Below are 144,179 nucleotides of genomic sequence, written 5' to 3'. Positions count from 1 at the left end.
ACACGCCAATTCATGAAAAGTAATTTCTGTTATTGTTCGGTCGGTTTGGCATATCAAGGAAATATGGATAAACATGCAAAAAAGACTGTGCAGCTACAACAAACAATGTGAAGCAAAAAAGACATGGGTTAAGCCCGTCAGTGGTGACTCGACGAAAGCTTTCTGTACTTTATGCGTCGGGAATTCTCAATTGGCCATGAAGGGGAGATTGACCTAACTCCGCATGCATCCACAGAAATGCACAAGGCCACGCTAGCTAAAGGTGCTAGCAATATTTGGGCATTATTTGTGACATCTACTGTGGAAACTGACATAATTGGAAAATACCTCTCTGTTTACCAGTTGTTGAGCAGTGCCAACAATCGCATTCTGAAAGCTAATTGCCCAGCTCACATTGCTCATAATGCCTGCAAGCACGCCTGCGATCAGCTGTCAGTGGATATTGAGACAATTGTTTTACAGATCTGCAGCCACTTATCAGTATCTGCTTCCCGAAGAGAGGAACTGCGTGCATTTTTTTGCCTTTGTTGACATTGAGTGGCATGAAATTCTGCTACATGTTTGCACACAATGGCTCTCTCTTCATCCAGCTGTCGATCGTCTCCAGCAAAGCTGGCCAGCTCTTACATCATACTTCAGGTCCCTTAGGGAGATCTGTCCTGTGGCACTGAATAGTATTTTTGAGTATGAAGAAAAAAATGGAAGCTGCTGAGATTTATGTGCTTTTTCCACATAGTTGGTGTGTTTTTGACCAACTCGTGAAAAAGCTGGAGGAAACAACGCTCTGCATCACAGACGTTTACGAGGAAGTCCAAAAGTTCAAAATGTAAGATGCTTCAGCTGAAACAGGACAGTTTTTTCTGATACCAGACCAAGCAGCTGATGGACAAACAATTGTCAGCACAAAGGTCCAATGGGCAACAGGACGTTGAAGTTCTATGACACTGTCATTACATACATTGTGATGATGACAAGTGGTTTGATTTCTCACCAGAACATGGAATGGTGAAACTGATCTGCCTCTATGAGGAGCTCTCCTTCACTGACCTGGAGCAGGTGGTGGTTGCCCTCAAAATGACAGAGACAGTCAGTATGGACCAACTCTATGAAGAGTGTTTGTGCCGGGAGGAAATACAGAAAGCCAGACAGGATATCACAAAATCCACCAGTGAGAAGTAGGTGGCAGTTTTCCAAAACCTAGGGAAAGCAAACTTGATCAACATGTTCAGGATTGTCTCATTTGTCCTCAGTGTGCCAGACTCAAATGCCTTTGTAGAGAGGATTCTGTCTGATGACCATTAAATGGTCAGACTCAAGAAGCAGATGTAGCACAGAGCTGATCAAAAATTAACTTCAAATATCTGTGAACTGTGACTTGTCATGTAATGACTTCTCTCTGGCTCTGCAAGAGGAGAAAGGACTGCTTGAATCAGTCAAGAGCAGCAAAACATATGTAGACTTGGTGAGTGACTCATGCCCCCTCTTTTCCCCTTTTCCTCTTTTGTTGATGTAAAGGTCCAAATTGTGATTTCTTTGATCATTCATTTTGAGGTTTACTCACATAAGTTTACATAACGATACAGTTTTAGGAAAGCTTTAGGCTAAATGGAATATACAAATGTTTTGCCTTTCCAATTGAATACGAATATACACTGTATATTCATTCACACAACACCATCCCAACACCGCCGTGGCACCCTGCACTGGCACGCAACCTTTTGTCCCTTATTTGGTAGTGAGAAAGTTGGCAACCCTAGCTGTATGTGTCCAGGTGAAAAAAACGTTCCAAGCCAAACCATATCATAACTACACACAGCCTACATCACTGTCACCATATTAGCTAAAGTAACATCAAAGTCAACATAGCTAATATAGCTGTTTGGCCCTGTCCGGGGGTGTCCTTGGATGGGGCCACAGTGTCTCCTGACCCATCCTGTCTCAGCCTCGGTGTCGGGGGGCTGGGGTCAGTTTGTTATATCTGGAGTACTTCTCCTGTCCTATTCGGTGTCCTGTGTGAATCTAAGTGTGCTCTCTCTAATTCTCTCCTCTCTTTCTTTCTCTCTCTCGGAGGACCTGAGCCCTAGGACCATGCCCCAGGACTACCTGACATGATGACTCCTTGCTGTCCCCAGTCCACCTGGCCGTGCTGCTGCTCCAGTTTCAACTGTTCTGCCTTATTATTATTCGACCATGCTGGTCATTTATGAACATTTGAACATCTTGGTCATGTTCTGTTATAATCTCCACCCGGCACAGCCAGAAGAGGACTGGCCACCCCACATAGCCTGGTTCCTCTCTAGGTTTCTTCCTAGGTTTTGGCCTTTCTAGGGAGTTTTTCCTAGCCACCGTGCTTCTACACCTGCATTGCTTGCTGTTTGGGGTTTTTGGCTGGGTTTCTGTACAGCACGTTGAGATATCAGCTGATGTACGAAGGGCTATATAAATACATTTGATTTGATTTGATTAATAGAACTAATGCGTTAGTAAACACGCTACAATCATGCAGTAACGTTACAGTGCAGATTCAGTAAGCAGTTTAGCACTTACACCGGCAGCCCCGGTGGCGATACATTTGTAAAACCAAAGGCTTTACCTTCACTTGGAAGAGATCCAGTGTTGTGCTGGGTAGTCATAGCCAGCTAGCTAACATAGCATCCCTCTGTTTGAGCTGGGTGTTTCAGTAGGCTAAACTAGCTATCTGTATTTGCTAGCTAAGTAAGTGAAACTGAAAGTGTGGTGGAATATTGAGTCAGAAATATAACACTCTTACTAGAACTTGTGAATTCAATATATACTTTAATATAAAAGCCCTTCCATGGAAAGACTTTATAGAGCCGAGCCCCTCCATTGAAAATACTAAATTCTCATATTACAGAGTCCTGCCTTTATAGGATTCTGTCTTTGCATAACGTATAGAGTCCCTTCCCTCTATATGAAAATAGCTTCCCTTGACCTTTCTCCATCATTATCTTTCCATCTCAGTTCTTTCTTGTTAATGCCCACACCTGACAGCTGTATAGGTTACAATGGTAGCGGGGCCCTGGTCCTATATGTTCCATTCCTTAAATAGCCATTCTGTCTCAGCTCTTCAAAGTGGACAGCCTAGATGCCGCTAATGATGTAAATGTAATCATAGTCATAAGTTTAGCTCTCACAAAAGTTTAAAAAAAAGATGAAACAATTAGGAAATATATTTATCTCTCTCTCCCTATCTCTTTCTTGCTTCTCCTTCATTTTGGAAGAAATTAATTTGTTTAAAACTGTAAACTATTGTCTTTCTCTCTCTTTGAATCAACTACTCACCAGATTTTATGCACTTCAGTACTAGCTAGTAGTAGCTTATGCTTTCAGTACTAGATTCATTCTCTGATCCTTTGATTGGGTGGACAACATGTCAGTTCATGCTGCAAGAGCTCTAATAGTTTGGAGGATGTCCTCCAGAAGTTGTCATAATTACTGTGTAAGTCTATGGAAGGGGGTGAGAAACATGAGCCTCCTAGGTTTTGCATTTAAGTCAATGTACCCAGAAGAGGATGGAAGCTAGCTGTCCTCCGGCTACACCATGGTGCTAACCTACAGAGTGCTGTGGAGGCTACTGTAGACCTTCATTGCAAAACAGTGTATTTTAATAAATTGTTTGGTGACGTGAATATATTTGGAAACAGTTTTATCTAAAAAGGATAACTTTTTAAATGTTTTAAATTCACTGAGGAGATTCCAGTGTTTCATGCAAGTGACTTGAATGGGTAATTTCTCTGAGCAGGGTAAAAAACAAAAAACAAATTCACCTAAATTACATTACATAAACAATAAACAATAGGCCTTCTCCATGTTGCAGCTTCACACTACTTGTCAAACAAAGAGAACTGATACTGTATACTGGCTGTTGGGGTGGACTTGCTTAGGGTTTGACCATTTATTTGAATTCCTCACATCTTAATCATTGTTGAGAAGAGATTTGATCCAAATCAGATGTTGGAAATTATATTTAAACAATTGTCTTTCAACAAAATAATGTTGCAGGAATGCTTATCTTATCTGTTTCTAACTACAGAAACCTTTTCAGAACAATCTGAGATTGTGGGTGTCATGGCTTGCTGATATGAAGTGGAACCACCCATCTGGATACATGGAGCACACTATGCTGACCCAGTGCGTTGTGCAAGGTACATGGTGTATTGTGAAGGGTATCGGGTGCTCTGAAGGGTACAAGGTGTGGCAAAGTGTACATAGTGTTGTGAAGGGTACAGGGTGTTATGAAGGTTAAACTGTGTATTGTAAAGGGTGTTCTGAAGGGCACAGGGTTTGAAGGGTAAATTGTGTATTGTGAAAGGTACAGGGTGTTGTGGAGAGTACATGGTGTTGTGGAACATATAGGGTGTTGTGAAGGGTACAGGGTGTTCTGAAGGGTACATGGTGTTGTGAAGGATACAGGGAATATAGGAACTAGGAACTAATAAAAATGTCAGGATGGAACAACATTACTTACAAAGCCTTTGGGACGATGGGACAAGAACATCCCTGTCGGCCAAACCCTCCCCTAACCCGTATGATGCTGGGCCAGTTGTGCACCGCCCCATGAGTCTCCCGGTCGAGGTCGGCTGTGACAGGGTGTGGACTCGAACCAGGATCTCTAGCGGCACAGCCTCAGACCACTGCTCCACTCAGGAGGCACAGTCTTATTCTAAAATGTATTAAATTGCCTTTCCCCCTCATCAATCTACATACAATACCCCATAATGACGAAGCAAAAACAGGTTTTTAGAATTTTTTGCTAATTAATACCAACAAAAAAAACTTTACTCAGTACTTTGTTGAAGCACCTTTGGCAGCGATTACAGCCTCAAGTCTTCTTGGGTATAACGCTATAAGCTTGGTACACCTGTATTTGGGGAGTTTCTCCCATTCTTCTCTGCAGATCCTCTCAAGCTTTGTCAGGTTGGATGGGGAGCGTTGCTGCACAGCTATTTTCAGGTCTCTCTAGAGATGTTAGATCGTGTTCAAGTCTGGGCTCTGGCTGGGCCACTGAAGGTCATTCAGAGACTTGTCCCGAAGCAACTCCTGTGTTGTCTTGGCTGTGTGCTTAGGGTTGTTGTCCTGTTGGAAGGTAAACCTTTGCCCTGCTCTGGAGCAGGTTTTCATCAAGGATCTCTCTGTACTTTGCTCCGTTCATCTTTGCCTTAATCCCGGCTAGTCTCCCAGTCCCTGCCGCTGAAAAACATCCCCAATGCATGATGCTGCCACCACCATGCTTCACCGTGGGGTTGGTATCAGGTTTCCTCCAGACGTGATGCTTGGCATTCATGCCAAAAAGTTCAATCTTGGTTGCAACAGACCAGAGAATCTTGCTTCTCATGGTCTGAGTCTTTAGGTGCCCTCAGGCACACTCCAAGCAGGCTGTCATGTGCCTTTTACTGAGGAGTGGCTTCTGTCTGGCTACTCCACCATAAAGACCTGATTGGCGGAGTGCTGCAGAGATGGTTGTCCTTCTGGAGGTTCTCCCATCTCCACAGTGGAACTCTGGAGCTCTGTCAGTGTGACCATCGGGTTCTTGATCACCTCCCTGACGAAGACACTTTTCCCCTGATTGCTCAGTTTGGCCGGGCGGCCAGCTCTAGGAAGAGTCTTGGTGGTTCCAAACTTCTTCCATTTAAGAATGATGGAGGCCACTGTGTTCTTGGGGACCTTCAATGCTGCAGACATCTTTTGGTACCCTTCCCCAGATCTGTGCCTCGACCCAACTCGGTCTCTGAGCTCTACGGCCCATTCCTTCAAACTCATTTCTTGGTTTTTGCTCTGACATGCATTGTCAACTGTGGGACCTTATATAGACATGTGTGTGCCTTTCCAAATCATGTCTGATCAATTGAATTTACCACAGGTGGACTCCAATCAAGTTGTAGAAACATCTCAAGGATGATCAATGGAAACAGGATGCGCCTGAGCTCAATTTTGAGCAAAAGGTCTGAATAGTTACGTAAAGAAGGTTTTTAATTTTGAATATATTTTCAAACATTTCTAAAAACCTGTTTTTTGTTATCCATTTTAGAATAAGGTTGTAACTTAACAAAATGTGGAAAAAGTCAAGGGGTCTGAATACTTTCCAAAGGCACTGTACCTCAGTACTTCAATGGTCTTACCATCTGTTACAGAATACTGTCATCTACATTCTACAACACAGAGAAGCTTTGGCTTGTCTGTTAAATACATTTACACTTTCCCCTGTGTTCTGGGTTTGGAGTGGGAAGGAACCTTACCAGACATCATAAGTCATACTCTATCTGATCTACAGAATATTCTCTTCCTTAGTGTGTCTCTAATAGCATCATTGTCCTGGTCAGGGACACATGAGTGATAGCTCTAAATCTTTTCACCATGAGCCAGAAAGGGAAACCCACTTTAAAACAAGGAATTTAAAAAGACTGTTCTGCCTGCCAATATTTTGACTTATTAAACTAAACCTCCAGGCAGACAGGAGCCTGCATCAATGAGAGAGAGACAGAGAGAGAATTGAAATTGAGAGAGAGAGAGAGAGAGAGAGGGGAAGGGAGAGAGAGTGAGAGAGAGGAAGAGAGTGAGAGAGAGAGAGAGAGAGAGAGAGAGAGAGAGAGAGAGAGAGAGAGAGAGAGAGAGAGAGAGAGGATGTCAAATAGCAGACAGATTACCAATGTCTGGTTTGTCTATCCCAGTCCTCAGCAACTGTTACGCATGTTGTGCTGAAATTATTATCATAATCTTTCATTTGTATTTTGTATTTACTTTTACAGATTATTCTTCTGAGATTCAGCCTTTATTATTCTGTGAAGTCGGGAATAATAGTGGAACAATATATATTAATGTAATAATATTCTTATTGAATTACAGTTTCTTACACAATAGTACTATGTCAAAATAATACTATTCTGTACATTTAGTTAATAAAGAGTGGCAGATGTTTGTTCTTTGAATTAACATTTTAGTGTTACATCTCTCTCTCCTTTTTTTCTCCCCCCTCTCCCTCTCTGCCTCTCCCCCTCTCTCCCTCTCTCTCTCTCCCTCACTCTCCCTCTCTCCCTCTCCCCCTCTCTCCCTCTCTCCCTCTCCCCCTCTCTCCCTCTCTCCCTCTCTCCCTCTCCCCCTCTCTCCCTCTTTCCCTCTCCCCCTCTCTCCTTCTCCCCCTCTCTCCCTCTTTCCCTCTCCCCCTCTCTCCCTGACAGCTAACAGTTGGGGCAGTGTGATGAGGCCACTGAACCATGAGGCAGAACAGTGTGATTTATGCATGTGATTGTTGAGGTGGTTATGGAGCTTCTGTCTGTTGTCTGTTAAACACAGAGATGGATGGATGGATGTGTGTGTGTGTGTGTGTGTGTGTGTGTGTGTGTGTGTGTGTGTGTGTGTGTGTGTGTGTGTGTGTGTGTGTGTGTGTGTGTGTGTGTGTGTGTGTGACACACTGTTGCGTGACACACTGTCGCTTGCTCTGAGAAAGTCTGAGAAAAGCTTGCTAATTTACTACCTTAGAACAGATGTTGAACTCCGTCTGAGACAACAACAACATAACACAGACACACACACACACACACACACAAACACACCATCGTAGTACATCTGTCCCACTCGTGTCGTCTCATGCAGAGCGAAGGTGTCAGTAAATCCATATGTCACACGCCACTCTGGCTCATTCTGAACACAAAGACAGACAGTGTTTTGTATCAGCTGCTAATACTATGCAGTGCAGTAGTAACACACTCCACCATAGTGCCATGCCTGCTTTACACGCACATCATTCACAAGTTGATAAAGACATTCAAACTCTTACATATTCTGGAGATTTATGTTTTGATAGATTCAACCGGTAATACACAGTAGGACAGTAATTGTGTGTATGTTGTGTATGCATGCATGACTGTGTGTGTGAATGTATGTGTGTGTATGTATGTGTTTGTCTGTCTGTGTGTGTGCGTGCGTGCGTACGTGCGTGTGTGTGTGACCCAGATTCCTATGCTCTAAGTGGCCTTTCCACCTTTTCACCCCTTCTCATCTTTTTCACCCCTCTCCTCCAATTCAGTGGTTCCCAAACGTTTTTTACTCTGGCCCCCCTTCCATCATTGGGGAATAATGGGTCACGTTCACTTCATCCACCCTCTGTTTTTTCAGAGGTGGTTCAACCAACCTGAGGACTCGTACCAGCTCCATGAAATTATGTCTAGGCTTTAGCTCAGTGGGCTAACATCATTTTAATTTTTTTACCCAGTGATGATCTGGGCTCAGGACCTGGTTTGCCTTTGCCCATTCGTCTTATTTCAGTCGTATCCCAATCTTGTCATAGTATTTATGTTGTATCTTTATCCAGAGTCTGGTGGAAAACAAGTAGCCTAGTCTCAAGTCTAGTCTCTAGTAGCAGCCTAATCTAGTCTAGTCTCCAGTAGCAGCCGAATCTCTAGTATCATCTAGTCTCTAGTAGCGGTCTAGTCTCTAGTCTAGTCTTTAGTAGCAGCCTAGTCTCTAGTGTAGTCTCAAGTAGCAGCCTAGTCTCTAGTCTAGTCTCTAGTAGCAGCCTAGTCTCTAGTCCAATCTAGTCTCCAGTAGCAGCCAAGTCTCTAGTCTAGTCTCTATTAGCAGCCTAGTCTCTAGTCCAGTCTAGTGTCTAGTAGCAGCCTACTCTCTAGTCTAGTCTCTAGTAGCAGCCAAGTCGCTAGTCTAGTCAAATCAAATCAAATCAAACCTTATTTGTCACACACACCGAATACAACAAGTGTAGACCTTACCGTGAAATGCTTACTTACAGTGCCTTTCAAGAAGAGTAAAGAAAATATTGACAGAAAAAACAAAAGTAAAAAATAATAATAACAACAATGAGGCTATATACAGGGGGTACCGGTACAGAGTCAGTGTGAGGGGGTACGGGTTAGTTGAGGTCATTTGTACATGTACAGTCGTGGCCAAAAGTTTTGAGAATGACACAAATATTAATTTTCACAAAGTCTGCTGCCTCAGTTTGTATGATGGCAATCTGCATATACTCCAGAATGTTATGAAGAGTGATCAGATGAATTGCAATTAATTGCAAAGTCCCTCTTTGCCATGCAAATTAACTGAATCCCCAAAAAACATTTCCACTGCATTTCAGCCCTGCCACAAAAGGACCACCTGACATCATGTCAGTGATTCTCTCGTTAACACAGGTGTGAGTGTTGACGAGGACAAGGCTGGAGATCGCTCTGTCATGCTGATTGAGTTCAAATAACAGACTGGAAGCTTCAAAAGGAGGCTGGTGCTTGGAATCATTGTTCTTCCTCTGTCTACCATGGTTACCTGCAAGGAAACACGTGCCGTCATCATTGCTTTGCACAAAGAGGGCTTTTGGAGGATGGCCGGTGTCAAGAAGGGCAGCAAAGAAGCCACTTCTCTTCAGGAAAAACATCAGGGACAGACTGATATTCTGCAAAAGGTACAGGGATTGGACTGCTGAGGACTGGGGTAAAGTAATTTTCTCCTGAGGGGGAAAAGGTGTTGTCGTGCCCTCTACACGACTGTCTTGGTGTGTTTGGACCATGATTGTTCGTTGGGGATGTTCGTTGGGGATGTGAAACCCTCGACCCGCTCCACTAAAGCCATGTCAATGTTTATCATGGCCTGTTCGACCCACCTTTTCCTGTAGTACACGATCAGCTCCTTTGTCTTGCTCACATTGATGGAGAGGTTGTTGTCCTGGCACCACACTGCCAGTTCTCTGGCCTCCTCCCTATAGGCTGTCTCATTGTTGTCGGTTATCAGACCTACCACTGTTGTGTCATCAGCAAACTTAATGATGGTGTTGGAGTCGTGTTTGGCCATGCAGTTGTGGGTGAACAGGGAGTACAGGAAGGGACTAAGTACACACCCCTGAGGGGCCCCAGTGTTGAAGATCAGCGTGGCAGACGTGTTGTTGCCTACCCTTACCACCTGCGGGCGGCCCGTCACGAAGTCCAGGATCCAGTTGCAGAGGGAGGTGTTTAGTCCCAGGATCCTTAGCTTAGTGATGAGCTTCATGGGCACCATGGTGTTGAACGCTGAGCTGTAATTAATGAACAGCATTCTCACATAGGTGTTCCTTTTGTCCATGTGGGAAAGGACAGTGTGGAGTGCGATTGAGATTGCGTCATCTGTGGATCTGTTGGGGCGGTATGCAAATTGGAGTCTGTCTAGGGTATCCGGGAGGATGCTGTTGGTATGAGACATGACCAGCCTTTCAAAGCACTTCAAGGCTACCGACGTGAGTGCTATGGGGTGGTAATAATTTAGGCAGGTTACCTTCGCTTTCTTGGGCACAGGGACTATGGCGGTCTGCTTGAAACATGTAGGTATTACAGACTCGGTCAGGGAGAGGTTGAAAATGTCAGTGAAGGCACTTGCCAGTTGGTCCACACATGCTTCGAGTACACGTCCTGGTAAACCTGGTCTTGCTCACATCGGCTACCGAGAGCGTTATTACACGGTCATCCAGAACAGCTGGTGCTCTCGTGCATGCTTCAGTGTTGCTTGCCTCGAAGTGAGCATAAAAGGCATTTAGCTCATCTGGTAGGCTCGCGTCACTGGGCAGCTCGCATCTGGGTTTCCCTTTGTAGTCCGTAATAGTTTGCAAGCCCTGCCACATTTGACGAGCGTCAGAGCCGGTGTAGCAGGATTCAATCTTAATCCTGTATTGACGCTTTGCTTGTTTGATGGTTCGTCTGAGGACATAGCGGGATTTCTTATAAGCATCCGGATTAGTGTCCCGCTCCTTAAAAGTGGCAGCTGTTGCCTTTAGCTCGATGCGGATGTTGCCTGTAATCCATGGCTTCTGGTTGGTGTATGTACGTATGGTCACTGTGGGGACGAGGTCATCGATGCACTTATTGATGAAGCTGATGACTGAGGTGGTATACTCTTCATTGCCATTGGATGAATCCCGGAACATATTCCAGTCTGTGCTAGCAAAACAGTCCTGTAGCGTAGCATCCGGGTCATCTGACCACTTCCGTATTGAGCGAGTCACTGGTACTTCCTGCTTTAGTTTTTGCTTGTAAGCAGGAATCAGGAGGATATAATTATGGTCAGATTTGCCAAATGGAGGGCAAGGGAGAGCTTTGTATGCATCTCTATGTGTGGAGTAAAGGTGGTCTAGAGTTTTTTTCCCTCTGGCTGCACATGTGGCATGTTGGTAGAAATTTGGTAAAACTGATTTAAGTTTGCCTGCATTAAAGTCCCCGGCCACTAGGAGTGCCCCTTCTGGATGAGCATTTTCTTGTTTGCTTATGGCCTTATAGAGTCGGTGTAGTGCAGTCTTAGTGTCAGCATCAGTCTGTGGTGGTAAATAGACAGCTACGAATAATATAGATGAGAACTCTCTTGGTATATAGTATGGTCTACAGCTTATAAGGTACTCTACCTCAGGCGAGCAATACCTAGAGCCTTCTTTAATATTATATATTGCTCAGCAGCTGTTATTGACAAATGGACACACATCCCCACCCCTCGTCTTACCAGACGTAGCTTCTTCTCTGTTCTGCCTGTGCATGGAAAATTGCGCCAGATTTATATTATCCGTGTTGTCGTTCAGCCACAACTCAGTGAAACATAAGATATTACAGTTTTAATGTCCCATTGGTAGGATAATCGTTAGCCAGTAGAACGGATGGCAGTGGGAGTTTACTCGCTTGCCTACAGATTTACATAAGTCAGCTCGACCTGCGCCCCCTTTCCCTCCGTCTTTACTTCACGCAAATGATGGGGATTTGGGCCTGTTCCCGGGAGAGCAGTATAACCTTCTCGTCGGACTCGTTAAAGGAAAAAGCTTCTTTCAGTTCGACGTGAGTAGTTGATGTTCTGATGTCCAGAAGTTATTTTCAGTCATAAGAGCAGCAACATTATGTACAAAATAAGTTACAGATAATGCAAAAAAACTCACAAAATAGTACAGTTGGTTAGGAGCATGTAAAATGTCAGCCAACCTCTTCGGCGCCATCTTGACGTCTCTTGTAGCAGCCTAGTCTGTAGTCGCAGCCTAGTCTATAGTCTCTAGTAGCAGCCTAGTCTCTAGTCCAGTCTAGTCTCTAGTAGCAGCCTAATCTTGAGCTTAGTAGGCTAACACAGCATTGATATAAACTAATGACCAGGTTTGATAGGTGGTTGTATGAATCAGTCTGAATCAGTCTTGTCCCAAACGATGTGTGGTGTCTTTATACCACAGTCTGAGAGCCAATTATTCCAATCACAAATACAATTTATCATACTGGACAGCACAGTGTGCTATTATTGCTAACGTATGTTATTATTATTACTGCTGTGGTTTGTGTGTGTGTGTGGGGGGGAGGGGTTATGGCACGCTGTGTTCTGTGCCTAGGAGAGTTAGTCTGGCTGTTGTCCATGCAGCTGGAACCCATCATAGAGCCAATTACTGTATGTCTGTCTGTCTGTCTGTCTGTCTGTCTGTCTGTCTGTCTGTCTGTCTGTGTGTGCGTGTCTGTGTCCATGTGTGTGTGTGTGTGTGTGTGTGTGTGTGTGTGTGTGTGTGTGTGTGTGTGTGTGTGTGTGTGTGTGTGTGTGTGTGTGTGTGTGTCTATTTTGTGATTCTGTCTATGACACGTGGAGACACCTTCCCCCTTTCATATCAACACATACATACACGCACGTACGCACGCACATACATAAACACACACACATACACACCCTAACCCTAGTCTCCACTTCTGCCCCCTCTATGTCTCTCCCCCATACCCTCTGTAGAACCTGCCCATCTGAGAACAAATGAGGAGAGAAAAGGACAGGAGAGGCTTATTCATCTCACTCTTGGCAAATAGAGATTCATCTAAACAAATTATAAACACTTTGCATCAAATTATATGTATTGTAAACCCGTGTGTGTGTGTGTGTGTGTGTGTGTGTGTGTGTATGTGTGTATGTGTGCAGGCGGGGGTTACAGTGTAAACATGTGAAGGGTGTAATGAGGATAAAGTGACGCTGTGAACAAGTCAGCCATTGTGTTCCTTCCTACCTGCTGCTGAACACACATACAGTCCAGCATGCATTCACACACACACACAGGCACACACACAAGCACGCACGAACGTAAACAAACACACCAGGCTGGAGTTGGTTAGAGTTTCTGCAGTCCAGTTTATTCAATTAAATGTCTCTCTCTCTCTCCCTTTTTCTTTCTTTCTCTCTCATGTTTCCAGTTAGAGCCTCTTTGATGCACACACACACATGCACATGCATACTCACACAGACAAACACACACATGCACATGCATACTCACACAGACAAACACACACATTATCTGAAGTTGTATGTCACTGGATGCAGACATATGTTAGAAAGTTACAATGGGTTGATAAGAACGAGAGAATGATGTATAGATCGATGAAGAAAACAATTAACAGAATATAAAGTTTCATTGTTCTGTATAAAGCCTCTTGCAGTGGGGGTTGAGAATCCAAGAGCCTTGCCAATATCCTTACACACAGTCTCATGCACGCACCATGCACGCAGCACGCACACACTCACACACACACACACACACACACACACACACACACACACACACACACACACAGACATACACACATGGGGATGTGATTGGGCATTAGGCCAGAGTCTCTCTCTAGGAGAAGGAAACTCACATTCCTGTGATCAGGAGTCATGAAGTATCAGGTTCCATAGACTATGGCAGGACCTTCACACAAACACACACACACACATGCACACGAACACACACACACACACACACACACACACACACACACACACACACACACACACACACACACACACACACACACACACACACACACACACACACACACACACACACACACACACACACATACATTCTTTGGAATAACCTTTTTTTCTGTGGACTCCCACTGCTCTGAATCTGTGTGTGTCTTTGGTTTTACCATTCTTGTGGGGACCAGACGTCCTCACAAGGATAGTCAAATAAGGAAAATTCAGTGGGGACGTTTCACCGGTCCCCTCAATGAAAAAGGATATTTTATGCTTAGAGGATAGGTTACAATTCGGATTAAGGGTTAGGGTTAGGTTGTTAGGGTTAGGGTTAGGTTAAGTGTTAAGGGGTAGGAAAATAGGATTTTGAATGGGAATCAACTGTTTGGATAGTAAAACATATGTGTGTGTAAGTCTAGTTTACAGGTGGTTCTTGTGTCAGTGCCTGACATAGAGAGATGAGTTGTGGAGGATTCTACAACAGGACAGAGAACAGAGAAGAAGACCATTGGCAGTGTTGAGCAAGACATCAGTCAGTCACCTGTCAGTCCAGCAGAGGGCAGCATCACTCCTTACCAGACTGGAGTTGACAAAACAGCCATGCCTCTAACCCTAACCCTTACCCTAGCTTCATTTCGGCACCCGGGTCAACCATTACCTCCGCCATAGCCCTAACTCCAACCCTAACCATTAATCTAGCTTCATGTCTGCACTCTGGATCAACCACTACCCCCAGCTATAACCATAACTTCAAATTCACTACACACACACTACATCATTTATAGCCTCCACACACACACACACGCTACTGACTTTATTTATAGCCCCAACATCACTTTCTAAGCTTCTCATTGCATGTATTCTTTACGGAATCATTATTGAATTTGAATCCTTGTAGTCTCACAAGGACTTTTCCCCTTCTTTCTAGGAACCAAAGGCCTTTTTTGAAAAGGTTGTTGGATCGGGAGCTATGCACATGTCAAAATCATGTTTACTCCATTGAAGAACGATAACTACTAGATGACTAGATGTCCGTTTGTGTAATTAGCGTAGCTCGTTAGGCCGCCTCGTTAAGGTGGTTATGTAACTCTAATTGTGTTTAATGACCAGACGACCCTGCCGGGGAAACAAACACAGGCGTGGGCGTTTAGATTCCTACATCCGTCTGCCTCACAGTGTTGAGTGGTGTGCGTGTGTGTGTGTGTGTGTGTGCGTGTGCGTGTGTGTGTGTGTGTGTGTATGTATTTTGTGATTCTGTCTATGACACACCTGGAGACCCCTTCCCCCTTTCACATCAACACATACACACACACACGCACGGGGGTGATCAGTCTGAAAAAAACAGAACAGACAAGGGAGCCATAACATACCGTGCACGACTCACATGCTTACTACTCTGTGGACTTGCTCTGTTTTTCCCCTGCGTGCATGTTGCTAGAAGGTTCAAGGTAAAAAGAGAAGAAGAAAAAGATTATGATAAAGGTGTCAATCGCAGGCGTGGCATTCAAGCTGGAATTACCTGCTTTCACACACACAGAATCCAAGAGCCTTGCCAATATCCTCACACATGTCTCATGCACACAAGTATGCACACACACACACATACACACCAACACACACAAACACACACAAACATATGTGAGTGCACATGCACACAGGACACACATGCACATGCAGACACACACTCCCCAGCAGGTGACTAGTTCATAGACTTTGAAAACAAGTAACAGAGGCACCTATCCAACCAACCAGATCAGGAATGTCACATCAGATCAGACCCATAGGTCGGCACACAATTGGCCCAGCTTTGTCCGGGTTAGGGGAGGGTTTGGCCGGGATAGGCCGTCATTGTAAATAAGAATTGGTTCTTAAAACTTCTTCAGGATTGGTAGGTCCCCTGCGGGACAGTTGAGCTAACGTAGGCTAATGCGATTAGCATGAGGTTGTAAGTAACAAGAACATATCCCAGGACATAGACATATCTGACATTGGCAGAAAGCTTAAATTATTGTTAATCTAACTGCACTGTCCAATTTACAGTAGCTATTACAGTGAAAGAATACCAATATAATTTCCCCCCAAAAAAATTCATACAACATAGCTCAGTATTTGCATTATTTATTTCATACAGTCATTATTGCTCATCTTTATCAAGGTTGTCAATAATTATGTACCTGACTGCATGGTAGTTAGATTATACACTCCCCTCCGTATGTATTTGGACAGTGAAGCTGAAACATTTCATTTTGATCTATACTCCAGCATTTGGGATTTCAGATCAAATGTTTCATACAGTACAGAATGTCACCTTTTATTTGAGGCTATTTTCAGACATATCTGTTTTACCGTTTAGAAATGAAAGCACTCTATGTATCTAGTTCCCCCATTTTAAGATCTCATAAGTATTTGAACAAATTCACTTATAGTGCATTATTAAAGTAGTTAAAAGTTGAGTATTTGATACCACATTCCTAGCTAGCGATGACTACATCAAGCTTGTGACTCTACAAACGTCTTGGATGCATTTGCAGTTTGTTTTGGTTGTGTTTTGGGTTATGGTGTGAAATGAATGGTTTTTATTGTACAAAAGAATATCGTCTTTTCCTAAACGCTTGTACAGTCATGTGGATACTACCATGACTACAGACAATCATGAATTCATTGTGAATAATGATGAATGAGAAAGTTACAGAGACACAGATCATACCCCCAAAACATGCTAACCAGTCACCATTACCATTAACAGGGGAAGTTAGCATCATTTTTTGGGGGGGTGTATGATATTTATACCTCTGTGTGTGGATGTGTGTGACTCTTTATACAACGGGTGGTTTGGAATTTCCATTGTTGGAGTCTATCCTGCCCATGAAATACCATGACCACATACACATGACCACATTCATAAAAAGTGCCATCGTTTACATCGTTACCGAGCAACGCACTATTACTACTACTACAACTACTTTTACAGATCCACTGTCTCATCTTTTTTAATGCTGGTAACCCGTTGTATAGAAGCAATAATACACTTGGCTTCCCCTCGTGGCAATGACCACATCATAGCCATGATAAAAATGTCATAACACATGGCCTCTCATGTATCATTGCTTGAGTAACTTTTCCAATCATCATCATTATTCATGAGGATCCACTCAAGATGATCTGTTATCATGGTAGTATCCACACTAAATGTAGAAGTGTTCAGAAACAAGTTCTATTCTTATTTACAATAAAAGTGACTCCAAAATGACACAATACATTATTAACCATTCATTTCTAAATGGTGAAACATGTGTATGAAAATACCCTCAAATGAAAAATGACATTCTGTACTGTCGACTCATATAAAGGATCTCAAATCCAAAATGCTGGAGTATATAGCCAAATGAAAGGTTTTAGCTTCACTGTCCAAGTAAATACTTAGGGGAGTGCAGCTTATAGTGACTGTTGTTGGGCATAGTACTACGAGAATGCATTAGAATAAATATGACTTGTTACACAAAACTTTGTGGAGAGCCATTTGAACGTAAACTTTTTTTTAAATCAAAATGCATTTTGGCAGAAATGCCTTCTGGAACATATGAACTTCCATGTGCCTTAATAACAAACGTGTATGCCATCTGTAAATACGAATAAAAGTGTTAAGTTATGAGCCTGGTTGGTTTAGCCACGGAAAAAGTCAGAAACCTTCCCGCTAGCCATGATTGGCTGAAATAATGAGTGGGCTGGACATTCCGATAGATGAGTTCGGATTGGTCTGCCATAAAGCACACTTCTGTCTATAACATTAGCTGGTCAGTAGGTATAGGTAATCCTTTCCAACTTGGCTTTTTTGAAAGATATCACGTAGAAGAACTGCATGTGTTGCTCTCCACTTTCTGCAGGACCAAGTTTTGAAATCAGTGAAATTAGAATATGATAGCTAAGAAGATGGAGAAGATTCTGGCTGTTGATTACAGATATGCAGATGGAGTCGAAAATAAAACACACAGAAGGCTGTTGTTTAAAACACCTGTCTCCGGATTATATCTTCAAACTAAGTCAACCATGGCATCCAGGACAGAGGGTGAAGCGTCCATCCATGTACATGGATAAGATGGTCTAGCTAGCTACAATTTCAGATATTACACATTTCTAATTTTGTCAGAAAGTCATTTTCATTTCAAGTTAAAGTGTACTGTTAGCTGGAAGTCCAACAAAATTAGCTGGCTGGCTCGCTAGCTAACATTACATGTATGATCTGTGCAGTAGTATTATTCGCATCTCAGAGCCATTTGCATTGCTAGTTATAGCCTAATGTTAGCTAGCTAACATTAAACCTGGTTGGTTAGCTACCTGGAGACTCATGCAGGGTCGGAAAGTTATGAGTTGGGATTATGGTTCATTGTTTAGCTAGATACCTGGCTAGCTAGCTACATGTCTAAACAAAAGACTCCACTATGCAAGTAACCATTACAATAGAATGTTAATGATGTCACTGCGACAATTGTCGATACACGTAGCTGGTAAATTCACTCAGAATAACTGACATATTTCAGAACGCTCATTGAATATGGTAATTAAATTGTTGCCAGCAGCACAGTTGCAGTCACCAACGCTCTAGATAACATAAAAACACCATAACCAGCTCTGCTAGGGTGAAAAAAACGGTCACAGTGAGCTGTCTCGTGGAAATTCTAACCAGAAAGGAAGAGAGAATGTAGATTCTTCAAACAACAAGCATTTATTATAAGAATTGCAATTCTGGAGTGGTTAACAATCACTCAAAAGGTGCAGAGTTAAGATCCCAACAAACAAGAGTTGGGTCCCAGCTTTTATAACCTTTGTCTACGGGTGTGTGAGATCATGATGGGAACATAGTGTACAAACAAGTGATAACGCCAGTTTTGTTACTGCTTTCTGCTGATAGAATTGTTGCTGCTGCTCAAGCTAGCTTCGGTTCTCTTCATTATCTCCACACAGCTGTGCTCTTGAAAGATAGGAAAATAATAGGATGGACTCAAAAACTGTGGTCACTCTCAGAGGCTCTTTGTCTTTGGGCACGTGACCAAGTTACTCAAAAACAATAGAGGAAAAATACTGGCTTCTTCTTACATGAGAGAAACAGACCGGGGATACGTACAAGTTTAAGCCTCATACAGCGCATGTGCATAACAAAGTTGTAATTTTTTACCACCATAGCTGTTCTCTCATTTGTGTCTGGAAGTAGCTAGCAAGCTAGCCAACATTAGCCAGTTAGCTTGGGTGCTTGACTGCTGTTGTTAGAAGAGAACACTCAAATCAACCCTTCTACTCGGCTAGAGCATCCAGTGTGCGCTCTGAACGCACCGAGAGCGAAGCGCTCTGAATTTACGAACGGACCTGAATTTACGAACGGACAATCTGACAACGCCCTGAGTTTACGAATGCCCAGAAAACACTCTGACACTCCAGACTGAATTTACGAAGACACCCGTAGTAAAACCAGCCTTTGAAATCTTTGGTTGTTTTGTACATGGCATCATATGTGAATCCTCAAAGAGATGGGTGGGGCTAAAGCTTAAGAGGGTGTGAACGATGCTGAATGGGTGTAGACAAAGAAGAGCTCTCCAGTATGTGTACCAAAACACTCAAGGGTAATTTTCTCAGAAGTGATTTTACAAGTTTATCAACTTTCAAAGCAGAATTACTTTCCCATTGTTCCTTAACTGTAGTATATGATATACCATTTTCTAGCTCTGAGTCTCTACTTTAATCCATAAGACAAAATCGAGCCGGCCTGTCACAGATGTTAGGGGCGGCAGGTAGTCTGGCGGGAGGCTTGGCGGATTGGAGCGTTGGACCAGTAACCGAAAGGTTGCTGGATTGAATCCCTGAGCTGACAAGGTTAACATCTGTTGTTCTGAGCAAGGCAGTTAACCCTCTGTTTAGAGGGGTTGAGTTCAATTCGGAAGAAACTTTTCAGTTTAAGGCATTCAGTTGTACAACTGACTATGTATCCACCTTTCCTAATAGTTGCAGAGATTTAAATAGTTGAAGGGATGGGAATTCCTTTGAACAAACTCAGAGGAAGGTGTGAGTGAAGTTGCAGTTCACTTTGGTGCAATTTTCACATGTATGTGGTACATTTTCACAACCCTAAGCACAAAAATCTAAACAGATCATCAAAATGGCTCATGTTTCAAAACTCTAAACACATTTTCAATTGACTGAGTACAAAGTCACTTGTTCACTGCACCAAATTACTCTTTCAATGTGGATGCATTTTCAATCTAAGTATCTAATGCAATATTCACTTAACTTTTTACATGATTTTCTTGTCATTTGTTAACAATAAAATGACGTAGTGCCTAGTTAACGTATAGAGCTACATAACTGCTGAACACTGTCAATTTCTATATTTTGACCTCATAAATGTATACATTTGACATACATTTATGTTGGTTAAACCAAATGCTATATGGATGTGGCTTTAAATACTACATCATCATTCTACATCATCCAGGGTTCTTCAATAGGACAAAGTGGAAAGAGTCACTCTACCATTTGGAATAGTGTAGTGTAAAATGCACTGCTGAAATACCTGGGTTCTACATAACAATATTCCACTCATTATCTGAATATCATTGATACACCGTTAGTTGATGAATTTCAAGGAGAAGGGTGATAGTGATCAGTTGGCAAGTCACGTAAAATAGGTGATCTTAATCAATGTTGCATGCAATGCCTCAATGTCTGATCATTTGTCTTACGCATAAGGATCATGAAATTGTAAGAGTGACACATTTTTCTACATGCTCACAATCTGCCATTGGATTTTGAAAAATTAATTGTGCACTTCAAATTTTATTGAAACACTGTATGGAAAATGATAAAACTCTCTCTATAGGTCAAAAGTCATGATGCTAACAGTTGTGTGGCTGGCTATTGGACAGGACCTGCTGATAGAACACCCATAGGTCAAGGCCATCTCTCTCTTACACACACACATTCCATATCAAAGTTAAGTTGCGCGTGGTTGAACATTATCGCTCTTGTTCATCGGAGAAGGAGAGTAGGAATGTTGTGCGAGGTATAAAAACAGTGGTGGGAGCCCTGCTACAGCACAGCTTCACAGCAGCTGCCACACACAGCACCCTGTCCTACTGGAAACATATATGCCTGGACCACATCGCACAAAGGTAGGACACACACTGCACTACTCATCCTTCTCGTCTTCCTTTCTGTCTAAATGGAGGCAACATTTTCTGTCGTGCAGAAGGGCACAGATCTGTGTAAAAAAAAATGGGAAAGTTGGACATGCCAATACTTCATCCTACGTAGATAGTATTATATAAGGATAATGTTAAATAGTAATGTTATAAAGAAATAAACAATGGCCACTCTTTAAGGTGAGGTACTGATGACAGAACATAACAAAATGTTGGTTATAATATAAATCTCACTGCAAATGAGAAGACTGTGTGACTTTCATTCACGCTTCTGAGCCTTTGTTTACATCATGTATTTCAAGTAGAATATTAATATGCTAAAAGAAATGGAAAGCTTCAGAGAAAATGTACTGAAGCATGCATGTTTTGGTCCTCAGACTTTCCTCAGAATGTACTGAAGCATGCATGTTTTGGTCCTCAGACTTTCCTCAGAATGTACTGAAGCATGCATGTTTTGGTCCTCAGACTTTCCTCAGAATGTACTGAAGCATGCATGTTTTGGTCCTCAGACTTTCCTCAGAATGCATTCAAAGAGCAGTGTAAATGCAACTTTTTATTGGTTGCCCACGTTGTCGAGGGACACCTGTGTTTGACTCAATGTGTGCATTCAAGAAGAAGTTGCATTCACACTGCTCTTTGAATGCAGTAGAGTTGCACCCCTTTCTTTCGTTTAGTTCACTGAGATTTATTTTTCTAAAGGGCACACTGTAAAAAGTGTTTTCAGCCAACTTTTAAAAAATCAAGGCAACCACCTACAATACAATTTCTAGTTCACTTAACTTTGGGGGACAGAAAAGTTCTGCTAACATGCATTCTTAAGTTGTCTCAACAGTTGAGTAAACTAGAAATGATATTGCAGCTGGTTAACTTGATCTTTTTAAAACGTTTTATTTCAAGTCCTCCTAATTTAACGATGTAAGAATATCCTCAGCTGAACTATTTTAACTCCATGAACTCAAACCCAGGTCCAGCGACTGTCCCCTTAGTCATTACGCCAAGAACCACGAAGTTGGATTACCTATAAAATAGCTGTTTACTCAATTTTGCAAATGATTATGTTATTGACAGATGGCTGGTTGAAAGCAGACAGTGGGTTCTTACAAATTTGCTCTGACTAACCACACACCAGATAAAAAGGTAAAACAATCTCACTAATGGTTTGAACAAATCCACTTCACTTTTTTATATATCTGGGTTAATGCATCATATTTCAGTCTCTAAAATAAATGTTTAAGTTGCAAACTGGTTCCTGACATGTAAATTGATTAAAAAAAAAAGTTAAATACATCTTGCAGAAAAGCACACAGGGTAATATGTTAATGAGACACGTATTTAAGCCAACACAGTATTTTACGTTGCTGATCTCAGCAAACTGAACTCTCTCGTGTGATCAACTCAGCTATTTGTGTTGTTATGGCAAACTTTCAGTTCAGTTTCACTATTTCAGTTCACTCAACATTGTTTTATTCATTAGGTTTGTGGAGTATTCCACACCAGCTCAACAACTTCCCATTTTGAAGTCCAGACAATTTAGATATTTAAGCTGAATTGACTTTTTACATGTTGAATTTGTTTTACAGTGCAGCACCTACACCAATTAGTGGTGTACACTAGTATTATATAATAATATTTTTTTAACATGACTTATCTTCTGTAGGATATTCCCAAGAATATCTCCAGTTTCTATAGTGCCTTAACGCAAGAACTTGCATCCGCATTCCAGTCAAAGGTAAGCCAGGCCATAGACGGGTCTTTGTGTGTCATAATCATGATGATAACATCAATCGAGAGCTCAAGTTCCACTGTGTCCACCTCACTAAGGACCTATCATGGTCCAAACACACCAACACATGAAGAGTGTACGACAACACCTCTTCCCCCTCTGGAGGCTGAACAGATTTGGCCTGGGCCCTCAGATCCTCAAAAAGTTCTACAGCCTCACCATTGAGAGCATCTTGACTGGCTGCATCACCGTGTGGTATGAAAACTGCTCAGCATCCGACTCCAAGGCGATAGAGAGGGTAGTGCGTACGGCCCAGTACATCACTGGGGCCGAACTCCTACCTGTATACCAGGCGGAGTAAGGCCCTAAAAAATGTCAAAGACTCCAACCACCCAAGTCATAGACTCTCTCTGCTATCGCACAGCAAGTGGTCATGGAGTGCCAAGTCTGTGACCAAAAGGCACCTGAACAGCTTCTACCCCCAAGCCATAAGTGTGCTGAACGGTTAATCAGATGGCTACGTGGACAATTTTCTTTATCTTAACTGTATTACACTGACTCCCTTGCACTGGCTCTATGCACACACACTAGACTATATGCACACACTCACACATACTACACTTTACCTATGCTACTACTCTGTTCATTATATCCTGATTGCCTAGTCACTTTACCCCAACCCACATGCAATGTTCCCTATAAGCTGTATGTGTGTGAGGGTTCGCAGTAGCCTGAGACTGCCGAGCAGCTCCCAAGGACTGCCATGCAGAGCGTAGAGAATTATCAACCCACTGAGAGAAGCACAGGATTGATCTTCAAGTTTTTCCTGTTAGTTAACACTATCAACATTTCCCTTTACTGTGACAATTGTGAGAGAATCAAGGCAATATTAGCCACTTTCAATACATCATACTGAAACAAAATGAACTATACAAGATATTTATTTGTAGGTAGAACCCAGGACTCTTTTGGACTATATTGCTCACGACTCTGTTGCATACGAGACCGTATCCTACACAGACCATGCGGCACAGCCAATCAGAGCTGCAGTAGGCCAATATAGACCATTGACATACAATGCATTCGGCAAGTGTTCATACCCTATATAAGTTCCCACAGTTGACAGTGCATGTCAGAGCAAAAACCAAGCCGAGGTCAAAGGAATTGTCCATAGAGATCCGAGACAGGATTGTGTCGATGCACAGATCTGTGGAAGGGTACCAAAACATTTCTGCAGCGTTGAAGGTCCCCAAGAATACAGTGGATTCCATCATTCTTAAATGAATGAAGTTTGGAACGTCCAAACTCTGACGGCAAACTGAGCAATCGGGGGAGAAGGGCCTTGGTCAGGGAGGTGACCAAGAACCCGATGATCACTCTGACAGAGCTCCAGAATTCCTCTGTGGAGATGGGAGAACTTTCCAGAAGGACAACCAACTCTGCAGCACTCCACCAATAAGACCTTTAATGGTAGACTTGCCACTCCTCAGTAAAAGGCACATGAAAGCCTGCTTGGAGGTTGCCAAAAGGCCCCTAAAGGACTCTAAGAAACACGATTCTCTGGTCTGATAAAACCAAGATGGAACTCTTTGGTCTGAATGCCAAGCGTCACATCTGGAGGAAACCTGGCACCATCCCTATGGTGAAGCATGGTGGTGGCAGCATTATGCTGTGGGGATGATTTTCAGTGGCAGGGACTGGGGGACTAGTCGGGATTGAGGGAAAGATGAACGGGGCAAAGTACAGAGAGATCCTTGATGAAAACCTGCTCCAGAGCGCTCAGGCCCTGAGTGGGGTGAAGGTTTCCCTTCCAACAGGACAACAACCCTAAGCACACAATCGAACATGTCTGGAAAAACCTGAAAGTAGCTGTGCAGTGACGCTCCCCATCAAACATGACAGAGCTTGAGAGGATCTGCAGAGAAGAGTGGGAGAAACTCCCCAAATACAGGTGTGCCAAGTTTGTAGCAACATACCCAAGAAGACTTGAGTCTGTAATCGCTGCTAAAGGTGCTTCAACAAAGTACTGAGTATACGTTCTGAAAACTTATGTAAATGTGATATTTCCGTTTTTTATTTTTAATACATTTGCAAAAATGTCTAAAAACCTGTTATTGCTTTGACATTATGGGGTATTGTGTGTACAGTTGAAGTTCACATACACTTAAAATCAAATCAAATCAAACAAGACATTTGTGCAGTGGTTGAAAAACGAGTTTAAATGACTCCAATCTAAGTGTAAATCAAATCAAATCAAAATTTGATTTACACTTAGGTTGGAGTCATTTAAACTCGTTTTTTAACCACTCCACAAATTTCTTGTTAACAAACTATAGTTTTGTCAAGTCGGTTAGGACATCTACTTTGTGCATGAAGTAATATTTCCAACAACTGTTTACAGACAGATTATTTCACCTATAATTCACTGTATCACAATTCCTGTGGTTCAGAAGTTTACATACACTAAGTTGACTTTGCCTTTAAACAGCTTGGAAAATTCCAGAAAAAAGATGTAATGGCTTTAGAAGCTTCTGATAGGCTAATTGACATCATTTGAGTCAATTGGAGGTGTACCTGTGGATGTATTTCACGGCCTACCTTCACACTCAGTGCCTCTTTGATTGACATCATGGGAAAATCAAAAGAAATCAGCCAAGACCTCAGAAAAAAATTGTAGACCTCCACAAGTCTGGTTCATCCTTGGCAGCAATTTCCAAATGCCTGAAGGTACTACGTTCATCTGTACAAACAATAGTAAGCAAGTATAAATACCATGGGACCACGCAGCCGTCATACCGCTCAGGAAGGAGAAGCGTTCTGTCTCCTAGAAATGAACGTACTTTTGTGCAAAAAGTGCAAATCAATCCCAGAACAACAGAAAAGGACCTTGTGAAGATGCTGGAGGAAACAGGTACAAAATGATCTATATCCACAGTAAAACGAGTCCTACATCGACATAACCTGAAAGTCCGTCCAGCAAGGAATAAGCCACTGCTCCAAAACCGCCATATAAAAGACAGACTACGGTTTGCAACTGCACATGGGTACAAAGATTTGACTTCTTGGAGAAATGTCCTCTGGTCTGATGAAACAAAATTGGAACTGTTTGGCCATAATGACCATCGTTATGTATGGAGGAAAAAGAGGGAGGCTTGCAAGCCGAAGAACACCATCCCAACCGTGAAGCACGGGGGTGGCAGCATCATCTTGTGGGGGTGCTTTGCTGCACGACGGATTGGTGTACTTCACAAAATAGATAGCATCATGAGGAAGGAAATTATGTGGATATATTGAGGCAACATCTCAATACATCAAAAGCTTGGTCGCAAATGGGTCTTCCAAATGGACAATGACCCCAAGCATACTTCCAAAGTTGTGGCAAAATGGCTTAAGGACAACAAAGTCAAGGCATTGGAGTGGCCATCACAAAGCCCTGACCTCATTCCTATAGAACATTTGTGGGCAGAACTGAAAAAGCGTGCACGAGCAAGGAGGCCTACAAACCTGATTCAGTTGCACCAGCTCTGTCAGGAGGAATGGGACAAAATTCACCCAACTTATTGTGGGAAGCTTGTGGACGGCTACCCAAAATATTTGACCCAAGTTCATTAGTATTTGGTAGCATTGCCTTTAAATTGTTTGAGTGTATGTAAACATCTGATCCACTGGGAATATGATGAAAGAAATGAAAGCTGAAGTAAATCATTCTCTCTACTATTATTCTGACATTTCACGTTCTTAAAATAAAGTGGTGATCCTAACTGACCTAAGACAGGGAATTTTTGCTAGAATTAAATGTCAGGAATTGTAAAAAACTGAGTTTAAATGTTTTTGGCTAAGGTGTATGTAAACATCCGACTTCAACTGTAGATAGATGAGGAACAAAAACAATGTAATCCATTTTAGAATAAGGCTGTAACGTAACAAAATGTGGAAAAAGTAAAGGGGTGTGACTACTTTCCGAATGCTCTGTATATGACCATTGCCATGTATGGATGATCTGTGCCATTTAATTCAAACTGGACTGTATTTACAGCTGTGGTCCTGAGTAGATGTGCTTGTTTTGGGATCAAAGCGAGAGCTGAATGTAGCCATTTATGCACATTTTGTTCATATCCTTTGCTAGTTAGTGAGTCATTAGCCCAGTTACAGATCATTTGTAGTCAGCAATAGGGGAGTGATTGCTCCCTACAAGAGTATAGCATGTGTACCTTTCTAGACATCGTTTTTAAAAAGCAAGTCAGGTAAAGAGCTTTTTTTTTGTCTTTAAGGGGCAGTGTTGTATTTTGAGACAGGCTGGAATAATCTAAGTAGCCAGTAGACAGAGGATAGCATAATTTGTCTGATTCTCTGTAACAATGGTATGGGAAAAATAATACTTTTTTTGCATCAAACAACACAATAACATTTTCAGATTGGCTGCTACTGTAGGCTGAATGATAGAACAGCTATTTTCATGTTTCTCCAATTTGTTTTGATGGTAGGCCCCTTTGGTAGGCCTACATTATGATAAAATAGAAATTTGCTCATTGTGGAAAATAAATTTGAGAAAACATGTACAGCCAGTTTGCACTGTTCTGTGAAGGGAGTAGTACACAGCGTTGTACGAGATCTTCAGTTTCCTGGCAATTTCTCGCATGGAATAGCCTCAGAATAAGAATAGACTAACTGTAACGGTTTTCTTGATGCGAAGGAGAGTCGGACCAAAATGCGGCGTGTAGATTGCGATCCATGTTTATTAAACAAACGTAAAACACGAATCAAAATACAAACACTACAAAATAATAAACGTAATGAAAACCGAAACAGCCTAAACTGGTGCAAACTAACACTAAGGACAATCACCCACGACAAACTCAAAGAATATGGCTGCCTAAATATGGTTCCCAATCAGAGACAACGATAAACACCTGCCTCTGATTGAGAACCACTTCAGACAGCCATAGACTTAACTAGAACACCCCACTAGCTACAATCCCCATACATACACACCACATACAAAAACCCATGCCACACCCTGGCCTGACCAAATAAATAAAGATAAACACAAAATACTTTGACCAGGGTGTGACAGAACCCCCCCCCTAAGGTGCGGACTCCCGAACGCACCTCAAAACAATAGGGAGGGTCCGGGTGGGCGTCTGTCCATGGTGGCGGCTCCGGCGCGGGACGTGGACCCCACTCAATCAATGTCTTAGCCCCTTCTCCTCGCGTCCCTGGATAGTCCACCCTCGCCGCCGACCATGGCCTAGTAGTCCTCACCCAGAACCCCACTGGACTGAGGAGCAGATTGGGACTGAGGGACAGCTCGGGACTGAGGCAGCTCGGGACTGAGGGGAAGCTCAGGAGTGAGAGGAAGCTCAGGAGTGAGAGGAAGCTCAGGAGTGAGAGGAAGCTCAGGCAGGTTGATGAATCTACCAGATCCTGGCTGGCTGGTGGTTTCGGCAGATCCTGGCTGACTGGCAGATCCTGGTCGACTGGCAGATCTGGAAGATCCTGGTCGACTGGCAGATCTGGAAGATCCTGGTCGACTGGCAGATCTGGAAGAGTCTGGTCGACTGGCAGATCTGGAAGAGTCTGGTCGACTGGCAGATCTGGAAGAGTCTGGTCGACTGGCAGATCTGGAAGAGTCTGGTCGACTGGCAGATCTGGAAGAGTCTGGTCGACTGGCAGATCTGGAAGAGTCTGGTCGACTGGCAGCTCTGGCTGCTCCATGCTGACTGGCTGCTCCATGCTGACTGACAGCTCTGGCTGCTCCATGCTGACTGGCAGCTCTGGCTGCTCCATGCTGACTGGATGCTCCATGCTGACTGGCAGCTCTGGCTGCTCCATGCTGACTGGCTGCTCCATGCTGACTGGCAGCTCTGGCTGCTCCATGCTGACTGGCTGCTCTGGCTGCTCCATGCTGACTGGCTGCTCCATGCTGACTGGCGGCCCTGGCTGCTCCATGCTGACTGGCGGCCCTGGCTGCTCCATGCTGACTGGCGGCCCTGGCTGCTCCATGCTGACTGGCGGCCCTGGCTGCTCCATGCTAACTGGCGGCTCTGGCGGCTCCTTGCAGACTGGCAGCTCTGGCGGCTCCTTGCAGACTGGCAGCTCTGGCGGCTCCTTGCAGACTGGCAGCTCTGGCGGCTCCTTGCAGACTGGCAGCTCTGGCGGCTCCTTGCAGACTGGCAGCTTTGGCGGCATCCTGCAGACAGGCAGCTCTGGCGGCTCCTTGCAGACTGGCAGCTCCTTGCAGACTGGCAGCTCCTTGCAGACTGGCAGCTCTATGCTAACTGGCAGCTCTATGCAGACTGGCAGCTCTATGCTAACTGGCAGCTCTATGCTAACTGGCAGCTCTATGCTAACTGGCAGCTCTATGCTAACTGGCAGCTCTATGCTAACTGGCAGTTCTGAACAGGCGGGAGACTCCGGCAGCGCTGTAGAGAAGGAAGGCTCTAACAGCGCTAAACAGGCGGGAGACTCCGACAGCGCTGGAGAGGAGGAGGGCTCCGACAGCGCTGGACAGGCGAGGCGCACTGTAGGCCTGATGCGTGGTGCTGGCACTGGTGGTACTGGGCCGAGGACACGCACAGGAAGCCTGGTGCGGGGAGCTGCTACCGGAGGGCTGGGGTGTGGAGGTGGCACAGGATGGGTTAGACCGTGAAGGCGTACTGGAGATCTTGAGAGCGGTGCTGGCACAGGACGTGCAAGGCTAGGGAGGTGCACAGGAGGCCTGGTACGTGAGACTGGCACCATCTTCACCAGCCGACTAACACGCACCTCAGGACGAGTATGGAGCGCTGACCCAGGTGCCATCAAATCCCCGACACGCTCCGTCGGGCGAATTCCATGTTTAAAACACCAACACAGCAACTCCCTCATTTCTCTCTCCTCCAATTTCCCCATTAACTCCTTCACAGTCTCTGTTTCGCTCACCTCCAATTTCCCCATTAACTCCTTCACAGTCTCTGTTTCGCTCACCTCCAACACCGGCTCTGGTCTCCTCCTTGGCTCCTCACGATAAACAGGGAGAGTTGGCTCAGGTCTGGCTCCTGACTCTGCCACACTCTCCCTGAGCCCCCCCCCAAGAAATTTTTGGGGCTGACTATGGGGCCTCCGTCCGCGCCGCCTTGCTTGCTTCGCAAACTCCATTCTCCTATATCCTTCCGCGCACTGCTCCATCGAATCCCAGGCGGGCTCCGGCACTCTCCCTGGGTCGACCGCCCACCTGTCTATCTCCTCCCAAGAAGTATAGTCCATACTGTACTCCACTTTGGGCTGTTCTTGCCTGTTGACACGCTGCTTGGTCCCTTTGTGGTGGGTGATTCTGTAACGGTTTTCTTGATGCGAAGGAGAGTCGGACCAAAATGCGGCGTGTAGATTGCGATCCATGTTTATTAAACAAACGTAAAACACGAATCAAAATACAAACACTACAAAATAATAAACGTAATGAAAACCGAAACAGCCTAAACTGGTGCAAACTAACACTAAGGACAATCACCCACGACAAACTCAAAGAATATGGCTGCCTAAATATGGTTCCCAATCAGAGACAACGATAAACACCTGCCTCTGATTGAGAACCACTTCAGACAGCCATAGACTTAACTAGAACACCCCACTAGCTACAATCCCCATACATACACACCACATACAAAAACCCATGCCACACCCTGGCCTGACCAAATAAATAAAGATAAACACAAAATACTTTGACCAGGGTGTGACACTAACGAGTTTCAGAAGAACGTTCTTTGTTTTTGGCCATTTTGAGCCTGTAATCGAACCCACAAATGCTGATGCTCCAGATACTCAGCTAGTCTAAAGAAGGCCAGTTGTATTGCTTCTTTAATCAGAACAATAGTTTTCAGCTGTGCTAACAGAATTGCAAAAGGGTTTTCTAATGATCAATTATCCTTATAAAATGATAAACTTGGATTAGCTAATACAACGTGCCATTGGAACACAGGAGTGATGGTTGCTGATAATGGGCCTCTGTACGCATATGTAGATATTCCATAAAAAATCAGCCGTTTCCACCTGCAATAGTCATTTACAACATTAACAATGTCTACACTGATCTGATCAATTTGATGATATTTTAATGGACAAAAAAAAGTGCTTTTCTTCCATAACAAGGACATTCCTAAGGGACCTCAAACTATTGAACGGTAGTGTACATACTGTATTACCTCTATTACCTCACGTACTTGGTATCCCGGCACATTGACTCAGTACTGCTACTTTTTGTATACTGCCTCCTTATTGTTTTACTATTTCCTTTTTTTATTCAGCAAATATTTGTCTTCCTTTTTATCTCTGCACTGTTGAGAATGGGCTCATGAGTACGCATATCACTGTTTTATTTTTCCATTATTTCACTAGGCAAGTCAGTCAAGAACAAATTCTTATTTTCAGTGACGGCCTAGGAACAGTGGGTTAACTGCCTTGTTCAGGGGCAGAATGACAGACTTTGTACCTTATCAGCTCCGTATTCGATCTTGCAACCTTTGCGGTTACTAGGTCAACCTTTGCGGTTACTAGGTCAACCTTTGCGGTTACTAGGGCAACGCTCTTACCACTAGGCTACGCTGCCGACCCGTAAAGTCTGTAAAGTCTGCAAAGTGTTGTTATTAGGTGCAAATACAATTTGATTTGATTCGATTTGATTCACTTTGTGTGTGTTTTTTTAAGACATCAATCACCAGGCTGCTCAGAGGGTTGTTTTTAGGAGATTATACACAAAGCGCTAACTAAAACAAAATAATAGTAGCTATACCTACTAAAATTTTGATGAAGGAAAGAATGACAGAACAAGATAAAATAACAGGGTACACCATTATCAATAGAAATAACTGTACATACACTGAACAAAAATGTAAACGCAACTTGTAAAGTGTTGGTCCCATGCTTCAAGAGCTGAAATAAAAGATCTCAGAAATGTTCGATACGCACAAGAAGCTTATTTATCAAAATTTTTTACATTTGTAGGGGAAAACTCATTCTGATTGGCTGAGCCTGGCTCCCCAGTGGGTGGGCCTGGCTCCCGAGTGGGTGGGCATATGCCCTCCCAGGCCCACCCATGGCTGCAACCCCTACCCAGTCATGTGGAATCCATAGATTTGGACCTAATGAATTAATTTCAATTGACTGATTTCCTTTTATGAATTGTAACTCAGCAAAAGCTTTGAAATTGTTGCATGTTGCGTTTATATTTTTTGTTCAGTATAATATTTGTACAATTTAACAATGTTGAACGTTTTCTATGTTGTGTCGAAGTAGTTGACACATGTATAGACTTGGCTCTTTGTCTGGGTCCAGCTTTACAGCAAGTTTAACTCTCTGTTCTTCTCCTCCACGCAGCAAGAGCAGCAGCCACTGATGGCCAACCCAGATCCAGAGGTGTCAGGGTGCGGGGAGCAGAAGGCGGCTCAGGGGGAAAACGCCGAGGCTGGGAAGTCTGCAGTCCCCACCTGCCAACAGAAGGCCAAGGCCCGGCTGCTACTGTTACTCTCCTACATCTCAGGAGACATGGAGGTGTTTGCAGAGTGGATGAAAAGTAAGTATGGATTATATTTTAACATGGCACTTCTCCAAATAGGCTAAGTTTATCTTATATACAGTTAGTCAAAAACATTGACAAATCATTAAATAAAAACTTCATTTTTTAAATCACTTAATATATACCTTGAGGTAGTGAATTCAACAGAATGCTTTTCCAGCAAAGAAAATACATCATTCGTCATTATCCAACACAGGGACAGACACTAGAACTCCATATTTTACTGTACAGTGTTTGGTTCTGACTCTATGTCCAATGGCAATGTCCATGAGCAGAGAAAACACGTCCAGACCGTCCCAAGCCCAGGACCGTCCCAAAAAGGACTGTGACAACACCGAAAAAGAAAGACATTCATAATCTTTAGACAATGCAGCAAAGTATACAATACAACTCTGTTGAAATCTCTCTACATATTGACAGCCTGTATAGGACCTGTGTTGGGGACTGTATGTACATGTATGTGTGTGAGAATACAGAAACCTGCATACAATGACCAGATTATCTATAGCTTTGTGTGCAAAGAAACATATATCATATTTTTTCTATGAACATGACTCTCTCTTTCTCCCTCACCCGCTGCCCATCTCCATTCTACCCCTCCAGAACAGTTCTTCCTACTCCAGCTGCTAGACTGGGTTCTCCGTGGTGCTGCCCAGGTCATGTTTGTCAACAATCCTCTGAGTGGCCTAGTGATCTTTGCTGGGCTGATCCTGCAGAACCGCTGGTGGGCTCTCAACGGCTTCGTGGGCACACTCTTCGCCACCATCTCTGCCCTCATACTGCAACAGAGCAGGTGTGTGTGTGTGTGTGTGTGTCTGAGCGTGCGTGCACGTGAGTGAACACGTGCGTATGCAATCTCTGACTGTGTGTGTGTCTGTCTCTCTTTTAGGGGTGCGATTGCAGCGGGGCTGTATGGTTACAATGGGATCTTGGTGGGGCTGCTGATGGCCGTGTTCTCTAACGCTGGAGACTGGTACTGGTGGCTCATACTGCCCAACATCGTCATGTCTATGACCTGGTGAGTTAGATTGTACCCATCAGATGAGCTGATAACCACCGTCTCATGGGGTTTTGCACGTGAATCAAACATGTGAATAATGTAATCTTTTCAGTACCAGGAAAAGATGTCTATCTGGCCCATTAAGATCGGAATCACATCATGACGTCAAACTGACCCACTTTTTTGCCTCTATTATTTCTAGTTTTATTCATGTCTGCCTCTATCACATCTTCGGGTCAAAAGGACATTCCTGACTTTCTTTCTACCTTGTCTAACCCACTTTCACTAATGTCAGTTATTATGGTCCTGTCTTACTGACACATATCGAGCCAGTATGTGCAGTGCACTAATAGACTTGTGACAATCACCATTTCTCAGAACGGAGAGGGAAATAACTTTCCCCCACATGGTAAAAACCAGATTTGACGATGCCTGACTAGATTTGACCTTGACTGTGACTACTGGAGAGATTAGAGGTTATTATGTATCATTGTGGTTGAGCAGCATACATTAACTTCCTCTCCTCCAGCCCTATAGTGTCCAGTGCGTTGGCGTCCATTAACAGTCGTTGGGACCTGCCAGTGTTCACTCTTCCCTTCAACATCCTGGTATGTCTCCACATGGTGGCTACTGGCCACTACAACCACCACTTCCCCCAAGTCCTCATCCAGCCACGCACAGAACTAGCCAACATCACCTGGGCTGAGGTCAACGTAGCTAAGGTAATAAACAAAGCAGGGTGTTGTGTGTGAATAAACAAAGCATGTGTGTGTTTCTGCGTGTTGTGTGGTTCAGGTGTATTCTAGAAACTTCCAGGCTGAGTCATTCAGTAGCTCTAGGAATCCCATCTATCTGGAATGGCCACATGCAAGAAATAGTTCACATACATACTGAGATTTTTATTTTACTTCATTAGGCAAGTCAGTTAAAAACAGATTCTTCTTTTCAATGATGGCCTAGGAACTGCCTTGTTCAGGGGCAGAACGACAGATTTGTACCTTGTCAGCTCAGGGATTTGAACTTGCAACCTTTCGGTTACTAGTCCAACGCTCTAACCACTAGGCTACGCTGCTGATGTAGGTTAGAGGTTTTGTCCGACTCTGAGAACTTTTCAATATGACAAAAAAGATGGATACATTCTTGTGCATGCGTTGAGGGTTTCAACCATCATACTATTTTTGACCAATTCGGATTTATATGTGAGTCAGAAGGTGTGTTTGTGTCACTCAGATCATCTGTGGTATGGTGCCTGTGTGTTTTGATGACGTGATTGCCCCTGGCCACACACGCATGCACACACACACGCGAGTCTGATCACCTCTCTGTCTCTCTCCTCAGCTGTTCACAGCAGTGCCAGTTGGTATAGGCCAGGTGTATGGGTGTGATAACCCCTGGACAGGAGGAATCTTCATGGTCGCTCTCTTCATTTCCTCTCCCATCACCTGTGCTCACGCTACCATTGGATCCGCAGTCGGCATGGTCTCAGGTAGACACACACACGTACATAACCACCAGACTACACACAACACGAGTATTCCAGATTAGGTATTTGAAGTGGACAGTATCGTACAGCTGAGTGAATTCCAGTGTGGGCTCTTTTCCTGAAGGTCTGGCCCTGGCAGCTCCATTTGAGGCGATCTACTTTGGTCTGTGGGGGTATAACTGTGTTCTAGCCTGCATCGCTATTGGAGGGATGTTCTACGCTCTCACCTGGCAGGTACACTTGCTGGCAATCACCTGTGGTGAGTTCACACTGTAATGCCAACTGGGGCCCTCTTGTCTCTGTGTCACATGACTGGTTAAAGGCCTTAACGGTTTGGATGGGTGGTACTGTAGCAATATGACTGAATTTGACTGCCTTTTCTTCACCAGCTTTCTTCTGTGCATATCTGGGCTCAGCCATCGCTAATGTCATGTCCACAGTAAGTACAATGTTATGAGAATATGACAGTCATGCTGTTATCTACACAGTAGCCTAATTACATTCACACAATGTGGGGCACATAAACACATTTTGAAAACACACTAAGACCGCATTCAACTAACTATATAAGGCTAAGAGCAAACAAGAAAATGCTCATTCAGAGGTGGCGCTCTTCGTGGCCAGGGATTGTAATGCAAGAAAACTTAAATCCGTTTTACCTCATTTCTACCAGCATGTAACATGTGCAACCAGATGGAAAAAACTCTACACCACCTTGACTTCGACACAGAGACTCATACAAAGCTCTCCCTCACCCTCCATTTGACAAATCTGACCATAATCTTAAATGACTACCAACCTGTGGCACTCACGTCTGTAGCAATGAAATGCTTTGAAAGGCTGGTCATGGCTCACATCAACACCAGCATCCCAGAAACCCACTCCAATTCACACACCACCCAATAGATCCACAGATGACGCAATCTCTATTGCACTCCACACTGCCCTTTCCCACCTGGACAAATGGAACACCTACGTGAAAATGCTATTCATTGACTACAGCTCAGCATTCAACACCATAGTGCCCTCAAAACTCATTACTAAGCTAAGGACCCTGGGACTAAACACCTCCATCTGCAACTGGATCCTGGACTTCCTGACGGGCCGCCCCCATGTGGTAAAGGTAGGCAACAATACATCTGCCTCGCTAATCCTCAACACGGGGGCCCCTCAGGGGTGCGTGCTTAGTCTCCTCCTATACTCCCTGTTCACCCACAACTGTGTGGCCAAGCAAAACCCCAACACCATCAGTAAGGTTGCCGACGACACAACGGTGGTAGGCCTGATCATCAACTACGATGAGACAGCCTATAGAGAGGAGGTCAGAACCCTGACAGTGTGGTACCAGGACAACAAACTCTCCCTCAACATGATCAAGACAAAGGAGATGATTTTGGACTACAGGAAAAGGAAGGCCATTCACATCAACAGGGCTGTAGTGGAGCAGGTCGAGAGCTTCAAGTTCTTTGGTGTCCACATAACCAACAAACTAACATGGTACAACACACCAAGACAGGTGTGAAGAGGGCACGACAATGTCTATTCCCCCTCAGGAGACAGAAAATATTTGGCATGGGTCCTCAGATCTTCAAAAAGTTCTACAGCTGCACCATCGAGAGCATCCTGACTGGTTGAATAGCCGTCTGGTATGGCAACTGCTCGATATCTGACTGTAAGGCACTACAGAGGGTCGTACATTTGGCCCAGTACATTTTCTTAACTCTTGTAAGTAAGCGTTTCACGGCAAGGTCTACACCAGTTGTATTCAGCGCATGTGACAAATAAAAATTGAAATCTCTGAAATCTGACTCTCTCTCGCTCCCTCTCTCTCTTTGTTCAGTTTGGCCTGCCAGCCTGCACCTGGCCCTTCTGTCTCTCCGCCCTCACCTTCCTTCTGTTTACCACGGAAACCAACACCATATTCAAGCTGCCGCTGGCTAACGTGGCCTACCCAGAGAGGAACCTGCGCTTCTTCTGGAAGCTCCGAAAGAAGGAGAAGCTGGAGAGAGAGGAGAAGGAAAGAGATGAGGAAAAGTGGAGGGTAAAGGAGCAGGAGCTGCTAGGTAACGATAAAGAGGTGCTGAGGATGGAGAGAATGGATGGCAAAGAGAAGGGTGATGGGATGGAAGGCAAGCAGATTAATAAAATGATGATTCGGGAGGAAGAGATGATGGAGGTGGCCTTGGGTGAGGGGAGCAGCATGGCAGAAAATGTCTGAGCTCATCAACAGACTCCAGATGTTTTACTATGTACATAGAGTAGCAGAGACTCAGGTGATGAAGGACAGATGGGTGTGTGTGTTTGTAGACGGTGTCTGAAGTGTTCATTTTAGCGTTATATATACTGTATGTAACTTATCTTATTGTTTATTACTTCTGAAAAATGCCCACAGCTCAGGTAACTAGCCCTCAGGTAACTAGCCCTCAGGTAACTAGCCCTCAGGTAACTAGCCCTCAGGTAACTAGCACTCAGGTAACTAGCACTCAGGTAGGGCTACAGTAGGTCATTCCGGTGTATGGTATTATATCTAACTTTGCTATACAGTGGATATTACCTCAGTTATGTACTTTCATACTTACTTAGTTTGAGTTCTAATAAAAGTATATTTTTCTAACAAAAGCTCAGGGTAGTTGCTCTTTGAAAATGCCACCATCATATGTATCTTCGAGTAGTCACGTGACACACACACATACCAATCCTCAGACACACACTACCCATATAGTGGTATGCACTGTAAGAATGTATGGAGGTCAAGCCCATTGGCACACATACAATGGGTTTGACCTCACAGACCCGTATAATGGTATCAGGTAGCACATTCTCAACATGCCATTACATAATGCATAATTACTGTAGTTAATGTACTAGAAGATTATTATTGAATGGTCAATTGTATAAGAGCTAGGGTACAGCAGGGAAGTTGCAGTTCACCAGTTCAAATACTCTTAATTTAATAATAGTAAACTGCCTGTTGTTGCTCAGGCCCTGAAGCCAGGATATGCATATAATTGGTACCATTGGAAAGAAAACACTTTGCAATTTGTAGAAATTCAGAAGAAAAACCAAACAGAATTGTTTTTTTTTTTTGAGAGCCCATGCTCTTACAATAGAAAGTATAGGGGCATCTGAATTCTAACTCCCAGGGTGCAATTCCTATGGCTTCCACAGGGTGTCAGCAGTCTATGTTCAAGGTTTCAGGCTTGTAACTTGCAAAACGAATAAGAAATATGAGTTTTAGTACAGGGACACAGTCTTGGAAATTCGTGTATGCGTGCACGATGAATACAGAATGCGCCTACTAAGATTGGTTTCCTATTGAACATACTTCTTTCCGTAAGACATATTATAGTTTGTTTACATTTTAGGGTATCTGAGGAGTAAATAGAAACGTATTTTGACTTGTTGAAACAAAGTTTAGGGGTAGATTTTCAGATTCCTTTCTCTGCATGTTGAACGAGTGGATTACTCAAATCGATGGCGCCAACTAAACTGACTTTTTGGGATATAAAGAAGGATTTTATCTAACAAAACGACACTACATGTTATAGCTGGGACCCTTTGGATGACAAGATTTTTCAGATGAAGCTTTTCAAAAAGTAAGTGAATATTTCATCACTATTCTGAATTTATTAAACCTGTGCCGGTGGTAAAATATTTTGATGTGGGGCGCCGTCCTCAAACAATCGCATGGCATGATTTTGCTGTAATGGCTACTGTAAATCGGACAGTGCAGTTATATTAACAAAAATGTAAGCTTTCAACCAATATAAGACACTTGTATGTACCTAAATGTTTAATATCCATAATCCATTTTTATGATTATTTATTTGAATTGCACGCCCTCCAGCTTCACTGGAAGTTGTCCCGCTAGCTGGACGCCTAGCCCTAAGAAGTTGGGTACATATACAGTGCCTTGCGAAAGTATTCGGCCCCCTTGAACTTTGCGACCTTTTGCCACATTTCAGGCTTCAAACATAAAGATATAAAACTGTATTTTTTTGTGAAGAATCAACAACAAGTGGGACACAATCATGAAGTGGAACGACATTTATTAGATATTTCAAACTTTTTTAACAAATCAAAAACTGAAAAATTGGGCGTGCAAAATTATTCAGCTCCTTTACTTTCAGTGCAGCAAACTCTCTCCAGAAGTTCAGTGAGGATCTCTGAATGATCCATTGTTGACCTAAATGACTAATGATGATAAATACAATCCACCTGTGTGTAATCAAGTCTCCGTATAAATGCACCTGCACTGTGATAGTCTCAGAGGTCCGTTAAAAGCGCAGAGAGCATCATGAAGAACAAGGAACACACCAGGCAGGTCCGATATACTGTTGTGAAGAAGTTTAAAGCCGGATTTGGATACAAAAAGATTTCCCAAGCTTTAAACATCCCAAGGAGCACTGTGCAAGCGATAATATTGAAATGGAAGGAGTATCAGACCACTGCAAATCTACCAAGACCTGGCCGTCCCTCTAAACTTTCAGCTCATACAAGGAGAAGACTGATCAGAGATGCAGCCAAGAGGCCCATGATCACTCTGGATGAACTGCAGAGATCTACAGCTGAGGTGGGAGACTCTGTCCATAGGACAACAATCAGTCGTATATTGCACAAATCTGGCCTTTATGGAAGAGTGGCAAGAAGAAAGCCATTTCTTAAAGATATCCATAAAAAGTGTCGTTTAAAGTTTGCCACAAGCCACCTGGGAGACACACCAAACATGTGGAAGAAGGTGCTCTGGTCAGATGAAACCAAAATTGAACTTTTTGGCAACAATGCAAAACGTTATGTTTGGCGTAAAAGCAACACAGCTCATCACCCTGAACACACCATCCCCACTGTCAAACATGGTGGTGGCAGCATCATGGTTTGGGCCTGCTTTTCTTCAACGGGGACAGGGAAGATGGTTAAAATTGATGGGAAGATGGATGGAGCCAAATACAGGACCATTCTGGAAGAAAACCTGATGGAGTCTGCAAAAGACCTGAGACTGGGACGGAGATTTGTCTTCCAACAAGACAATGATCCAAAACATAAAGCAAAATCTACAATGGAATGGTTCAAAAATAAACATATGCAGGTGTTAGAATGGCCAAGTCAAAGTCCAGACCTGAATCCAATCGAAAATCTGTGGAAAGAACTGAAAACTGCTGTTCACAAATGCTCTCCATCCAACCTCACTGAGCTCGAGCTGTTTTGCAAGGAGGAATGGGAAAAAATTTCAGTCTCTCGATGTGCAAAACTGATAGAGACATACCCCAAGCGACTTACAGCTGTAATCGCAGCAAAAGGTGGCGCTACAAAGTATTAACTTAAGGGGGCTGAATAATTTTGCACGCCCAATTTTTCAGTTTTTGATTTGTTAAAAAAGTTTGAAATATCCAATAAATGTCGTTCCACTTCATGATTGTGTCCCACTTGTTGTTGATTCTTCACAAAAAAATACAGTTGTATATCTTTATGTTTGAAGCCTGAAATGTGGCAAAAGGTCGCAAAGTTCAAGGGGGCCGAATACTTTCGCAAGGCACTGTAACATGTAGGGTTAAGGTAGCCTAGCAGTTAAGAGCGTTGAGCCAGTAACCAAAAGGCCACTGGTTTGAATCCCGAGCCTGCAAGGTGGAAAAATCTTCCTTTCTGCTTGAGCAAGACGTCAATTAAGGCAGTCCCCCGCAGCTCTCTGACTGAAAGGGGTTGGGTTGAGACACATTTCGGTTGAATGCATTCAGTTGTGTATGAAAATGTCATGTTTTAAAATTTGGTGACCCAACACTGGTGGAAAATTCCTGACCTGTAAGCATTCTTCCAGTGCTATCAAGGGTGGCTGATCATCTGACTGATCATCTCAATCAGGGCAACTCCATATATCAAATGCAATTTGGATTCAGAACTAACCATTCTACCGAAACAGCCAATTGCCATTTTCTGGAGTGTATTAAATCTAAACTGGATATAAGTGGTGAAGTCGGCGATGTCTTTTTGGATGGCATTTGATACTGTGAATCACGAGGTCCTGTTATCCAAACTATCCTCCCTTCATGTGTCCACGGAAGCTATTAGTTGGATGTATTCCTATCTAAATAATAGAAGCCAAAGGGTTTGTCTGGGGGGCACTCAGTCAGACTCTCTTTACTATATCATTGGGGTCCCACAAGGGTCAATATTAGGCCCCCTTCTGTTTACTATCTATATAAACAATTTCCCACTTGCTTGCCCACAGGTGAACATGCAGATAATACAGTCCTGTACATACACTCAAAAAACAAACAAGTAAACAAGTTAACTGAAGCTATGATACAGGTTTCTAAATGGATGACTGATTCTTGCCTGCATTTAAATATTGACAAGACTGTTTGTATGTACTTCTTTAAGAAAACCATTCATTCTTCCCAAAGAGCTGTTCTAGTCATTAGGGAGAATCTGAAAGTTGTGTCTATCTTCTGGTATCTCGGCGTCATTTTGGACTCCATGTCACGTTCTGACCTTAGTTCTTTTGTTATGTCTTTGTTTTAGTATGGTCAGGGCGTGAGTTGGGTGGGTTGTCTATGTTTGTTTTTCTATGAGTTGGTATTTCTGTGTTTGGCCTGGTATGGTTCTCAATCAGAGGCAGCTGTCAATCGTTGTCCCTGATTGAGAACCATACTTAGGCAGCCTGTTTTCACCCTTGATTTGTGGGTGATGATATTTTCTGTTTATTGTGGTTTGCACCTGACGGAGCTGTTTCGGTTGTGCTTTTTGGTTCTTTGTTTGATAGTGTTCAGTTTAAATAAATAACATGAACAAGTACCACGCTGCTCTTTGGTCCTCACCTTCTTCCACCGACAGCCGTTAAACTCCAACTTGACATTTAAGAAACGAGTAAAGAAGGTGGTTAACAGGTTCAAGTTCGGATTATCCAGCTTTAGGTTTATAAGACCTTATCTTCCCCTGGAGGCCGCCAAACTATATATGCATGCTAGATCTCACATCTGAGATATTGCCTCACATGCTGGTCACAAGCAAGAGCTACTATTCTGAAACCAATTGAATAAAACTCTACAAACACTTACGATTTCTGATAATAAATCAAACCATTACCACCATTGTCACATCTTTCACAAACATCATTTATTCAATCTGGACAGCTTTAAGCAGTGTGTAGATGCACGTCTTTTCCTGCATGGCCTTGCCCCTCCACCTCTACAATATTTTGACATATCATGCTCAAGGAAAGCACCTCCAGGATAACAACGGCAGTAACTGCTTTGTCCATTTTCGACACAGTAAACTCGGTCAATCCTTCTCAAATCAAATCCAATTTATTTGTCACATACACATGGTTAGCAGATGTTAATGCGAGTGTAGCGAAATGCTTGTGCTTCTAGTTCCGACAATGCAGTAATAACCAACGAGTAATCTAACCTAACAATTCCAAAACTACTACCTTAAACACACAAGTGTAAAGGGATAAAGAATATGTACATAAAGATATGAATGAGTGATGGTACAGAACGGCATAGGCAAGATGCAGTAGATGGTATCGAGTACAGAATATACATATGAGATGAGTAATGTAGGGTATGTAAACAAAGTGGCATAATTTAAAGTGGCTAGTGATACATGTATTACATAAAGATGCAGTAGATGATATAGGGTATAGTATATACATATACATATGAGATGAGTAATGTAGGGTATGTAAACATTATATTAAGTAGCATTGTTTAAAGTGGCTATTCCCATTATTAAAGTGGCTGGAATTGAGTCAGTGTGTTGGCAGCAGCCACTCAATGTTAGTGGTGGCTGTTTAACAGTCTGATGACCTTGAGATAGAAGCTGTTTTTCAGTCTCTCGGTCCCTGCTTTGATGCACCTGTACTGACCTCGCCTTCTGGATGATAGCGGGGGTGAACAGGCAGTGGCTCGAGTGGTTGTTGTCCTTGATGATCTTTATGGCCTTCCTGTGACATCGGGTGATGTAGGTTTCCTGGAGGGCAGGTAGTTTGCCCCCGGTGATGCGTTGTGCAGACCTCACTACCCTCTGGAGAGCCTTACGGTTGTGTACGGAGCAGTTGCCGTACCAGGCGGTGATACAGCTCGACAGGATGCTCTCGATTGTGCATCTGTAGAAGTTTGTGAGTGCTTTTGGTGACAAGCCAAATTTCTTCAGCCTCCTGAGGTTGAAGAGGCGCTGCTGCGCCTTCTTCACGATGCTGTCTGTGTGGGTGGACCAATTAAGTTTATTCGTGATGTGTACGCCGAGGAACTTAAAACTTACTATCCTCTCCACTACTTTCCCGTCGATGTGGATAGGGGGGTGTTTCCCAAAGTCCACAATCATCTCCTTTGTTTTGTTGACGTTGAGTGTGAGGTTATTTTCCTGACACCACACTCCAAGGGCCCTCACCTCCTCCCTGTAGGCCGTCTTGTCATTGTTGGTAATCAAGCCTACCACTGTGGTGTCGTCCGCAAACTTGATGATTGAGTTGGAGGCGTGCATGGCCACGCAGTCATGGGTGAACAGGGAGTACAGGAGAGGGCTCAGAACGCACCCTTGTGGGGCCCCAGTGTTGAGGATCAGCGGGGTCAGCGGGGTGCAAATGAGCTTTTGGCTATCCCAGGCACATTTACACATTTACATTTACATGGATGTTGCATTATTGTAATATTGATGTTGATTAATGTTCACTCTTCCTATAAATAAATACAGTGTCTTCGGACAGTATTCAGACCCCTTGACATTTTCCACATTTTGTTGTGCTACAGCCTTATTCTAAAATTGATTAAATAAAAATCCTCAGCAATCTACACACAATACCCCATAATGACAAAGTGAAAAACAGGTTTTTAGAAATGTTTAGAAGAAAAAGCAGAAATATTCAGAACCTTTGCTATGAGATGTTTGAGTACACCTGTGGTAAATTCCATTGATTGGACATGATTTGGAAAGGCACACACCTGTCTATATAGAGGATGTATAAGGTCCCACAGTTGACAGTACATGTCAGAGCAAAAAACAAATCCTGAGGTTCAAGGAATTGTCCGTAGCGCTCGGAGACAGGATTGTGTCGAGGCATAGATCTGGGGACGGGTACAAAAATATTTCTGCAGCATTGAAGGTGCCCAAGAACACAGTGGCCTCCATCATTCTTAAATGGAAGAAGTTTGAAACCACCAAGAATCTTCCTAGAGCTGGCCTACCTGGCCAAACTGACCAATTGGGGGAGAAGGGCATTGGTCAGAGAGTTGACCAAGAACCCAATGGTCACTCGGACAGAGCTCTAGAGTTTCTTTGTTCCTTCCAGAAGGACAACCATCTCTGCAGCACTCCACCAATCAGGTCTTTATGGTAGAGTGGCCAGAAGGAAGCCACTCTTCAGTAAAAGGCACATGACAGCTCGCTTGCAGTTTGCCAGAAGGTACCTAAAGACTCTCAGACCATGAGAAACAAGATTATCTGGTCTGATGAAACCAATATTGAACTCTTTGGCCTGAATGCCAAGCGTCACATCTGGAGGAAACCTGGCACCAACCCTACGGTGAAGCATGGTGTAACAAACTGATATAACAAACTGACCCTAGCCCCCCGACACATAAACTACTGCAGCATAAATACTGGAGGCTGAGACAGGAGGGGTCAGGAGACACTGTGGCCCCATCCGAGGACACCCCCGGACAGGGCCAAACAGGAAGGATATAACCCCACCCACTTTGCCAAAGCACAGCCCCCACACCACTAGAGGGATATCTTCAACCACCAACTTACCATCCTGAGACAAGGCTGAGTATAGCCCACAAAGACCTCCGCCACGGCACAACCCAAGGGGGGGGGGGCAACCCAGAAAGGATGACCACATCAGTGAATCAACCTACTCAGGTGACGCACCCCCTCCAGGGACGGCATGAGAGAGCCCCAGTAAGCCAGTGACTCAGCCCCTGTAATAGGGTTAGAGGCAGAGAATCCCAGTGGAAAGAGGGGAACCGGCCAGACAGAGACAGCAAGGGCGGTTCGTTGCTCCAGAGCCTTTCCGTTCACCTTCCCACTCCTGGGCCAGACTACACTCAATCATATGACCCACTGAAGAGATGAGTCTTCAGTAAAGACTTAAAGGTTGAGACCGAGTTTGCGTCTCTGACATGGGTAGGCAGACCGTTCCATAAAAATGGAGCTCTATAGGAGAAAGCCCTGCCTCCAGCTGTTTGCTTAGAAATTCTAGGGACAATTAGGAGGCCTGCGTCTTGTGACCGTAGCGTACGTGTAGGTATGTACGGCAGGACCAAATCAGAGAGATAGGTAGGAGCAAGCCCATGTAATGCTTTGTAGGTTAGCAGTAAAACCTTGAAATCAGCCCTTGCTTTGACAGGAAGCCAGTGTAGAGAGGCTAGCACTGGAGTAATATGATCAAATTTAGCACTAACTGAAGTTTATTTAGTGCTTTATCCGGGTAGCCGGAAAGTAGAGCATTGCAGTAGTCTAACCTAGAAGTGACAAAAGCATGGATTAATTTTTCTGCATCATTTTTGGACAGAAGGTTTCTGATTTTTGCAATGTTACGTAGATGGAAAAAAGCTGTCCTTGAAATGGTCTTGATATGTTCTTCAAAAGAGAGATCAGGGTCCAGAGTAACGCCGAGGTCCTTCAGTTTTATTTGAGACGACTGTACAACCATTAAGATTAATTGTCAGATTCAACAGAAGATCTCTTTGTTTCTTGGGACCTAGAACAAGTATCTCTGTTTTGTCCGAGTTTAAAAGTAGGAAGTTTGCAGCCATCCACTTCCTTATGTCTGAAACACATGCTTCTAGCAAGGGCAATTTTGGGGCTTCACCATGTTTCATTGAAATGTACAGCTGTGTGTCATCCGCATAGCAGTGAAAGTTAACATTATGTTTTCGAATAACATCCCCAAGAGGTAAAATATATAGTGAAAACAATAGTGGTCCTAAAACGGAACCTTGAGGAACACCGAAATTTACAGTTGATTTGTCAGAGGACAAACCATTCACAGAGACAAACTGATATCTTTCCGACAGATAAGATCTAAACCAGGCCAGAACTTGTCCGTGTAGACCAATTTGGGTTTCCAATCTCTCCAAAAGAATGTGGTGATCGATGGTATCAAAAGCAGCACTAAGGTCTAGGAGCACGAGGACAGATGCAGAGCCTCGGTCCGATGCCATTAAAAGGTAATTTACCACCTTCACAAGTGCCGTCTCAGTGCTATGATGGGGTCTAAAACCAGACTGAAGCATTTCATATACATTGTTTGTCTTCAGGAAGGCAGTGAGTTGTTGCGCAACAGCCTTTTCTAAAATTTTTGAGAGGAATGGAAGATTCGATATAGGCCGATAGTTTTTAACATTTTCTGGGTCAAGGTTTGGCTTTTTCAAGAGAGGCTTTATTACTGCCACTTTTAGTGAGTTTGGTACACATCCGGTGGATAGAGAGCCATTTATTATGTTCAACATAGGAGGGCCAAGCACAGGAAGCAGCTCTTTCAGTAGTTTAGTTGGAATAGGGTCCAGTATGCAGCTTGAAGGTTTAGAGGCCATGATTATTTTCATCATTGTGTCAAGAGATATAGTACTAAAACACTTGAGCGTCTCTCTTGATCCTAGGTCCTGGCAGAGTTGTGCAGACTCAGGACAACTGAGCTTTGAAGGAATACGCAGATTTAAGGAGGAGTCCGTAATTTGCTTTCTAATAATCATAATCTTTTCCTCGAAGTTCATGAATTTATCACTGCTAAAGTGAAAGTCATCCTCTCTTGGGGAATGCTGCTTTTTTAGTTAGCTTTGCGACAGTATCAAAAAGGAATTTCGGGTTTGTTCTTATTTTCCTAAATTAAGTTAGAAAAATAGGATGATCGAGCAGCAGTAAGGGCTCTTCGGTACTGCACAGTACTTTCTTTCCAAGATAGTCAGAAAACTTCCAGTTTGGTGTGGCGCCATTTCCGTTCCAATTTTCTGGAAGCTTGCTTCAGAGCTCGGGTATTTTATGTGTACCAGGGAGCTAGTTTCTTATGAGAAATGTTTTTAGTTTTTAGGGGTGCAACTGCATCTAGGGTATTGCGCAACGTTAAATTGAGTTGTTCAGTTAGGTGGTTAACTGATTTTTGTCCTCTGGCGTCCTTGGGTAGACAGAGGGATTCTGGAAGGACATCAAGGAATCTTTGTGTTGTCTGTGAATTTATGACTTTTGATGATCCTTGGTTGGGGTCTGAGCAGATTATTTGTTGCAATTGCAAACGTAATAAAATGGTGGTCCGATAGTCCAGGATTATGAGGAAAAACATTAAGATCCACAACATTTATTCCATGGGACAAAACTAGGTCCAGCGTATGACTGTGACAGTGAGTGGGTCCAGAGACATGTTGGACAAAACCCACTGAGTCGATGATGGCTCCGAAAGCCTTTTGGAGTGGGTCTGTGGACTTTTCCATGTGAATATTAAAGTCACCAAAAATTAGAATATTATCTGCTATGACTACAAGGTCCGATAGGAATTCAGGGAACTCAGTGAGGAACGCTGTATATGGCCCAGGAGGCCTGTAGACAGTAGCTATAAAAAGTGATTGAGTAGGCTGCATAGATTTCATGACTAGAAGCTCAAAAGACGAAAACGTCTTTTTTTTTTGTGTAAATTGAAATTTGCTATCGTAAATGTTAGCAACACCTCTGCCTTTGCGGGATGCACGGGGGATATGGTCACTAGTGTAGCCAGGAGGTGAGGCCTCATTTAACACAGTAAATTCATCAGGCTTAAGCCATGTTTCAGTCAGGCCAATCACATCAAGATTATGATCAGTGATTAGTTCATTGACTATAATTGCCTTTGAAGTAAGGGATCTAACATTAAGTAGCCCTATTTTGAGATGTGAGGTATCATGATTTCTTTTCAATAATGACAGGATTGGAGGTGGTCTTTATCCTAGTGAGATTGCTAAAGCGAACACCGCCATGTTTAGTTTTGCCCAACCTAGGTCGAGGCACAGACACGGTCCCAATGGTGATAGCTGAGCTGACTACACTGACTGTGCTAGTGGCAGACTCCACTATGCTGGCAGGCTGGCTAACAGCCTGCTGCCTGGCCTGCACCCTATTTCATTGTGGAGCTAGAGGAGTTAGAGCCCTGTCTATGTTGGTAGATAAAATGAGAGCACCCCTCCAGCTAGGATGGAGTCCGTCACTCCTCAGCAGGTCAGGTTTGGTCCTGTTTGTGGGTGAGTCCCAGAAAGAGGGCCAATTATCTACAAATGCTATATTTTGGGAGGGGCAGAAAACAGTTTTCAACCAGCGATTGAGTTGCGAGACTCTGCTGTAGAGCTCATCACTCCCCCTAACTGGGAGGGGGCCAGAGACAATTACTCGATGCCGACACATCTTTCTAGCTGATTTACACGCAGAAGCTATGTTGCGCTTGGTGATCTCTGACTGTTTCATCCTAACATCGTTGGTGCCGACGTGGATAACAATATCTCTATACTCTCTACACTCGCCAGTTTTAGCTTTAGCCAGCACCATTTTCAGATTAGCCACGCTCAAAGCCGCGTAGAATGGGCAAAACGAGTAACCTAACGTTCAAATGAACAGTAACAATGCCTCAATGCCTGCTTTATATAGCAACCCACTGCTCTGTAGGAGCGAACCATTTTCGTGAACGTGGTGGTGAATTATTTTTTAAACAGCCCCATTTCCAGTGTATGACAGGAATTGATTGAGTTTATTTTTACAGGGACAGTGCACATTAAATCAACGTTTCAGTACATGTGCCGGTTTTAGCTACGCGGCTAATTTTCAACTGCAGTCCCTGGGAAGGTTATTAAAAACAATGAGTAGTGAGCACACGCAGAGCAACATAGGACAAGCAACACGTATCATGCTGACAGCAATAGCACAAAACACAAAAGCAACAGTGTTTCCACATCTCACAAACTACACACATGGAAAACTGAAATACACAGCTAGGGATTATGTTCAAGTCAAATTGGCCTTTATCCACGTCTTCACGTTTTTTGTGAAGGTGCGATAGGTGGTGCAGTTGTGTATGTCTGGAGTACAAAACATGACAGAAATTATCTTAAAGATTGTGTTTTCGTGGTGGGGAAAAGGAATGATAAGACACATGATCTATGGTGTATTAAAATGAGCCCTCCACCACAAATATGACGAGCAAGACTGAAGACAGTGAGACGTCACTGGGAGAGGGGGGAAAGAGCAGCCTCTGGTGGTCTAGTTGTGTAATTAAGCATACAGTCCTAACAACTATGTATAGTCTACATTACATTCCTATCTGTAACACATTTGGATAAATCCCAAGCTAACACTTGACCTGCTGAACACAAAACACAGAGCAATGAAAGTCCAGAAAACTATTTTATTCATACATTTGTTTTTTCATGGCATGAAGAGCCTTACATTTTTCACCATCATTCAACCCCAGTGCAAAAAAGTTTAAAATGATGAGCAACAATCTCAAGGTGAGCTTGGCATAGGAATACACTAACATAGAATCATAATCTAGAGACATGCCACCTCCATCTGGGTCTTCATACACTTCACCTAAACCGTCTGTCATAAGGCATTATAACACTGTCGTAAAACTGACATGGAAAACAAGCAGTCATTATGTAGGCTTTGGCTAATTAACTTGATATAAAATCTAACAAACCTAAATAATAGTTTGAGTTATGGTAGTGGAAAAGGCCGTTTTCATGAGATTGCATCAGCTGTAATGATGACTGGTTATATAACATGTCATCTTTGTGGCAGTGTTAGGTAGGCTTTATGCCAGTAGGTTCAGTGAAGAGTTAACAGTTACTAACAGAACTAACCCTGAGCTCTGAGGTACAGTACGGGCTGTTGTTTTCTGGTGAGTGAGTGAATGATTAACATCTAAAAATCAACAATATGATTCACAATTCTGCACCAAAGCTAGCATATTTGATTTCATAGTGCTATCAATTGGCTCATTCATCCCCCCTCTCCCCTGTAACTATTCCCCAGGTCCCTGCTGTAAATGAGAACGTGTTCTCAGTCAACTTACCTGGTGAAATATGGGTTAAATAAAAAATAAATATCAGAACCACCAATATGACCTGGTTTTTCCAATGTTTTCAACATGACATAACATTCAGAGTGAGACAGGGAAGTGAATCCTCTTTCAGAATGAGCCAGTACCAACAAGAGACATACAGACATCTGAGGCTTTAGATTAGAAGAGGAGCTAGCTAGACACTCAGTCATTGGTCATGCTGTTTTGTAATAGAAGAGTTCCTTCAGGACATTCAGTGGTTGACCACTGGAGCTAGTGCTGCTGTAGCAGAGAGGAGGTAGCATGAAGATGCCCCTAAACACAGATCCAGGGTCTTCATTGGCTTTGGTGGTGGTAACTGGCCCTAGATCTGTTCCTAAAGGGAGCTCTAACAGAGCCAGCCGGGAGGCTGAAACAATTACGTCAACAACAAGGCTACCATACAGAACTGAATACCATAAACCTCACACACAGCGAGACAACGTAACCTAGCCCTGACTGAGCCAGGCTAACCAATCACAGAACTTAAACTGGTGAAATTACTTTCTGATTATCCACACTTTGTTGGACTACAGACACGGCATAGAAAACGACTCTACCCAGCTCTACAGACGCAACACTGTTGGGTCCCTCACTGTCAAGTCCTTTAATGGAAAAGACAGACATAATCAGGCGACCCTGTATATTAACCCCAACATTCACCTTTTTGGTGAGTTTGGGAAACCCTGCCATATTCCAACATGAGGCATTGAAGTGAGCCAACATTATAAATCAGTATACGTCATTGTTTAGTAAAAACAAAACCCTTTGACCGGGACTCTTATGTCTACGTGGTATCACACTGTACACACTATATACACACACACACAACAGAAACCAAAGTTAAACAACAAGTGAGAGATCTGCTCACACAAAATAGGACAAGCAAAAAGCAAGGTAGAGATGGGAGTAATAATAATAATGACATCTTTACAAGCATTGTGAGAGTGAAATATTCTGTACACAGATCGCCTCATATGCAAAAGAAAAGCAGTTTTGGGACCAGATCAACAATGGACTAATGAAATAAATACCAAAAGATCATTCTTGGGTGGAGTTTTCCTTTAACTGTCAAAATGTAACAAATAAAGTTACATCAACAGAAGAAGTGCTGGGGGTAAGATGCTTCAAGATTCATCAAAACAACGTTTCAGCAACGTTTCCACTATCCAACCAATACTTCTTGAGGTCTAAATAAAATACCTAGTGGTGGAAATGTGGTACAGTAGAACTTTGGGAGCATCTAAACAGTGAGAAGGTATTTTCATGTTCCTTCAACATGTTACTGGTAGCCAGCCGTACATGTTCTGGCTGAAGTAGTATTGTGTATCAGCTCTGTAGCCCAACTCTGGCCTTCAACAGACATTCTCCCATCTCCCCCACTGCTCACAGTCAGTAGGACAGTCATGAGGAGGTTGGTGTCAGGGCCAGGGTCTGAGAGAGCAGTTAGTCACTGCACCATGAGTTTCACAGGTGACCCATACTGATGACACGTGGCCAGCGTTGATGACAGACAGCATGTTCTCTTCCTGTATTCCCTTTCCTTATTTCTCAGGTGGCTGCTACACATACACTATGTGGTGGCACAATGTGAAGCACGTCGAGTTTGAAAGAAAGAGAGACGGGCTGCTGTATCCAGGCATGGTGCCGTGGTGAAAGCTGTAGGGGAAGTTTGCTTGACAGCATAGAAAGGAATTTGAGTTCACCCTGAGCTAAATACTACTAAATAAACTCATAGGACAAGCCTAAAAATAACACCATGTTCCCTATACAGTAAAGTGCACTACTTCTGATCATTGCGAAAAGTAGGGATGGGCCTTTGAAATTATTTTACTATTCAAATAATATATCATGATATTTTTTCGGATATCCGGATATTGACTGCCGACCAATCAGAATGAGGAAAATGCACATGGCAGAGGTAAACAGCGGACATGCTGCTTTCCTCCAGGAGGTTGGCTAACAGCAAGTCTGATTTTCACCAAGATGGAACCGATTCTGTCACAAAAAAGGTTTTCTGGTGAGTGTTTTTCAATGATCTGTCAGGTATTGTGAAAACTCAGTAAGAGGAGTGCCTGTAAATCGCTATTTGAAATGGGAAAACTAGCATGCCGATGTCAGGGCAGCCTGGAGGCCTAAATGTGCAGCAGTAGGGCAACACAGCGTTATAAAAACTAGCTACATTCAAAATGTTGTTTTATTAAATTAAGAATTTCATTTGTCATGGTATAGGTAACTGCCAACAAAGGAAACACTTGAGTAAATGAGGGATTCAAAGTATATTAAAAAGCAGGTGCTTCCAAAACAGGTGTGGTTCCTGCGTTAATTAAGCATTTAACATCCCATCATGCTTAGGGTCATGTATAAAAATGCCCAGTTGCCCACCATGGCTAGAAGAGATCTGTTACTTTGAAAGAGGGGTGTCAAAGGAGCATAGCGGGTTTAAAGAGTGTGGGTGGGTGGATCAGTCATCCGTTCTTGAACACTTATGGGAGATTCTGGAGCATTGCATGAGACAAGTGTTTTCCACCACCATCAACAAAACCCCAAATTATAGAATTTCTCACGGAAGAATGGTGTCACTTCCCTCCAATAGAGTTCCAGACACTTGTATAATCTACGCCAAAGCGCATTGAAGCCGTTCTGGCGGCCCAACGCCCTATTAAGACACTATGTTGGTGTGTACTTTATTTTGGCAGTTATCTGTATATCCTTGTAGGTAAAAATGTCCCAAGTATAATTGTCCTCCCCGATCTGTCTTTACGCCCAATATTTCAGATAGCACTGGTCCGATTGACGAAACTTGGGTGAATAATGCGTATTGCCATAGAGATACGGCATTTACAAAGTTACAGTTATGGCCAGTTGGTGGCGCTATAACAAGATTGAAAATGCAAACTATGAAAGGTCACGCCCCTCACTTGTTTGACCTAATGTCATGACATTCGGTACAGAGGTTCCTCTCCTCACAACGTCAATAAAGCCCGCCATGATGGATTTTCTGCCATTTAGATTGCTGCATAATTTGTGGGGGACAACATGTTTACTGTTGCCTTGCTTAATTTAGACAAAGCTTTTTCCATTGATAAAAAAAAAAAAAAAAAGCTTCTAATTTTGATTCTTCCAAAAATGAACACTCAAGTCTGTCCGTATATCCGGATATTCGATTAACCGTGCCCATCCCTAGCGAAAAGTAGTTTAAAAAAGTAGGAACAATAAGGGGAATATGAGGCAAGCCCTACGACAGTGCAAAAGCTGCTGTTGCCATGCCAACACGGTCCCCAGAGCGGGTTGTCGGGGGCTACAGTTGCCCAGCGGCCATGTTAGAGCCAGTCTCTAAGTGTTGCGAGGTTCCTGTCCATCCAGTGCTGGTTCAGTCTGATGGTCTCTAAAGCCTCCTGGACGCTACGCATCTGTGAGCCCCGCTCCTTCAGACTGGAGAAGAAACCCTGGACCTACACAGACAAGAGTTGACATGAGAGAAGAGGACTCTACGCATCTGATACACAGACATGATATAGTCAGCATGGTTCTGAGGTGTCAGCTCACTTCCTCCAGGTGTGTCTGAGTAGAGAACTGGGAGGTGGTGGACTTGACGATGCTCTGGATGGAATAGGACCCCACTGGAAACCTACACACACACACAGCCAATTAAAACAGGCCACATCTTCACAACAGCCAATCCAAACAGGCCACATCTCCACATCATGCAATCAAAACAGGGCCATAGATTATAATTGGGAAACTATTGTTTGTGTGTCCATTTCTGTATGTTGACGGTGTAAGTATGTAAACGTATAATTGATCTTATTATTCTTTACGGGCACTCACTTCTCTATGATCCTGTCCCAGCTCTCTTTGACAAAGTCCCAGACGAACAAGTGGCCAGCGAAGCCGTCGCTCACAGTGCTGATGACCAGTGGCAGCTCCTGGGTGTGGATAATCCCTCCCTCGAGCACCGTACTCAGAATCCTGAAGGAGGATGTGTTTAGAGTGTTGCAGAAACACACACCACAGTCCGCTACAAACATAACTGGGAACAGCTTAATTACAACTGTGACTCTCCGCACAACCTCTGGGTACAGGTTAAGTTGGCCAGTTAATTGTCTGTATATTGATTGATTAAGTACCATGGACTGGAGGCCTTCACTGGTCCAAAAAGCTGGACCCGTTCTGAAATGGACCTGGGGAATTCCAGTCCAGACCCAATATATATATGAATACATTTTTTTTTAATATACAGACCCGTTCCCGGACAGACCCGAGGACAACTAGATCAGTTCCGTTTAGACCTCGTCGGATCCAGACCCGACCCGAGTGAGGGAAGCAGCAGAAAAATCCATTTTTAAGCTACTTTATTAACCCAGAGCTGATTAAGCACATTGGCGAGGAGGTAGAGAGAGGTGACGATCTAGCAGGGGCCGTGCTGTGCGGGTGACACAGGGTACAGGGAGGGAGAGAGAGACCGCAACCAAACAAGCCGACTCGCACTATAGTAGACTAAAAGCTGCCATACTGTAGCTAAATTATTTATCATCCAATATGATTACATAGTACCCGTCTTGACTGCATCAAACCAGGAGAACCTGGTTAACTAACCATCTAGGCTAATTGAAGCTGCATGCGCTTTCACATCCTACAGTTACATACAAATCCATTCAGAATATAAAGTAGCAGCCTACCTGTTGGCTCTTGATTATTGTAGCTCATCCTTCTCCTTTAAACTTTCCATTCCATCATTGATTAGATATCTCCTAACCTTTTCCCCACACGGAGGCTGACTGTAGCCTTTTGCTTCCAACCAGCACCACTCTCATGAAAAGCAAAGACCAGCAGCATAAATTACACAATTTCTCTCTCTCCCTCCACTGCAGCAGTCGCGTTCGGATCTGAATGGGTCAGTTAAAACTACACATACCTGAGACATTCATATCAGATCCGACTCAGACCAGTGATACCATTTTGAATTCTGGTCGCAGGTATTCAGGTACAGGTGGATCCGTGAAGACCTCTACCATGTACCCCCCCCCCCACCCACACGCGGTCTCCCTCACCATACGATGCGTCGTGGGTCCTGTGTGGAGGCGAGGGCCTGCAGTATCTTGCGTTTCTCCGAGTCGTAAGTGGTGAGTCTATAGGTGTCCAGCAGAGACAGCCAACCAGAGTCAGACTGGGCTGCTACAGAAAACACCACTCGTTGAAGATCACCTGGGATGCTGGAAGAGACATCACTACATTACCACAAGATCCCTATAGAACAGGTCACTAGCTTTACTCATTTCTGATGAAGACAATGGCAGCCAAAATATCTAATAGTATATATTTTTTTAAACAAGCAAGCCTGTCTTCATTGTTTATATCCATAAAGGGGCAATATAAGATAAATACATACATTTTGTACCTTTTATATTCATGATATATAGCCATTGATTCTTGAAGAATATTATAAATGCCTCATGAGCTTAGTTCAACTGTTGCACCCCATCAGAACCCAAAATATAATCTTGTTTTAATACATCGTTTGAACCATTTTCATTCAGTCCATGTGTGTACCGATTGGTTTGGTTGGAGTTGGTCCACTGTTCATAGAGGGCCGTGGCCTGGTCAGTACAGTTCTGCCGTCCAAGACTACATGCCAACTCTAGAAGGGCTGACCTCCGCTCCTGACTGGAGACGCTCTCCTCCACTCCCCAGTCCTGACTGTCCATCAGAGGGCCAAAATGACCCAAGATGTACGCCTGGAACACGCATTACAAAGAGAACGTTAGCACAGTCAGTTTGTCCCAAATGGTGGGACTAGGCCCCAGAACAAGGTACCTGACAATCTAGTGTGTGTACCTTCATGCGGGCCACCAGTCTTAGCTCCGGTCTCTTGTCCAGTAGTCTGTAGACAGAGCTGAGCTGTGTTAGGGCCTCTGTCAGAGGAGCAGTCTCAGTCTCATTGGTAGTATAGTCCAACAGGCTGAGAACCTGACGGAAGGACACACGACCCAGCCTGATGAGCGGGAGAGAAAAACATGAATAGATATGAATCAATTTAGTCCATTTGTGTCCGTTGTCTGTTCAGTTGAGCATCCAAAACATCTAACATATAGACAGACATGTTCAGGTAATCGTACAAGTCCAGGCAGAGTATTAAGAAAGGCCTCCAATTAATCCATTTCTTAACTATTTACCAGGTAGGTTGACTGAAAACACTTTTTTTTTTACAGCAACGACCACCGTCTGGAAAAAATGAAATCCTGTCCTTCTGAGAGATATCATCTAGCGAGTATTACCCTCCATTGAGTGAACCATGCCACAGTACAAACACACACACACTGACCTGGATAGGGAGAAGATGTTGTGTATGAGCGAAGCGCGGTCGTGAGGTGTGAGTGTGCTGACGTCAGTCTTTAGAGCGTCTATGAGAGCTGTCCAGCCCTCGTCTCCATAGTGAACTATATAGAAGCCTGTGTTCATGTAGTTCAACTTCAGCCACTTAACACTCTCTGACACCTTCAGAGTCGCTAAGAGGAAAACACAGAACAATGCACTCAGATACATGAACATGCTCTTACCTCGGAGCATACAACCAGCAGGCCAAACATTACTAAGTACTATACAAGCCTGACACACAAACTAGACAATGCATAACATTAAGTCAAACTAAATGACAGCTACCCAGCTCAATGTACAGAAGTTGAATGTGTTATACCTGTCTTATTCCTCAGAGTGAACATCTGTCTGCAGGAAGGGGCGGAGCTACAGCTGTCATTCACATATGTCACAGGGATGTGCCACAGGCTGAGGACAAAAAAAAAAACTGGTTGGTGTGTGTGTGTGTGTGTGTGCGTGAGCGTGAGCATATGTGTGTGCATGCATCTCACCTGGAGGTGTGTGTGGTGTTGTCTGTGGAGAGCAGGAAGTGTTCCTGTGTGAGGGTCACCTCACCACCCTTGCGGCTGACGGTAACCAATGGGAAGCCTTTCTGCAGTGTCCATGTTCTCATCATGTCTGACACACTCTCCTGCTGGGGAAGCACTTGGACCTGGCACATCCAGAAACAATAATCAATGATACATGTCCACTAATTAGGGCTAACACAATTTAATCAACTGGTCGATTGTTTGATCGATAGGCTGTTGGTTGAAGAACATTTTTTAGTCAAGCAGTGGCAAATACACTATACATACAAGAGTGTGTACACCCCTTCAAATTAGTGGATTTGGCCATTTCAGCCAAACCCATTGATGACAGGTGTATAAAATCAAGCACACGGCCATGCAATCTCCATAGCCAAACATTGGCAGTAGAATGGCCTTACTGAAGAGTTTGGTGACTTTTAATGTGGCACCGTCACAGGATGCCACCTTTCCAACAAATCAATTCATCAAATTTCTGCCCTGCTCAACTGTAGTGCTACTGGTCTGTAGTCATTTAGGCAGGTTACTTTGGTGTTCTTGGCACAGGGACTATTGCCAGTTGGTCAGCGCATGCTCTGAGTACACGTCCTGGTAATCCGTCTGGCCCTGCGGCCTTGTGAATGTTGACCCGTTTAAAGGTTTTTACATCGGCTACGGAGAGCGTGATCACACAGTCATCCAGAACAGCTGGTGCGCTCCTGCATGCTTCAGTTTTGCTTGCCTCGAAGCGTGCATAGAAGTAATTTAGCTCGTCTGGTAGGTTCGTGTCACTGGGCAGCTCACAGCTGTGCTTCCCTTTGTAGTCCGTAATAGTTTGCAAGCCCTGCCACATTCGACGAGCATCGGCGCCGGTGTAGTGGGATTGAATCTTAGTCCTGTATTGACGCTTTGCCTGTTTGATGGTTCGTCGGCAGGTATAGCGGGATTTCTTATAAGCGCCTGGGTTAGAGTCCCGCTCCTTGAAAGCGGCAGCTCTACCCTTTAGCTCAGTGCGGATGTTGCCTGTATTCCATGGCTTCTGGTTGGGGTATGTACGTACGGTCACTGTGGAGACGACGTCGTCGATGCACTTATTGATAAAGCCAGTGACTGATGTGGTGTACTCCTCAATGCCATCGGAAGAATCCTGGAACATATTGCAGCCTGTGCTAGCTTAGTATTTGCGTCATCTGACCACTTCCGCATTGATTGAGTCACGACTACTTCCTGCTTTAGTTTTTGCTTGTAAGCAGGAATCAGGAGGATATGGTCAGATTTTATACAATGTCGGAAGTTTGCTAGCACGAGCATCGGGGCCAGACCAAGTTAATAGCTGACAATGTTTCAAGTTACTTGTAGACAGGCCATACGTAGCCAATGTGATTCTTAGATACTTATCAGGTTATTTCCTACCTGCGGGCTGCAATGTTTTTATTTGTTGGCTTTATGTTGGGTATTTTTATATATTGGCAATGGCAATAGATGTTACTTTTACATTATATGAAAATTATAACTTGCACGCAGATCAGTAGAAATGGTACGATAACTTAGCACTCCAAACGGAAAAGGTTGCCGACGGCTGGTGTAGCCTATTACCGGCAACTTCAGGAGCGTAACGGCAGAATCTGCGAAGGCCAACAGCAGCGGGAGGAGGCTATTTGGATCTCTGACTCCCTCTTTAGTAGTTTGTGTCTTTTCATTTTTAATCATAGTGTTTAAAGCATCAGACAAGCTCAGTAGCCTAGATACAGTAGATTGTATTCAAACATATGGAAAAAATACTTTCATTTTTTCTTCGGCCGACCAATCTTTTGTTGTTGTTGTAGTAAGGGGCAGCCCTACTACTTATATTACTAGTCATCACATTGGGCCAGAGAGAGCTGGAGAATCATCCCCATCAGTAGTACTAACACAATAGACAAGACATCTCCACACACAATACGCATGCAGGGTGATGGTGTGAAAGGGGGAAGGGTACTACACCAGATTTTGCAGACGCAAAATAAGGAACCTGTGAAAATAACTAAAAATCAGGAAACAGAGACAGGGTTTCACAGACAGACCACTGCTACCCGTGTGATGCTGTTCCAGAGGTCGTCAGTAACAGTGTTAGATCCTCTGTATTGACGCAGATACTCGAGGAGACCTTTCCTGAACTGACCGTCTGGCAGAGTGGAGTTCAACATCAGCAGGAGGGACGCACCCTAGTGACAAACAAACACACACAAAGACAACACACATCACTGCTGTGACCATAGGACTCGATATCATTCACTATACTAATCAATTAAGTTGTAAGTAAAGGCAAATAATGTAATTGAAGTACCTTCTCATAGGTGATCGAGTCAAACATCTCAGACACCTGTTCAGGTGTGGTCACCTGGGCCGACACAGAGACTGGGTGGGAGGAGTTTAGAGAATCTTTGGCCATCGCCTTGAACCGCTCCTCCAGGAACACATTGCCCTGGAGACGGAAGAGAGGTCATTCTACCGCGGCCATCTTAATCTACATTGACCCCTTGCACAGCACTTACACGCACGTGACGTGGTACTACTTACTAGGTACAGCTGTGGGAACTCTGTCATTAGAGATGCGTACTGCCAGTAGGTGGCGAAGCCCTCGCTGAGCCACAGGTCATTCCACCAGCGCATCGTCACCAGGTTCCCAAACCACTGACACATGGCGGCATTAGAAGAGTGTTACTGCAGCTTTATAACAGTATCATAAGAGCATTAGACACTGTTAAAGCAACTGTATAAGAACAGCAACGCTTCTTAACCAAACGTCAACACAGCATTAAGACTGCCGACGTGCATACACACACACACACGTGTTCCCCATCGCCGCGTAATCGTCTACACACCTGGTGAGCGAGTTCGTGGGCTACAACGTTAGCGATTAGTTGTTTGTCGAGAAGAGAGGACTGGTTTTGTACCAAAAGGCTGGTCTCTCTAAAGGTGATCAGACCCCAGTTCTCCATCGCTCCCGCCAGGAAGTCTGGGATAGCAACCAGGTCTGGGAAGAAAGAAAGAAAGGAGCGAGAGAGAGAGATACAGAAACATGGAGGGGTCAATACCACTGTGTATTTTCTGTCACATTATTGAAGACAGACTTTTCCCTCACATTGTTTTTATTCATCTTTTGGCCTTCATTTTTATTTTTTATTGAACCTTTATTTAACTACTACATGTAAAAGGTGTTCATCAGTTGAGCTAATTGTGTCTGTCTGTGTGTTTCTGTCTCTCCTCTCACCCAGTTTCCTCAGAGGGTAGTCGATGTCAAATACGGTATTGTAGAACTGCAGCAACCTGGACGCGGTGTCCAGAGCATATTGTGTGTGTTCCTTCTTCTCTGGCACAGAGTACACCGACACCTGCAACACACACACCATACACATGAAATAAATACAATATAACCAAAGTTGGGGGCAGGGGGGTAGGCACAGAGTAGACAGAGTTGCATTCTAGTGTATTGCAGGCCATAAGACTAGTGTGAATAGATTGAGGCAGGGACTCTGTACGTACCAGTGTATTGGACACATTTCTAGTGATGCTGGTGAAGTTGGCTACGATGAAGGCCACCAGGTAGGTGCTCATATTAACACTAGTCTGCTCAAACTCATCCTCCAGCATGCCGCTGGGTAATGTAGTCGTCTTAGCCTGGGAAACACAACACAGTTAGATTACATCTATATTTTAGCAAACGCTCTTATCCAGATTGACTTACAGTAGTTAGTGCATAGTTTCATTAACAGATGGTTTACACACTGGCATTCTTCATGTGAAGCGTCTCCAATAATCATTTGATGTAAATATACATTACAAAATGTGTTGACCACTTAAAAATACACAGGTGCACGCAAACTCACACGTGCATACACACACACACAGTGTACCTTGGGCATGTTGGACAGAGCGATGTATTCAGGTTCTCTGGTGATCCTGACCAGGAAAGTGGCTTTAAAGGCCGGCTCGTCAAAACAGGGGAAGGCCTTTCTGGCTGCCTGGGGCTCAAACTGTGTGGCAGCTAGGACCCTGAGGGTTGAATAGAATCACTCAGTCACAGAGAGCAAGGACTAGGCTTGAAGTTTACTAAAGGTCAACATACACTCAAGTTTTCACACTTAAAGAATGTGTCTCACTGCATTCACACCAAGTTAGGTTGTTATTTTTAGGACAAACTTTAGTATATAGCCTTTTGAGTGTTTTGCATACCTCTTGGCTCCAGTCTTGTCATTGTAGGAGCTGTTATAGAAGCCGTCGTAGGTGTGTGAAAGGTTGGCTGTGTAGTCCAATGTTAACACACACACCTGGCCTTCCTTCAGATCTCCTGGGAAGCTGACAGCTATCTGCTGCCATGGTTTATACTCCAACACCTTCACCTCAACACTCTTACCCTCTCCAACCTGGAAGGGTTACAGTAAAAACAGTATTTAACAGGGTGAAACAATCTAACTAGGGAGGGAAACATCATTAAGCTAAGTAATACATAATTTATCTCCACAGGGAAAGCAACTCTTACTCTCTTCACATTGCAAGTAAGGAAGTTACATAAGAACAATAACAGTTAAGTTTTCAATAATAAAATAATATTACCATTTCCGGTTAAATAGTCAATGTTCATAGCATTGCTACCTGAAAGGTTGCCTTGATGATATTGATCTCGGAGCTGTGCAAAACGACGCGCTTGGTGTTGTGTTGTATAATCATGTTGATGATGGTGCGGCCGGTGAAGGTCATGGAAGTCAGGTTAGGGGTCAGGGAGAGGTCGTAGTTTACAGGTCGTACACTGGCTGGGAGGCGGAGCTCATTCCAAGGAAACATCTCCCCAGTGGTGCTTTTAGGATAAACCAGCTCCATAGGAGTGGAGGAGTTAGCCTTAGGACAGCCAGTCTGGTGAGAGAGGATCAACACGGTGAACACACACACCACCCCGTAGCTGTGGAGGCCGATGCAGTAACCACACACTCTGCACTCACACAAACGCAAGCACACACACACACAAGCACACACACACACAAGCGCAAGGACGCACACAAACGCAAGGACGCACACAAACGCAAGGACGCACACGCACACACCTTAGTGAAGGTACAGCCAGGCAGGAAATAGAGAACCATCGCCATGGACGTGACCAGTACCAAGATGAACACGCCCACCACCAGCATACGGGCAGAGGGGCGGGAACATGACCTGGCCAAAAAACAACAAATGAAACGATTTAATGATCTATAAATATAATATCCATCTTTAGTATTGTTTATTTCATTGTTTCTATTTTACTGTAAAGTGCCTGTCATATTTAAATGCACTTTAAACCAAGTTTATTTCGACTTGAAAAGTAACCTGGGTGGAGCCTGTCTGATATAAGGGGAGGCGCTAGGACTGCGGGTGGAGCTTCTGTTCATGAAGGACATGCCCAGTAGACGGGCTGACGACTCATAGTCCTCCTCCTCATCGTCCAGGTCGTTCTCTCCCAGACCTCGCACCAGCAGACGGGAGCTACGGGGCTCGTACACCACCTCATCTGGGTCCAACGCCGGGAACTCCTGGAGGAGGAGAAAGAAGAGAGAGAAAATAAAGAGAAGGCAAGATATAAAAATCTGGAAAAACAAACAGTTGGAAGAAAAAAAGGGAATAGTGAAGAGGGGATGGGTTAATGTCAGTGTTGTATAGTATGTAATTACCGGGAAGGCTGTAGAGTCTTTGGCCAGGTCCACTACGTCAGGTTCCTCCTCAAACATACTGTTCTCTATCATGTTCCTGGGCAGGGACGCTCGCTCTGGTTACACATACAAGCAAACAAAAGGTTAATATATACACACACACACACACACGTTCAATAAAACGTGCATGTGTGCGTGGAGCTCCCTTTCATTGGTTCTCCCCAGTATCTCCTCAGAAAAACAGAGAAATTGTCAACTATTTAATTCAATAACAACAATTACAACAGTAGTCGAACTGTAAAAAATGTCCCGTTGTGCCTCTTTGTAAAGGGTCCAATTTTTCTCCTGTAATAAAACCGTGCAGAGGGACTGAGCCCCTATGTGTGTTCTGATTCAGTGGTGGGTGAATGCAGGGCAGGGTGCAAACAAAGCTCTCACACACACCCTGAAGTCCCAGTGTGTGTCAGTGAATAGTGGGTGTTGCGTGTAAGTGAACAGAGAGCCAGTATCATCATAACCAATGACACTATAAAAAAAGCCATCTCATACACCTAGTACGTTCTATTGCGCGTGTTCCATTGTGTGAGAACATGCACGCGTGTTGGTAGGGCCCAGCTGCCTAGACTGAGTGACTAGGAGAAGGCTAACTGAAGCCATCAGAGTTCATCCTATCCCTCCGTGCAGCAGATCTAGTCCTGATTCAGAAGTCCTGTGGTCTGCAGAGTATTCTGCTTCTATTAATAGGCCTTGATATGGAGCTGAATATTTATTTATTTTACCAGGTAAGTTGACTGAAAACACTTACTCATATACAGCAACAACCTGGGAAATAGTTACAGGTGGGAAGGGATCAATGAGCCAATTGGAAACTGGGGATGATTAGGTGGCCATAATGGTTTGAGGGCCAGATTGGGAATTTAGCCAGGACACCGGGGTAAACACCCCTACTCCTACGATAAGTGCCATGGGATCTTTAGTGACCACAGAGAGTCAGGACACCCGTTTAACGTCCCATCCGAAAGACGGAACCCTACACAGGGCAAATGTCCCCAATCACTGCCCTGGGGCATTGGGATATTGTTTTTAGACCAGAGGAAAGAGTGCCTCCTACCGGCCCTCCAACACCACTTCCAGCAGCATCTGGTCTCCCATCCAGTGACTGACCAGGACCAACCCTGCTTAGCTTCAGAGGCTAGCCAGCAGTGGGATGAAGGGTGGTATGCTGCTGGCACATATTTAATAATACCCCGATCAAAATAAGAACCATAGCAATATTTTAGTCCATGTTAGAACTAGTATTGTGTGTCAAATGAGGCCATTCTAAAAATGTGGTAACTGTTACTAAGACCAAAATGAGTGCACCTCAAACTGACACAGCAAGGTCTAATGTTATAGCTGAAGCAGCAACGAAACTGAAAGTGTCAGCAGCATCTCACCAGACTCTTCCTGTTTTCAAACAAACAGACACAGATCCACAGACAGTCTACAGACTTATATGTTTACCATATATGACTTAGCTAGGGCCACACAGACCTGAAGTTCAAGGCCATAGTGGTGCTGGGACTAGACTCACCCCAGGCAGAGCCCAGACCAGGTATACTTGGTGCCTCAGGGCAGATAAGGCCAGGCAAGAGGCCTTTCCTCTGGGCTGTGTGTTAGTGAAAACAACCTGTGTCAGCTGAACAAGGAATAATCTCCTGGCATTTCGTTTCCATACTACTGCAGTCAGTGTCCAGGACAGGATTCACCCATCAGTTAGGCTTTCCATGTAGGCCTTGTGAATTCTGAATTGAAGTAGGCTAATGAAATAACATACAGTTGAAGTCGGAAGTTTACATTCACTTAGGTTGGAGTCATTAAAACTTGTTTTCAACCACTCCACAAATGTCTTAACAAACTATAGTTTTGCAAATTGGTGTACTTTTGCATGACACAAGTCATGTTTCCAACAATTGTTTAGACAGATTATTTAATTTATAATTCACTGTATCACAATTCCAGTGGGTCAGAAGTTCACATACACTAAGTTGATTGTGCCTTTAAACATTTTCTGGAAAATTCCAGATATGATGTCATGGCTTTAGAAGCTTCTGATAGGCTAATTGACATCATTTGGGTCAATTGAAGGTGTACCTGTGGATGTATTTCAAGGCCTACCTTCAAACTCAGTGTCTATGCTAGACATCATGGGAAAATCAAAAGAAATTAGCCAAGACCTCAGAAAAAAATTGTAGACCTCCACAAGTCTGGTTCATCCTTGGGAGCAATTTACAAACGCCTGAAGGTACCACGTTCATCTTTACAAACAATAGTACGCAAGTATAAACTCCATGGGACCACGCAGCCGTCATGCCTCTCAGGAAGGAGACGCGTTCTGTCTCCTAGAGATTAGCGTACTTTGGTGCGAAAAGTGCAAATCAATCCCAGAAAAACAGAAAAGGACCTTGAAGATGCTGGAGGAAACAGGTACAAAAGTATCTATATCCACAGTAAAACGAGTCCTATATTGACATAACCCGAAAGGCCGCTCAGCAAGGAAGAAGCCACTGCTCCAAATCCGCCATAAAAAAAGCCAGACTACGGTTTGCAACTGCACATGAGAACAAAGATCGTAGTTTTTGGAGAAATGTCCTCTGGTCTGATGAAACAAAAATATAACGGTTTGGCTATAATGACCATTGTTATGTTTGGAGGAAAAAGAGAGAGGCTTGCAAGCCAAAGAACACCATCCCAACCGTGAACCACAGGGGTGGCAGTATCATGTTGTGGGGGTGCTTTGCTGCAGGAGGGATTGGTGCACTTCACAAAATAGATGGCATCATGAGGACGGAAAATGAAGTGGATATATTGAAGAAACACCTCAAAACATCAGTCAGGAAGTTAAAGCTTGGTCGCAAATGGGTCTTCCAAATGGACAATGACCCCAAGCATACTTCCAAAGTTGTGGCAAAATGGCTTAAGGACAACAAAGTTAAGGTATTGGAGTGGCCATCACAAAGCCCTGACCTCAATCCTATAGAGAATTTGTGGGCAGAACTGAAAAAGCATGTGTGAGCAAGGAGGCCTACAAACCTGACTCAGTTACACCAGCTCTGTCAGGAGGAATGGGCCAAAATTCACCCAACTTATTGTGCGAAGCTTGTGGAAGGCTCCCTGAAACATTTGACCCAAGTTAAACAATCTATAGGCAATGCTACCAAATACTAATTGAGTGTATGTAAACTAATGACCCACTGGGAATGTGATGAAATAAATCATTCTCTCTACTATTATTCTGACATTTCACATTCTTAAAATAAAGTGGTGATCCTAACTGACCTAAGACATGGAATTTTTACTCAGATTAATTGTCAGGAATTGTGAAAAACTGAGTTTAAATGTATATGGCTAAGGTGTATGTAAACTTCTGACTTCAAAAGCACTCAGAAAAATATAGCAGTGTCTGTCTATTGAGTAGCAGTGTTTCCATTGACTATTATGGATTGTATTGACCACCAGTATGTATATGTGTCTGTGTGTTCCAATCGGAACAACCAGAAGCCCTTTATTTATGATTTGCGGTAATAAAGCTGTAGAGCCATAAAGCAGACAGCTTCAGCAGAGGGGTTAGTGCTACTGAACCTACAGCAAGAATCTGCGGGTCCTTATCAGATTGAGCACACACCCCACATAAGGAGCCCTATCAAAAGCAAAAGGCTTGACCAAGCAAACAGTTGAGTTAAAAGGACATTTTATGAGTCTTTAGAACATAAACAAACTACTGAACTAATGCAGCCTCCAGTCAAGACTGTAAATAACACTAACACAGCTTGGCCTAGACTCTAAAACAAGAGGATTTAGCATATTCGAGCAGCAGAAAATGTAAACCAATCTGAGTTGGATTTCCTCACCTTCCTTGGTAGGGCAAAGTGTAGGCCAAGGCTAAACAATAAGAATAATGTCCCAATAAGCATAGAGAGAGGATGGGGTGTCAGTGCAATTGAGTTTTTCAATCCAACAGGTTTGCTCAGATTTTCCCCTCAGATAACAGTAGGAACTTGGCTGCCATAAGATTTAAATTCCCTGCTCTTTAGATGGCTAATATGTAGCTAGCTAGCTAGCCTTTAAATGGGCTAGCTAAATAAATCCCTCTGGTGACAAGAGTCAAAAGTCAACCCTGACCTCAGCCCGAATGGGGAATGTGTTTGTGTCCCCAAGTGAATGTCACACTGACATATTGAGAACATAAGACACATTAGCTAAGAGACTCCCGGTTTATTCAGTCGAACCCGAATGTAGTTACTGTACTCAAGGCCAGGCGTCTATCAGATAACACACCCATCATTATAAGTGCATATATTGCTGATTAGTCCGTCAGCCAGGGAGCAGTTTTGGCAATCAAGAGCCTGACATTTGTTGACTTGAAACATTCGGCTATCTTGCTAACCTTACTACAAGCTCAACTGATAGTTACTACAGGGAATGTGGCTGGCTAGAAAGTCTGGGTAGCAGTTCGCTGAATACGCGAGCGTCGTCATTCCTTACCACTGTCAAATGGGTCCTCCATGACAAGATATCTGGAGGAGCCGAACTGTCCTCACTTCACCAATAACAACACCCCGCTGGAGGACGAGGGAACCACTGCGGACCAAACTCCGCCACCAAAAAGACTGATGCTACTAGCTATCAGTAGCTTGTCAGATCAGGTGACTGTACAGCCAGGCTAAGTGGGCTAGCTAGCTTGGCTGCTAGCTAACTTCTGACACTAGAGAGCGGCCACAACTTTCCTCTCCATGCTTTAACGTTTTTGAATTATAGATACGAGTCCCAATCGGTGAAGTTAGTAGCTTACGGAATAAAATAATGAATATGGTCAATCGTCCAAACGATAGTCTGTCAACAAACTGTTCGCCATGCATTTCAATGATAGCGTCCCATTCCCTTTCTCTCCAGGCAGTTATTGACAGATTTCTGTCATGTATTTACCGGAATTCTATTGGTCGGGGCTAAGAGTGGTGGCTCGAAGGTAAAAAGACAAATCCCTACCGCTTGCTGTGAAAACAAACTAGAATTTGGGAAATTCGTGTGCGTGTCAACGATATCTTATTGTACTGGATTTTCCATGTACTTTTTTTGTGAATCCATTATTAAATGTTGGGAACATCCTCATCATACACATATTGTTATTGGTAGGCTACATTTCACAATTCTCAGGAAAAATAAAAAGTGTGGCTGGAATGGAGTACATGGAATGGTATCAAGCACATGTTTGATGTGTTAAATACCATTCAATATATTCCATTCCAGTCATTACTATTGGCTCTCGAGTGGGTCTAAGGGATGGCATCTCAGTGCTAGGGGTGTCACTACAGACCCTGGTTCGATCCCGGGCTGTATCACAACCGGCGGTGATCGGGAGTCCCATAGGGCGGCGCACAATTGGCCCAGCATCGTCCGGGGTAGGCCGTCAGTAGTTTGTTTATCTGTTCTAAAGGCTCTGTGCAATATTCACACTGGCAACTGCAGGGGACACTCCAGTTGGCCTACATTATGTGAGTCAGTTGATATTATCCCACAACTCAACCCTATGTGCCTTCTTTTTTTTAACATTTCGTTTTAACTCACTCAACTGTTTGCTTGGTCAAGCCTGTGCTTGATTGGGCTCCTTATGTGGGGTGTGTGCTCAATCTGATAAGGACCAGCAGGTTCTTGCTGTAGGTTCAGTAGCACTACCCCTTCTGCTGAAGCTGTCTGCTTTATGGCCCTACAGCTTTATTACCGCAAATAAAGGGCTTCTGTCTGTTCAGATTGAAACACACACACTCTGGTGGTTAATGCAAATCAATATGAGCCTGTCCTCCCCAATTAAGGTGCCGTCTGTGATTAAAAGACAGTTAGACCTCTGTGTTTGACCCTCCCTGTGGGTCGTCACCCCGCCTATTTCTACAATTTATCTTCTTAAAATATGATTTTGAACCTAACCCTAACCACACTGCTAACGTTATGCCTAACCCTAACCTTAAATGAAGACCAAAAAGCTAATTTTAGTTTTCATGAATTTTACAATATAGCCCAGCATTTCCCAAACTTGGTCCTCGGGTCCCTAAGGGGTGCTCTTTTTGTTTTTTTTGCAGTAACAGTACACAGCTGATTCAAGTGATCAAAGCTTGATAATTTGTTGATTATTTGAATTAGCTGTGTAGTGCTAGGGGCAAAAAGCAAAACGTGCACCCCTTGGGGTCCCGAGGACAGAGTTTGGGGGGAGTTATTACACTGGCCTGTCTCTCTCTCTCTCGCTCACATGCACACACACACACACTGTTCAGGAGGTCAGGAATCACATGCAGTAAGATGATGTCCCCATGGCCCACAATCAGCATGTGACTGAGCTTTGGCTACTTATGTCCTTGTCTTTATCAATAGACAGTCAGTCACCACAGACAGCTATTCAATGTAGAGATGGATGCTTGACAGCACTTCAGTGTGTCACAGCACTTCAGAAACATTACATGGGTGTGCATCTGTAAATGTGCAATAGCTAAGAAGTTCATTATGGGTCAAAGGAGCCAAGGGAACGGAATCGTTGTTTGTGTTCGTGTGTGTGTGTGTGTGTGTGTGTGTGTTTTCAGGAAGTGGTTGTTTCAGTAGTGTGAGAAAGTTGTACATTGCCATCAGAAAGTGTTCACACCCCATTACTTTTTTCACATTTTATTGGTTACAGCTTGAATTTAAAATAGATTAAAATGAGATTTTGTGTCACTCACCTACACACAATAGCCCATAACATCAAAGTGGAATTATGTTTTTAGAATTTTTTACAAGTTAATACAAAATGAAAAGTTAAAATGTCTTGATTATTCAACCCCTTTGTTATGGCAAGCCTAAATACGTTCAGGAGTAAAAACATGCTTAAGAAGTCATATTATAAGTTGAACTGACTCACTCTGTGTGCAATAGTATTGTTTAACATTAGTTTTTGATGACTACCTAATTTCTGTACCCCACACACACCCCTTTGAGCATGGTGAAGTTATTAATTACATGGTTTAATTGGATGGTGTATCAATACACCCAGTCACTACATACATTTGGGCTCCCAAGTGGCGCAGCGGTCTAAGGCACTGCATCTCAGTGCTAGAGGCATAACTACAGACCCTGGTTTGATTCCAGGCTGTATCACAGCCGTGATTGGGAGTCCCATAGGGTGGCGCCAGCGTCGTCCAATTGGTCCAGCGTCATCCGGGTTAGGGTTTGGCCAGGGTGGCTGTTATTGTAAATAAGAATTTGTTCTTAACTGACTTGCCTAGTTGAATAAAGGTTACATTTTTATTTTTATTTTATTTAAATACAAAGATACAGGCGTCCTTCCTTATTCAGTTTACAAAGAGGAAGTAAACCGCTTAGGGATTTCACCATGAGGCCAATGGTGACTTTAAAACAGTTACAGAGTTTGATGTCTGTGATAGAAGAACATTTTAAATGGATCAACATTGTAGTGACTCCACAAAACGAACCTAAATGACAGAGTGAAAAGAAGGAAGCTTATACAGAATACAAATATTCCAAAACATGCATCCTGTTTGCAATAAGGCACAAAAGTAAAATTCCCCAAAATGTGGAAAATACATTTACTTTATGTCTTGAATACAAAGTGTTATGTTTGGGGCTAATCCAACACATCACTGAGTACTACTCTTCATATTTTCAAGCATGGTGGTGGCTGCATCATGTTATAGGCATGCTTGTCATTGGCAAGGACTAGGGAGTTTTTTTAAATAAAAATTATGGAATAGAGCCAAGCACAGGAAAAATCCTACAGGAAAACCAGGTTCAGTCTGCTTCCACCAGACACTGGGAAACAAATTCACCTTTCAGCAGGACAATAACCTAAAACACAAAGTCAAATATACACTGGAGAAGCTTACCAAGACAACATTGAATGTTCCTGAGTGGCCTAGTTACAGTTTTGACATAAATCATCTTGAAAATGTATGGCAAAACTGGAAATTGGCTGTCCAGTAATCATCAACAACCAACTTGACAGAGCTTGAAGAATAAAAAAAGAATAATGGGCAAATAGCACTGCTGGGTGACTTAAAAAGTCATAGCCAGTCAATTAATAATATAATAGTACTTTTAGTAAAGGTGTTCATCTTTAATTTAGAATCTGTGGAAACTATGAGAATAGAAAAGTTCAGAACTTTTGTGGAACATCACAGCACAGGAAAATATTTGTCAAGTAGAAGTCAAGACTGGATGGTGTTTAGAGATAGATTGGAGGGGTTGATGGTAGCTGAAGGGTGAAATAAAAAATACAAATGAGATAACTAATGTAAAATGTACCGTGTCCGTGTACCATTTCTGTCAAATGTATATAGTATGTTAAACTGGAAGTAGAAGCCAAAGTATTGTTGTCCATTAGTTTACTCCAATTAGGGGAGGGGAGTTAGGGTTAGGGTTAGGGGAAAATAATAACAGAAAATATATCAAATAAATAAGCAAAAAATATATGGGGGATAGGAAATTATGCAAATAATTACATTGATAGAACACACAATCTGCAATATTAAAGCTGATCTACCCCCTAAACATTAAAAAAACACAAAAAAAACAATAAATGTACAAAGATTTCTAAAAACATGTTTTTACTTTGTCATTATGGGGTATTGTGTGTATTCTGGAAAAAAAACATGTATTTAATCCATTTTTAATTTAGGCTGTAACACAAAATGTGGAATACGTCAAGGGGTATGAATACTATCTGAAGGCACTGTACTTCTCCAACAGATGTTTCTGTTTATTTCCAGAACAAGTATCAGGTCAGCACCATCCACTTGTTTCCAGGCTATTGCCAAGACAACAGAGGAGAGATTCTGAGGTTCTCATTGCCTCTCCATCCATCCCTCCATCCATGATTCAAGCAATGTGCATGCACGATAGGTCTGTTTTTTGAGTAAACCAACACTCAGAAATTCAGCAAAATGAAAAACATAGATATGTGTACAACATGTTTACACACATACAGTTGAAGTCGGAAGTTTACATACACCTTAGCCAAATACATTTAAACTAAGTTTTTCACAATTCCTGACAGTTAATCCTAGTAAAAATTCACTGTCTCACCACTTTATTTTAAGATTGTGAAATATCAGAATAATAGTAGAGAGAATGATTTATTTCAGCTTTTATTTATTTCACCACATTCCCAGTGGGTCAGAGGTTTACATGCACTCAATTAGTATTTTGTAGCATTGCCTTTAAATTGTTGAACTTGGGTCAAACGTTTTGGGTAGCCTTCCACAAACTTCCTACAATAAATTGGGTGAAATTTGGTCCATTCCTCCTGACAGAGCTGGTGTAACTGAGTCAGGTTTGTAGGTCTCCTTGCTCGCACAAGATTTTTCAGTTTTCATTTGCCCACAAATGTTCTATAGGATTGAGGTCAGGGCTTTGTGATGGCCACTCATATACCTTGACTTTGTTGTCCTTAAGCCATTTTGCCACAACTTTGGAAGTATGCTTGGGGTCATTGTCCATTTGGAAGACCCATTTGTGACCAAGCTTCCTGACTGATGTCTTGAGATGTTGCTTCAATATATCCACATCATTTCCCACCGTGTTTCACGGTTGGGATGGTGTTCTTTGGCTTACAAGCCTCCCCCTTTTTACTCCAAACATAACGATGGTCATTATTGCCAAACAGTTCTGTTTTTGTTTGATCAGACCAGAGGACATTTCTCCAAAAAGTACGATCTTTGTCCCCATGTGCAGTTGCAAACCGTAACCTGGCTTTTTTATGGCGGTTTTGAAGCAGTGGCTTCTTCCTTGCTGAGCGGCCTTTCAGGTTATATCGATATAGGATTTGTTTTACTGTGGATATAGATACTTTTGTACCTGTTTCCTCCAGAATCTTCACAAGGTCCTTTTTCTGTTTTTCTGGGATTGATTTGCACTTTTCGCACCAAAGTACTTTAATCTCTAGGAGACAGAACGCGTCTCCTTCCTGAGAGGCATGACGGCTGCGTGGTCCCATGGTGTTTATACTTGCGTACTATTGTTTGTACAGATGAACGTAGTACCTTCAGGTGTTTGTAAATTGCTCCCAAGGATGAACCAGACTTGTGGAGGTCTACAATTTTTTTTCTGAGGTCTTGGCTAATTTCTTTTGATTTTCCTATGATGTCAAGCAAAGAGACACTGAGTTTGAAGGTAGGCCTTGAACTACATCCACAGGTACACTTCCAATTGACTCAAATTATGTCAATTAGCCTATCAGAAGCTTCTAAAGTCATGACATCATTTTCTGGAATTTTCCAAGCTGTTTAAAGGCACAGTCAACTTAGTGTATGTAAACTTCTGACCCACTGGAATTGTGATACAGTGAATTACAAGTTAAATAATCTGTCTGTAAACAATTGTTGGAAAAATGACTTGTGTCATGCGCGAAGTAGATGTCCTAACCAACTTGCAAAAACTATAGTTTGTTAACAAGAAATTTGTGAAGTGGTTGAAAAATGAGTTTTAATGACTCCAACCTAAGTGTATGTAAACTTCCGACTTCAACTGTATGTTTCCTACTGAATCTTCAGCAGTCCCCTCCCTCTAGTGGCTGTGAGGTTGTAGTGTGTGAGACCAAGCTTCATTCTGTCTCACATACAGAGACGGCTGTTTTTGCCTTTTCAGGCCTCTCCTATATTCACTGTTGACACCTACAAATTGGTTTTCTGTTCGTATTTCATTTGCTCTTACTCTGTGTAATTCCACATGATCTTGGTCTTCTTACTGCTCTTCAAAGAGCACTTTGACAACACTTCATTATTAAACATTTTAATCAAATTCAACAAAACCAATTCCAAGTCCCTGATGTAAACTGAAAATCATGACCAAATTATATACACACACAACTATCCATAAAATAAATAAAATAAAAACAAAGCTCTAATCAAGCATGTTCTACCACTGTCTCTCTCTCCCTATCCCCCTCCCTCTGTCTCTCTCTCTCCCTATCCCTCTGTCTCTCTCTCTCCCTATCCCCCTCCCTCTGTCTCTCTCTCTCCCTATCCCTCTGTCTCTCTTTCTCCCTATCCCCCTCCCTCTGTCTCTCTCTCTCCCTATCCCTCTGTCTCTCTCTCTCCCTATCCCCCTCCCTCTGTCTCTCTCTCTCCCTATCCCCCTCCCTCTGTCTCTCTCTCTCCCTATCCCCCATCCCTCTGTCTCGCTCTCTCTCTCCCTATCCCCCATCCCTCTGTCTCGCTCTCTCTCTCCCTATCCCCCTCCCTCTCTCTCTCTCCCTATCCCCCATCCCTCTGTCTCGCTCTCTCTCCCTATCCCCCATCCCTCTGTCTCGCTCTCTCTCTCCCTATCCCCCATCCCTCTGTCTCGCTCTCTCTCCCTATCCCCCTCCCTCTCTCTCTCTCCCTATCCCCCATCCCTCTGTCTCTCTCTCTCTCCCTATCCCCCATCCCTCTGTCTCTCTCTCTCTCCCTATCCCCCATCCCTCTGTCTCTCTCTCTCTCCCTATCCCCCATCCCTCTGTCTCGCTCTCTCTCTCCCTATCCCCCTCCCTCTCTCTCTCTCCCTATCCCCCATCCCTCTGTCTCTCTCTCTCTCCCTATCCCCCCTACCTCTGTCTCTCTCTCTCTCCCTCTGTCTCTCTCTCTCTCCCTATCCCCCCTCCCTCTGTCTCTCTCTCTCTCCCTATCCCCCTCCCTCTGTCTCTCTCTCTCCTTATCCCTCTGTCTCTCTCTCTCTCCCTATCCCCCATCCCCCTGTCTCTCTCTCTCTCCCTATCCCCCATCCCTCTGTCTCGCTCTCTCTCTCCCTATCCCCCTCCCTCTCTCTCTCTCCCTATCCCCCATCCCTCTGTCTCTCTCTCTCTCCCTATCCCCCATCCCTCTGTCTCGCTCTCTCTCTCCCTATCCCCCTCCCTCTCTCTCTCTCCCTATCCCCCATCCCTCTGTCTCGCTCTCTCTCCCTATCCCCCCTACCTCTGTCTCGCTCTCTCTCTCCCTATCCCCCTCCCTCTCTCTCTCTCCCTATCCCCCATCCCTCTGTCTCTCTCTCTCTCTCCCTATCCCCCATCCCTCTGTCTCTCTCTCCCTATCCCCCATCCCTCTGTCTCTCTCTCCCTATCCCCCATCCCTCTGTCTCTCTCCCTATCCCCCATCCCTCTGTCTCGCTCTCTCTCTCCCTATCCCCCTCCCTCTCTCTCTCTCCCTATCCCCCATCCCTCTGTCTCTCTCTCTCTCCCTATCCCCCATCCCTCTGTCTCGCTCTCTCTCTCCCTATCCCCATCCCTCTGTCTCTCTCTCTCTCCCTATCCCCCATCCCTCTGTCTCTCTCTCTCTCCCTATCCCCCATCCCTCTGTCTCTCTCTCTCTCTCCCTATCCCCCATCCCCCTGTCTCTCTCTCTCTCCCTATCCCCCATCCCTCTGTCTCGCTCTCTCTCTCCCTATCCCCCTCCCTCTCTCTCTCTCCCTATCCCCCATCCCTCTGTCTCTCTCTCTCTCCCTCTGTCTCTCTCTCTCTCCCTATCCCCCTCCCTCTGTCTCTCTCTCTCTCCCTATCCCCCTCCCTCTGTCTCTCTCTCTCCCTATCCCTCTGTCTCTCTCTCTCCCTATCCCCCTCCCTCTGTCTCTCTCTCTCTCCCTATCCCCCATCCCTCTGTCTCTCTCTCTCCCTATCCCCCTCCCTCTGTCTCTCTCTCTCCCTATCCCCCATCCTTCTGTCTCGCTCTCTCTCCCTATCCCCCATCCCTCTGTCTCTCTCTCTCTCTCCCTATCCCCCATCCCTCTGTCTCTCTCTCTCTCTCCCTATCCCCCATCCCTCTGTCTCTCTCTCTCCCTATACCCCATCCCTCTGTCTCTCTCTCTCTCCCTATCACCCATCCTTCTGTCTCTCTCTCTCTCCCTATCCCCCATCCTTCTGTCTCGCTCTCTCTCCCTATCCCCCATCCCTCTGTCTCGCTCTCTCTCTCCCTATCCCCCTCCCTCTGTCTCTCTCTCTCCCTCTCTCCCTATCCCTCTGTCTCTCTCTCTCTCCCTATCCCCCCTACCTCTGTCTCTCTCTCTCTCCCTATCCCCCCTCCCTCTGTCTCTCTCTCTCTCTCCCTATCCCCCCTCCCTCTGTCTCTCTCTCTCTCCCTATCCCCCATCCCTCTCTCTCTCCCTATCCCCCTCCCTCCCTCTGTCTCTCTCTCTCTCTCCCTATCCCCCCTCCCTCTCTCTCTCTCTCTCTCTCTCCCAAAGAGCACTTTTCCCTATCTCTCTCTCCCTATCCCCCTCCCTGTCTCTCTCTCTCTCTCTCTCTGTCTCTCCCAAAGAGCACTTTTCCCTGTCTCTCTCTCCCAATCCCCCCTCCCTCTCTCTCTCTCCCTATCCCCCCTCCCTCTGTCTCTCTCTCCCTATCCCCCCCTCCCTCTGCCTCTCTCTTTCTCTTCAGTCTATCTGTTGGTCCAGCCAGCTCCTCAGAGTTCCCAGGTTCCTTTGCAGCCAGAGGATGTTCTTCTGGATGTTATCCATGGCAACCTCAGTCACTCTCAGCTGAGATGCCTGCTCATGGATCGACTCAAAGAATACACGCACCTGGGGAACACACACACCTGGTAAGCATGGCCGTGGGTTATGGGACACACCCTCTCCCTCGCTCAAACAGAACTTTGCTTATGACAACAAATGATATTGCCATGGAAAGATCAGTAATCTCACCTCAGTGAGTTCCTCTGTGGAGGAGAACTGGGCTGTGGTACCAATGATGATGTTTCTAATAGAGAACGATCCCAACTGGAACCTGCAGGGTAGAAACAAGAGCAAAACACCACAGGTTGGCAAAAGCCCCCAGGCTATGGGATTGCTGGCCTACTACTACCTACTTTGTCATCAGTATTAGTCTCTCAGTTAATCTTTCTCCCTTTCCCTCTCTCATTCTCCACCTATTTCTCCTCAGTGTTAGTCTCCTTCTCTACCTCTCTTCCCCCTCCCTCTATCCCCTCCCTCTCGACCACCTACTTGTCCACCAGGGTGCTCCAGTATTTCTGGACGTAGCTCCAGGCCAGATGATGTCCCCTTGGGTTCCTGGCTACCATGGCGATGAGGGAGTCCAGGTCCTGGGTACGGATCACCTCTCTCTCTAGACCCAGCTCCAACAACCTGGGGTAGAAACACGCACACTGAATGTAATGTCAAATATTGAATTGACCGAGTATAGAAGACTGTACACACCTGGTTAGTTTGTTAGTGTCTCGGCTGCTGGCCAGGGCAGAGAGGATCTTGTGTTTGTGTGTCTCTGAGAGGGAGTGGGTGTATGTCTGGAGGAGAGACGCCCAGCCCGTGTCCTCCTGGGCCCCTACTGAATACACTGTCTCTGCCACGTCTGCAGGCAGGCTGGTGGATGGAGAGGCACAGACAGGACATGGTTTACTTCTGCAGTCAGGCAAAGTGTGCACCTTTGATTGGTCCTGGATTTCAGGAGGTATGTTACTGTCAAAGGGATGTAACCACACTCTCAAATAGCTGACAGACAGACAGATAGGCAGGCAGAGAGACATACTTAAGTGTGCTGTTGGAGTCCAGCCAGTGTGTGAAGCTGCGCTGGGCCTGCTTCAAACAGGGGAGGTCTCCTAGATGGCAGGCCAGGGAAAGGAGCTCCGACCTCAGTCGCCTCTCAGACACAGAGCCCTTGTCGCTCCACGTCTGACGGTCAATCACATCACGGAAATACCACAGGATGTACGTCTGCGGAAAACACACACAGAGAGGACATCAGACCCGACACAGAGCGTACATCAGACCACACACAGAGAGGACATCAGACCACACACAGAGAGGACATCAGACCCGACACAGAGAGGACATCAGACCACACACAGAGAGGACATCAGACCACACACAGAGAGGACATCAGACCACACACAGAGAGGACATCCGACCCGACACAGAGAGGACATCAGACCACACACAGAGAGGACATCAGACCACACACAGAGAGGACATCAGACCACACACAGAGAGGACATCAGACCACACACAGAGAGGACATCAGACCACACACAGAGAGGACATCAGACCACAGACACAGAGGACATCAGACCACACACACAGAGGACATCAGACCCGACACAGAGAGGACATCAGACCCGACACAGAGAGGACATCAGACCCGACACAGAGAGGACATCAGACCCGACACAGAGAGGACATCAGACGACACACAGAGAGGACTTCAGACCACACACAGAGAGGACATCAGATCACACACAGAGAGGACATCAGACCACACACAGAGAGGACATCAGACCACACACAGAGAGGATATCAGATCACACACACAGAGGACATCAGACCACACACACAGAGGACATCTGACCCGACACAGAGAGGACATCCGACCACACACATAGAGGACATCAGACCACACACACAGAGAGGACATCAGACCACACACACAGAGAACATCTGACCCGACACAGAGAGGACATCAGACCACACACATAGAGGACATCAGACCACACACGGAGAGGACATCAGACCACACACGGAGAGGACATCAGACCACACACATAGAGGACATCAGACCACACACATAGAGGACATCAGACCACACACACAGAGGACATCCGACCCGACACAGAGAGGACATCCGACCCGACACAGAGAGGACATCCGACCCGACACACTGAGGACATCAGACCACACACATAGAGGACATCAGACCACACACGGAGAGGACATCAGACCACACACATAGAGGACATCAGACCACACACATAGAGGACATCAGACCACACACATAGAGGATATCAGACCACACACACAGAGGACATCAGACCACACACATAGAGGATATCAGACCACACACGCACTCAAACTCCGCAACTGAACCAGAATGTTTTTAGAATTGTTTTATGTGTTTGTGTGTGTGTGTGTGTGTGTGTGTATGTGTCCTACCCTGAGGTTTTGTGTGACATCAGGTATGTCTCTCCTCTCCACTATCCTGTAGAAAGCTTCCAGGTAGCCCAACCCCTCGAGTAAGGGAACGGTGTGACTTTCTGATCGCAGGTAGCCAATAAGGTCCAAGGCTTTGTCGAGTGACAACCGACCTGCCCTATCGAAGTAGTATAGAGAGATGACGTCAGAAATAAAAGTCTGTTTGTGTTGTCTATTCACATATATACAGTGGGGCAAAAAAGTATTTAGTCAGCCACCAATTGTGTAAGTTCTCCCACTTAAAAAGATAAGAGAGGCCTGTAATTTTCATCAAAGGTACACTTCAACTATGACAGACAAAATGAGAAAAAAAATCCAGAAAATCCCATTGTAGGATTTTTAATGAATTTATTTGCAAATGATGGTGGAAAATAAGTATTTGGTCAACAACAAAAGTTTCTCTCAATACTTTGTTATATACCCTTTGTTGGCAATGACAGAGGTCAAACGTTTTCTGTAAGTCTTCACAAGATTTTCACACACTGTTGCTGGTATTTTGGCCCATTCCTCCATGCAGATCTCCTCTAGAGCAGTGATGTTTTGGGGCTGTTGCTGGGCAACACAGACTTTCAACTCCCTCCAAAGGTATCTATGGGGTTGAGATCTGGAGACTGGCTAGGCCACTCCAGGATCTTGAAATGCTTCTTACAAAGCCACTCCTTCATTGCCCGGGCGGTGTGTTTGGGATCATTGTCATGCTGAAAGACCCAGCCACGTTTCATCTTCAATTTCCTTGCTGATGGAAGGAGGTTTTCACTCAAAATCTCACGATACATGGCCCCATTCATTCTTTCCTTTACACGGATCAGTCATCCTGGTCCCTTTGCAGAAAAACAGCCCCAAAGCATGATGTTTCCACCCCCATGCTTCACAGTAGGTATGGTGTTCTTTGGATGCAACTCAGTATTCTTTGTCCTCCAAACACGACGAGTTGAGTTTTTACCAAAAAGTTCTATTTTGGTTTGATCTGACCATATGACATTCTCCCAATCTTCTTCTGGATCATCCAAATGCTCTCTAGCAAACTTCAGACGGGCCTGGACATGTACTGGCTTAAGCAGGGGGACACGTCTGGCACTGCAGGATTTGAGTCCCTGGCGGCGTAGTGTGTTACTGATGGTAGGCTTTGTTACTTTGGTCCCAGCTCTCTGCAGGTCATTCACTAGGTCCTCCCCGTGTGGTTCTGGGATTTTTGCTCACCGTTCTTGTGATCATTTTGACCCCACGGGGTGAGATCTTGCGTGGAGCCCCAGATCGGGGTAGATTATCAGTGGTCTTGTATGTCTTCCATTTCCTAATAATTGCTCCCACAGTTGATTTCTTCAAACCAAGCTGCTTACCTATTGCAGATTCAGTCTTCCCAGCCTGGTGCAGGTCTACAATTTTGTTTCTGGTGTCCTTTGACAGCTCTTTGGTCTTGGCCATAATGGAGTTTGGAGTGTGACTGTTTGAGGTTGTGGACAGGTGTCTTTTATACTGATAACAAGTTCAAACAGGTGCCATTAATACAGGTAACGAGTGGAGGACAGAGGAGCCTCTTAAAGAAGAAGTTACAGGTCTGTGAGAGCCAGAAATCTTGCTTGTTTGTAGGTGACCAAATACTTATTTTCCACCATAATTTGCAAATATATTCTTTAAAAATCCTACAATGTGATTTTCTGGATTTTTTTTCTCATTTTGTCTGTCATAGTTGAAGTGCACCTATGATGAAAATTACAGGCCTCTCTCATCTTTTTAAGTGGGAGAACTTGCACAATTGGTGCTAACTAAATACTTTTTTGCCCCACTGTATTTATATTTTTACCCCCTTTTTCTCCCCAATTTCGTGGTATCCAATTGTTACTGTCTTGTCTCATCGCTACAACTCCCGTATGAGCTCGGGAGAGACGAAGGTCGAAAGCCATGTGTCCTCCGAAACACAACCCAACCAAGCCGCACTGCTTCTTTAACACAGCGTGCATCCAACCCGGAAGCCAGCCGCACCAATGTGTCGGAGGAAACACCGAGCATCTGGCGACCCGTTTAGCGTGCACTGCGCCCGGACCGCCACAGGAGTCGCTGGTGCGCGATGAGACAAGGATATCCCTACCTCCCTAACTCGGACGACGCTAGGCCAATTGTGCGTCGCCCCAAGGACCTCCCGGTCGTGGCTGGCTGCGACAGAGCCTGGGTGCGAACCCAGAGTCTCTGGTGGCACAGCCCTAGACCACTGCACCACCCGGGAGGCCGTCTATTCATATATTAACACACACAGGTAGGTTTCTTACGTGGTGAGTTGGAAGGCGTTGTGTATGAGGTGTGTTCTGTCCATGAAGGTGAGAGCTGTGTGGTTGTCCTTCAGTAGTTGTATCAAGTCGTCCCAGCCTGAACCATCATAGTGGACCAGGTAATAACCAGCCATGTCCACATTCACCTTCACCCAGCCCACCTCCTCCCCCACATCCACACTGTCTGAGAAGAGGAGAGACTAGGCAATCAATGAATTAGTGAAACCTCACGAGCGAGACCACAACTATATTCCCTGTGAGTGTGGTCATTAGGTGTCTTACCTGTGAGTGTGGTCATTAGGTGTCTTACCTGTGAGTGTGGTCATTAGGTGTCTTACCTGTGAGTGTGGTCATTAGGTGTCTTACCTGTGAGTGTGGTCATTAGGTGTCTTACCTGTGAGTGTGGTCATTAGGTGTCTTACCTGTGAGTGTGGTCATTAGGTGTCTTACCTGTGAGTGTGGTCATTAGGTGTCTTACCTGTGAGTGTGGTCATTAGGTGTCTTACCTGCGAGTGTGGTCATTAGGTGTCTTACCTGTGAGTGTGGTCATTAGGTGTCTTACCTGTGAGTGTGGTCATTAGGTGTCTTACCTGTGAGTGTGGTCATTAGGTGTCTTACCTGCGAGTGTGGTCATTAGGTGTCTTACCTGTGAGTGTGGTCATTAGGTGTCTTACCTGTGAGTGTGGTCATTAGGTGTCTTACCTGTGAGTGTGGTCATTAGGTGTCTTACCTGTGAGTGTGGTCATTAGGTGTCTTACCTGTGAGTGTGGTCATTAGGTGTCTTACCTGTGAGTGTGGTCATTAGGTGTCTTACCTGTGAGTGTGGTTATTAGGTGTCTTACCTGTGAGTGTGGTCATTAGGTGTCTTACCTGTGAGTGTGGTCATTAGGTGTCTTACCTGTGAGTGTGGTCATTAGGTGTCTTACCTGTGAGTGTGGTCATTAGGTATCTTACCTGTGAGTGTGGTTATTAGGTGTCTTACCTGTGAGTGTGGTCATTAGGTGTCTTACCTGTGAGTGTGGTCATTAGGTGTCTTACCTGTGAGTGTGGTTATTAGGTGTCTTACCTGTGAGTGTGGTCATTAGGTGTCTTACCTGTGAGTGTGGTCATTAGGTGTCTTACCTGTGAGTGTGGTCATTAGGTGTCTTACCTGTGAGTGTGGTCATTAGGTGTCTGTGGATACTTGTTGAGGTGTCAGTCCTGTATGTCAGAGGGATGTGCCACAGGAACCTAACACAGAGAGATCAGCGAGGGGAGAGATGAGGCGCAGGAATATGACCTCACTGCACATGACAATCACAGAGAATGTGTGTGTGTGTGTTTACCCTTGCTGCAGGCTGGGCCATGCTGGATCAGAAGGATGTGCGGTCCTCAGGAACCTCTCCTGTTTCAGCAGGAGATGAGACCCCTGCCTAGTAACCGTTACCAAGGGCACACCTGTCTGCAGCGTCCAGGTGTTCATCATGGATGTCAGGTCCAGGTGCTCCCCAGCGTACAGGTACTGACACACACACACACACACACACACACACACACATAAACATCAAACTCTTAAATCAATTGTGAGACTTGACTGTTGATATTGTAATGTAATGTACTGCTGTGTAAAGAGAGGTGTGTTTACTGCGTTCTTAGCTGCCTGCCTGCTGCTGTAACAGTGTTCTCCAGAGCTGAACTCCTCCTCTGAACACGTCTGAGAACAACAACACAGCATCTTACATTTACACACTAAATCATCCTACACAGAGGGTTTAATTAAGCAATAAGGCACAGGGGGGGTGGTTTATCACCAACATACCACGGCCAAGGGCTGTTCTTATGCACGACGCAACGCGGAGTGTCTGGATACAGCCTTTAGCCATGGTATATTGGCCATATACCACAAACCCCCGAGGAGCCTTATTGCTATTATAAACTGATTATCAACGTAATTAGAGCAGTAAAAATAAATGTTTTGTCAAACCTGTGGTATACGGTCTGATATACCACGGCTGTCAGCCAATCAGCATTCAGGGCTGGAACTATCCAGTTTATAATAAAATATATATAATTTGAACGATCTACGCACATTGGCCAGGCTGTCCCACAGGTCCTGGTTGTGAGCGTTGCTGTAGCTGTACCTGCGAAGGTAGCGCACGATTCCACTCTGGAACACTTGGTCAGTCAGGTAGTGTCTGAGCATGTGCAGGACACATGCACCCTGGTGGATAAACACATAAACAGTACAGTACATTAACACTGTGGCCCTGATCCAATACTTTAGACACTCATCCTTACTCCCTCCCTTGAAGCAAAGACAGGGTTGATAAAAGCAATGTGATGGAAAAAAGATGAGCGTGTTTGCGTGCATGCATGTGTGCGTTTTTGTCTACCTTGTTGTAGGATACTGTGTCGAACATCTCTTCAATCTGTGTGGGGCTCTCAGCCGCACTGGAGATGGGACGGGAGGAGTTAAGAGAGTCTCGACCAATCGCAGCAAAGCAGGTGTCCACCAGATAATCCTCCTGAGAGATAAAAAGGGCACCTTTTCAACAGGAATTTCCCTCAGGGACATGTGAAACATACATACTAATCAATAATACTACTGTGAAGTTTGAGTAGGGATGTGTACAACATATGAGTAACAGGATCTTACCACTCTGAGTTTGGGGTATGTGGCGTTGACTGAGATGTACTCCATGTATCTGGCGAAGCCCTCGTTCAGCCAGATGTCATTCCACCACTGCATGGTCACCAGGTTGCCAAACCACTGATAGACAGACAAACGGGCAGGCAGGAAAGGACAGACAATGAGAGATGTCAGAGGAAGAGGAGGACAGACAATGAGAGATGTCAGAGGAAGAGGAGGACAGACAATGAGAGATGTCAGAGGAAGAGGAGGACAGACAATGAGAGATGTCAGAAGAGGAGGATAGACAATGAGAGATGTCAGAGGAAGAGGAGGACGAGGAAGAGGAGGACAGACAATGAGAGATGTCAGAGGAAGAGGAGGACAGACAATGAGAGATGTCAGAGGAAGAGGAGGATAGACAATGAGAGATGTCAGAGGAAGAGGAGGATAGACAATGAGAGATGTCAGAGGAAGAGGAGGATAGACAATGAGAGATGTCAGAAGAGGAGGATAGACAATGAGAGATGTCAGAAGAGGAGGACAGACAATGAGAGATGTCAGAGGAAGAGGAGGACAGACAATGAGAGATGTCAGAGGAAGAGGAGGACAGACAATGAGAGATGTCAGAAGAGGAGGATAGACAATGAGAGATGTCAGAGGAAGAGGACAGACATCTGTTCCAGTCATTTCATTCAGGTCCATTCACTGTGAGGAGAGCCATTTGTCTCCCAGTGAGGATACACTTCCCGAAGAATGCAGAGGTTTATGACATGAAAGTCTAATCCCTCTTCACACTACCAAGGTTCACTTCCTGCCATGACCTGCTACTTCCTGTTCAACACCCTGAACAACTTTCTGTCCGGCTCTCACCTGGTGGGCGAGCTCGTGGGCGATCACCATGGTAACCCAGACCCTATCGGAGCCTGAGGAGGTGGCGGGGTCGTAGAGCAGGCTGGTCTCTCTGAAGGTGATCAGACCCCAGTTCTCCATTGCTCCGGCCTGAAAGTCTGGGATAGCAACCAGGTCTGGAGGGGGGGGGGGGGGGGGGGGGGAGGTAGCAACTTCAATGATTACCTTTGTTTCAACAACTGCTATTGAACCCTGGTCATCAGCACCGTTGAGTTACCTTGTTTAGGTAGTGGGTATTTGATGTTGAAGTATTTAGTTACCTTGTTTAGGTAGTGGGTATTTGATGTTGAAGTATTTAGTTACCTTGTTTAGGTAGTGGGTATTTGATGTTGAAGTATTTAATTACCTTGTTTAGGTAGTGGGTATTTGATGTTGAAGTATTTAATTACCTTGTTTAGGTAGTGGGTATTTGATGTTGAAGTATTTAATTACCTTGTTTAGGTAGTGGGTATTTGATGTTGAAGTATTTAATTACCTTGTTTAGGTAGTGGGTATTTGATGTTGAAGTATTTAGTTACCTTGTTTAGGTCGTGGGTATTTGATGTTGAAGTATTTAATTACCTTGTTTAGGTAGTGGGTATTTGATGTTGAAGTATTTAGTTACCTTGTTTAGGTCGTGGGTATTTGATGTTGAAGTATTTAGTTACCTTGTTTAGGTAGTGGGTATTTGATGTTGAAGTATTTAATTACCTTGTTTAGGTAGTGGGTATTTGATGTTGAAGTATTTAGTTACCTTGTTTAGGTAGTGGGTATTTGATGTTGAAGTATTTAGTTACCTTGTTTAGGTAGTGGGTATTTGATGTTGAAGTATTTAGTTACCTTGTTTAGGTCGTGGGTATTTGATGTTGAAGTATTTAATTACCTTGTTTAGGTAGTGGGTATTTGATGTTGAAGTATTTAATTACCTTGTTTAGGTAGTGGGTATTTGATGTTGAAGTATTTAATTACCTTGTTTAGGTAGTGGGTATTTGATGTTGAAGTATTTAGTTACCTTGTTTAGGTAGTGGGTATTTGATGTTGAAGTATTTAATTACCTTGTTTAGGTAGTGGGTATTTGATGTTGAAGTATTTAATTACCTTGTTTAGGTAGTGGGTATTTGATGTTGAAGTATTTAATTACCTTGTTTAGGTAGTGGGTATTTGATGTTGAAGTATTTAGTTACCTTGTTTAGGTAGTGGGTATTTGATGTTGAAGTATTTAGTTACCTTGTTTAGGTAGTGGGTATTTGATGTTGAAGTATTTAGTTACCTTGTTTAGGTAGTGGGTATTTGATGTTGAAGTATTTAGTTACCTTGTTTAGGTAGTGGGTATTTGATGTTGAAGTATTTAATTACCTTGTTTAGGTAGTGGGTATTTGATGTTGAAGTATTTAGTTACCTTGTTTAGGTAGTGGGTATTTGATGTTGAAGTATTTAGTTACCTTGTTTAGGTCGTGGGTATTTGATGTTGAAGTATTTAGTTACCTTGTTTAGGTAGTGGGTATTTGATGTTGAAGTATTTAGTTACCTTGTTTAGGTAGTGGGTATTTGATGTTGAAGTATTTAGTTACCTTGTTTAGGTAGTGGGTATTTGATGTTGAAGTATTTAGTTAACTTGTTTAGGTAGTGGGTATTTGATGTTGAAGTATTTAGTTACCTTGTTTAGGTAGTGGGTATTTGATGTTGAAGTATTTAGTTACCTTGTTTAGGTAGTGGGTATTTGATGTTGAAGTATTTAGTTACCTTGTTTAGGTAGTGGGTATTTGATGTTGAAGTATTTAGTTACCTTGTTTAGGTAGTGGGTATTTGATGTTGAAGTATTTAGTTACCTTGTTTAGGTAGTGGGTATTTGATGTTGAAGTATTTAATTACCTTGTTTAGGTAGTGGGTATTTGATGTTGAAGTATTTAATTACCTTGTTTAGGTAGTGGGTATTTGATGTTGAAGTATTTAGTTACCTTGTTTAGGTAGTGGGTATTTGATGTTGAAGTATTTAGTTACCTTGTTTAGGTCGTGGGTATTTGATGTTGAAGTATTTAGTTACCTTGTTTAGGTAGTGGGTATTTGATGTTGAAGTATTTAGTTACCTTGTTTAGGTAGTGGGTATTTGATGTTGAAGTATTTAATTACCTTGTTTAGGTAGTGGGTATTTGATGTTGAAGTATTTAATTACCTTGTTTAGGTAGTGGGTATTTGATGTTGAAGTATTTAGTTACCTTGTTTAGGTAGTGGGTATTTGATGTTGAAGTATTTAATTACCTTGTTTAGGTAGTGGGTATTTGATGTTGAAGTATTTAATTACCTTGTTTAGGTAGTGGGTATTTGATGTTGAAGTATTTAGTTACCTTGTTTAGGTAGTGGGTATTTGATGTTGAAGTATTTAGTTACCTTGTTTAGGTCGTGGGTATTTGATGTTGAAGTATTTAGTTACCTTGTTTAGGTAGTGGGTATTTGATGTTGAAGTATTTAGTTACCTTGTTTAGGTAGTGGGTATTTGATGTTGAAGTATTTAGTTACCTTGTTTAGGTAGTGGGTATTTGATGTTGAAGTATTTAGTTACCTTGTTTAGGTAGTGGGTATTTGATGTTGAAGTATTTAGTTACCTTGTTTAGGTAGTGGGTATTTGATGTTGAAGTATTTAGTTACTTTGTTTAGGTAGTGGGTATTTGATGTTGAAGTATTTAGTTACCTTGTTTAGGTAGTGGGTATTTGATGTTGAAGTATTTAATTACCTTGTTTAGGTAGTGGGTATTTGATGTTGAAGTATTTAATTACCTTGTTTAGGTAGTGGGTATTTGATGTTGAAGTATTTAATTACCTTGTTTAGGTAGTGGGTATTTGATGTTGAAGTATTTAGTTACCTTGTTTAGGTAGTGGGTATTTGATGTTGAAGTATTTAGTTACCTTGTTTAGGTAGTGGGTATTTGATGTTGAAGTATTTAGTTACCTTGTTTAGGTAGTGGGTATTTGATGTTGAAGTATTTAGTTACCTTGTTTAGGTAGTGGGTATTTGATGTTGAAGTATTTAATTACCTTGTTTAGGTAGTGGGTATTTGATGTTGAAGTATTTAATTACCTTGTTTAGGTAGTGGGTATTTGATGTTGAAGTATTTAGTTACCTTGTTTAGGTAGTGGGTATTTGATGTTGAAGTATTTAATTACCTTGTTTAGGTAGTGGGTATTTGATGTTGAAGTATTTAATTACCTTGTTTAGGTAGTGGGTATTTGATGTTGAAGTATTTAGTTACCTTGTTTAGGTAGTGGGTATTTGATGTTGAAGTATTTAGTTACCTTGTTTAGGTCGTGGGTATTTGATGTTGAAGTATTTAGTTACCTTGTTTAGGTCGTGGGTATTTGATGTTGAAGTATTTAGTTACCTTGTTTAGGTAGTGGGTATTTGATGTTGAAGTATTTAGTTACCTTGTTTAGGTAGTGGGTATTTGATGTTGAAGTATTTAGTTACCTTGTTTAGGTAGTGGGTATTTGATGTTGAAGTATTTAGTTACCTTGTTTAGGTAGTGGGTATTTGATGTTGAAGTATTTAGTTACCTTGTTTAGGTAGTGGGTATTTGATGTTGAAGTATTTAATTACCTTGTTTAGGTAGTGGGTATTTGATGTTGAAGTATTTAGTTACCTTGTTTAGGTAGTGGGTATTTGATGTTGAAGTATTTAGTTACCTTGTTTAGGTAGTGGGTATTTGATGTTGAAGTATTTAGTTACCTTGTTTAGGTAGTGGGTATTTGATGTTGAAGTATTTAGTTACCTTGTTTAGGTAGTGGGTATTTGATGTTGAAGTATTTAGTTACCTTGTTTAGGTAGTGGGTATTTGATGTTGAAGTATTTAGTTACCTTGTTTAGGTAGTGGGTATTTGATGTTGAAGTATTTAGTTACCTTGTTTAGGTAGTGGGTATTTGATGTTGAAGTATTTAGTTACCTTGTTTAGGTAGTGGGTATTTGATGTTGAAGTATTTAGTTACCTTGTTTAGGTAGTGGGTATTTGATGTTGAAGTATTTCTCATAGAACTCCAGTAGTTTGACTGCAGCCTTCAGAGCATAATGGGTGTGCTGCCATTTCTCAGGAGCAGCATAGACAGATACCTGAAACATATGACAGTGATGTTCTGAAATCACACATATCGCCTGTACACACACACGTACACACATTCACACACACCCTTGTCCCACCTACCTTGACCCCTGAGGCCGTTGTTGCGCTGACAGATCTGAAGTCACACACGATGAAGGCCACCAGGTAGGAGCTCATCCTCACACTCACAGCAAAACGGTCCTCCATTAGGCCATCATCCAGGACCACTGTCTGCTCCTAAAGGGGAACACACACACACACAGACATTGTAATGCACACTCACATACTATGATCCACCTGCCACCATGTTGCTTTTGTGTGTTAACTCACTACAGGCATGTTGGACAGGGCGGTGTGTGCCCGGCTCCTCCTGATACTGATAGAGTAATTAGCCTTGAAGCTCGGCTCATCAAAACAAGGAAACGCCATCCGAGCACTGGTGGGCTCAAAATGAGTGGAGGCCAGGTTCCTGGAGAGATAGATAGAGGGTGGGCAGAGAGAGAGAGTGGAGAGCAGAGAGAAAGAGAGAGAGAGACATTACAAGTTGTTTATCATGTGATGTCTCACAAAAAAAACATTTGGTTAGGGAGTGATGCACAACACAGCCTTTCTCCCTCCCATGGAGAGAGAGAGGGAGGTACACTCACACACGCTCCGTACCGTGTCTCTCCGCTGCTGGTTCTGTAGGTGCTCCTGTAGAAGCCATAGAAGCCTTCTCCTAGCTCCGCCCCAAACTCCAGAAATAGGAAGTAGTTCTGCCCACCGCTGAGCACTCTGGGAGAGAAGATGGCAGTCTGCTCATGGGTAGGATTGTGGAGCACAGGGAGCACCTGAAGACACACATGCAGTAGTAATTAGACGGACATGTCAGAGAAGACAAAAGTGGGACATCGTTACAAACTGAGCATGACGGTTTAGTTCTGAGGGAGTAGCCTACCTTGTCTGACAGGTGAGCCAGGTTCTGGTCCAACATGGTTGCTGTAGTGATACGGAGCCCCTTGCTGTGCAGCACCACCCAGTTGGTATTGTTCTGAACCTGGAGCTCTATCCGGACAGTACCGCTGTAGCTGAGCATGGTGAGGTTAGGGTGGAGCAGGAGGTGGTAGTGGAGCGGAACAATGTACCCCGGAAGACGGAGGTGGCTCCAAGGGAATGAGAGGCTTCCTGTACCTAAGGGAGGCTGCTCCTCAGTGGGGTTAGGGGGCTCAGAGGCCTGGGTCGGGCTAGCGGAGGTCTGGGTCACACCAGCCAGAGACAGGAGGGCCAGAACCAAGAACCTGACCATTATGGTGGAAATGTTGTTTTTTTATTTTATTTTACCTTTATTTAACCAGGCAAGTCAGTTAAGAACAAATTCTTATTTTCAATGACGGCCTGGGAACAGTGGGTTAACTGCCTGTTCAGGGGCAGAACGACAGATTTGTACCTTGTCAGCTCGGGGGTTTGAACTCGCAACCTTCCGGTTACTAGTCCAACGCTCTAACCACTAGGCTACCCTGCCGTGGAGGACTACTGTAAGGATAAGGATCACTCTTGAGAGCATCAAACAGTCTGCAGGCACTCAGTTGGTTTTCAGAATGTAGAGAAACATCAGGGAGGATAGCTGTTGATAATTACACTTCAGGAGGAACGTAGTCTCTCTTTGGTTAGACGGAAATGTATAACCTTACAGCAACAGGCTAGGAGAAATGTCCAGAAGTTATTTCTTGAACCTGAAGGAAGACAGAAGAAGGAGCTATGTTATTTTTTATTTTTCTTACAGTGAATCTATTTAATCTAGGATCTCACACAGTAATGAAGTGGTAATGTGTTGAATTAATTAGGTCTGATTTTATATAGCCAAGAAGCTGAACCATTTCAATTCTGGTCCGGTCGAGAAAGGCTGCTATCTATTCTATGCAATGATACACACGCTTGCAGCCAGGCAGCAAGCCCAGTGTGTTACATGTCAAAAAACAACATGGTGAGTGGAAGAGATAGCTGGTTGTAAGTTACCCTAGCTGTCCAGGCAGGCTACAATAGAGAAGGGCTGGTTGTAAGTTACCCTAGCTGTCCAGGCAGGCTACAATAGAGAAGGACTGGTTGTTAGTTACCCTAGCTGTCCAGGCAGGCTACAATAGAGAAGGACTGGTTGTAAGTTACCCTAGCTGTCCAGGCAGGCTACAATAGAGAAGGACTGGTTGTTAGTTACCCTAGCTGTCCAGGCAGGCTACAATAGAGAAGGACTGGTTGTAAGTTACCCTAGCTGTCCAGGCAGGCTACAATAGAGAAGGACTGGTTGTTAGTTACCCTAGCTGTCCAGGCAGGCTACAATAGAGAAGGACTGGTTGTTAGCTACCCTAGCTGTCCAGGCAGGCTACAATAGAGAAGGACTGGTTGTTAGTTACCCTAGCTGTCCAGGCAGGCTACAATAGAGAAGGACTGGTTGTTAGTTAACCTAGCTGTCCAGGCTACAATAGAGAAGGACTGGTTGTTAGTTACCCTAGCTGTCCAGGCTATAATAGAGAAGGACTGGTTGTTAGTTACCCTAGCTGTCCAGGCTACAATAGAGAAGGACTGGTTGTTAGTTACCCTAGCTGTCCAGGCTACAATAGAGAAGGACTGGTTGTTAGTTACCCTAGCTGTCCAGGCTACAATAGAGAAGGACTGGTTGTTAGTTACCCTAGCTGTCCAGGCTACAATAGAGAAGGACAGGACTGTAATTGTAATCTGATACTGGGATAGACAGACACAAATGCACATTCACCCCCTAAACAGATGAATACCTTTGTTTTGATGTTAACAAGTCCAGCACTATCACCATAGAACAGAAATCATGTTGCCCTAGCACCCCAGATGTTCCCTGAGTTGGATGGAGGTGTAGACGGAGGTTCATTCCATGTTTTTATTCATTTACCTCATTTGAGCTGCATCATCCTTCCCTCGCTCTCTGTCTCTGCTGACAGCTTTCATTTTCTCTTTCCTGCTCCCGCCCCCTTTCCTATCCCCACAAATACAGCAGCTGTGTGTGTGTGACCTTCCCTGTTTGTAAACTTTTCCTTTCTTTACCAGCCCAGCCCTCATATAGGATGGTTTAGCTTGTCCATGCATTACTGACTGCAGTGATATTATTAGAGTGTTTCTCCATATTTTCCAGGCTGATGTTAGGACTGTATATATATAGCTGTGTCTGTATTTAACCTGTCAGCTGGTGAGGCGGGTGAAACCAGGTGGTTAATCCACACTACCCCCACAACAACACCACCCATTTCATACTGGAGACCAACATACTATATCCAACACACTGTCTCTCCTGTATACACACACTGCAAGAACACATACTTTCCATGTGTCTCGTCCATAGTGCACATCTAGCATGCTGACAGTACCAGGAGGTTCCTGAAGTGATGCTCTTGGTAGGAATTTGTGCGTGTGTGTGTGTGTGTGTGTGTGTGTGTGTGTGTGTGTGTGTGTCAGGGTACGGCTCAATTCAGAATTGAATTGTGAATGCCTCATAAACTCCAATTAAATTCTAGAATTTGAATTGAAGTAGTAAACAGGATACAGAATTGCAATTCACATTTTTATTAAAGAAATTAAATTAAATTAAATTCCCTCTTCTATTCTATATTAGGTGTAGTCTACAAATATACACATAAAACATAATTATATACTTAAGCAATAAGGCTCGAGGGGGTGTGGTATATGGTCAATATACCCCGGCTAAGGGCTGTTTTTATGCATGACGCAACGCGGAGTGCTTTGATATAGCCCTTAGTCGTGGTATATTGGCTGTGAGGACAGACGCTGGGAGACGAGAAGCAAATACAGGGAGTGAACATTTAATAAATAACCAAGAAAAAACAAACAAGGACAGCGTCTGAACAGGGGAAACATAACGACAATAATTCTGACACGGGGATCAAACTGAGGAACAGACAGATATAGGAGGGGCAATCAATAAAGTAATGGAGTCCAAAGAAGCGCTGGTGCTTGCAACGATGGTGACAGGTGTGCGTAATGATGGGCAGCCTGGCGCCCTCGAGCACTAGGGAGGGGGAGCTGGAGCAGGCGTGACATTGGCCATATGCCACAAACCCCCGAGGTGCCTTATTACTATTATAAACTGGTTACCAATGTAATTAGAGCAGTAAAAATACATGTTTTGTCATACCGGTGGTATACGGTCTGATATACTACGGCTTTCAGCCAATCAGCATAAAGGGCTCGAACAACCCAGTTTATAAATTAATATGAAATACTGTTGAAACAGTTGATTTGAATTATCAAGTAAAAATCAACATGCCAATAGTCTAAGTTATTATATTTAATTAACCACTTAAATCTTGTTAAATATGTGGAAAATACTACATTTCCCAGAATGCACTAGTTGACCCTGAGGCCTTCAAAAAGAAGCCAAACAAATTAAATGTTTGGGTGAAATATAATTGGGTATTGGAAGCACTAAGGTTAAAAGAGAATAGAAATATTGAAAAGTGATATATTCTTTGACCTCTGGAAGTGTGACCTGTCAAATTCAATGAAACTCTTGTGTTCTATGACAGAGTGTAATTTATTTGAATTGCACTGAATTCAATTCTACTTCCTGTTATTCAGACTCAAATTCTAATTTTACATCCTGTGGGGCGTGGCCAATTTGAATTTCAACTCATTAGTTGAGAGTCAATTCCAAAATCCTGAATTGAGACCAAACCTTGGTGTGTGTGTGTGTGCATGTGTGTGCGTGCGTGCGTGTGTGCGTGTGTGTGTTTGTGTATGCAGGTGTACTTTGGGGATGATTATTATGATCAGCCTCTCACCTCATATCTAACAGCCCAGAGCTGCAGGTGTCCTCTGTGGTTACCTGTTTACTACTGATCTACTGCTGGCAGACTACTGATCTACTCACACAGTAGAGGACACAACCAGAGATCTCCCTATTGTACACTACAGTAGGATTCTATGGACCTCTGAACTATAGACACAACACTTTGTAAACATGATACCGGTAGAACGACTCTGTGAAAGAGCAGAGGTGAAATAGCTTTTCTGTCTTCTCTCTCTCTCTTGCTCTCTCTCTTTCTCTCTCAATCTGTGGGGAGATTCTGTGGCGGGTGTGAGGTCACATGACTAGGGGCTGGTAATCCCCCACAATGCACTGCTGCCCAGCTCAGTGACATGTCACCACCCTGTGGAATACTACTGACAAACTCACTCACTCCCTCACTCACTCACTCACTCACTCACTCACTCACTCACTCACTCACTCACTCACTCAAACACTCTCACAACTCATATACTCTCTCACACAGACGCATAACAGTGCCATAGAGGAGGATGCTCATCAGCCACACAGACATGACAGAACAACATAGGATTCTCCTCTGCCTCCCCATTCTCTACATTTGGACTGGTGAGTAATAGAAGTAATAGAAGAGGTAGTGTCGTAATAATAGGCTTTTATGTACACAGTATGATATACAGTATAGATACAATAGGATAATAGATACTGAATGTGCTGTGTCAATTAAGACTACATTTACAACTATAAAGTGGGTAGTATCTTGGTCGCGCAGTTGAATACATAGTATATAATAGAACAGCAGAGTTGTGTGTGTGTGTGTGTGAGTGTGTGTGTGTGTTGTGTGTGTGTGTGTGTTGTGTGTGTGTGTGTGTGTGTGTGCGTGTTAGGTTAGGTTTGAGGCTAAGGTTACAATTAGGGTTCGGGTTAGAATTTAGTCTGTGCAAATGGTCTCTAAGGGGAAAATAATTGAATAAGGTGCAGGTGCAGGTAGATAGCTAGGGTTCGCTGTTCAGCAGTCTGATGGCCTGGTGGTAGAAGTTGTCCCGGAGCCTATTGGTCCAAGACCCAATGCTTCGATCCCGCCTGCCAGATGGTGACAGAGTGAACAGTCTGTGGCTAACTAAAGAACTGACCGACTAACTAACTCACTTAAACATATATCTTCACACACTGTATTTTGTTCTCGATAGTTTTTTGTTGGTTTGTTCTTTTTTAGTTTGTGAACATACTGAGTAAAAACAAAAGGACTGACGGGTTGAGTCTGAGACTATTACAGACTGTCTTTCTCTTTCCCCCTCTCCCATCCCCTCTCCACCTTACCACAGGGCCAGTACATGGTGATGTGTTGGCCTCCCTGGCAGGTGAGAGGGTGGGCTGGACGCTGCTGGTGTGTGTCACCTCTGACCTGAGTAGGGGTCACCTGGAGGTTAACTGGATGTCACCTTGGGAGGGAAGGTAGGCCTACACACACAACACACAGACAGACACACACACGACCTGATGTCACCTGGGGAGGGAAGGTAGGCCTACACACACAACACACAGACAGACACACGACCTGATGTTACTTGGGGAGGGAAGGTAGGCCTACACACACAACACACAGACACACACACACAACCTGATGTTACTTGGGGAGGGAAGGTAGGCCTACACACACAACACACACACAGAAACACACACACACGACCTGATGTTACTTGCTCAACATTTATGAGAATCTTGTTATCTCTGTCCTTTCCAACATGACGGTCTAATGACTTGACACCTCTGTTCTCTCTGACATGTTCATCTAGTGAGTCCTGCCAGTGCTCTCTACAGTGTGACCGCAGTGCCGTGGAGATAGTAACGGTGGCAACCAGTGAGTCCTGCCAGTGCTCTCTACAGTGTGGCCGGGGAGGAACAGAACAGTGGCCGCAGTGCCATGGAGATAGTAACGGTGGCGACCAGTGCCGTGGAGATAGTAACGGTGGCGACCAGTGACGTGGAGATAGTAACGGTGGCGACCAGTGCCGTGGAGATAGTAACGGTGGCGACCAGTGCCGTGGAGATAGTAACGGTAGCGACCAGTGAGTGGACGTCATACAGCTGTTTAGTCAGTCACCGCTGCCAAGCCAGAGTCATCAGGACACACCATGCCACCTTCACAGGTAGGGCTCGGTGTGTGTGTGTGTGTGTGCGCGCGTGCGTGAGAGGATGTCTTTTAAATCTTGACTATGATGATGACCATAGAAGAGAGGATGTCCAGTATTGGCTGGGTCTGCAGAGGACGTCTCCTAGAGTAGCTGTGTGTTCATGAGTTTAGGCGCGCTTCTCAGAAACTTGGAGATTGTTGGAGATCGCAGGTGTCCCTGTGAATGTTAGGGTGACAGTTACAGAGTGTGTGTGTGTGTGTGTATGAACCTGTGGTATGTGATCATCCCAGACAGATGCACATGCAGAGACAACTGGCTTCCACTCTGACCTAATTCTCTGTCAGTTAGAAACACTAAGGGCTCGATTCAATCTGCTTGAAACGTAAAGGTCATTTCCAATTGAGCCGGTACAGTGCCTTGCGAAAGTATTCGGCCCCCTTGAACTTTGCGACCTTTTGCCACATTTCAGGCTTCAAACATAAAGATATAAAACTGTATTTTTTTTGTGAAGAATCAACAACAAGTGGGACACAATCATGAAGTGGAACGACATTTATTGGATATTTCAAACTTTTTTAACAAATCAAAAACTGAAAAATTGGGCGTGCAAAATTATTCAGCCCCCTTAAGTTAATACTTTGTAGCGCCACCTTTTGCTGCGATTACAGCTGTAAGTCGCTTGGGGTATGTCTCTCAGTTTTGCACATCGAGAGACTGAAATTTTTTCCCATTCCTCCTTGCAAAACAGCTCGAGCTCAGTGAGGTTGGATGGAGAGCATTTGTGAACAGCAGTTTTCAGTTCTTTCCACAGATTCTCGATTGGATTCAGGTCTGGACTTTGACTTGGCCATTCTAACACCTGGATATGTTTATTTTTGAACCATTCCATTGTAGATTTTGCTTTATGTTTTGGATCATTGTCTTGTTGGAAGACAAATCTCCGTCCCAGTCTCAGGTCTTTTGCAGACTCCATCAGGTTTTCTTCCAGAATGGTCCTGTATTTGGCTCCATCCATCTTCCCATCAATTTTAACCATCTTCCCTGTCCCTGCTGAAGAAAAGCAGGCCCAAACCATGATGCTGCCACCACCATGTTTGACAGTGGGGATGGTGTGTTCAGCTGTGTTGCTTTTACGCCAAACATAACGTTTTGCATTGTTGCCAAAAAGTTCAATTTTGGTTTCATCTGACCAGAGCACCTTCTTCCACATGTTGGTGTGTCTCCCAGGTGGCTTGTGGCAAACTTTAAACAACACTTTTTATGGATATCTTTAAGAAATGGCTTTCTTCTTGCTACTCTTCCATAAAGGCCAGATTTGTGCAATATACGACTGATTATTGTCCTATGGACAGAGTCTCCCACCTCAGCTGTAGATCTCTGCAGTTCGTCCAGAGTGATCATGGGCCTCTTGGCCGCATCTCTGATCAGTCTTCTCCTTGTATGAGCTGAAAGTTTAGAGGGGCGGCCAGGTCTTGGTAGATTTGCAGTGGTCTGATACTCCTTCCATTTCAATATTATCGCTTGAACAGTCCCAATTTTTTTTGATTTGTTAAAAAAGTTTGAAATATCCAATAAATGTCGTTCCACTTCATGATTGTGTCCCACTTGTTGTTGATTCTTCACAAAAGAATACAGTTTTAAATCTTTATGTTTGAAGCCTGAAATGTGGCAAAAGGTCGCAAAGTTCAAGGGGGCCGAATACTTTTGCAAGGCACTGTATGTGCAGCGTTAACCGTGAATGCTTGAACACTGCCTTTAAATTTTAATCGCGCTACAGCGCTGAACTTCGACAATACAGATTGAATCGAGCCCTAAGACCAGAGACAATGTGAGATAACGTAAGATTTGTCAATCAAATGCAAATCAGTTGTAGAACAATATTATTTGGTCTGTAGAAGTATTTCTTGTAAACAACGACACAAAGCAAATCAAAGACAAAATACATCAGAAAAAGACACATTGGGTCCGTTTTTCATTTATTGTTTTTTAAATAAAACACTTGCACAAATGTACATTTTTTCCCCAAGTTTTCATTAGTGCCTCCATAAGAGTAAAACACTGACATAGCAATGGAGCGCCACTAGGTGGCAGTACAATCACATCTGAAACAGCCAGAATATGGAGCGTACCTTCCTCTAACAGACACTACGTTTATACATAAGTTACGTATTTCAACATTGAGCAGTCACTCTTCACCACACGGACACTCACACACAAGTTAAGAGTTCACAATGCCAGAGGCAGACTGAGCATACATTTCCCACCAGACACTGCTTTGTCATTTAATATGAGGGCATATATATACCATCAGCGCGTGTGACTTCGTCTCGGCCTGTGGAAGTCCCAGTGCCCTGCCTATAGCAGGTAGTTATGTAGGTCTGCAGTATATGCAGGCTTCTGTTCCACCCCAGCAATAACTTGCCTGGTTCAACTAATCAACCAATCATCGAGATCTTGATTAGCTGAATCAGGTGTGTTAGTGCTGGGCTGGAACTAAAACCTGCGTATACTACTTCCCTCCAGGACTGGAGTTGTGCAACCCTGGTCTACAGTTTATTAAAGCCTAGTCCGTGTATCCCAATCCGGGAGCAGCCCGTCAGCTCGGGCAGGAGTAGCAAAACAGAGTCCATCTACAGTAGCAAGTTTACTAAGAGTTAGAGGTGGGTAGGGAGGAAGGGGGTTAGGGGGTAGAGAGGTTACGGTTTGGGTTCGGATGGGGGTGTGTGGTCATCATGTTCGTATATGAAAACAGGCGATCTTCGATGTTGAATCACCGTATGTGGTTGTCTTTGGTTGCAACAGCAAGCAAACTGAACACTCATAGAGAAACACACAACATAGAAAAGCTGATAGTCAAAGCTGTTTGGTAAATGGATTGAACTGTTACCACCAGCTGAAATGTAGCGCCAGTAAGAAAACTCAGTAAGAGCAGGTCATAGTCAATACAGCAGTGTGAACGAGCAGTGAACAGTGAATACGTTCATAAAAAGAGGACTGTCTCTTCAGTCCTTAGACAATAAGCCAGGTAAAACACGCTAACTTGCACACACACACACGCACGCGCACACACACACACACACACACACACACACACACACACACACACACACACACACACACACACGCACACAGTATTTGCAGATATACTGTAAATGATAATCAAACATTGAACGGTAATGGTGGGTCTGAAACTGTTCTGAACAGCTGCTATGGTACCATACAGAATACATTCAACAGAAAATAGCTCACATAAAGTTATTATAGAACAGAGGCTAAATCAACTCAACTGCCTTTGGAATCTCTGCTTTAAAACAGAGGTTCCACCTCACTGTGTTAGTGAGCTGGTTAACTGTCTCAAATGGCTCCCTATCTCCTATATAGTTCACTGTTTAGTTCACTACATGCCCTATCTCCCTATGGTGAAAAGTAGCATACTGCAGGGAATCAGGTGTCATTTGAGATTTGCACTGTGAGTGACAAAACTGCAGATGAAATCCACAGCTTGGGCTGTTGGAGGAGGGTAGGGGGCAGTGGAGAGAGGGGGTCATTGATATGGCACCTTAGACTCTAAAGAAGGGCCATGTAGGGGGAGAGTTTGAGGGGTTGGGGAGGGGGAAATGGTGAGGGGGAAGAGAGTGGGGGGGTGGGGTTGAAAGGGGAAAAGAGTGGGGGGGTGGGGTGGAATGGGAAGAGAGTGGGGGGTGAGGTGGATGGGGAAGAGAGTGGGGGGTGGATGGGGAAGAGAGTGGGGGGGTGGGGTGGATTGGGAAGAGAGTGGGGGGGTGGGGTGGATGGGGAAGAGAGTGGGGGGTGGGGTGGATGGGGAAGAGAGTGGGGGGGTGGAATGGGAAGAGAGTGGGGGGGTGGGGTGGATGGAGAAGAGAGTGGGGGGGGGTGGATGGGGAAGAGAGTGGGGGGTGGGGTGGAAGGGGAAGAGAGTGGGGGGTGGGTTGAAAGGGGAAGAGAGTGGGGGGGTGGGGTTGAAAGGGGAAGAGAGTGGGGGGGTGGGTTGGAAGGGGAAGAGAGTGGGGGGGTGGGGTTGAAAGGGGAGAGGGGGAACACTGGTGTGGATTTAGCAAAACATCTAAATAAAGTGCTTCTCTTAAAACAACGTCCTCTGTCTATGAGGTATAAAAAAAACTATCACAACAAAATCACGCAAAAATAAAAACCAAAACAACGCCATCCAGCGTTCCAGGATACGTCACACACACTATTTACAGTCTGGAGTGTGTTTCTACAATATACACACACAGGTTGGAGTGTTGGTTGGTAATCCTCACATATAGACAGGTCATCATCTCCAGGAAGCCTTCTAGGTCCCACACAGCAGAGATGGGAAGAACACAGGAGTGTCGTGGAATCTGTTCAGATGCCAGCTGTGGACTCCTTTATGGCAGTAATATGCCTTAGGGTGTTCAGTCAACTATTCTCTTTTCACCAAGAAGAAGAAAAAGTGAAATCTCCAGAGGGGCTCTGGTTAGAAGTTTCTCTTAGACACAGATCCAGGATCAGCTTAGTTTACCCTCCTCAATCATAACCATTAGGGGAAAACACAAAACTGACCTTAGATCTGCATAGAGGGAACTTTATCCTACAGCTCAGCTAGGGGCTCTATATGAACACACACACACACACACACCACACACACACAGACACACAGACACACACACACACACACACACACACACACACACACACACACACACACACACACACACACAACCGCTATACCAGTGCAGAGCCGAGCGCAAAGAGAGTGAGCAGTAGGAGCCATGTGATAGGCTGGGAGGTGTCGGCGGAGCTTTGCGGGAAGATCCTCCAGCGTTCCCGGTGGGGGTGGAGACTCTCCATGTCCTTCAGAGCGCTGAACGCTGCTGCCGTGAAGTTAGCGTCCCCGGTGGTCATGAGGTCAAACACACATGAGTGGAAATAAATATCCTGTAACTCCAGCTGCTCCCTGCAGCGTGCCCGTGCACCCTCCACACTGAACCACTGGGGGGCGCTGTAGGGAGCCGTGTGGGAGGGCTGGCCCTTGCCCTGGCCGTGTGGCTGCTGGAGATGTAAGCCCAGGGCTGGAGGGGGTAGAGGGAGAGGCAGTGGCAGGTGACCTCCCCGGTCGATGCGTTCCGAGGTGGGACATCCATTGAGGCAGAGCTGCAGGTCCTGCGTAGCGTCGTAGGCATGGGCCATCTCCTCCGGGATGCGCACCGCCAGGGTCAGGTAGCGCCCCAGCTGTCGTACGATAACCGTCACGCCGATGTAGCCGGCGTGCAGCTCCACGTGGTGACCGGGGCTACGCTCCGAGATCCACAGCGCCCGTACCTTACCGGTAGAGTCACCGTTATTCCCGTTAACGTTGTGGTTGGGGGCTCCGCTGCTCACGGTACCGTCTACGAAGGCAGCGGGCAGGTCATCTGTTACTGCCTGGTAAACACGCTGGTCTGTACACTCCTCAAAGGGTTTGAATATGATGGTGATCTATGGGCACACAAAAAGGTCATTGTATGACCAGGCACACAATAACTTTGATCTTTGTGTAAAACAGGTTAAAAACAGGTTAAAAACAGCTTTTCCAGACACTTTATAATATCTTACATTACAAACATGGCAAGGATATTGACCTTCACTTGTTTTGTTCAAACCCCAATTCTTTTCAGCAAAGAGTACACTGACTGCACACTGACAACTAATATACAACACTACAATATAAACTATAAATGGCTTTTACTGTGTTATTTATTGGTTACACAGACACACACACAGACACACACACAAACACACACACACACACCCATGTGCCCTGAAAACGAGCTGAAATCATATTTGTCAGAGGGCTCAGCCCAACTCTGTCTTACACAAATACACACACACCTACACACAGACACACACCTACACACACACACAAACACCCATGCCATTAACTCGCCACAGAATCCATTTTAGCAATGACCCAATTACTTTTTAACAAGCCGTGATTAGCAGGCACAGCTAAGCAAACACACCCAGGCTAACGGCTAGCAGTGGCATGGTGTTAGCCTTAGCCGGGTCCTCCAACTGTATCTGCAAGGCTGTGGCCATAGCCACACAGTCTTAGGGTTAGCATTAGTGATAGCATGAATGACTGCTTTGTCCAGTTGTCAGCGATGAGGGATGAGGCCTGAGCAGCCATTAGGCCAGGAGCTGCAGGCGCAGTCACGGGTGTGTGTGTGTGCTAATAATTAGAACGAATAGCGAGCCCCACCCCTGACACAGGGTCAGAGCACCAGTCGTACAACTATCCCCTGTGTGGGGGGCAACATGGCCGCTTGGCCACCACAGAACTGACTTAGTGACGTCTAAAGACCTTCTCAGCCTGTGTCTGTGTCTGTGTTGTGTGTCTGTGTCTGTGTTGTGTGTCTGTGTCTGTGTTGTGTGTCTGTGTTGTGTGTCTGTGTCTGTGTCTGTGTTGTGTGTCTGTGTCTGTGTTGTGTGTCTGTGTTGTGTGTCTGTGTCTGTGTCTGTGTTGTGTGTCTGTGTTGTGTGTCTGTGTCTGTGTTGTGTGTCTGTGTCTGTGTCTGTGTTGTGTGTCTGTGTCTGTGTTGTGTGTCTGTGTCTGTGTCTGTGTTGTGTGTCTGTGTCTGTGTTGTGTGTCTGTGTCTGTGTCTGTGTTGTGTGTCTGTGTCTGTGTTGTGTGTCTGTGTTTGTGTCTGTGTTGTGTGTCTGTGTCTGTGTATGTGTCTGTGTTGTGTGTCTGTGTCTGTGTTGTGTGTCTGTGTCTGTGTCTGTGTCTGTGTCTGTGTTGTGTGTCTGTGTCTGTGTCTGTGTTGTGTGTCTGTGTCTGTGTTGTGTGTCTGTGTCTGTGTCTGTGTTGTGTGTCTGTGTCTGTGTTGTGTGTCTGTGTTTGTGTCTGTGTTGTGTGTCTGTGTCTGTGTTGTGTGTCTGTGTCTGTGTATGTGTCTGTGTTGTGTGTCTGTGTTGTGTGTCTGTGTTGTGTGTCTGTGTCTGTGTCTGTCCATGTGTGTGTGTCTGTGTCTGTGTCTGTGTTGTGTGTCTGTGTCTGTGTTGTGTGTCTGTGTCTGTGTTGTGTGTCTGTGTCTGTGTTGTGTGTCCATGTGTGTGTGCGTTTTTTGTCTTTTTATGGTATGGCGCTCCTCGTTCTCGACCGTAACCTGCTTAAAGCCATATGTGTGTGAAAGGTCTCGGGCCCTCTGCTGACACACACATAGTGGTTCCTTTCACGCGCCGCTCATTTCAGGGTATTAGGGGTCATGCTATAAGCAGCCATTAACTAAGTTAGGATTCCAACACCACGTTAGTCACAAGTGTTAGTCACAAGACTCAACTGTTCACTCTGCTCTCCTCGCACCTGTGTGTGTGTGTGTGTGTGTGTTCTCGACGAAAAGAGCTCTTTCTCTGAGACACAGCAGCTCAGAGGTGACTATAGACACACACACACCAGAGAGAGAAGGGGGTTGCTATAAAAACCTATCTGGGCCAGGCTGCAGCTGCAAAGCTCTTCATACTAGATGGCTTATTTATTCTGTACGTCACTCTCAACCTCTTTTCTCCCATCCCAGAATGTACTGTTTACTGCATCTTTACAACACTGCTGCTTCAGTGGAGAGCTGGGTAAGAACCTCCATTTATCAGACGTCTTATCGAGGGAGTACCTCAGGGCTCTATACTGGGGCCTGTTCTCTTCTCAATATACTAATTCCCTACAAGATGGAACATGCTCCAAATAAAGGTTTTTGTTTTATATTGAAACAAAACAGTCTTCCTGTATTTATTAGTGTATAACTTTCTACTTTGTGGACTTGCACCTGTTCTGAACCATGTAGGAAGGAGTTATTATTCTTTCTTTTTTTAACTAGTTAAGTGCCGAGGCTTTCATTTCAATACACAGTAATATACCGTACGGATTTCCCCTCACCTTATTGGTCGCTGTGGCGCTGGATCCCGTTACCACAGGAACGTTGGTCACCTGCACAGACAAGAAGTCGTTATCAATCAGCGGCCACGCCCCTTCCACCTTGCAGGTCTGGAAGCTGTCCTTAAACGTCCGCAGATGGGGATCCCCAAACAGCCCGCAGAACAGGTAACCCGGCCGCGTGGGAGTGTGCGTGTGAGAGTGAGGGTGTGGGTGAGTGTGCTGGGTGCGGCTGTGGTAGTTGCAGGGCTCTGATTGTATCTCGGGTTGTGTGGAGGAGGTGGGCCCGTCACGGGAGCAGTTTCTCTGGGTCATGAGGTCTGAGATGCCCAGGACGGCAGAGTGGAAGACCAGGTTGCCCCTGCAGGACTTGGCTGTCCTCTGGGTGCAGGCGCTGTAGGACCTCAGAGCCTTACAGAACTCTACGGCAAAGCTATCCAGCGCTGGGGTCAGGTGAGACGTCAGGGACACAAAGTCTGTGGTGCACTTCTGGATACGACACTGAGGGGTGGCCACCTGGCAATGACCTGGTGAAACACACACATACTAACAGTCAGTACTATGGTACAACTACAATAGTATTACAGTTCTATTATTACAGCACTAATACAGTACCAGTGGCCCTGGCGGGCCGGCATACATGCAGAACATCAATGTTCCTTCATGGTACCAAAGACCGATAGAGAACACGTGGTGCAGATGGTATGTGTGCCAGACCAAGGCTGTCATAGAAACTCATAGTCATGGGGTTTTGGCTTTGGCATGACATACATCTTTAGGAAAGCTCTCGCATTCATTTACACACACACACACACACACACACACACACACACACACACACACACACACACACACACACACACACACACACACACACACACACACACACACACACACAGTCAGGTCGGTTAGGAGCTTTGATCTCTATGGCCCAAATTAACACAACGCTACTGGCCTGTTTATATTAAACCAGTAAAGCTGAGAAAGAACAGGCTGGCGTGTGTGTGTGTGTGTGTGTGTGCGTGCGCGTGTGTGCGTGTGCGTGTGTGTGTGTACAGTAACACTGCTTTATGACTTTTAGAAACCAGAACAAAGAGCAGTGCTGAGAGACTCAAATAGAGACTTGCAGACATTCCCACAGAGTCAGAGATAAGGCTGAGACACAGAGTGGAAGAATAACAGATCACACACATCCACACTGTTAGATCCTCTATGCTGTCTGATGAAGCTTGTCCTTCTCCAGACTATCATGGCCCCGTGTTCATGGTATGGTCTCATCGTTTGTTGTTGTTGAAAGAAGTTTGATATCTTGGTCAGGGGTGATACGACAGCCACCCACTGCTTTGAACCGTTGTCCTGGTGTGTCTGAGCTATAAAAGAGGAAAGATCTAGAAGTTCTTCAGAGGTCTCAGTGTCAGCCTGACCGAGAGAAGAGAGAGAGAAGAGGAGGAGAAGAAGAGAGAACTGGAGGAGAGAAGGAGAGGAGAGAGAAGAGGAGGAGCGAAGAGGAGAGGATGAGAGAGAGAAGAGGAGGAGAGAAAGAGAGAGAAGAAGAGGAGAGAAGAGGAAGAGAGAAGAGGAGGAGAGAAGAGGAGGAGGAGCGAAGAGGAGGAGAGGAGGAGTGAGAGAGAAGAGGAGGAGAGAAGGGGAAGAGAGGAGGAGAGAAGAGGAGGAGAGAAGAGAGAGAGAGAGAGAGAGAAGAGGAGGAGAGGCCAGGCCTAATGTATCAGCCACAGTGAGCTCCTATTAGATTAGACCAGAGGCTCTCTAAAGCAGAAACAAACACACACACACACACACACACACACACACACACACACACACACACACACACACACACACACACACACACACACACACACACTAATAACTATCTCTGAAAGGATCCTGGCTCTGCTTCCACTGCCAACAACACGCACTGTCAAAGCTCATCTGATTATGGCATGATTTACTAACAGACACCAGCACAAACACGGCCACATGAACACACACACACAGCCACATGAATACACACGCAGCATAGGTCTATTCATACATAGAACTAATGCTAACAATAGGCCTAGTTCCCCTGGTGTATACAGAGATAAAGCAAACACGTCCATAGTTTTCTTGGTGTGAATGCACTGAACCATATGATAAAGGGATAAGAAAGGAGAAGAGGAATGTTTGCAGAAAGCCAACCCTCTCTCACTGTGTGTGTCAGTACCTGATCATACCAGGTGGGGGCAGTATTGTGATGGGTATTAGAGGGAGGGTACACAATATATCACTCCACTCACACTCTGGGTTAGAATGTCCCTCCAGTGTGTTAAATACTGACACTACTCCTCAGCTAACACACAGCCACAAACACACACACCTCTGAAAGCCTAGACCCAGAGCCTTAGAACTAATCCAAATCCTCATCATGAATCCAACTCTATTTTTACAGTATAACTGATGATTCAATTAGTTCTCCAGGTGGAGTGTGTCTACGTACAGTTGGTATCTCTGTGTCGATCAATCTCCACTTTCCCCATATCAAACAGATTTTTACTGAAATAAGGAAATCAAATAACAACTGGATGCCACACACACACACACACACAGACACACACATCCACACAATGCTAACATTATCGTCTGACCCTTACAGGCTTCCCTTAATGGACAAATGAGTTTTCTACATCCCAGTGTTTACAGAATGACACATTCAAACTGGACTCCTGGTGAGAGATCCCGACTCAGTCTCACTCAGCCGTGTGTGGGCAGAGGCCAGACATAGCCCACCCCTCTCCCTGTCCAGGAGTCACTTCTCCTCCCAGCCACTGATCCGTGTTGTATATCTTTTTTCAAACAATACAAAACATACACATACAAATGACAGCATACAAACACAAACAAACATTAAGGACATGACCATGCCCAGACCCACCTGCTCATACCCCCATCTCCAGCACCCACACCATTCTCTGCCTCATGGTCACATGCACCATGTCGTCTCTCTTCGTCGCCCACACACTTCCAACATTTAGATAATAAAGCACTTGGCCTTTCCATTGTGTTACCAATGGAGGATTGGTTGATTTCCAGTTTTAAAGTAAACGTTTTTCTTTGATCAGTGTTGTATTTACTTAAACACCAAGGATCCAGAGCCCACTGCGCTCTCTCTCTCTCTCTCTCTCACTCACTCACTCACTCACTCACTCACTCACTCACTCACTCACTCACTCACTCACTCACTCACTCACTCACTCACACAGAGAGTTACTCACAGATACAATGAGTGAACGACTACACACATTCTCATTCTCAGGCTGAATCTTGAGAGTAAAACTCCACAGCAAACACGTGCGTCTCCAGGTCTTTCTGATCACACTGGTCTTTGTGCAGTGAGTCTAGTATGAACGTACTGATAACTGTGACTAACTGTGGGACAATACACAGCTGCTCTGGCCTCCGCTTCAGACAACACTCACTTCTGTTTAAGTCCACACACACACACACACACACACACACACACACACACACACACACACACACACACACACACACACACACACACACACACACACACAGGGCTGAATAACGGTAAATTGTGGGGATGGCTGGCGGTAATGACACTGCAATATAATATCAGGAGTGATAGCTGATGACTCCCCAGCTGGTCTGATGCGTCCGGTGGTGATGAGCACTATGAGAAGACAGCTGTGGAGCCTTGTTACCAGCTAGCTACACACACCACACCCTCAACACAATTACACACAGACCAGCTAGCTACACACACCACACCCTCAACACAATAACACACAGACCAGCTAGCTACACACACCACACCCTCAACACAATAACACACAGACCAGCTAGCTACACACACCACACCCTCAACACAATAACACACAGACCAGCTAGCTACACACACCACACCCTCAACACAATAACACACAGACCAGCTAGCTACACACACCACACCCTCAACACAATAACACACAGACCAGCTAGCTACACACACCACACCCTCAACACAATAACACACAGACCAGCTAGCTACACACACCACACCCTCAACACAATAACACACAGACCAGCTAGCTACACACACCACACCCTCAACACAATAACACACAGACCAGCTAGCTACACACACCACACCCTCAACACAATAGCACACAGACCAGCTAGCTACACACACCACACCCTCAACACAATTACACACAGACCAGCTAGCTACACACACCACACCCTCAACACAATAACACACAGACCAGCTAGCTACACACACCACACCCTCAACACAATAACACACAGACCAGCTAGCTACACACACCACACCCTCAACACAATAACACACAGACCAGCTAGCTACACACACCACACCCTCAACACAATAACACACAGACCAGCTAGCTACACACACCACACCCTCAACACAATAACACACAGACCAGCTAGCTACACACACCACACCCTCAACACAATAGCACACAGACCAGCTAGCTACACACACCACACCCTCAACACAATAACACACAGACCAGCTAGCTACACACACCACACCCTCAACACAATAACACACAGACCAGCTAGCTACACACACCACACCCTCAACACAATAACACACAGACCAGCTAGCTACACACACCACACCCTCAACACAATAGCACACAGACCAGCTAGCTACACACACCACACCCTCAACACAATAACACACAGACCAGCTAGCTACACACACCACACCCTCAACACAATAACACACAGACCAGCTAGCTACACACACCACACCCTCAACACAATAACACACAGACCAGCTAGCTACACACACCACACCCTCAACACAATAGCACACAGACCAGCTAGCTACACACACCACACCCTCAACACAATAACACACAGACCAGCTAGCTACACACACCACACCCTCAACACAATAACACACAGACCAGCTAGCTACACACACCACACCCTCAACACAATAACACACAGACCAGCTAGCTACACACACCACACCCTCAACACAATAACACACAGACCAGCTAGCTACACACACCACACCCTCAACACAATAACACACAGACCAGCTAGCTACACACACCACACCCTCAACACAATAACACACAGACCAGCTAGCTACACACACCACACCCTCAACACAATAACACAGACCAAGTCTTGTTACTAGCTAGCCACACACACACACACACACCAAGTCATCTAAATAGTGTGTTGTGTATATCTCCTCGTTGCAACATCTGACATTCACAATGAGACGGGACATGCTGATAAATGAAAAGTGTCAATCAATTAAATGTAATTATAATGTAAAATGTGTTATATGGCGTCCTGAACTAACTTAGAAAAGTGAAATAGGATCAACTTCTAAATAGATCATTTGAAATGTAACTGATTTCAAATGTAAATTCTTATTGGCAGGGAGCGTCAACATGCTTTTCATGCTTCTCAAACCGTCCCCATCCCCCTACTGACCAGAACTGTGCACAGACAGTGTCATGTCCAGCTGCCTGGGACTGTGTTAAATGAATTACCAGAGGTGTGACTGCTGCGCACACACACACACAAATACACGCAAGAGTCAATGAGCGCGGGCTGGATGACAGGGCCTGGGGTCTGGGTTATGGCTGGGGGACATCCAGAGAGGGGTGGTGGGCTGTCACAGTGCCAGTCCAGAACAGGCCTCTCTGTGTAGGCACAGCAGTCAGCTAGCTCTGGGTCACAAGGGCAAACCCAGCCTCTATAGGATGACTTCAGCCAAGTAGCCTACTACCACCCTCTGGTATTCTAGCCTATTCTATTTACCAATCCTAGAGTTTCTGTATGATTTGATTCCCTTCTAATATATTCCAGATTATATGGTTCTATTCTATTCTGTTTTGTTTTCTATTTAACCTTTATTGATACATATGAATTTAATTAAGAACAGATTATTGATGACACTGTTTCCATATGGTTCTGTTCTTTTCTGGTTTATTACCTTTCATTCTATTCCATTGTCTCCATTTGGTCCTATTACATTGAACTCATATTCTTTTGTGTATTAAAAGTAAAAGTAGGCTAAAATGTATACATTTGTGACATAATTATACCGAATTATAATTTACATTCCCATTATTATTATAAGCCTACACTATTTTAAAACTGTGTCAACAAGCCTTTGTTAGTCTGGCTGGATGTAAAGGACCTGACACCAAGACATCAGCAGAGCCACACTTCCCTTTCTCTATCAGCCATAGCGACCCACGGCAGAGCCACCCTTCCCTTTCTCTGTCAGCCATAGCGACCCACGGCAGAGCCACCCTTCCCTTTCTCTATCAGCCATAGCGACCCACGGCAGAGCCACCCTTCCCTTTCTCTGTCAGCCATAGCGACCCACGGCAAAGCCACCCTTCCCTTTCTCTATCAGCCATAGCGACCCATGGCAGAGCCACCCTTCCCTTTCTCTATCAGCCATAGCGACCCACGGCAGAGCCACCCTTCCCTTTCTCTATCAGCCATAGCGACCCACGGCAGAGCCACCCTTCCCTTTCTCTATCAGCCATAGCGACCCACGGCAGAGCCACCCTTCCCTTTCTCTATCAGCCATAGCGACCCACGGCAGAGCCACCACTGGAGAAACTCCGGAGAAACAAGAGAGCGATGGGGGAGGAAACACTTTCCCTTCTGACTGCTGCGCTACCGCGGTCCGCGGGAGAGAGAAAGAGACAAGCAATATCAGACAATAACACAACCACAACGGGAGGTTCAGGTTCGAATACACTCCAATAGGCTACAACACACAGGCCTATAAAATGCACTATAGACTAATCTTAACCAAATGCTAGGCCAATCCGAAATACCTAGTTTTGGCATTATTAACTGGTTATTAACTCACCATTAGCCTCTAACTGTTAAGTCACAATCACAGCGCTCGATCTGAAGTTTTCCGCGGACAAGGAACTAGGTCCCGATGAGGCTACTGAGGAAAATTAACAGCATTTGAAGTTATCTAGTTAGCCTACCTCTGTGCGCCCCGTAACAGAGAGCGACGATCAGCAGCAGCAGCGGTCGCAGGGAAGGCGAGGATGCGAGGCGCTCAGCCCCGCGGTAACAACATCCGGCTCTCCCCATCCCCGTCCATGCAGGGCCAGGAGGGGAGAGGGGACAGGCAGCCACGGGGGAGAGGGGTGAGGTGCGGCGGCGGGGTTTCCGTTAAAGTCAGGCCTCTGCTCTCCTTCTCCCTCGCTCTGTTCTCCCTCGCTCTCTTCTTCCTTGCTCTTCTCTCCTTCCACTCCTCGGGTGCGCAGGGGCATTAAAGTGCAGATTCTACGCGGAATGCGATCGGTCAGGGAGGAGGAATGGAAAGAAAAGGAGAGGAGGAGGAAAGGGGAAAAACAGTAGCGATTGAAAAATAGCAGTCCTTCCACCAAACACTTTCACTCCTTCTTCGCTCCCTGCATCAGATTTCCTGTCTCTAGCAGCGCTATTCCGTCCTGGTTGAGTTTAGTCTTGTTGTAGCAATAAATCTCGGCTCCGCTCTCTCTCTCTCTCTCTCTCTCTCTCTCTCTCTCGCCCCCTCTCTCTCTCTCTCTCTCTCGCCCCCTCTCCCTCTCTCTTTCTCTTTCTCTCTTTCTCTCCAGGCCTCACCTAAGAATCCTCCCCTCTCCTCTCTTCCTCAGATCGATAGCAAATCAACCAACCCTTTTGCGGAAAACCCGCCTCTGAGAGAGCAGGACCCGCCCGCCCTGTCAGCCTTGGGCTTCGCGGGGGAGAGAGAGAGCGAGAGAGAGAGAATACAAATTCCACCTAGACACGTTGCCCTAGGGCACTGGTTCTCAATCCGGGTCCTGGGAACCCAAAGGGGTGCACATTTTAGTTTTTGCCCTAGCACTACACAGCTGATTCAAATGATCAACTCATCGAAAGGCTTTGATGATTTGAATCAGGTGTGTAGTGCTAGGGTAAAAACTAAAATGTGCCCCCCTTTGGGTTCCCAGGACCAGGATTGAGAACCATTGCCCTAGAGCACACAAAAAACTACACATACCTCGGCCTTAACATCAGGTAACTTCCACCAAGCTGTGAACGATCTGAGAGACAAGGCGAGAAAGTCCTTCTATGCCATCAAAAGGAACATAAATTTCGACATACCAATAACTCACCAAATAGGACAAACACCAAATTGAGACTCCTCTGTGTACAACGTAAAACACCAAATAATGCATGCAGAATAGAATTAGGACGATAATTATCAAAATCCAGAAAAGAGAAGTTAAATTCTACAACCACCTAAAATTAAGCAATTCCCAAACGTTCCATAACAAAGCCATCATCCGAAAAATTTACCTAGAGAAGAGCCCCCTAAGCAAGTTGGTCCTGGGGCTCTGTTCACAAACACAAACAGACCCCACAGAGCCCCAGGACAACAACACAATTAGACCCAACCAAATCATGAGAAAACAAAAAGAGAATTACTTGACACATTGGAAAGAATTTACAAAAAAACAGAGCAAACTAGATTGCTATTTGGCCCTAAACGGGGCAGAATACTTGACCACTGTGACTGACCCAAAATTAAGAAAATATTTGACTATGTACATAATATGACATTTGAAATGTCTTTATTCTTTTGGAAATTGTAATGTTTACTGCTATTTTTTTATTGTTTATTTAACTTTTGTTTATTATCTATTTCACTTCCTTTGGCAATGTAAACATATGTTTCCCATGCCAATAAAGTCCCTTAACTTGAGAGAGAGAGAGAGAGAGAGAGGAACAGTGTCCAGTTATTAAAAATAATAATGATAATGTATAGATGCAGTAAGGCATTTCAAGTCATTGTGGATCATCTTATATGTAGGTCTAGCTGTTACTAGCCTGAAAAAAACTATTTCCAGAAGCCAGACAAAGACTTAGACAATGTGAAGTTTTACTAGCCCTAACTCATTATTATGATGACACTCTATCATGGCGAAACGTTTTCAAACCGACACTCATAATTTATGACCCCTCTCTCTGCCTCATCATATGCTTCCTGTGAGTCTATCTCAGGTTTCTCTGCTTCACAGCAACACACTGTGTGTGTGTGTGTGTGTGTGTGTGTGCGTGCGTGCGTGCGTGCGTGCGTGCATGCGTGCGTGCGTGTGTGTGTGTGTCTGTTAATCCTCTCCTTTAGTCCAGCTGGAATGTGCCAGGTGTTGGGAACACTTAGACACCAGTAGGAATCTCTGTTCACATTAACATCACTTCTACTCAGTGTGGTTACGATGTGTGTGTGTGTGTGTTCTGTAGGCTTGCCGGAGTATGGAACAGAGCGGCTCTGTGGATGGTGTGGTACAGGTAACGGCCAAAATAAAGGAAACACTAGCATAAAGTGTCTGAATTGGGCGTTGGGCCACCGCAAGCCGCCAGCGCCGCCAGGTGCTTCAATGTACCTTGGCATAGATTCTACAAGTGTCTGGAACTCTATTGGTGGGATGCGACACCATTCTTCCACGAGACATTCCATGATTTGGTGGTTTGTTGATGGTGGTGGAAAACGCTGTCTCAGGCGCCACTCCAGAATCTCCCATAAGTGTTCAGTTGGGTTGAGATCTTGTGACTGAGACACACACAAACACACACACCCTAAAACCCCTATGCTCCTTTGAGAACCCTCCTTCAATGAGATCTCTTCTTCTTGCCATGGTAGCCCAGGTAATGAGCAACTGGGTATTTTTATACAGGACTCTAAGCTTGATGGGATGTTTTATGTGTTTAATAATCAAATCAAGAACCACACCTGTGTGGAAGGACCTGCTTTCAATATACTTTGTATCTCTCATTTGCTCAAGGGTATCCTCTACTTTGGCAGTTACCTGTATGTTTGGTGTGTGTTATAGGTTGGTCAAATCAAAGCACATTTTACTTTGTCACATGCTTTCGGAAACAACAGGTGTCGACTAACAGTGAAATGCTCACTTATGGGTCATTTTCCAACAACGCAGAGTTAAGATACAAACATTCTAAAATGCATAGTGACATGAAGAATACATTCTCAGTGAATAACCGATAACAATAAAGGGTAAAAGTAACATGGCTATATACAGGGAGGACTAGTACTGAGTTGATGTGCAGGGGTACAAGGTATTTGAGGTAGCTATGTACAGATACGCGTGCAGGGGTAAATTGAATAGGCAACATGATAGATAATAGACAGTAGCAGCAGCGTATGTGGTGAGTGTGAATGTGTGTGTGTGTCGTCAGTATGCATGTGTCCGTGTGCTGTGCCGTGTGTGTGTTGGGATGCCAGTGTAAGTATGTGTGAGTGTGTGGGTAGAGTCCAGTGAGTGTGCATAGAGTCAGTGCAATAAAAGGCAAATGCAGGGAGTCCGATCATGTAATAACTACAGCTATGACTCATATGTACACCCCCCCATACTCACAGCACACACCGCACATACTCCCCACTGTCCTTCAGCACACACACACAAACACACACAAACACACACAACTAAACTCGTCGGACATGGCCAGAGGAAATTATCCTCGTTAACCAGACACTGATATTAGATTACATCTGCTGTTTCCTGTTAGCTCCTCTCTGCTCTGGGGACAGTCTCTTCACATCTTCTGGGATTGAGTCACATAGCTGGCTCTACACAACATGACGTGATGTGGATAATTATCTCAACATTAGTCTATTTCAGAGGGGAGAAAACACAAATGTTATTTTGGAGCGATCAGGTAAACGCTCTTTACCTGGTCTGTCATTTCAGCAACAGGTACAAATGTTGATTGGTTCAATTACAGCTCTCATCTGCTATTCATTATGGCTAATGTAACATCTCTTACTAAACACAGATACACACACACACATTCTAACCACACACACAGACACACAAATACACACTCGAACTGTGCACATACTTGACTCTATTCATCAAGCTAAATTCATATTTCCATACTAATCCGTTTAATTACATCCACAGCCGAGCCTGGAGAGCAGGGGAGGCTGAAACTGACACACACACACACACACCCTTTCTTCACCTCCACACCTCCATCCCTCCCTCCTTCCATCTAACCGTCTTTCCCTCCCTCTCTCCATTCCCTCAAACAGCCCGTCTGTCACTACATGACTCACACCTCTGTCAGCCTGCATATGTGTATGTGTATATGAGTGTGTATGTGTCTGTGTATGTATGTATGTATGTATGTATGTATGTGCATATGTACTCATTCAAGGGTTTTTCTTTATTTTTACTATTTTCTACATTGTAGAATAATAGTGAAGACATCAAAACTATGAAATAACACATATGGAATCATGTAGTAACCAAAAAAGTGTTCAACAAATCAAAATATATTTTAGATTTTAGATTCTTCAAAGTAGCCATCCTTTGCCTTGATGACAGCTTTGCACACTCAAATCAAAATCGAATCAAACTTTATTTGTGTAACAATGTGCGCTGTGAGTTGGGAAGCAAGTTCAGGGAGTGAGTGTTTTTATAAATAAACGCAACACAATACAAAACAAGAAACACGAACATTGCACAGACGTGACACAGGAACAGAAACAATAACGCCTGGGGAAGGAACCAAAGGGAGTGACATATATAGGGCAGGTAATCAGGGAAGGGATGGAGTCCAGCTGAGTCTGATGACGCGCAGGTGTGCCTAACGATAGTGACAGGTGTGCGCCATAATGAGCAGCCTGGTGACCTAGAGGCCGGAGAGGGAGCACACGTGACAGTACCCCCTCCCCGACGCGCGGCTCCGGCTGCAGGACGCCGACCAAGGTGACGATCCCGGGGATCAGGAGCAGACCGGATACCTCTGCAGAGGCACGGAAAACCTGTCAATCCAGCTGAGATGCAGGAGCATGGTGACTTAGAGCGCCGGAGATAGAGCATATCTGACGGTACCCCCTCCTCAGCAAATTCGGCTCCAGCCGCAGGACACCAACCCCAGGGACGATTCCGGGGATCAGGAATGGACCAGTCACCCCTGCTGATGCGCGGGAACCTATCACCGGCTGGGACACAGGAACCTGACAGACCGGCTGAGGCAGGGGAGCCTGGCGATTCAGCTGAGGCATGAAAGTCTGACGAGCCGGTGGAAGCAGGGGAGCCTGGCGGTCCGACCCGGCTAGGGCATGAGAGCCTGATGAGCCGACAAAGGCAGGAGAGCCTGGCGATCTGGCTGAGGCATGAAAGCCTGTAGCGGTTCCTGGACCTGACTTCATTCCCACCGAAACCAAAACAATTTTTAAAAAACACTCCCAGATGCTTCCCTTAGGTGAGGCGTTATTCTGTAACGTGTGTGCTGAGGGTCTGAAAACAAGTTCAGGGAGTGAGTGTTATAATAAATAAACGCAACACAATACAAAACAAGAAACATGAACAACGCACAGATATGAAATTGTAACAGAAACAATTACACCTGGGGAAGGAACCAAAGGGAGTGACATATATAGGGAAGGTAATCAGGGAAGTGATGGAGTCCAGGTGAGCCTGATGGCGCGTAGGTGTGCTTAACGATGGTGACAGATGTGCGCCATAATGAGCAGCCTGGTGACCTAGAGGCCGGCGAGGGAGCACACGTGACAATTTGTCACATGCGCCGAATTCAACAAGTGTAGAACTTACCGTGAAATGCTTACTTACAAGCCCTTATCCAACCGTGCAGTTCAAGAACAGTTAAGAAAATATTTACCAAATAAACTAAAGTAAAAAATAATAAAAAGTAATACAATAAAATATCAATAACAAGGCTTTATACAGGGAGTACGGGCACCGAGTCAATGTGAGGGGTACAGGTTAGTCGAGATAATTTGTAAATGCAGGTAGGGGTGAAGTGACTATGCATAGATAATAAACAGCGAGTGGCAGAAGTATACAAAACAAATGGGCGGGGGGGGGGGGGGGGTCAATGTAAATAGTCCGGTGGCCATTTGATTAGTCTATGATTTAGGTGACGGAGTCTCAGACAATGTTTGGGGCTTTCCTCTGACACTGCCTATTATAAAAGTCCTGGATGGCAGGAAGCTTGGCCCCAGTGATGTACTGGGCCATACGCACTACCTTCTGTAGTGCGTTAAGTTCAGATGTCAAGCAGTTGCCATACCAGGCCCTGATGCAACCAGTCAGGATGCTCTTGATGGTGCAGCTGTAGAATGTTTTGAGGATCTAGGGACCCATGCCAAATCTTTTCAGTCTCCTGAGGGGGAAAAGGTTTTGTCGTACCCTCTTCACAACTGTCTTGGTGTGTTTGGACCATGAAAGTTCGTTGGTGATGTGGATACCAAGGATCTTGAAACTCTCGACCCGCTCCACTACAGCCCTGTTGATGTTAATGGGGGCCTGTTGGTCCACCTTTTCCTGTAGTCCACGATCAGCTTCTTTGTCTTGCTCACATTGAGGGAGAGGTTGTTGTCCTGGCACCACACTGCCAGGTTTCTGACCTTCTCCCCATAGGCTGTCTTATCGTTGTCGGTGATCAGGCCAACCACTGTTGTGTCGTCAGCAAACTTAATGATGTTGTTGGAGTTGTGTTTGGCCACCCAGTCGTGGGTGAATGGGGAGTACAGGAGGGGACTAAGTGAACACCCCTGAGGGGCCCCAGTGTTGAGGATCAGCGTGGTAGAAGTGTTGTTGCCTACCCTTACCACCTGGGGGTGGACCGTCAGGAAGTCCAGGATCCAGTTGCAGAGGGAGGTGTTTGTCCCAGGGTCATTAGCTTAGTGATGAGCTTCTGGGGCACTATGGTGTTGAATGCTGAGTTGTAGTCAATTAACAGCATTCTCACATAGGTGTTCCTTTTATCCAGGTGAGAATGGGCAGTGTGGAGTGCGATTGAGATTGCGTCATCTGTGGATCTGTTGGGTCGGTATGCGAATTGGAGGGGATCTCGGGTTTTCGGGAGGATGCTGTTGATGTGAGCGATGACCAGCCTTTCAAAGCACTTCATGGCTACCGATGTGAGTGCTATGGGACAGTAATCATTTAGGCAGGTTACCTTCACTTCCTTGGGCACAGGGACTATGGCGGTCTGCTTGAAACATGCAGTAATACATGTAAACATGTATTACAGACTAAGTCAGGGAGAGGTTGAATATGGAGACACTTGCCAGTTGGTCCGCGCATACTTTGAGTAACGTCCTGGTAATCCGTCTGGCCCCGCGGCTCTGTATATGTTGTCCAGAACAGCTGGTTCTCTCGTGCATGCTTCAGTGTTGCTTGCCTCGAAGCGAGCATAAAAGGTATTTAGCTCATCTGGTTGGCTTGCGTCACTGGGCAGCTCACATCTGGGTTTGCAAGCCCTGCCACATCCAACGAGCTTCAGAGCCGGTGTAGTAGGATTCAATCATAATCCTGTATTGACGCTTTGCTTGTTTGATGGTTCGTCTGAGGACATTCGATTTCGTATAAGCTTCCATATTACTGTCCTGCTCCTTGAAAGTGGCAGCTCTAGCCTTTAGCTTGATGCCGATGTTGCCTGTAATCCATGGCTTCTGGTTGGAATATGTATGTACGGTCACTGTGGGGACGACGTCGTCGATGCACTTATTGATGATGCCGATGACTGAGGTGGTATACTCCTCAATGCCATTGGATGAATCCCGGAACATATTCCAGTCTGTGCTAGCAAAACAGTCCTGTAGCGTAGCATCCGCATCATCTGACCACTTCCGTATTGAGCAGGTCACTGGTACTTACTGCTTTAGTTTTTGCTTGTAAACAGGAATCAGGAGGATATAATTATGGTCAGATTTGCCAAATGGAGGGCAGGGGAGAGCTTTATATGCATCTCTGTGTGTGGAGTAAAGGTGGTCTAGAGTTTTTCTCCTCTGGTTGCACATGTGACATGCTGGTAGAAATGAGGTAAAACAGATTTATGTTTGACTGCATTAGGAGCGCCGCTTCTGGAAAAGTATTTTATTGTTTGCTTATAGCCTTTTTGGAGTTGGTGTAGTGCAGTCATAGTGCCAGCATTGGTTTGTGGTGGTAAATAGAAGGCTACGACTAGATGAAAACTCTCTTGGTAGATAGTGAGGTCTACAGCTTATCATAAGATACTCTACCTTAGGCGAACAATACCTCAAGACTTTAAATTAGACATTGCGCACCAGCTGTTATTGACAAATAGACTCCCCCCCCCCCCCCCCCATACCCCTCGTCTTACCAGACGTGGCTTCGCTGTTCTGCCGGTGCCTGGAAAATCCCACCAGCCCTATATTATCCGTGTCGTGGTTCAGCCACGACTCAGTGAAACATAAGATTTTACAGTTTTTAATGTCCCGTTGGTAGGGTAATCTTGATCGTAGGTCATCAATTTTATTTTCCAATGATTGCACGTTGGCCAATAGAACGGATGGCAGTGGGAGTTTACTCACTCGCCTACGAATTCTCAGAATGCCCGACCTCCGCCCCCTTTAACTCCGTCTTTTCTTCACGCAAATGACGTGGATTTGGGCCTGTTCCCGGGAAAGCAGTATATCCTTCTCGTTGGACTCGTTAAAAGAAAAAGCTCATTCCAGTTCGAGGTGAATAATCGCTGTTCTGATGTCCAGAAGTTATTTTCGGTCATAAGAGACGGTAGCAGCAACATTATGTACAAAATAAGTTTAAAAAATAAATTACAAACAATGCAAAAAAACTCACAAAATAGCACAGTTGGTTAGGAGCATATAAAACGTCAGCCATCCTCTTCGGCACCATTTCACACTTTTGGCATTCTCTCGACTAGCTTCATGAGGAATGCTTTTCCAACAGTCTTGAAGGAGTTCCCACATATGCTGAGCACGTTTGCTGCTTTTCCTTCACTCTGTGGTCGAACTCATCCCAAACCATCTCAATTGGGTTGAGGTCAGGTGATTGTAGAGGTAAGGTCATCTGATGCAGCACTCCATCACTCTCCTTCTTGTGTGTTTTTGGTCATTGCCCTGTTGTAGCTGCAGAATGCTGTGGTATCCATGCTGGTTAAGTGTGCCTTGAATTCTAAATAAATCACTGACAGTGTCACCAGCAAAGCACCCCCACACCATCACACCTCCTCTTCCATGCTTCACGGTGGGAACCACACGTGCCGAGATCATCCATTCACCTACTCTGCATCTCACAAAGACATGACGGTTGTAACCAAAATTCTCAAACTTGGACTCATCAGACCAAAGGAAAGATTTCCACCAGTCTAATGTCCATTGCACGTGTTTCTTGGCCCAAGCAAGTCTCTTCTTATTATTGGTGTCCTTTAGTAGTGGTTTCTTAGTAGCAATTCGACCATGAAGGCCTGATTCCTACAGTCTCCTTGGAACAGATGATGTTGAGATGTGTCTGTTACTTGAACTCGTTGAAGCATTTATTTGGGCTACAAGTTGAGGTGCAATTAACTCTAAAGAACGTATCCTCTGCAGCAGAAGTAACTCTGGGTCTTCCTTTCCTGTGGTGGTCCTCACGAGAGCCAGTTTCATCATAGCGCTTGATGTTTTTTGCAACTGCACTTGAAGAAACTTTTAAAATACTTGCCATTTTCCGGATTGACTGACATTCATGTCTTAAAGTAATGATGGGCTGTGGTTTCTCTTTGCTTATTTGAGCTGTTCTTGCCATAGTATGGACTTGGTCTTTTACCAAATAGGCTATTTTCTGTATACCACCCCTACCTTTTCACAACACAACTGATTGGCTCAAATGCATTAACCTGTTGGAACTCTAGGGGCGCTATTTCATTTTTGGATAAAAAACGTTCCCGTTTTAAGCGCAATATTTTGTCACGAAAAGATGCTCGACTATGCATATTCTTGACAGCTTTTGAAAGAAAACACTCTGAAGTTTCAGAATCTGCAAAGATATTGTCTGTAAGTGCACCAGAACTCATTCTACAGGCGAAACCAAGATGATGCGTCAAGCAGGAAATGAGCAGAATCTCTGAAGCTCTGTTTTCCATTGTCTCCTTATATGGCTGTGATTGCGCAAGGAATGAGCCTACACTTTCTGTCGTTTCCCCAAAGTGTTTGCAGCATTGTGACGTATTTGTAGGCATATCATTGGAAGATTGACCATAAGAGACTACATTTTCCAAGGGTCCGCCTGGTGTCCTGCGTGGAATTCGGTGCGCAAACGCCAGCTGCTTGTACTTTTCCATTTGATTGAGGGGAGAAACCATGCTTCCACGAACGATATATCATTGAAGAGATATGTGAAAAACACCTTGAGGATTGATTCTAAACAACGTTTGCCATGTTTTCAGTCGATATTATGGAGTTAATTTGGAAAAAAGTTCGCGTTTTGAGGACTGAATTTTCGTTTTTTTTTTGGTAGCCAAATGTGATGTACAAAACGGAGCTATTTCTAATACACAAAGAATCTTTTTTGGAAAAACTGAGCATCTGCTATCTAACTGAGAGTCTCCTCATTGAAAACATCCAAAGTTCTTCAAAGGTAAATTATTTTATTTGAAGGCTTTTATGTTTTTGTTGAAATCTTGCGTGCTGGATGCTAACGCTAATGCTAACGCTAAATGCTACGCTAGCTAGCCACTTTTACACAAATTATTGTTTTCCTATGGTTGAGAAGCATATTTTGAAAATCTGAGATGACAGTGTTGTTTACAAAAGGCTAAGCTTGAGAGATGGCATATTTATTTCATTTCATTTGCGATTTTCATGAATAGTTAACGTTGCGTTATGGTAATGAGCTTAGGTCTGTAAATAGAATCCCGGATCCGGGTTTGGTCGACGCAACAGGTTAAGGAAAGAAATGGAAAGAAATTCCAATTAACCTTTAACAAGGCAAACCTGTTAATTGAAATGCATTCCAGGTGACTACCTCATGAAGCTGGTTGAGAGAATGCCAACAGTGTGCAAAGCTGTCATCAAGGCAAAGGGTGGCTACTTTGAAGAATGCCAAATATTAAATATATTTGGATTTGTTTTAACACTTTTATGGTTACTACATGATTCCATATCTGTTATTACAATGTAGAAAATAGTACAAATAAAGAAAAACCCTTGAATAATTAGGTGTGTACAAACTTTTGACTGATACTGTACAGTTGAACTCAGAAGTTTACATACACCTTAGCCAAATACATTTAAAGTCAGTTTGGTACAATTCCTGACATTTAATCAGAGTAAAAATTCCCTGTCTTAGGTCAGTTAGGATCACCACTTTAATTTAAGAATGTGAAATGTCAGAATAATAGTAGAGAGAATGATTTATTTAATTTGCCAAAACTATAGTTTCTTAACAAGAAATGTGTGGAGTGTTTGAAAAACAAGTTTTAATGACTCCAACCTAGTGTATGTAAACTTCCGACTTCACCTGTATGTCTCAGTTTTTAAAACCAGGTCAGGGAACACCTGTGACCTGTGTAAGTAGCTATTGTTGCTCCAGTCTGACCCCAAAGTCTATCCAGAGCAGGGGTCACAGAGACACAGTGAGCCAGCCATTAACCAGGCCCTTCCTGAGTAAATACAGCCTCACAGACAGATTCTTTTGTCTACTGGTACATGGATGATAAGAGATACAAACAGTTTAAATGTAATTTTCATTTACCTGGCAGAGTAGGATTGGAACAGAATAAGACCACAGTCTCGGGACTCCTAGCACTGGGACTCACCTGGGAACTGACAGCAGCTATTATTGTGCTAAATAGCAAAGAACCCCACACAACCCCCCTCCCCCCACCACACACACACATACACACACACACAAGGGGCCATTACCAGGCCTGGGTTTGTGTTTGGGCGTGAGGGGTCATAAAATCACAGGACAGCAGAACACACACACACACAAACACACACAGGGGTGGTCAGAGTACGATAGTCACAGGTATCTGATGTGACCTGATGAGAGTCAATGATAAAGCTCCCTATGACAACATGTGTCTCTGTGTTGTGAGGTTAGTAGGTAACTCAACCCTATAATGGTGTGTTTCACTTGGATATCTCTGTCTCTTACAGTACATCTTACCTTACCACCTATCTTACCTTACATACTCACCTTACCTTACATGTGCCTTAACGCTCAGTACCTTAGGTTACACTCAGCTATCAGACTGGACTGTGTGTCTAGATAACACTCATCAGGTGAGACAGAAAGAGAAAGAGAGTGTAAGAGGAACTGGAGGTAGAGAAAAAAGAGAGATAGATGAGATAGATATGTAAATCACATTGTTGAAGAATGTGTAAGATGGTTGGGGTGGATGTGACACAGATATCTTGTCTCTGATTGGTTCCTACATTATTCTGGACCAATAGCAGAGCAGAGCAGAGCTGTACCTCTCCCAGCCATACAAAGAGCTTCCTTAATCGCTGGTCCCGGCCCCCTGGCAGGGAAGACAACACAGCTCCTATTCCACATCACTCTCCTTCTCTCCTTCTCCATCCCTAATTATCCTATTCCACCTCCCTTTCACTCTCTGGAGCAATCTTTTCCTCAACTCACCCTCCTCAATGTCTTCTTTTCCTCTTCTCCTCCTCTTTTTTTCCTCTCCTCCTCTTCTTTTCCCCCATCTTTTCCTCTCATTTAGGCCTTGCATCTACAACATCTGAAACAGGCAGCCGATAGACAAACAGGGTGGGGGAGTAACTGATTACATGTAAGCTGATTACAAAAAAACTGCAAATGTAATCATTTATGTTACCAGCAAAAATATTGTTTACAGATACTTTAAAAAAAACTAGATGATTACTTGGATTACTTTTAAATTCAGAAAGAATGTTTACGGAAAAAAAACATTGACACCTTTCTGTTTTCTCAATGAAGTTCAATTCAGCATTGAAAAAAGGCGCAAGTTTAAGTTTGTTCTACCTGAGCGAGTTCATCTCTGGTCCCGGCCCCCTGGCCGCATCCTCAGAGTGTGTGATGACCAGCTGGTGGGTGTCTTCTGTGACATCTTAAACCTACCCCTGTCCCAGGCTGCCCAGCTGCATTAATAAGGAGACCACCATCGTCCCAGTGCCCAAGAAAAACAAGGTGACATGCCCAAATTACTATTGCCCGTCATGCTGACCTCGGTCATCATGAAGTGCTTCGAGAGTCTGGTCATAGCCCACATCAAGGGCAGCATCCCAGGCACACTGGACCCACTCCAATTTGCCTACCGCTCCAGCAGATCCACGTAAGATTCTATTTCCATTACTATTCACACAGCCGCAACAAATTTGGACAAGAAGAACACCCATGTGAGAATGCTGTTAATTGACTACAGTTAGGCATTCAACACTATTGTTCCTTCCAAGCTTGACCCCAAAAGCTGTGGGTCTGGACACCACTCTCTGCAACTGGATCTGAGACTTCTTGATCGGCAGACTACAGGCTGTAGTCTGTGAGGGTTGGCAACTACACCTCCTCCACATTTACTCTTAACACAGGGGAACCCTAGGAAGGAGGTCTGTGAACTGGCATTGTTGTGTCATGACAAGAACCTCTCTGTCAATGTCAACAAAACAAAGGAATTTGTCACACCCTGATCTGTTTCATCTGTCTTTGACACACCTTCAGGTGTCGCCCATCTGCCTCATTATCTCCTGTGTATTTATACCTGTGTTCTCTGTTGGTCTGTTGCCAGTTCTTCTTGTCTTGCCAGGTCTTACCTGCGTGTTTTTTTCCTGTCTCCCTGCTTTCTCAAGTTCTGTTTCCTAGTTTCCCCGGTTCTGACCATTCTGCCTGACCTGACCCCGAGCCTGCCGGCCGTTCTGTACCTGCCGGACTCTGACACGTTTACGAACCTCTGCCTGTCCTGACCCCGAGCCTGCCTGCTGTTCTGTACCTTATTGACTCCTCCCTGGATCACGTACCTCTGCCTGCCTTTGACCTGTCTTTTGCCTGCCCCTGTTTGGGTCAGTATTAATCTGTGACTAGCTGTCTGCATCTGGGTCTTATCCTCAGTTCTGATAGAGTTGATTTTTGACTTTGGGAAGTGGAGGGAACATGCACCAATCCACATCAATGGGACTGTAGTAGAGAGTCACAAGTTGTACGTTCCTTGGCATTGTAAGGGATTTCTTCCATTGACAGAGAGGCGGACCAAAGTGCAGCGTGGTTATTTTGACTCATGTTTTAATAAATCACTTCACATGAACAAACTAACAAAAACAAGAAACGTGAAAACCCAAAACAGCCCTATCTGGTGCAAAACACAGAGACAGGAACAATCACCCACAAACACACAGTGAAACCCAGGCTACCTAAGTATGATTCTCAATCAGAGACAACTAATGACACCTGCCTCTGATTGAGAACCATACTAGGCCAAAACATAGAAATACCCAAATCATAGAAAAACAAACATAGACTGCCCACCCAACTCACGCCCTGACCATACTAAATAAATACAAAACCAAGGAAATAAAGGTCAGAACGTGACAGTACCCCCCCCCCCAAAGGTGCGGACTCCGGCCGCAAAACCTTGACCTATAGGGGAGGGTCTGGGTGGGCGTCTGTCCGCGGGGGCGGCTCTGGCGCGGGATGCGGACCCCACTTCACTATTGTCTTAGTCCGCCTCATTGTCCGCCTCCATGGCTCTCTAACCCTGGCAACCCCTCTCCATGACCCCACTGGACAGAGGGGCAGCTGCTCGGGACAGAGGGGCAGCTGCTCGGGACAGAGGGGCAGCTGCTCGGGACAGAGGGACAGCTGCTCGGGACAGAGGGGCGACGGCCCCTGGCTGACTGGCGGCCCCTGGCTGACTGGCAGATCTGGAAGAGTCTGGTTGACTGGCAGATCTGGAAGAGTCTGGTTGACTGGCAGATCTGGAAGAGTCTGGCTGACTGGCTGCACTGGAAGAGTCTGGCTGACTGGCGGCACTGGTGGCCCCTGGCTGACTGGCGGCACTGGCGGCCCCTGGCTGACTGGCGGCACTGGCGGCCCCTGGCTGACTGGCGGCACTGGCGGCCCCTGGCTGACTGGCGGCCCCTGGCTGACTGGCGGCACTGGCGGCCCCTGGCTGACTGGCGGCACTGGCGGCCCCTGGCAGACGGGCGGCACTGGCGGCCCCTGGCAGACGGGCGGCACTGGCGGCTCCTGGCAGACGGGCGGCACTGGCGGCTCCTGGCAGACGGGCAGCACTGGCGGCGCTGGGCAGACGGGCGGCACTGGCGGCGCTGGGCAGACGGGTGGCACTGGCGGCGCTGGGCAGACGGGTGGCTCAGGCGGCGCTGGGCGGACGGGTGGCTCAGGCGGCGCTGGGCAGACGGGCAGCACTGGCGGCGCTGGGCAGACGGGCGGCACTGGCGGCGCTGGGCAGACGGGAGGCTCAGATGGCGCTGGGCAGACGGGAAGCTCAGATGGCGCTGAGCAGACGGGAAGCTCCGGCAACGCTGGACTGAGTAGCTCTCGTAGCGCCGAACAGGCGGGAGACTCCGGCAGCGCTGGAGAGGAGGGAGACTCCGGCAGCGCTGGACAAGCGAGGCGCACTGTAGGCCTGATGCGTGGTGCTGGCACTGGTGGTACTGGGCCGAGGTCACGCACAGGAAGCCTGGTGCGGGGAGCTGCTACCGGAGGGCTGGGGTGTGGAGGTGGTACTGGAAAGACCGGACCGTGCAGGCGCACTGGAGCTCTTGAGCACCGAGCCTGCCCAACCTTACCCGGTTGAATGGTCCCGGTCGCCCTGCCAGTGCGGCAAGGTGGAATAGCCCGCACTGGGCTATGCAGGCGAACCGGAGACACCGTGCGCAAGGCTGGTGCCATGTAAGCCGGCCCAAGGAGACGCACTGGGGACCAGATGCGTAGAGCCGGCTTCATGGCACTTGGCTCGACGCTCACTCTAGCCCGGCCGATACGCGGAGCTGGAATGTACCGCACCGGGCTATGCACCCGCACTGGAGACACCGTGCGCACCATAGCATAACACGGTGCCTGCCCGGTCTCTCTAGCCCCCCGGTAAGCACAGGGAGTTTGCGCAGGTCTCCTACCTGGCGTAGCAATACTCCCTGTTAGCCCCCCCCCCAAGAAATTTTTGGGGCTGACTCCCGGGCTTCCTTGCCAACCGTGTTCCCTCATATCGCCGGCTCCTCTCTCTGGCTGCCTCTGCTCTCCTCGCTGCCTCCACCTGTTCCCATGGAAGGCGATCCTTTCCCGCCAGGATCTCCTCCCATGTGTAGCAACCCTTGCCATCCAACACATCGTCCCAAGTCCATTTCTCCAAGTAGTGCAGCCTCTCCCACTGCTGCTGCTGCTGCTCCTGCTGCTGCTGCCTCTGTTGCTTCTCCTGCTGCTGCTTTTTCCGTTGCCCGTTACCTCGCCGCTTGGTCCTGTTGTGGTGGGTGATTCTGTAAGGGATTTCTTCCATTGACGGAGAGGCGGACCAAAGCGCAGCGTGGTTATTTTGTCTCATGTTTTAATAAATCACTTCACATGAACAAACTAACAAACTAACAAAAACAAGAAACGTGAAAACCCAAAACAGACCTATCTGGTGCAAAACACAGAGACAGGAACAATCACCCACAAACACACAGTGAAACCCAGGCTACCTAAGTATGATTCTCAATCAGAGACAACTAATGACACCTGCCTCTGATTGAGAACCATACTAGGCCGAAACATAGAAATACCCAAATCATAGAAAAACAAACATAGACTGCCCACCCAACTCACGCCCTGACCATACTAAATAAATACAAAACCAAGGAAATAAAGGTCAGAACGTGACAGGCATCCACATCACTGAGGGCTTGTCATGGACCAATAACACCAACACTTTAAAAAATATTTGTAAATATATTTTCCACTAACCCTACCACCCCTCCCCTAATTCAACTAAACTAATGGACAACAAAATCAGGCTTCCATTCCAACTTATACATACTAAACACATTTTACAGACACAGTATATTTTACAATAGTTATCTTTTATTTGTTTTTAGTCCCATCCTTCAGTGACCCTCAACCCCTCCCATCTACCTCTGAAGACCATCCAGTTTAGATTTGTATTTGCCATATATTTTTCAACTTGTGCTGTTTCACAAAAGTTCTGAACCTATATACATTTTATGGACACAGTATATTTTACATAGTATATTTGGACACAGTATATTTTACAAACTACACGGTAATGTAAAAGTTGTATTTTTTTGTGATCCAATACATAACAGTACACTTATCATAATTTGGTTGTATTCCAGAGATATTAGAACAATTATCTGGATCCTCTATGATGCTGGAGGGATCTAAATTGTGGATTTAAAAGAAAATATTAATCATAAGCATAAAATGACACCTTTGATTTTAAGCCCTGGACTTCTAGACCCTTGATATTATTGTTCAATGTAATTTTAATAGCCAACATTTCGATGGCCTTAATAAATAGATATGCTGATCATGGACAACCTTGTTTTTCTCCACTTGACAATTGAATACTCTGAGATGTAGCCATATTTACTATTTTACACCTAGAGTTACAATACATAACTTTAATAACCCATTGTTTTAGAGATTCTCCACTCTTGTCATGAAGGCGCAACAGCATCAGTGCAGCCTTTGATATTATTGACCATAACCTGTTGTTGAGAAAACACATGTGTTATGGCTTTTCAACATCTGCCATATAGTGGACTCAGACATATCTATCTAATATATTTTCTTTAATGGAAGTTTCGCTAATGTCAAACAAGTAAAGTGTGGTGTACCGCAGGCCCTCTACTCTTTTCTATTTTTACCAATGACCTGCCACTGGCATTAAATAAAGCATGTGTGTCTATGTATGCTGATGATTCAACCATATACATATCAGCAACCACAGCTAATGAAGCCACTTAAACTTTTGGCTAAGAGTTGAGGAAAGACTGACTTTATAAGAAACATTAATGTGTTGGAAAATTCTAACTGTTTGCATAGTCAACTTACACACAGCACTGACACACACTACCCCACCAGACATCCCACCAGGTGTCTTTTCACAGTCCCCATGTCCAGTACAGAGCCATGAGTGCATGGAACTCTTTTTCATCTTACAGTATATAGTGCAAATGAACAGCAAACATGGTTTCATAAAACAAACAAAGCAACACCTGACGGCACAACTCCTCTTCCCCATGTGACCTACATGTTGTGTGTATGTACTGACATGTGTGTGTAACTAATTGATGTACACACACACACTGGCTACATGTTAATGTTTTTAAATGTATGTACAGTGGCTTGCGAACATATTCACCCCCTTGGCATTTTTCCTATTTTGTTACCTTACACCCTGAAATTAAAATAGATTTTGGGGGGGATTTGTATCATTTGATTTACACAACATGCCTACCCCTTTGAAGATGCAAAATATTTTTTATTGGGAAACAAACAAGAAACAAGACAAAAAAACTGAAAACTTGAGTGTGTATAACTATTCATCCCCCAAAGTCAATACTTTATAGAGCCACCTTTTGCAGTAATTACAGCTGCAAGTCTCTTGGGGTATGTCTCTATAAGATTGGCCCATCTAGCCACTGGGATTTTTGCCCATTCTTCAAGGAAAAACCGCTCCAGCTCCTTCAAGTTGGATTGGTTCCACTGGTGTACAAAAATCTTTATGTCATACATACAGATTCTCAATTGGATTGAGGTCTGGGCTTTGACTAGGCCATTCCAAGACATTTAAATGTTTCCCCTTCAACCACTCAAGTGTTTCTTTGGCAGTATGTTTAGCGTCATTGTCCTGCTGGAAGGTGAACCTCCGTCCCAGTCTCAAATCTCTGGAAGACTGAAACAGGTTTCCTCAATAATTTCCCTGTATTTAGTGCCATCCATCATTAATTTAATTCTGACCAGTATCCCAGTCCCTGCCGATGAAAAACACCCCCACAGTATGATGCTGCCACCACCATTCTTCACTGTGGGGATGGTGTTGCGCCAGACGTAGCGTTTTCCTTGATGGCCAAAAAGCTCAATTTTAGTCTAATCTGATGAGAGTACCTTCTTCCATATGTTTGGGGAGTCTCCCACATGCCTTTTGGCGAACACCAAATGTGTTTGCTTATTTTTTTCTTTAAACAATGGCTTTTATCTGGCCAGTCTTCCGTAAAACCCAGTTTTGTGGAGTGTACGACTTAAAGTCGATCTATGGACAGATACTACAATCTTCAATATTTGGTCTCTTTGCTGCCCCTCTGACTAATGCCCTCCTTTCCTGGTCTGTGAGTTTTGGTGTGCGGCCCTTTCTTGGCAGGTTTGTTCTGGTGCCATATTCTTTCCATTTTTTAATAATGGATTTAATGGTGCTCCGTGGGATGTTTAAAGTTTCGGATATTTTCTTATAACCCAACCCTGATCTGTACTTCCCCACAACTTTGTCCCTGACCTGTTTGGAGAGCTCCTTGGTCTTCATGGTGCCGCTTGCTTGGTGGTGCCCCTTTGCTTAGTGGTGTTGGAGACTCCGGCGCCGACAGAGATGGCCGCCTCGCTTCGCGTTCCTAGGAAACTATGCAGTTTTTTGTTTTTTTACGTGTTATTTCTTACATTAGTACCCCAGGTCATCTTAGGTTTCATTACATACAGTCGAGAAGAACTACTGAATATAAGATCAGCGTCAACTCACCATCAGTACGACCAAGAATATGTTTTTCGCGACGCGGATCCTGTGTTCTGCCTTACAAACAGGACAACGGAGTGGATCCTATGCAGCGACCCAAAAAAACGACTCCGAAAGAGAGGGAAACGAGGCGGTCTTCTGGTCAGACTCCGGAGATGGGCACACCGTGCACCACTCCCTAGCATTCTTCTTGCCAATGTCCAGTCTCTTGACAACAAGGTTGATGAAATCCGAGCAAGGGTAGCATTCCAGAGGGACATCAGAGACTGTAACGTCCTTTGCTTCACTGAAACATGGCTCACTGGAGAGACTCTATCCGAAGCGGTGCAGCCAACGGGTTTCTCCACGCATCGCGCTGACAGAAACAAACATCTTTCTGGTAAGAAGAGGGGCGGGGGCGTATGCCTCATGGCCAACGTGACATGGTGTGATGAAAGAAACATACAGGAACTCAAATCCTTCTGTTCACCTGATTTAGAATTCCTCACAATCAAATGTAGACCGCATTATCTACCAAGAGAATTCTCTTCGATTATAATCACAGCCGTATGTATCCCCCCCCCAAGCAGACACATCGATGGCTCTGAACGAACTTTATTTAACTCTCTGCAAACTGGAAACGATTTATCCGGAGGCTGCATTCATTGTAGCTGGGGATTTTAACAAGGCTAATCTGAAAACAAGACTCCCTAAATTTTATCAGCATATCGATTGCGCAACCAGGGGTGGAAAGACCTTGGATCATTGTTACTCTAACTTCCGCGACGCATATAAGGCCCTGCCCCGCCCCCCTTTCGGAAAAGCTGACCACGACTCCATTTTGTTGATCCCTGCCTACAGACAGAAACTAAAACAAGAGGCTCCCACGCTGAGGTCTGTCCAACGCTGGTCCGACCAAGCTGACTCCACACTCCAAGACTGCTTCCATCACGTGGACTGGGAGATGTTTCGTATTGCGTCAGATAACAACATTGACGAATACGCTGATTCGGTGTGCGAGTTCATTAGAACGTGCGTTGAAGATGTCGTTCCCATAGCAACGATTAAAACATTCCCTAACCAGAAACCGTGGATTGATGGCAGCATTCGTGTGAAACTGAAAGCGCGAACCACTGCTTTTAATCAGGGCAAGGTGTCTGGTAACATGACCGAATACAAACAGTGCAGCTATTCCCTCCGCAAGGCTATCAAACAAGCTAAGCGCCAGTACAGAGACAAAGTAGAATCTCAATTCAACGGCTCAGACACAAGAGGCATGTGGCAGGGTCTACAGTCAATCACGGACTACAGGAAGAAATCCAGCCCAGTCACGGACCAGGATGTCTTGCTCCCAGGCAGACTAAATAACTTTTTTGCCCGCTTTGAGGACAATACAGTGCCACTGACACGGCCTGCAACGAAAACATGCGGTCTCTCCTTCACTGCAGCCGAGGTGAGTAAGACATTTAAACGTGTTAACCCTCGCAAGGCTGCAGGCCCAGACGGCATCCCCAGCCGCGCCCTCAGAGCATGCGCAGACCAGCTGGCCGGTGTGTTTACGGACATATTCAATCAATCCCTATACTAGTCTGCTGTTCCCACATGCTTCAAGAGGGCCACCATTGTTCCTGTTCCCAAGAAAGCTAAGGTAACTGAGCTAAACGACTACCGCCCCGTAGCACTCACATCCGTCATCATGAAGTGCTTTGAGAGACTAGTCAAGGACCATATCACCTCCACCCTACCTGACACCCTAGACCCACTCCAATTTGCTTACCGCCCAAATAGGTCCACAGACGATGCAATCTCAACCACACTGCACACTGCCCTAACCCATCTGGACAAGAGGAATACCTATGTGAGAATGCTGTTCATCGACTACAGCTCGGCATTCAACACCATAGTACCCTCCAAGCTCGTCATCAAGCTCGAGACCCTGGGTCTCGACCCCGCCCTGTGCAACTGGGTACTGGACTTCCTGATGGGCCGCCCCCAGGTGGTGAGGGTAGGCAACAACATCTCCTCCCCGCTGATCCTCAACACTGGGGCCCCACAAGGGTGCGTTCTGAGCCTTCTCCTGTACTCCCTGTTCACCCACGACTGCGTGGCCACGCACGCCTCCAACTCAATCATCAAGTTTGCGAACGACACAACAGTGGTAGGCTTGATTACCAACAACGACGAGACGGCCTACAGGGAGGAGGTGAGGGCCCTCGGAGTGTGGTGTCAGGAAAATAACCTCACACTCAACGTCAACAAAACTAAGGAGATGATTGTGGACTTCAGGAAACAGCAGAGGGAACACCCCCCTATCCACATCGATGGAACAGTAGTGGAGAGGGTAGCAAGTTTTAAGTTCCTCGGCATACACATCACAGACAAACTGAATTGGTCCACTCACACAGACAGCATCGTGAAGAAGGCGCAGCAGCGCCTCTTCAACCTCAGGAGGCTGAAGAAATTTGGCTTGTCACCAAAAGCACTCACAAACTTCTACAGATGCACAATCGAGAGCATCCTGGCGGGCTGTATCACCGCCTGGTATGGCAACTGCACCGCCCTCAACCGTAAGGCTCTCCAGAGGGTAGTGAGGTCTGCACAACGCATCACCGGGGGAAAACTACCTGCCCTCCAGGACACCTACACCACCCGATGCTACAGGAAGGCCATAAAGATCATCAAGGACATCAACCACCCGAGCCACTGCCTGTTCACCCCGCTGTCATCCAGAAGGCGAGGTCAGTACAGGTGCATCAAAGCTGGGACCGAGAGACTGAAAAACAGCTTCTATCTCAAGGCCATCAGACTGTTAAACAGCCACCACTAACATTGAGTGGCTGCTGCCAACACACCGTCAATGACACTGACTCAACTCCAGCCACTTTAATAATGGGAATTGATGGGAAATGATGTAAATATATCACTAGCCACTTTAAACAATGCTACCTTATATAATGTTACTTACCCTACATTATTCATCTCATATGCATACGTATATACTGTACTCTATATCATCGACTGCATCCTTATGTAATACATGTATCACTAGCCACTTTAACTATGCCACTTTGTTTACATACTCATCTCATATGTTATACTGTACTCGATATCATCTACTGTATCTTGCCTATGCTGCTCTGTACCATCACTCATTCATATATCCTTATGTACATATTCTTTATCCCCTTACACTGTGTATAAGACAGTAGTTTTTTGGAATTGTTAGTTAGATTACTTGTTCGTTATTACTGCATTGCCGGAACTAGAAGCACAAGCATTTCGCTACACTCGCATTAACATCTGCTAACCATGTGTATGTGACAAATAAAATTTGATTTGATTTGATTTGATTTGACTCTGGGGCCTTTCAGAACAGGTGTATATATACTGACATCATGTGACAGATCATGTGACACTTAGATTGCACACATGTGGAATTTATTTAACTAATTATGTGACATCTGAAGGTAATTGGTTGCACCAGATCGTATTTAGGGACTTTATAGGAAAGGGGGTGAATACATATGCACGCACCACTTTTCCGTTTTTTTATTATTAATTGCTTTTTGAAAAAAGTTATTTTTTTCATCTCACTTCACCAATTTGGATTATTATGTGTATGTGCATTACATGAAATCCAAATAAAATACATTTAAATTAAAGGTTGTAGTGCAAAAATTTTTGAAAATATGCCAAGGGGATGAATAATTTTGCAAGGCACTGTAAAATATAGAGTCTTCTGTCTGTAATGTCTTTTTCGTTATATGTCGAACCAGACTCCAGAAAGACTAGCTGTCGGCTAATGGGGATACTAATAAATCAAATCAAATCTGCTTCCTAAGGAGACTCCGGGTCCTCTCCAAATACTACCGCTGCACCATTCTGAGCATCCTGACCGGTTGCATCATGGCCTGGTACAGGAATTGCATCATCCAAGACCGCAAGGCCCTCTAGCAGGTGGCGAAGATGGCCCAGCACCTCACTGTGAACGTGCTTTCACCCATCCAGAACATCTACTCGAAATGGTGCCTGAGGAGGGCACGCAGCAGCATCATCAAGGTCCCCACACAATCCAGCCACGAGCTGTTCTCGCTCTTACAATCGGGCAGGCAGTATCGGAGCATGAGTTTCTATCTACAAGCCATCAGGCTGCTGAACACTTGAAATGGACTGACCACCTGCTCTGATTCTCTGCATCTTAGCACACATCACAACTGTTGCTACCAGACTCACACTTGTCCCCCATCCCCCCTTCCTCAATACACGTGTAAATATTGTACTATAAATAGTTCCTTCCTGTATTATATTTATGCTACAATATATCTATATATATGTTCACTTTTTGTTCGTATTTATATTTAAAAAAAATATTTCTTAATGTTGTTGCCTTGTCGAGAAGGAACCTGCAAGTAAGCATTTCGTTGAACGATGTATACCATGAGTATACTGTACATATTACTAATAAAAGCAGCACAGTGCCACTTGAAAACAACAAAACCTGTGTCCTCATCCAGACCATACTCACACACTGAGTGGAACAGCTGAGGGATGTAATAAGGCAGAGGAGGATCATGCAGTTAGTGGTTGGATTGGATGAATGTTTATGTGTCTGTTTGTCAGGGCAGCTGTGTGTCTGTCTCACACATCCTTAAGTACAGATAAAGGATATCAAGGATCTGGAAGGATTCTGTATGGAGGAATGGTCTGAGACACCTACCAATATGTTCTCCAACTCATAAAACATTTTAGAAAAAGGCTCAGTGCCGTTATCCTTGCAAGGTGAGGTATTGAAAGGTATTGAAAAAAGAGATGTCAATAATTTTTTTTTGAGAAAAAAGTATTACTTGCTAAACGAAATCTCTTTCTCTGAGCAATTGTATTAGTATAAAATTATATAATTTCCCTATTTTTTTGAGTATACAATATACACTGAACAAAAAACTCATTCTGATTGGCTGGGCCTGACTCCCCAGTGGGTCGGCCATATGGCTGCGCCCCTGCCAAGCCGTGAAATCTATAGATTAGGGCCTAATTTATTTATTTCAATTGATTGACTTCCTTATATGAACTGTAACTCAGCAAAATCCTTGAAATTGTTGCATGTTGCGTTTATATTTTTGTTCAGTATAGCTCAGTATTTGAATTATTTATTTTAAACAGTAATTTTTCCTCATCTTTATCAAGGGTGTCAATCATTTCGGACCCCACTGTATACACACACCAGCCAAGTTGCTCAAGATCGAAGGCAAAATTGGACGTCCGTCCAGGTAGCCAGGACGTCGGGAGATTATTTCAAAACCAGCCTCTAGGGGCAATGGTGAGTGAATCACAGAGGTGCTGGGGGCTGCCTTAATCGACATCAGATGTATCAGCCCCAGTTATTGTGTGGGTTAACTGCCTTGCCAGCTCATGATTCGAACAATCAACCTTCAAGTTAATGTCCCAACGCTCTAACTCTTAGGCTACCTGCCACCTGGAAGTAGATAAAGGGCTTCATTGACAAAATCCTGAAGTATACCTTTAACCCTTACCTTAACCATTTGGAATTAATTACTAAACGTAACAGTTGCGTTGTTTTTGGTTTAACCCTATCCCAAACCTTAACCCTTACCTTAAACATTAATGCTAAACTTAACCTTCTAAATTTGATGTTTATGGACAAACGTCGGATTCTGAAGTGAGACTGTGAGAGCTTGTTGCACACTTATAAAAAATAAGTCAGAGGCAGGGTTGTTACACAGGTGTAGGTTAGGCAACACACCTGATGGAGGTGTGGGTTGAGTTGATTCTTGCAAGGATGCAACACAGCATCTCATGACAGTCATCATGGTTCTGAGACAATGAGACAGGCTCATTCACAGACGTCTCCCTCTCCTCCCTCTCGCTCTCTCCCAGATGGAGGGATCAGATCAGAGGTATAGTGAGGTTCCAGGCTGCAGATGGTCTGGTCTCCAGGCAGCTTCCTGATCCCCCGGAGAACGGAACACAGACATACATACAGACAGACAAAGCAGGTGTATGTGTAATGTAGGAATATGAGCAGAGAAGAACAGAGAGAGCGAGAGAGAGAGAGAGAGAGAGAGAGAGAGAGAGAGAAAGAAAGAAAGAAAGAAAGAAAGAAAGAAAGAAAGAAAGAAAGAAAGAAAGAAAGGGAGGGAGGGAGGGAGAGAGAGCTAGAGAGAGACAGAGGGAGAGGAGAGAGAGAGAGAGAGAAAGAGTGTGCGAGAGAGCGCTAGAGAGAGAGAAAGAGATGGCGGTATGTGTGTGTATAAATCACTCATAGAGCAGACACATAGTGTATTTCTCTGGGTGTTTGTTAATGAGGCCCAAACACAGGTGAAGGCCTCACATTCCACCAGCCAGCTCCTGACAGATATACAGAGGAAGAGAGGGGGGAGATGGAGAGTAAGAGAAAGGGGAGGATTGGGGATAGAGAGAGGTGCGGGGGGTTAAGAGAGAGGAGGAGAGGCCGTTGAGAGAAAGAGGGCTGAGAAAGGAGGAGAGATGGTGAATAGAGAGAGCGAAAGTGACTGGGTTTGGGGGAGAAAGAGAGTTCTAAATACAGATGTAGTATCTTAATTTGATCACTCCTTTATTAATGATAATTTCCTGCGAAGGCTTCTAAAGTTTATAATTCATTCTTTTAAGTTTTAGACTTGATTTGCCCTAATGAAAAATGTATCGTTCCCCTACAAAAACATCCATTAATTATAATCCACTTAACAATTCCCATTTCCTGTTGCTGCAGGACTATTTTCCGACTTGAGCAAACTGGCTCAAATTGAGATCCTACATCTGTAGGATCATGCTAAACCTTCCCTCCTTTTTCCAGCTGTTAAAAACAGATGAAGGGAGCCCCTCTCTTCTCCCTCTCCTCCTCTGCCCCCCTATGGGATTGAGAGCTCTGAGTGGCAGATGGGTGGAATGTATAATGCATAGACTTAACAGGGTGTGTGTGTGTGTGTGTGTGTGTGTGTGTGTGTGTGTGTGTGTGTGTGTGTGTGTGTGTGTGTGTGTGTGTGTGTGTGTGCGCGTATGCGTGGGTATGTGTGTGTAGTTCCATAGGGAGTAGGCAGGAGAGTCATTATAGATCTAATAGTTGTGTTTTAGACCCAGTGCCGTGCAGCTTTTTTTGAAGAGCAGAAGCCAAACGAGCTGTGAAGCATTTCATTACCCACAGCGTGTGTGTGTGTGTGTGCGTGTGTGTGTGGGGGTCTTCGCAATAGGTAACAGATCAGGGTACTGTATGCCAGTCTCCAACCAATAGCACTACAGTCTGCAGATGCAAAAATAGACCGCTTCTATTGCTAGAATATCACAAATGAATATTACACATTGGATTATGTACATTTTATATCTCATGTGGATGTTAAATATTTTCTAATCAGTGTCATTATGCGTTATAATTGGAATCTGAGCTATGATGTGTGTATGTTTAACAAAGCATATCTAATGGAAAACAAACATACAGACTGGATCTAGCTCAGACAGAACTCCATAGTACAGATAGACAGAATGGGTGTACACACATATTCTCAGCTATGAGACAGGGACATAGACAACACACAGAGAGGGGGATAGTAGCAGTCCACAAATCCCACCTGAATGAGAAAACAATCCTGAGAAGGGAAGCATTGAGAGGAGAGGAGAAAGTCGGGTACCAGGGGGAATTAATTAACATACACTGAGTGTACTAAACATTCCATGACATAGACTGACCTGGTGAATATTGATGTCACCTGTTAACTCCACTTCAAATCAGTGTAGATGAAGGGGAGGAGATGTTTTTGTTGTTGCCATGGGACAATTGAGACATGGATTGTGTATGTGTGCTTCACCTGGCTATCAGCGGAGCCTTGTCTGGCAGCGAAACAGTTCACTCAGCCTAATTTGTTATTTAACCTGCCTTTCAAAAAACAGCTGATGTCGCTGACTTGCTTAAACAAATGTGGTTTCTAATGACAAATGAGATGTACAAACTATGGAATAAAGGGGATGTCAAGCGGATAAGAGGCAATCCGTAATTTCGATTAAGACATTAATGAGCGAGCTAGGACAGACGTAGTCAATATAACTATTTGTTTAGCACTTTTGAAATGTACAGCAACAGAATTCAGAACATGGGCCGTTCTTACAGTGTTCTCCCTGTACACCAAGTCAGAACCGTAGGATAAATAAAGGGGGCATATAAGCAGACAATGAAAGCTCTTACAATATTCAATGATTACATTTCTCTAAAACAAGTGCACCACCAAGTCAGAACAATAGGCGAAATTAAGAGGGGCAAATATAGCAAATTATTTGGGTGAGAGACATGGACTACTAACATCTTACTACACAACATATACTTAGTATTACTTTCTTAGCTACAGTATACATATCTCCCTGGCATATTGCATAATTTATGCAGCACCATACAATACATTTTTGGAAGGTGGTGCCGCGGTCCTTCATGGGACAATTTCGTCATCAAAGTCTTGCATTCAATGGATTCATGGTGCTTTCAAAACACCTAGCAACTCTGAAAAACACAAGGTTAAATCATGATAATGTCATAGAAAGAGGCTGGATTTAGAATTCCGAGTTGGATGACCGTTCAAAACATATTTTCCCAGTCGGAGCTCATTTATTCCCGACTTCCCAGTTGTCTTGAACTCACTGAAGTCAAATTTTCACAGTTCCGGGTTAACAGTTGTTTTGAGCGTGGCACAAATCATGCTTCACTGACAGCATGGCCAATGTTGAATGTTTATCATTTTAAACTTGGAAATTAGCCACTTCATCACAGATTTGGGACCACACAGCCACTCCACTGAATAGCAGGCTAGTGATTGCTTTGCAATGCTTGTAGTTAGCCACTTTCACTGATTCGTTCCAAACCACTCATTGTTGAATTTGCGATTTCCAACTTGTTGTGTAATGTTTATGGCCGATGAGCACCGATACATTTTATCTATAATTTATTTTCATTATTAATCTCCATGTGACAAAGATTAAAAAGGATTTGCTAGTAGATTGTCGACTTGATTCATGATGATGACTGCTAGCTAAAAAAATGTAAAGTATGATGTTGACATGATCAGTCCAATCAAAGCTATTGTACATATAATGTGATTTGATGTCATTTTATCTGTGGTCAATGGCCTTGAGCCTTCTTGGATGGGCACTTCTAATGTAACTCTACGGCAGCACCCAAGGGGCTAGAATGTTCTAGCTCTACCCTTAGACTTGGTGGTGACATGGTGTCCAAATGAGTGACAGAACACTGAGCCAATCATGGTGCAACGCTCCGTATTTTCTGCTGGCTTGCAACACCACAACAGAAAGCACTGAGCTAGGCTGGAACACCTGTATTTTGGAGCTGCCTTACTCAAGAAAACAAAAAAGAGAACATGTTTGTATGCAGCTTTATTAACACAATGTTATATATTTTTTACCCTGTTTGCAAACTGATATGTGACATGTATTAATGTCAAAATAACATGCAAAACAGGCAAGTCCCCCAAAAAATATATTTGCTCCACCTGCCCTGAATGACGGGTCGCCACTGATAGTTTCCCATGTGTATCCAGAATGGTCCACAACCCAAAGGACATCCAGCCAACTTGACACAACTATGTGAAGCATTGGAGTCAACATTGGCCAGCAACCCTCTGGAACTCTTTCGACACCTTGTGGATTCCACGCCTGAGAAATTGAAGGGGTGTAAACTAATAATTAGGAAGGTGTTTTTAATGTTTAGTACACTCAGTGTATAGGGTAAGATGATGAAAACAGTGTAAATCAGCACACACAGCATACTGTAGCTCCAGTGTGTGTCCCACAGAAGAGCAGTGTGTTATAGCATGTCTTTCATCTCCTGACATGTGAGACAGATTGAGGCATCGTGGGTGTTGGAGTCCCACTGAGATCCAAACAGCTTTGTTATGGAGACTAGTTCCGAGGATAATATTACACCACAACTCTTATTGTTAGACCCCTTTGTCACACACCTTCACAGCATCACAGATCCATTGCTGATGTCTGATGCGGATCCTGCATATGAAACATGTTTTACAAAAAAATTGAATTCCCCTCAGCTCTATTGTCTCCCCCCCTATCTCTCTCTCTCTCTCTCTCTCTCTCTCTCTCTCTCTCTCTCTCTCTCTCTCTCTCTCTCTCTCTCTCTCTCGCCGAGAAGCAAATTTTCTTTGTGTCGCATTAGTGAAGAAAACATCCTCAGCACTGCTGCTGATGAAATAATGTGAAATACACACTAAAGTGTGCGTGTGTGTGTGTGTGTGTGTGGAAAAAGCATGTCTCAGTTCCCAGATCTCCCCACAGCTGTTCTTCCAGACTCTACTGTACTGCTCCCTGGACACCAAACACATACACAAACAGCCTGGTCTCAGTGAGATGCTTTAGTCAGACATGGAAAGTTGTGTTTCTCATCGGCTACAGACAGACAGACAGTCAGGTTGAGCTACTCATTAAAAGACGTGCATTACAGTATACGTTATCATAGCTCCAATGTGAATGTTTCTGTGTGTATCTCACTCTCCCCCCTCTCTCTACCCCTCTATAACTCTCTCTCTCTCTCTCTCTCTCTCTCTCTCTCTCTCTCTCTGTTTCTCCCTTTCTCTCCCTCAGAGGGACTCAGCTGTGGAGTCATTATTATTCAAGTAGATTTCTGTGACAACCAGACTTCAGTGAATCCCTTGACCTCCAAATACACACGTACACACACCTAAACACACACTCACTCACGCACACACGCACATACACACACACACACAAGCGCACACACATGCTGACACTAAAATAACATGCTGAATAATTCAGACAGATATATTTTTAATCAATGTGTCAATTCACATCAATGCTGCCACACTGAGACACAGACACACAGCGAGGGAATCATGTGGAAATAGGGTCATAAGACTAATAGGCTTTCTATTCATTTCTATATATCAATCATAAAAAAAACATTAAACAATGCCAGTCATACAATCTCAGTCAACAAGATCAACACATGTCTGAAATAATTGTAATGTTGTCTATCTCTGCAGCGGACCAAAGAGTCAAATGAGCATCAAAGGTCTGCCAGTTTAAGAATATAGGGTGGAAACTCCTCTGCCCATACTTATACCACTGAAAAGCCTTCAAATGAGTACACAAATGCACTCTTCAGGAGAAAGACCAGAGAATTGGGACTGGGGTGAAAAAAAAGCTCAGAGAGAAAGCGAGACAGAGAGTGTAGAATGATCATCTCATTAAATCATGTCACACATTAAATGCTCGTTTGGCCTGAAACCTTAACGAACTCTCAGTGGAATTGTGCTAATGAGAGCATTCATATTTCACAGCTTTACTCTCCCTCTGGCTGTGCCTTAAATCACATAACACCCTGTAACCATATACAGCCCCTTCGGAAAGTATTCAGACCCCAATACTTTTTCAAGTTAAGTTACAGCCTTATTCTAAAATTGATTAAATTGCTTTTTTCCCTCATCAATCTAAACACAATATCCCATAATTACAAAGCAAAAACAGTTTTTTAGAATTTTTTGCTAATTTAATAAACATAAAAACTGAAATATCAAAGTATTCAGACCCTTTACTCAGTACTTTCTTGAAGCACCTTTGGCAGCGATTACAGCCTTGAGTCTTCTTGGGTATGATGCTACAAGCTTGGCACACCTGTATTTGGGGAGTTTCTCCCATTCTTCTCTGCAAATCCTCTCAAGCTCTGTCAGGTTGGATGGGGAGCGTTGCTGCGCAACTATTTTCAGGTCTCTCCAGAGATGTTCGATCAGGTTCAAGTTCGGGCTCTGGCTGGGCCACTCCAGGACATTCAGAGACTTGTCCCGAAGCCACTCCTGCATTGTCTTGGCTGTGTGCTTAGGGTCGTTGTCCTGAGGTCTTGAGCGCTCTGGAGCAGGTTTTCTCTGGAGCATGAGCTCTCTGTACTTTGCTCTTTTCATCTTTGCCTTGATCCTGACTAGTCTCCCAGTCCCTCTCGCTGAAAAATATAGCAACAGCATGATGCTGCCAACACCATGCTTCACCATAGGGATGGTGCCAGGTTTCCACCAGACGTGACGCTTGGCATTCAGGCCAAAGAGTTCAATCTTGGTTTCATCAGACCAGAGAATCTTGTTTCTCATGGTCTAAGAATCTTTAGGAGCCTTTTGGCAAACCCCAAGCGTGCTGTCATGTGCCTTTTACTGAGTAGTGGCTTCCATCTGGCCACTCTACCAAAAGGCCTGATTGGTGAAGTGCTGTAGAGGTAGTTGTCCATCTGAAAGGTTAACCCATCTCTACAGAGGAACTCTAGAGCTTGGTCACCTCCCTGACCAAGACCCTTTTCCCCCGATTTCTCAGTTTGGCTGGGCGGCCAGCTCTAGGAAGGGTCTTGGTGGTTCCAAACTTCTTCCATTTAAGAATGATGGTATGATGGTACCCTTCCCCAAGGCTCCTGAGTGGTGCAGTGGTCTAAGACACTGCATCTCAGTGCAAGAGGCATCACTGCAGTACCTGGCTTGAATCCAGGCTGCATCACATCCGGCCTTTATTGGGAGTCCCATAGGGCGGCACACAATTGGCCCAGCGTCGTTCGGGTTTGGCCGGGGTAGGCCGTTATTGTAAATAAGAATTTGTTCTTAACTGACTTTCATAGTTAAATAAAGGTTCAATAAAAAATAAAACATGTAAATCTTTTGACCTCATGGCTTGGTTTTTGCACTGTCAACTGTGGGACCTTACATAGAAAGGTGTGTGCCTTTCCAAATCATGTCCAATCAATTGAATTTCCCACATGTGGACTCCAATCAAGTTGTAGAAACATCTCAAGGATGATCAATTGAAACAGGATGCACCTGAGCTCAATTTCGAGCCTCATAGCAAAGGGTCTGAATACTTGTAAATAAGTCATTTCCCCAAAAAAATGTTAATCAGTTTTTGCTTTGTCATTATGGGGTAGTGTGTACCGAGGATTTTTTTTGTTGTTTCATCCTGTAACGTAGACGCTGGGAGTCGAGAAGAAGATGCAGGTGGTAAGTTTAATATAACAACAAACATGGAACGATACGACGTAGGAGTAGCATCTAGACATGAACAAACAGAATACTGCCAAATAAAGGGGAGGTAATGAGTGAGATAATGGAGAACAGGTAATGATGATTCCCAGGACCAGTGGTTAATAAACCGCCGACGCCGAACGCCGGAGGGGAGGAGCGGGAGTAGACATGACTGTACCCCCCCACCCCCCGACGCGCGGCTCCAGCCGCAAGACGCCGCCGGCCAGAGGAACAGCCCAGAGGGGAGGAGCGGGAGTAGACATGACTGTACCCCCCCACCCCCCGACGCGCGGCTCCAGCCGCAAGACGCCGCCGGCCAGAGGAACAGCCCAGAGGGGAGGAGCGGGAGTAGACATGACTGTACCCCCCCACCCCCCGACGCGCGGCTCCAGCCGCAAGACGCCGCCGGCCAGAGGAACAGCCCAGAGGGGAGGAGCGGGAGTAGACATGACTGTACCCCCCCACCCCCCGACGCGCGGCTCCAGCCGCAAGATGCCGCCGGCCAGAGGAACAGCCCAGAGGGGAGGAGCGGGAGTAGACATGACTGTACCCCCCCACCCCCCGACGCGCGGCTCCAGCCGCAAGACGCCGCCGGCCAGAGGAACAGCCCAGAGGGGAGGAGCGGGAGTAGACATGACTGTACCCCCCCACCCCCCGACGCGCGGCTCCAGCCGCAAGACGCCGCCGGCCAGAGGAACAGCCCAGAGGGGAGGAGCGGGAGTAGACATGACTGTACCCCCCCACCCCCCGACGCGCGGCTCCAGCCGCAAGACTCCGCCGGCCAGAGGAACAGCCCAGAGGGGAGGAGCGGGAGTAGACATGACTGTACCCCCCCACCCCCTGACGCGCGGCTCCAGCCGCAAGACGCCGCCGGCCAGAGGAACAGTCCAGAGGACGAAGAGTGGGTCGGTCCTTGCGGCAAAGATGGAAATCACGGATGATGTTGGGATCCAGAATGTCCTCCACTGGAATCAAACACGGCTTCTTTGGGCCGTACCCTTCCCAGAGCACCGGTTATTGGAGCCGACCTCCACGACGTCGGGAGTCCAGTAGGGATATGACGGCATAGGCGGGACCTCCCTCGACGCCCAGGGGGGGCGGAGGGGTGTTGTGATGGACAGCATCAGCCAGGGGACCAGGAACCACCGGCCTGAGAAGGGAGACATGAAAAGAAGGTGAGATATAGTAATCACTGGGAAGCTGTAACCTATAAGTCACCTCGTTGACACTCCGGGGAATCTTGAACAGCCACACAAACCGGGGGCTCAGCTTCTTGCAGGGCAGGCGGAGTGGAAGGTTTCTGGTAGATAGCCAGATGCAATCCCCAGGATGGAACACTGGAGTCTCACTGCGGTGGCGGTCTGCCTGCTCCTTCTGATGGTGGACGGCGCACTGAAGTCTGACGTGAGCCTCACTCCACACTTCTTCTGCGCACCTGAACCACTCCTCAACCGCAGGAGCATCGGTCTGGCCCGGGATCCACGGAGCCAGAGCCGGCTCGACACCCAGAACACACTGGAAGGGAGTAATCCCGGTGGAGCAGTGACGTAACGAATTCTGGGCGTACTCTGCCCATGGAAGGAATCGGGCCCCCTCTCCCTGCAGGTCCTGGCATTGACTCCTCAGGAACCTCCCCAGCTCCTGGTTCATTCTCTCCACCTGCCCGTTGGACTGAGGCCTATACCCGGAAGTGAGGCTGACTGTGACCCCGAGCCTCTATAAAGGCTCTCCATACCTGTGATGTGA

General features: G+C 44.8%; 4 protein-coding genes across 4 annotated transcripts; 1 reads left to right on the top strand and 3 right to left on the bottom strand.

Annotated features, from left to right (window-relative positions):
* The first annotated feature begins 19,481 nt into the window (after positions 1 to 19,481).
* Positions 19,482 to 37,134, top strand: LOC139412031 (solute carrier family 14 member 2). Its single transcript, XM_071158815.1, has 9 exons — positions 19,482 to 19,587; positions 31,987 to 32,182; positions 32,789 to 32,978; positions 33,075 to 33,203; positions 33,715 to 33,907; positions 34,524 to 34,671; positions 34,793 to 34,927; positions 35,058 to 35,107; positions 36,509 to 37,134. The coding sequence occupies exons 2-9, from the start codon at positions 32,005 to 32,007 to the stop codon at positions 36,884 to 36,886; spliced, it is 1,401 nt and encodes a 466-aa protein (XP_071014916.1). The 5' UTR covers positions 19,482 to 19,587; positions 31,987 to 32,004; the 3' UTR covers positions 36,887 to 37,134.
* An 11,879-nt stretch (positions 37,135 to 49,013) lies between these two features.
* LOC139411004 (leucyl/cystinyl aminopeptidase) lies at positions 49,014 to 67,250 on the bottom strand. The gene is made up of 22 exons (XM_071156771.1): positions 66,798 to 67,250; positions 62,295 to 62,389; positions 61,954 to 62,156; positions 61,689 to 61,800; positions 61,243 to 61,500; positions 60,823 to 61,013; positions 60,504 to 60,642; positions 60,133 to 60,267; positions 59,861 to 59,981; positions 59,472 to 59,623; positions 59,167 to 59,280; positions 58,934 to 59,071; positions 58,680 to 58,811; positions 56,593 to 56,753; positions 56,421 to 56,509; positions 56,049 to 56,232; positions 55,562 to 55,718; positions 55,277 to 55,461; positions 54,778 to 54,939; positions 53,555 to 53,695; positions 53,273 to 53,354; positions 49,014 to 53,178 (listed from the first exon to the last, which is right to left on the bottom strand). The coding sequence occupies exons 1-22, from the start codon at positions 66,817 to 66,819 to the stop codon at positions 53,047 to 53,049; spliced, it is 3,105 nt and encodes a 1,034-aa protein (XP_071012872.1). The 5' UTR covers positions 66,820 to 67,250; the 3' UTR covers positions 49,014 to 53,046.
* Positions 67,251 to 75,674: 8,424 nt separating this feature from the next.
* LOC139412030 (endoplasmic reticulum aminopeptidase 2) lies at positions 75,675 to 91,140 on the bottom strand. The gene is made up of 21 exons (XM_071158814.1): positions 90,988 to 91,140; positions 89,595 to 89,803; positions 89,029 to 89,394; positions 88,752 to 88,921; positions 88,422 to 88,560; positions 88,194 to 88,328; positions 87,982 to 88,102; positions 83,985 to 84,139; positions 83,139 to 83,252; positions 82,876 to 83,007; positions 82,572 to 82,703; positions 82,128 to 82,196; positions 81,829 to 82,004; positions 81,654 to 81,733; positions 80,504 to 80,687; positions 78,198 to 78,354; positions 76,801 to 76,985; positions 76,473 to 76,634; positions 76,260 to 76,400; positions 75,960 to 76,041; positions 75,675 to 75,836 (listed from the first exon to the last, which is right to left on the bottom strand). Exons 3-21 carry the CDS (start codon positions 89,374 to 89,376, stop codon positions 75,690 to 75,692), a joined length of 2,829 nt encoding a protein of 942 aa, XP_071014915.1. The 5' UTR covers positions 89,377 to 89,394; positions 89,595 to 89,803; positions 90,988 to 91,140; the 3' UTR covers positions 75,675 to 75,689.
* Positions 91,141 to 96,968: 5,828 nt separating this feature from the next.
* Positions 96,969 to 110,505, bottom strand: LOC139411003 (repulsive guidance molecule B-like). The gene is made up of 3 exons (XM_071156770.1): positions 109,914 to 110,505; positions 102,925 to 103,448; positions 96,969 to 100,490 (listed from the first exon to the last, which is right to left on the bottom strand). The coding sequence occupies exons 1-3, from the start codon at positions 110,020 to 110,022 to the stop codon at positions 99,738 to 99,740; spliced, it is 1,386 nt and encodes a 461-aa protein (XP_071012871.1). The 5' UTR covers positions 110,023 to 110,505; the 3' UTR covers positions 96,969 to 99,737.
* Positions 110,506 to 144,179: the final 33,674 nt, after the last annotated feature.

The sequence above is a fragment of the Oncorhynchus clarkii genome, chromosome 6, assembly GCF_045791955.1.
Source record: "Oncorhynchus clarkii lewisi isolate Uvic-CL-2024 chromosome 6, UVic_Ocla_1.0, whole genome shotgun sequence".
Classification (NCBI taxonomy): domain Eukaryota; kingdom Metazoa; phylum Chordata; class Actinopteri; order Salmoniformes; family Salmonidae; genus Oncorhynchus; species Oncorhynchus clarkii.
This window is presented reverse-complemented; position numbering and strand designations above follow the sequence as displayed.

Bases quoted from the DNA above. Each gene is read 5' to 3' on its own strand.
- LOC139412031 (XM_071158815.1), top strand. From the start codon at position 32,005: ATGGCCAACCCAGATCCAGAGGTGTCAGGGTGCGGGGAGCAGAAGGCG. The intron at 33,204-33,714 runs GTGAGTTAGATT...CCTCTCCTCCAG, and splicing joins ATCGTCATGTCTATGACCTG to CCCTATAGTGTCCAGTGCGT. The intron at 34,928-35,057 runs GTGAGTTCACAC...TTTCTTCACCAG, and splicing joins CTTGCTGGCAATCACCTGTG to CTTTCTTCTGTGCATATCTG.
- LOC139411004 (XM_071156771.1), bottom strand. From the start codon at position 66,819: ATGGAGGACCCATTTGACAGTG. The intron at 53,696-54,777 runs GTGAGGGAGACC...ATCCTCCTTCAG, and splicing joins GACCCACGACGCATCGTATG to GATTCTGAGTACGGTGCTCG. The intron at 53,355-53,554 runs GTGAGTGCCCGT...GTGTGTGTGTAG, and splicing joins TGGGACAGGATCATAGAGAA to GTTTCCAGTGGGGTCCTATT.
- LOC139412030 (XM_071158814.1), bottom strand. From the start codon at position 89,376: ATGGTCAGGTTCTTGGTTCTGGCCCTCCTGTCTCTGGCTGGTGTGACC. The intron at 88,922-89,028 runs GTAGGCTACTCC...GTGTGTCTTCAG, and splicing joins TGGCTCACCTGTCAGACAAG to GTGCTCCCTGTGCTCCACAA. The intron at 80,688-81,653 runs GTAAGACACCTA...TCCTCTTCTCAG, and splicing joins CCTAATGACCACACTCACAG to ACAGTGTGGATGTGGGGGAG.
- LOC139411003 (XM_071156770.1), bottom strand. From the start codon at position 110,022: ATGGGGAGAGCCGGATGTTGTTACCGCGGGGCTGAGCGCCTCGCATCC. The intron at 103,449-109,913 runs GTAGGCTAACTA...GTGTTTCACCAG, and splicing joins CTGTTACGGGGCGCACAGAG to GTCATTGCCAGGTGGCCACC. The intron at 100,491-102,924 runs GTGAGGGGAAAT...GTGTGCCCATAG, and splicing joins GCGCCACAGCGACCAATAAG to ATCACCATCATATTCAAACC.